This window comes from Hypanus sabinus, chromosome 15 (assembly GCF_030144855.1).
Source record: "Hypanus sabinus isolate sHypSab1 chromosome 15, sHypSab1.hap1, whole genome shotgun sequence".
In the NCBI taxonomy this organism is placed as follows: domain Eukaryota; kingdom Metazoa; phylum Chordata; class Chondrichthyes; order Myliobatiformes; family Dasyatidae; genus Hypanus; species Hypanus sabinus.
The window spans coordinates 13,068,609-13,212,787 of NC_082720.1; the positions used below are offsets into that span (position 1 = coordinate 13,068,609).

At 42.5% G+C, this 144,179-nt stretch overlaps 2 protein-coding genes across 10 annotated transcripts; both read right to left on the reverse strand.

Annotated features, from left to right (window-relative positions):
- Positions 1-19,789: 19,789 nt before the first annotated feature.
- LOC132405304 (forkhead box protein I1-ema-like) lies at positions 19,790-33,935 on the reverse strand. Of its 6 annotated transcripts, none has more exons than XM_059990001.1 (4): positions 33,851-33,869; positions 27,726-27,823; positions 22,022-22,805; positions 19,790-21,343 (listed from the first exon to the last, which is right to left on the reverse strand). In XM_059990001.1, exons 3-4 carry the CDS (start codon positions 22,584-22,586, stop codon positions 20,826-20,828), a joined length of 1,083 nt encoding a protein of 360 aa, XP_059845984.1. In that variant the 5' UTR covers positions 22,587-22,805; positions 27,726-27,823; positions 33,851-33,869; the 3' UTR covers positions 19,790-20,825. The 6 variants fall into 6 exon arrangements, with proteins under 6 accessions (XP_059845984.1, XP_059845983.1, XP_059845982.1 ...); XM_059990000.1 differs by having other exon boundaries at positions 22,022-22,816; positions 33,851-33,862; XM_059989999.1 differs by lacking the exon at positions 33,851-33,869 and adding an exon at positions 30,216-33,455 and having other exon boundaries at positions 22,022-22,816.
- Positions 33,936-37,706: 3,771 nt separating this feature from the next.
- LOC132405305 (sodium-dependent phosphate transport protein 2A-like) lies at positions 37,707-95,140 on the reverse strand. Of its 4 annotated transcripts, XM_059990006.1 has the most exons (14): positions 94,985-95,140; positions 89,729-89,858; positions 87,565-87,756; positions 82,562-82,690; positions 81,940-82,083; positions 80,496-80,607; positions 78,600-78,795; positions 73,937-74,032; positions 65,680-65,800; positions 61,647-61,814; positions 57,418-57,534; positions 54,285-54,409; positions 39,867-40,015; positions 37,707-38,304 (listed from the first exon to the last, which is right to left on the reverse strand). In XM_059990006.1, exons 2-13 carry the CDS (start codon positions 89,844-89,846, stop codon positions 39,899-39,901), a joined length of 1,635 nt encoding a protein of 544 aa, XP_059845989.1. In that variant the 5' UTR covers positions 89,847-89,858; positions 94,985-95,140; the 3' UTR covers positions 37,707-38,304; positions 39,867-39,898. The 4 variants fall into 4 exon arrangements, with proteins under 4 accessions (XP_059845989.1, XP_059845990.1, XP_059845988.1 ...); XM_059990007.1 differs by lacking the exon at positions 39,867-40,015; XM_059990005.1 differs by lacking the exons at positions 37,707-38,304; positions 39,867-40,015 and adding an exon at positions 42,761-48,051.
- Positions 95,141-144,179: the final 49,039 nt, after the last annotated feature.

The following is a 144,179-nucleotide window of genomic DNA, read 5'->3' on the forward strand; positions in this document are numbered from 1 at the left end:
GTCAGTTCAGAGCTGAGTGAGTGGAGTCAGTTCAGAGCTGTGTGAGTGGAGTCTGTTCTGAGCGGAGTGAGTGGAGTCAGTTCAGAGCGGAGTGAGTCGAGTCAGTTCAGAGCGGAGTGAGTGGAGTCAGTTCAGAGCTGAGTGAGTGGAGTCAGTTCAGATCTGAGTGAGTGGAGTCAGTTCAGATCTGAGTGAGTGGAGTCAGTTCAGATCTGAGTGAGTGGAGTCAGTTCAGATCTTAGTGAGTGGAGTCAGTTCAGTTCTGAGTGTGTGGAGTCAGTTCAGTGCTGAGTGTGTGGAGTGAGTTCAGAGCTCAGTGTGTGGAGTCAGTTCAGTGCTGTGTGTGTGGAGTCAGTTCAGTGCTGAGTGAGTGGAGTCAGGTCAGAGCTGAGTGAGTGGAGTCAGTTCAGAGCTCAGTGTGTGGAGTCAGATCAGTGCTGTGTGAGTGGAGTCAGTTCAGTGCTGAGTGAGAGGATTCAGTTCAGATCTGAGTGTGTGGGGTCAGTTCAGTGCTGAGTGAGTAGAGTCAGGTCAGAGCTGAGTGAGTGGAGTCAGTTCAGAGCTCAGTGTGTGGAGTCAGTTCAGTGCTGAGTGAGCGGAGTCAGTTCAGTGCTGAGTGAGTGGAGTCAGTTCAGTGCTGAGTGAGTGGAGTCAGTTCAGAGCTGAGTGAGTGGAGTCAGTTCTGTTCTGATTGAGTCGAGGCAGTTCAGAGCTGAGTGAGTAGCGTCAGTTCAGAGCTGAGTGAGTAGAGTCAGTTCAGAGCTGAGTGAGTAGCGTCAGTTCAGAGCTGAGTGAGTGGAGTCAGTTCAGAGCTGATTGAGTGGAGTCAGTTCAGAGCTGAGTGAGTGGAGTCAGTTCAGAGCTGAGTGAGTGGAGTCAGTTCAGAGCTGTGTGAGTGGAGTCAGTTCAGAGCTGAGTGAGTGGAGTCAGTTCAGAGCTGAGTGAGTGGAGTCAGTTCAGAGCTGAGTGAGTGGAGTCAGTTCAGAGCTGAGTGAATGGAGTCAGTTCAGAGCTGAGTGAGTGGAGTCAGGCAGTTCTGAGTGAGTGGATTCAGTTCAGAGCTGATTGAGTGGAGTCTGTTCAGTTCTGATTGAGTGGAGTCAGTTCAGTCTTGAGTGGGTGGAGTCAGTTCAGTGTTGAGTGAGTGGAGTTGGTTCACTAATGAGTGAGTGGAGTCAGTTTATCTCTGAGTGTGTAAAGTCATTTCAGCGCTGAGTGAAAGGAGTCAGTTTAGCACCGAGGGAGCAATTTCATTTGAGCACTGAGTGAGATGAATCAGTTCATGAGTTAAGTGAGTGGAGTCAGTTCAGCGCTGAGTGAGTGCAATCAGTTCAGTTCGGAGTGAGTGGAGTCAGTTCTGTTCTGAGTGAGTGGAGTCAGTTCAGAGCTCTGTGAGTAGAGTATGTTCAGATCTGTGTGAGTCGAGTCAGTTCAGATCTGAGTGAGTGGAGTCAGTTCAGATCTGAGTGAGTGGAGTCAGTTCAGAGCTGAGTGAGTGGAGTCAGTTCAAAGCTGAGTGAGTGGAGTCAGTTCAGAGCTTAGTGAGTGGAGTCAGTTCAGTTCTGATTGAGTGGAGTCAGTTCAGTTCTGAGTGAGTGGAGTCACTTCAGTTCTGAGTGAGTGGAGTCACTTCAGTTCTGAGTGAGTGGAGTCACTTCAGTTCTGAGTGAGTGGAGTCACTTCAGTTCTGAGTGAGTGGAGTCACTTCAGTTCTGAGTGAGTGGAGTCACTTCAGTTCTGAGTGAGTGGAGTCACTTCAGTTCTGAGTGAGTGGAGTCACTTCAGTTGTGAGTGAGTGGAGTCAGGTCAGTTCTGAGTGAGTGGAGTCAGGTCAGTTCTGAGTGAGTGGAGTCAGGTCAGTTCTGAGTGAGTGGAGTCAGGTCAGAGCTGAGTGAGTGGAGTCAGTTCAGTGCTGAGTGAGTGGAGTCAGTTCAGTGCTGAGTGAGTGGAGTCAGTTCAGTGCTGAGTGAGTGGAGTCAGTTCAGTGCTGAGTGAGTGGAGTCAGTTCAGAGCTGAGTGAGGGGAGTCAGTTCAGAGCTGAGTGAGTGGAGTCAGTTCAGAGCTGAGTGAGTGGAGTCAGTTCAGATCTGAGTGAGTGGAGTCAGTTCAGTACTGAGTCAGTTCAGAGCTGAATGAGTGGATTCAGGCAGTTCTGAGTGAGTGGATTCAGTTCAGAGCTGAGTGAGTGGAGTCAGTTCAGTGTTGAGTGAGTGGAGTCAGTTCAGTGTTGAGTGAGTGGAGTCAGTTCAGTGTTGAGTGAGTGGAGTCAGTTCAGTGCTGAGAGAGTGGAGTCAGTTCAGTGCTGAGAGAGTGGAGTCAGTTCAGTCTTGAGTGGGTGGAGTCAGTTCAGTGTTGAGTGAGTGGAGTCGGTTCACTACTGAGTGAGTGGAGTCAGTTTATTTCTGAGTTTGTAAAGTCATTTCAGCGCTGAGTGAAAGGAGTCAGTTTAGCACCGAGGGAGCAATTTCATTTGAGCACTGAGTGAGATGAATCAGTTCATGAGTTAAGTGAGTGGAGTCAGTTCAGCGCTGAGTGAGTGCAATCAGTTCAGTTCGGAGTGAGTGGAGTCAGTTCTGTTCTGAGTGAGTGGAGTCAGTTCAGAGCTCTGTGAGTAGAGTATGTTCAGATCTGTGTGAGTCGAGTCAGTTCAGATCTGAGTGAGTGGAGTCAGTTCAGAGCTGAGTGAGTGGAGTCAGTTCAAAGCTGAGTGAGTGGAGTCAGTTCAGAGCTTAGTGAGTGGAGTCAGTTCAGTTCTGATTGAGTGGAGTCAGTTCAGTTCTGAGTGAGTGGAGTCACTTCAGTTCTGAGTGAGTGGAGTCACTTCAGTTCTGAGTGAGTGGAGTCACTTCAGTTCTGAGTGAGTGGAGTCACTTCAGTTCTGAGTGAGTGGAGTCACTTCAGTTCTGAGTGAGTGGAGTCACTTCAGTTCTGAGTGAGTGGAGTCACTTCAGTTGTGAGTGAGTGGAGTCAGGTCAGTTCTGAGTGAGTGGAGTCAGGTCAGTTCTGAGTGAGTGGAGTCAGGTCAGTTCTGAGTGAGTGGAGTCAGGTCAGAGCTGAGTGAGTGGAGTCAGTTCAGTGCTGAGTGAGTGGAGTCAGTTCAGTGCTGAGTGAGTGGAGTCAGTTCAGAGCTGAGTGAGTGGAGTCAGTTCAGAGCTGAGTGAGTGGAGTCAGTTCAGAGCTGAGTGAGTGGAGTCAGTTCAGATCTGAGTGAGTGGAGTCAGTTCAGTACTGAGTCAGTTCAGAGCTGAATGAGTGGATTCAGGCAGTTCTGAGTGAGTGGATTCAGTTCAGAGCTGAGTGAGTGGAGTCAGTTCAGTGTTGAGTGAGTGGAGTCAGTTCAGTGTTGAGTGAGTGGAGTCAGTTCAGTGCTGAGAGAGTGGAGTCCGTTCAGTGCTGAGAGAGTGGAGTCAGTTCAGTCTTGAGTGGGTGGAGTCAGTTCAGTGTTGAGTGAGTGGAGTCGGTTCACTACTGAGTGAGTGGAGTCAGTTTATTTCTGAGTGTGTATAGACATTTCAGCGCTGAGTGAAAGGAGTCAGTTTAGCACCGAGGGAGCAATTTCATTTGAGCACTGAGTGAGATGAATCAGTTCATGAGTTTAGTAAGTGGAGTCAGTTCAGCGCTGAGTGAGTGCAATCAGTTCAGTTCTGTGTGAGTGGAGTCAGTTCAGAGCTGCGTGAGTGGAGTCAGTTCTGTTCTGATTGAGTCGAGGCAATTCAGAGCTGAGTGAGTGGAGTCAGTTCAGTACAGAGTGAGTGGAGTCAGTTCAGTACTGAGTGGGTGGAGTCAGTTCAGTACTGAGTGGGTGGAGTCAGTTCAGAGCTAAGTGAGTGGAGTCAGTTCAGAGCTGAGTGAGTGGAGTCAGTTCAGAGCTGAGTGAGTGGAGTCAGTTCAGAGCTGAATGAGTGGAGTCAGTTCAGAGCAGAGTGAGTGGAGTCAGTTCAGAGCTCAGTGAGCGGAGTCAGTTCAGTGCTGAGTGAGCGGAGTCAGTTCAGTGCTGAGTGAGTGGAGTCAGTTCAGTGCTGAGTGAGTGGAGTCAGTTCAGAGCTGAGTGAGTGGAGTCAGTTCAGAGCTGAGTGAGTGGAGTCAGTTCAGAGCTTAGTGAGTGGAGTCAGTTCAGTTCTGAGTGAGTGGAGTCACTTCAGTTCTGAGTGAGTTGAGTCAGTTCAGTAATGAGTCAGTGGAGTCAGGTCAGTTCAGAGCTGAGTGAGTGGAGTCAGTTCAGAGCTGAGTGAGTGGAGTCAGTTCAGAGCTGAGTGAGTGGAGTCAGTTCAGTGCTGAGTGAGTGGAGTCAGTTCAGATCTGAGTGTGTGGAGTCATTTCAATACTGACTGAGTGTAGTCAGTTCAGAGCTGAGTGAGTGGAGTCAGTTCTGTTCTGAGTGAGTGGAGTCAGTTCTGTTCTGAGTGAGTGGAGTCAGTTCTGTTCTGAGTGAGTGGAGTCAGTTCTGTTCTGAGTGAGTGGAGTCAGTTCTCTTCTGAGTGAGTGGAGTCAGTTCTCTTCTGAGTGAGTGGAGTCAGTTCAGAGCTGAGTGAGTGGAGTCATTTCAGAGCTGAGTGAGTGGAGTCAGTTCATCACCGAGTGAGTGGAGTCAGTTCATCACCGAGTGAGTGGAGTCAGTTCAGAGCTGAGTGAGTGGAGTCAGTTCAGAGCTGAGTGAGTGGAGTCAGTTCAGTACTGAGTCATTTCAGAGCTGAATGAGTGGATTCAGGCAGTTCTGAGTGAGTGGATTCAGTTCAGAGCTGATTGAGTGGAGTCTGTTCAGTTCTGAGTGAGTGGAGTCAGTTCAGTGTTGAGTGAGTGGAGTCAGTTCAGAGCTGAGTGAGTGGAGTCAGTTCAGAGCTGAGTGAGTGGAGTCAGTTCAGAGCTGAGTGAGTGGAGTCAGTTCAGTGCTGAGTGAGTGGAGTCAGTTCAGAGCTGAGTGAGTGGAGTCAGTTCAGTGCTGAGTGAGTGGAGTCAGTTCAATACTGACTGAGTGTAGTCAGGTCAGAGCTGAGTGAGTGGAGTCAGTTCTGTTCTGAGTGAGTGGAGTCAGTTCTGTTCTGAGTGAGTGGAGTCAGTTCTGTTCTGAGTGAGTGGAGTCAGTTCTGTTCTGAGTGAGTGGAGTCAGTTCAGAGCTGAGTGAGTCGAGTCAGTTCAACACCGAGTGAGTGGAGTCAGTTCATCACCGAGTGAGTGGAGTCAGTTCATCACCGAGTGAGTGGAGTCAGTTCATCACCGAGTGAGTGGAGTCAGTTCAGAGCTCTGTGAGTAGAGTATGTTCAGATCTGTGTGAGTCGAATCAGTTCAGATCTGAGTGTGTGGAGTCAGTTCCGTGCTGAGTGAGTGGAGTCAGTTCAATGCTTAGTGAGTGGAGTCAGTTCAGTGCTTAGTGAGTGGAGTCAGTTCAGTGCTGAGTGAGTTGAGTCAGTTGAGAGTCAGTGAATGGAGTATGTTCAGATCTGTGTGAGTGGAGTCAGTTCAGTGCTGAGTGAGTGCAATCAGCTCAGTTCTGTGTGAGTGGTTTCAGTTCAAAGCTGAGTGAGTGGAGTCAGTTCAGTGCTGAGTGAGTGGAGTCAGTTCAGAGCTCACTGAGTGGAGTCAGTTCAGCGCTGAGTGAGTGCAATCAGTTCAGTTCGGAGTGAGTGGAGTCAGTTCTGTTCTGAGTGAGTGGAGTCAGTTCAGAGCTCTGTGAGTAGAGTATGTTCAGATCTGTGTGAGTCGAGTCAGTTCAGATCTGAGTGAGTGGAGTCAGTTCAGAGCTGAGTGAGTGGAGTCAGTTCAAAGCTGAGTGAGTGGAGTCAGTTCAGAGCTTAGTGAGTGGAGTCAGTTCAGTTCTGATTGAGTGGAGTCAGTTCAGTTCTGAGTGAGTGGAGTCACTTCAGTTCTGAGTGAGTGGAGTCACTTCAGTTCTGAGTGAGTGGAGTCACTTCAGTTCTGAGTGAGTGGAGTCACTTCAGTTCTGAGTGAGTGGAGTCACTTCAGTTCTGAGTGAGTGGAGTCACTTCAGTTCTGAGTGAGTGGAGTCACTTCAGTTGTGAGTGAGTGGAGTCAGGTCAGTTCTGAGTGAGTGGAGTCAGGTCAGTTCTGAGTGAGTGGAGTCAGGTCAGTTCTGAGTGAGTGGAGTCAGGTCAGAGCTGAGTGAGTGGAGTCAGTTCAGTGCTGAGTGAGTGCAATCAGCTCAGTTCTGTGTGAGTGGTTTCAGTTCAAAGCTGAGTGAGTGGAGTCAGTTCAGTGCTGAGTGAGTGGAGTCAGTTCAGAGCTCACTGAGTGGAGTCAGTTCAGCGCTGAGTGAGTGCAATCAGTTCAGTTCGGAGTGAGTGGAGTCAGTTCTGTTCTGAGTGAGTGGAGTCAGTTCAGAGCTCTGTGAGTAGAGTATGTTCAGATCTGTGTGAGTCGAGTCAGTTCAGATCTGAGTGAGTGGAGTCAGTTCAGAGCTGAGTGAGTGGAGTCAGTTCAAAGCTGAGTGAGTGGAGTCAGTTCAGAGCTTAGTGAGTGGAGTCAGTTCAGTTCTGATTGAGTGGAGTCAGTTCAGTTCTGAGTGAGTGGAGTCACTTCAGTTCTGAGTGAGTGGAGTCACTTCAGTTCTGAGTGAGTGGAGTCACTTCAGTTCTGAGTGAGTGGAGTCACTTCAGTTCTGAGTGAGTGGAGTCACTTCAGTTCTGAGTGAGTGGAGTCACTTCAGTTCTGAGTGAGTGGAGTCACTTCAGTTGTGAGTGAGTGGAGTCAGGTCAGTTCTGAGTGAGTGGAGTCAGGTCAGTTCTGAGTGAGTGGAGTCAGGTCAGTTCTGAGTGAGTGGAGTCAGGTCAGAGCTGAGTGAGTGGAGTCAGTTCAGTGCTGAGTGAGTGGAGTCAGTTCAGTGCTGAGTGAGTGGAGTCAGTTCAGAGCTGAGTGAGTGGAGTCAGTTCAGAGCTGAGTGAGTGGAGTCAGTTCAGAGCTGAGTGAGTGGAGTCAGTTCAGATCTGAGTGAGTGGAGTCAGTTCAGTACTGAGTCAGTTCAGAGCTGAATGAGTGGATTCAGGCAGTTCTGAGTGAGTGGATTCAGTTCAGAGCTGAGTGAGTGGAGTCAGTTCAGTGTTGAGTGAGTGGAGTCAGTTCAGTGTTGAGTGAGTGGAGTCAGTTCAGTGCTGAGAGAGTGGAGTCCGTTCAGTGCTGAGAGAGTGGAGTCAGTTCAGTCTTGAGTGGGTGGAGTCAGTTCAGTGTTGAGTGAGTGGAGTCGGTTCACTACTGAGTGAGTGGAGTCAGTTTATTTCTGAGTGTGTATAGACATTTCAGCGCTGAGTGAAAGGAGTCAGTTTAGCACCGAGGGAGCAATTTCATTTGAGCACTGAGTGAGATGAATCAGTTCATGAGTTTAGTAAGTGGAGTCAGTTCAGCGCTGAGTGAGTGCAATCAGTTCAGTTCTGTGTGAGTGGAGTCAGTTCAGAGCTGCGTGAGTGGAGTCAGTTCTGTTCTGATTGAGTCGAGGCAATTCAGAGCTGAGTGAGTGGAGTCAGTTCAGTACAGAGTGAGTGGAGTCAGTTCAGTACTGAGTGGGTGGAGTCAGTTCAGTACTGAGTGGGTGGAGTCAGTTCAGAGCTAAGTGAGTGGAGTCAGTTCAGAGCTGAGTGAGTGGAGTCAGTTCAGAGCTGAGTGAGTGGAGTCAGTTCAGAGCTGAATGAGTGGAGTCAGTTCAGAGCAGAGTGAGTGGAGTCAGTTCAGAGCTCAGTGAGCGGAGTCAGTTCAGTGCTGAGTGAGCGGAGTCAGTTCAGTGCTGAGTGAGTGGAGTCAGTTCAGTGCTGAGTGAGTGGAGTCAGTTCAGAGCTGAGTGAGTGGAGTCAGTTCAGAGCTGAGTGAGTGGAGTCAGTTCAGAGCTTAGTGAGTGGAGTCAGTTCAGTTCTGAGTGAGTGGAGTCACTTCAGTTCTGAGTGAGTTGAGTCAGTTCAGTAATGAGTCAGTGGAGTCAGGTCAGTTCAGAGCTGAGTGAGTGGAGTCAGTTCAGAGCTGAGTGAGTGGAGTCAGTTCAGAGCTGAGTGAGTGGAGTCAGTTCAGTGCTGAGTGAGTGGAGTCAGTTCAGATCTGAGTGTGTGGAGTCATTTCAATACTGACTGAGTGTAGTCAGTTCAGAGCTGAGTGAGTGGAGTCAGTTCTGTTCTGAGTGAGTGGAGTCAGTTCTGTTCTGAGTGAGTGGAGTCAGTTCTGTTCTGAGTGAGTGGAGTCAGTTCTGTTCTGAGTGAGTGGAGTCAGTTCTCTTCTGAGTGAGTGGAGTCAGTTCTCTTCTGAGTGAGTGGAGTCAGTTCAGAGCTGAGTGAGTGGAGTCATTTCAGAGCTGAGTGAGTGGAGTCAGTTCATCACCGAGTGAGTGGAGTCAGTTCATCACCGAGTGAGTGGAGTCAGTTCAGAGCTGAGTGAGTGGAGTCAGTTCAGAGCTGAGTGAGTGGAGTCAGTTCAGTACTGAGTCATTTCAGAGCTGAATGAGTGGATTCAGGCAGTTCTGAGTGAGTGGATTCAGTTCAGAGCTGATTGAGTGGAGTCTGTTCAGTTCTGAGTGAGTGGAGTCAGTTCAGTGTTGAGTGAGTGGAGTCAGTTCAGAGCTGAGTGAGTGGAGTCAGTTCAGAGCTGAGTGAGTGGAGTCAGTTCAGTGCTGAGTGAGTGGAGTCAGTTCAGAGCTGAGTGAGTGGAGTCAGTTCAGTGCTGAGTGAGTGGAGTCAGTTCAATACTGACTGAGTGTAGTCAGGTCAGAGCTGAGTGAGTGGAGTCAGTTCTGTTCTGAGTGAGTGGAGTCAGTTCTGTTCTGAGTGAGTGGAGTCAGTTCTGTTCTGAGTGAGTGGAGTCAGTTCTGTTCTGAGTGAGTGGAGTCAGTTCAGAGCTGAGTGAGTCGAGTCAGTTCAACACCGAGTGAGTGGAGTCAGTTCATCACCGAGTGAGTGGAGTCAGTTCATCACCGAGTGAGTGGAGTCAGTTCATCACCGAGTGAGTGGAGTCAGTTCAGAGCTCTGTGAGTAGAGTATGTTCAGATCTGTGTGAGTCGAATCAGTTCAGATCTGAGTGTGTGGAGTCAGTTCCGTGCTGAGTGAGTGGAGTCAGTTCAATGCTTAGTGAGTGGAGTCAGTTCAGTGCTTAGTGAGTGGAGTCAGTTCAGTGCTGAGTGAGTTGAGTCAGTTGAGAGTCAGTGAATGGAGTATGTTCAGATCTGTGTGAGTGGAGTCAGTTCAGTGCTGAGTGAGTGCAATCAGCTCAGTTCTGTGTGAGTGGTTTCAGTTCAAAGCTGAGTGAGTGGAGTCAGTTCAGTGCTGAGTGAGTGGAGTCAGTTCAGAGCTCACTGAGTGGAGTCAGTTCAAAGCTGAGTGAGTGGAGTCAGTTCAAAGCTGAGTGAGTGAAGTCAGTTCAGATCTGTGTGAGTGGAGTCTGTTCAGGTCTGAGTGAGTCGAGTCAGTTCAGAGCTGAGTGAGTGGAGTCAGTTCAGAGCTGAGTGAGTGGAGTCAGTTCAGAGCTGAGTGAGTGGAGTCAGTTCAGAGCTGAGTGAGTGGAGTCTGTTCAGAGCTGAGTGAGTGGAGTCTGTTCAGAGCGGAGTGAGTGGAGTCAGTTCAGAGCGGAGTGAGTGGAGTCAGTTCAGAGCGGAGTGAGTGGAGTCAGTTAGGAGCTGAGTGAGTGGAGTCAGTTAGGAGCTGAGTGAGTGGAGTCAGTTCAGAGCTGAGTGAGTGGAGTCAGTTCAGATCTGAGTGAGTGGAGTCAGTTCAGATCTTAGTGAGTGGAGTCAGTTCAGATCTTATTGAGTGGAGTCAGTTCAGTTCTGATTGAGTGGAGTCAGTTCAGTGTTGAGTGAGTGGAGTCGGTTCACTAATGAGTGAGTGGAGTCAGTTTATCTCTGAGTGTGTATAGTCATTTCAGCGCTGAGTGAAAGGAGTCAGTTTAGCACCGAGGGAGCAATTTCATTTGAGCACTGAGTGAGATGAATCAGTTCATGAGTTAAGTGAGTGGAGTCAGTTCAGCGCTGAGTGAGTGCAATCAGTTCAGTTCGGAGTGAGTGGAGTCAGTTCTGTTCTGAGTGAGTGGAGTCAGTTCAGAGCTCTGTGAGTAGAGTCAGTTCAGATCTGTGTGAGTCGAGTCAGTTCAGATCTGAGTGAGTGGTGTCAGTTTTGAGCTGAGTGAGTGGAGTCAGTTCAAAGCTGAGTGAGTGGAGTCAGTTCAGAGCTTAGTGAGTGGAGTCACTTCAGTTCTGAGTGAGTGGAGTCACTTCAGTTCTGAGTGAGTGGAGTCACTTCTTTCCTGAGTGAGTGGAGTCAGGTCAGTTCTGAGTGAGTGGAGTCAGGTCAGTTCTGAGTGAGTGGAGTCAGTTCAGAGCTGAGTGAGTGGAGTCAGTTCAGAGCTGAGTGAGTGGAGTCAGTTCAGAGCTGAGTGAGTGGAGTCAGTTCAGAGCTGAGTGAGTGGAGTCAGTTCAGAGCTGAGTGAGTGGAGTCAGTTCAGAGCTGAGTGAGTGGAGTCAGTTCAGAGCTGAGTGAGTGGAGTCAGTTCAGAGCTGAGTGAGTGGAGTCAGTTCAGAGCTGAGTGAGTGGAGTCAGTTCAGAGCTGAGTGAGTGGAGTCAGTTCAGATCTGAGTGAGTGGAGTCAGTTCAGTACTGAGTCAGTTCAGAGCTGAATGAGTGGATTCAGGCAGTTCTGAGTGAGTGGATTCAGTTCAGAGCTGATTGAGTGGAGTCTGTTCAGTTCTGAGTGAGTGGAGTCAGTTCAGTGTTGAGTGAGTGGAGTCAGTTCAGTGCTGAGAGAGTGGAGTCAGTTCAGTGCTGAGAGAGTGGAGTCAGTTCAGTCTTGAGTGGGTGGAGTCAGTTCAGTGTTGAGTGAGTGGAGTCGGTTCACTAATGAGTGAGTGGAGTCAGTTTATTTCTGAGTGTGTATAGACATTTCAGCGCTGAGTGAAAGGAGTCAGTTTAGCACCGAGGGAGCAATTTCATTTGAGCACTGTGTGAGATGAATCAGTTCATGAGTTTAGTAAGTGGAGTCAGTTCAGCGCTGAGTGAGTGCAATCAGTTCCGTTCTGTGTGAGTGGAGTCAGTTCAGAGCTGAGTGAGTGGAGTCACTTCAGTTCTGAGTGAGTGGAGTCACTTCAGTTGTGAGTGAGTGGAGTCAGGTCAGTTCTGAGTGAGTGGAGTCAGGTCAGTTCTGAGTGAGTGGAGTCAGGTCAGTTCTGAGTGAGTGGAGTCAGGTCAGAGCTGAGTGAGTGGAGTCAGGTCAGAGCTGAGTGAGTGGAGTCAGTTCAGAGCTGAGTGAGTGGAGTCAGTTCAGAGCTGAGTGAGTGGAGTCAGTTCAGATCTGAGTGAGTGGAGTCAGTTCAGTACTGAGTCAGTTCAGAGCTGAATGAGTGGATTCAGGCAGTTCTGAGTGAGTGGATTCAGTTCAGAGCTGAGTGAGTGGAGTCAGTTCAGTGTTGAGTGAGTGGAGTCAGTTCAGTGTTGAGTGAGTGGAGTCAGTTCAGTGCTGAGAGAGTGCAGTCAGTTCAGTGCTGAGAGAGTGGAGTCAGTTCAGTCTTGAGTGGGTGGAGTCAGTTCAGTGTTGAGTGAGTGGAGTCGGTTCACTACTGAGTGAGTGGAGTCAGTTTATTTCTGAGTGTGTATAGACATTTCAGCGCTGAGTGAAAGGAGTCAGTTTAGCACCGAGGGAGCAATTTCATTTGAGCACTGAGTGAGATGAATCAGTTCATGAGTTTAGTAAGTGGAGTCAGTTCAGCGCTGAGTGAGTGCAATCAGTTCAGTTCTGTGTGAGTGGAGTCAGTTCAGAGCTGAGTGAGTGGTGTCAGTTCTGTTCTGATTGAGTCGAGGCAGTTCAGAGCTGAGTGAGTGGAGTCAGTTCAGTACAGAGTGAGTGGAGTCAGTTCAGTACAGAGTGAGTGGAGTCAGTTCAGTACTGAGTGGGTGGAGTCAGTTCAGTACTGAGTGGGTGGAGTCAGTTCAGAGCTGAGTGAGTGGAGTCAGTTCAGAGCTGAGTGAGTGGAGTCAGTTCAGAGCTGAATGAGTGGAGTCAGTTCAGAGCTGAATGAGTGGAGTCAGTTCAGAGCTGAGTGAGTGGAGTCAGTTCAGAGCTCAGTGAGCGGAGTCAGTTCAGTGCTGAGTGAGTGGAGTCAGTTCAGTGCTGAGTGAGTGGAGTCAGTTCAGAGCTGAGTGAGTGGAGTCAGTTCAGAGCTGAGTGAGTGGAGTCAGTTCAGAGCTGAGTGAGTGGAGTCAGTTCAGAGCTTAGTGAGTGGAGTCAGTTCAGTTCTGAGTGAGTGGAGTCACTTCAGTTCTGAGTGAGTTGAGTCAGTTCAGTAATGAGTCAGTGGAGTCAGGTCAGTTCAGAGCTGAGTGAGTGGAGTCAGGTCAGTTCTGAGTGAGTGGAGTCAGGTCAGTTCTGAGTTAGTGGAGTCAGTTCAGAGCTGTGTGAGTGGAGTCAGTTCAGATCTGAGTGAGTGGAGTCATTTCAGCGCTGAGTGAAAGGAGTCAGTTTAGCACCGAGGGAGCAATTTCATTTGAGCACTGAGTGAGATGAATCAGTTCATGAGTTAAGTGAGTGGAGTCAGTTCAGCGCTGAGTGAGTGCAATCAGTTCAGTTCTGAGTGAGTGGAGTCAGTTCAGAGCTGAGTGAGTGGAGTCAGTTCAGAGCTGAGTGAGTGGAGTCAGTTCAGAGCTGAGTGAGTGGAGTCAGTTCTGTTCTGAGTGAGTGGAGTCAGTTCAGTTCTGAGTGAGTGGAATCACTTCAGTTCTGAGTGAGTGGAGTCAGTTCAGAGCTGAGTGAGTGGAGTCAGGTCATTTCTGTGTGCGTGGAGTCAGGTCAGTTCTGTGTGCGTGGAGTCAGGTCAGTTCTGAGTGAGTGGAGTCAGTTCAGAGCTGAGTGAGTGGAGTCAGGTCAGTTCTGTGTGCGTGGAGTCAGGTCAGTTCTGAGTGAGTGGAGTCAGTTCAGAGCTGAGTGAGTGGAGTCAGTTCAGAGCTGAGTGAGTGGAGTCAGTTCAGATCTGAGTGAGTGGAGTCTGTTCAGTTCTGAGTGAGTGGAGTCAGTTCAGTGTTGAGTAAGTGGAGTCAGTTCAGTGTTGAGTCAGTTCAGAGCTGAATGAGTGGATTCAGGCAGTTCTGAGTGAGTGGAATCAGTTCAGTGTTGAGTGAGTGGAGTCAGTTCAGTGCTGAGTGAGTGGAGTCAGTTCAGTGCTGAGAGTGGAGTCAGTTCTGTCTTGAGTGGGTGGAGTCAGTTCAGTCTTGAGTGGGTGGAGTCAGTTCAGTGTTGAGTGAGTGGAGTCGGTTCACTAATGAGTGAGTGGAGTCAGTTTATCTCTGAGTGTGTAAAGTCATTTCAGCGCTGAGTGAAAGGAGTCAGTTTAGCACCGAGGGAGCAATTTCATTTGAGCACTGAGTGAGATGAATCAGTTCATGAGTTAAGTGAGTGGAGTCAGTTCAGCGCTGAGTGAGTGCAATCAGCTCATGAGTTGAGTGAGTTTATTCACTGATGAGCTTGTTGTTCTTTTTTTCTTTTTTACGTCAGAGAGGCTCAGAAATTGGGATCAGTTGTTCTGGTGAATGTTACTTTTAAATACTGTTAACGTCAACCGAAATGTGGAGATAACTGATTTGACTTTGATAAGATCCACATCATTTCCTTGCAAGTGAAGATTGATTTCATTAAAATATGTAAATAATTCTGACAAATAAGCAATGTCATGCCTATTATTCTCGAGTTGACCACTGATTGATGTATTCTGCTCTTCAATGAATTTTATCATATTTCCAAAAAGTACATGTAATTGTCTCAGACAGTTTTCTCTGGAGTGGTACCTGACTTCTGCGTGCATCAGAAAGCATTTAAACTGTTCATCTTTTTCAATACAAAGCTCTTGAAATAGTCAAGAACTGAGGGCATGGGACTTAGTTTTACTTACTACTATGTTAGAAGTATTTAATATATGTGCAGCCAATCACTGGGTTTTTTTTTGGATCATGATGTTGTCTGTGAATTACATACTGAATGGTACATATGTTTGGTACAGCTTTTCTTCAAGGAAGTGATAACTCCACAGTGGCGTCCTGTCATTGGTGGTTCCCATCTGTTACATAAGCAAGAATGTTGGTGAGCAGAATGTTCTCTTTTAAAAATTGCATAACTATCAGAATATTAACACTCCTTCCATATCTGTTACTAGCCCCCTTGCAATCAACAACTCTTGAACCATTCTTTCATCTTTTATGAAGTGAACACAAGCAAGAAGCAAAGATTCATTGCCTAGCAAATTCATCTCATCCAACTGGAAGAAAATTCTGTCATCTTCAGTATGTTGCACAATGCTTCTCCCATATTCTCAGACATTTCATTTATTAATCTTTCAACAGAGTTGTCACTGATTGGAATAATGTTAATTATTTAGTTTGGTGACTTGCGCACAACCATACTCAGAACCTTCTTTACTGCTGGCAAAATCAGTTATTCTTCATTAGTACAGGGCTTTCCAGATTTAGCGATAAGCAATGGAAGGTTGTATGAAGCATGCAATGCAACTCTACATTGTTGTGGAGTGATAGCAAACATGCTTTGAAGTATTTTCTATTACTGAATCATATTAGCTAACACTGTACTACAGTAGTGGATGGCAAAAATGCACAGGCTAACGAAGTCCCCTGCTATGTTCGGGAAGGCGCCTGGGTGTGCTGTTTCATGTCTGCCGATTCTGTGTTTAGTTCCTCCAATGCTAACCTGACACTAGCCTGAGCTGGAATGTACACCGCTACCAGATCAATGGCTGAAAACTCCCTCGGCAGATAAAATGGATGACACTTGATCGCTAGATTTTTCAGGTTGGGTGAGCAGGAATCATAAAGCATACTCCACCTCTTTCTTCCTATAAAATTCTAGGCTGCTTTGTCTTTGCCGATTCAGGCAATGCCTGGTTCATGAGATGAGGTTCTGAAGTGGAAAAAACTTGGAGTTCTAGATGCCAAACCTGATCAAGTGCAGTCTTAAGGGGATATTTTCTCCTCATCAATGGAATACAGCTTCCTTCCCCATGTTTATATCAAGGCTGTAAGTAATCTTGCAAAACTTGAATCTAATTAACAATAATCAGAGTAACACACACAAAATGCAGGGTGAATTCAACAGGTCAGATGGCCTTTTGAGGCGAGAGCCTTCATCAGGACAGAAAAGAAAGGGCGAAGAAACCAGGATAAAACATGGGGGAAGGGAAGAAGTACAAACTAGAATGTGATAGGTGAAGCCATGTGAGGGGGAAGCTAGGTGGGTGGGGGAGGCAGGTGAAGTAAGAATTTGGGAGGTGACTGGTGGAAAAGGTAAAGGGCTGAAGAAGAAGGAATCTGATATGAGGGGAGAGTGGACCATGGGAGAAAGGGAAAGAGGTGGGACACTAGAAGGAGGTGGTAGGCAGGCAAGAAGAGAAGAGGCACAAAGGGATCCAGAGTAAGGAGTAAGGAATGGAAGAAGAGAGACGGGGGGGGGGGGGGGGTTGGGGAAGTAAGAGAGATTGATGTTTATGCAATCAAGTTGGACGCTACCCAGACAGAATATGAGTTGTTGCTCCTCTAATGTGAGGGTGGCCTCATCTTGACAGTAAAACAGACCATGGACCTACATGTCAGAATCAGAATCAGGTTTATTATCACCGGGATGTATTGTGAAATTTGTTAACTTAGCAGCAGCAGTTCAATGCAATGCATAATGTAGAAGAAAAATAAACAAATGTAAATAAGTAAGTAAATGTTGAAATGGGAATGGGGATTGGACTTAAATGATTAGCCTCCAGGAGATCCTCATTGCTGAGAATGGAGCAAAGTTGCTCACCAAATGGTCCATCAATCTATATTGGGTCTCATCAATGCCTGGAGCAGCGGATACAGTGGATGTACAGTGGATACAGTGTAGATGAAGTATTACCTCATCTGGAAGGGATGTTTGGGGCCCTGAATTGTGGTGAAGGAAGATGTGAATGGGAAAGTGCAGCACATCCTCTACTTGCAGGGGTAAGTGCCAGTAAGGAGATCAACGCAAAGATGAATGGACCAGGGAATCATGGAGAAGTGCGGACTGTGTGGTGGGGGTGGGGGGTGGGGTAAAGATGTGTTTGTTGTGTAGGATCCCACTGAAGATGGCAGAAGTTGTGGAGAATGAGGTCCTAGGTTTGAAGGCTCTTGAGTTGGTTAGAAAGGGCAAGAGGAGATCTACCCCTATTAAGGCATCAGGAAGATGGGGAGGGTGAATATCTGAAAAATGGAGGAGATGCAGGTGAGGGCTTTGATGATGGTGGATATTTCTGATGTTCTGGAAGGGAAAGCGTCATCCTGGGAACAGGCAGCAGAGATGGAGAAACTAAGAAAAGGGAAAAGCGTTTTTACATGCTAAGAAGGATAGAGAGAATTGTGGGAGTTAGCTAATTTATAAAAGATATCGCGAGACAGTCTGTCTCCAGAGATGGAAACAGAAAGATCAAGAAAGGGGAGAGAGGTGTCAATGATGGACAAAGTAACTTTAAGGGTAGGGTGGAAGTTGGAGGCAAAGCTGATGAAAATGACCCACTCAGCATGGGTACATGAAGCAGCACCAGTGCAGTCATCAATGTAGTGCAGGAAGAGTTGGGCAACATTACCAGGGAAGGCTTGGAACATGAACTGTTCCACATAGCCAATGGAAAGGAAGGCATAGCTGTGCCCATGTGGGTGCCATGTCTACACCTTGGTTTGGAGAAAGTGGGACGAGCAGTTGCTGAATGCAGCGAGGAAGATGAGTGGCTTTGTAGTGTGTCCCTGTGGACGGCCCAGTTCCTTGTTGGTGTCGCTGACTGGGGCGTCATGGGAGGTTCATACCTCAATACACTCCTGTCGAAATAAGCGATACTGCAGATTGTAACATTGAAACAGCAAGCTGGTGTCCTCCCCTCTCACTTTAGCAGGAGCAATACCTCTCTCTCCCTCATTGGTGAAGGAGAGAGTCTGTGAGATGTTAAAGTGTTGGACAGACAGTAGTTTTTCTGATGGACTTTAGATCATGGTCCCAGGGGCTTTGCTATTGCTTGACTGGTGGGTGGTGGGTTGATGCTTTTGTTGAATTGGGTGTGGTGGGGTTGCTGCTGCTTGTGCATGGGAATGGGGGGGGGGGAGCTTTAGTGTCATAACAATTTTTGTCATTCATTCCTTTGGGTTTTTCTTCTGGTCTGTGGATGTCTGTGATGTACCTGGACTTCCAGAAAGCTTTTGATAAAGTCCCACATAGGAGATTAGTGAGCAAAATTAGGGCACATGGTATTGGGGGCAGAGTACTGACATGGATTGAAAATTGGCTGGCTAACAGGAAACAAAGATTAGCGATTAACGGGTCCCTTTTGGAATGGCAGGCTGTGACCAGTGGGGTACCACAAGGTTCGGTGCTGGGACTGCAGCTGTTTACAATATACATTAATGATTTAGATGAAGGGATTAAAAGTAACATTAGCAAATTTGCTGATGACACAAAGCTGGGTGGCAGTGTGAAATGTCAGGAAGATGTTATGAGAATGCAGGGTGACTTGGACAGGTTGGGTGAGTGGGCAAATGTATGGCAGATGCAGTTTAATCTGGATAAATGTGAGGTTATCCACTTTGGTGGCAAGAACAGGAAGGCAGATTACTATCTAGATGGAGTCAAGTTAGGAAAAGGGGAAGTACAATGAGATCTAGGTGTTCTTGTACATCAGTCAATGAAAGCAAGCATGCAGGTACAGCAGGCAGTGAAGAAAGCTAATGGCATGCTGGCTTTTATAACAAGAGGGATTGAGTATAGGAGTAAAGAGGTCCTTCTGCAGCTGTACAGGGCCCTGGTGAGACCCCGCCTGGAGTATTGTGTGCAGTTCTGGTCTCCAAATTTGAGGAAGGACATTCTTGCTATTGAGGGAGTGCAGCGTAGGTTCACAAGGTTAATTCCCGGAATGGCGGGACTGTCATATGTTGAAAGATTGGAGCGACTGGGCTTGTACACACTGGAATTTAGAAGGATGAGAGGGGATCTGATTGAAACATATAAGATTATTAAGGGATTGGACACACTGGAGGCAGGAAGCATGTTCCCGCTGATGGGTGAGTCCAGAACTAGAGGCCACAGTTTAAGAATAAGGGGTAGGCCATTTAGAACAGAGATGTGGAAAAACTTTTTCACCCACAGAGTGGTGGATATGTAGAATGCTCTGCCTCAGAAGGCAGTGGAGGCCAAGTCTCTGGATGCATTCAAGAGAGAGATCAATAGAGCTCTTATAGATAGCGGGGTCAAGGGATATGGGGAGAGGGTAGAAGCTGGGTACTGATTGTGTATGATCAGCCGTGATCACAGTGAATGGCGGTGCTGGCTCGAAGGGCCAAACGACCTACTCCTGCACCTATTGTCTATTGTCTAAGAGTAAGAATTTCAGGTTGTATACTGTACCCATTCTTTGATATTAAATTGAACCATTGAGAATCAGTCCCACCAGATGAAGGAGGGTGATGATAAAAGGAACTGGTTAGGAACTGTCTAGAAAGAATCGTACAAGGTTAAGCCCTTCTTGATGGGGGTTAGAAATGTACAGAGAGTGAACATCCATGGTGAGAATGAAATGATCAGGACGAGAGAATTGAAAGTTGTTGAAGAGATGACGAGCATGCGAAGTGTCGTGGATGTAGGTGGGAAGGAACTAAACAGGTTTTTATGAACCACCACTTGATTACTGTGTCAAAACCTTTCATTGTATGTAACACACAGAGAATGCTGGAGGAATTCAGCAAGGCAGGCTGCATCGATGGAAACAAAGAAAGAGTCAATGTATCGGAACGAGATAGTTCACTAGTGCCCAATGAGGGGTCTCTGTCCAACATATTTACTCTTAATTCCTCTCCTTAGATGCTGTCTAACCTGCTGAGTTCCTCCAGCATTTTCTGTGTGTGTTTCTCTGCCGAATCTCTTATGCCTTTCATGGTATGCCATGATTTTAAGGACTGCATGATGTTACTCTGACCTCTGCAAGTTTTCACAACAGTCTCCTTTCTTTCAGCAATTATTTTCTTCAGTTGCTGAATGAATGCATTTCCATTCTCAGAAGTTATCTTTAAGTTTACCCAGTTCTGTGGGACCTTATGATGGCAGCTTGTTATTTACTAATAAATGAGTTTAAGCTTCCTTCGTTGAATTCCTAATGAAGATGGTCACAAGAGAGGAACCTGTGGGGAAATCTAGTGTATTTTATGAATGGTGAGAAGATGAAAGGTGTTGTATTTTTAAAAAAGAACAAAACTAACTGTGGCTGCTGTATAATGTTTTAGGAGCTTGGCTCTGCAATATCTCATAGTCATGCAGTGTAATACCGAGGCTGACCCTATCCATGCTGACCCTTTTTGCCCATCTGTTCCAATCCCATTTGCCTGCGTTAGTACCTTCAATGTCTTGTATTTTTGAGTACTTGTCTTAATATCTCTTAAACCAAAGAATTGTATTGGATTCCACTACCTCCTCTGGCAGCACGTTCCAAGTAACTGTCCGTGACTATCTGAAAGCCTTTGGTGGAACATGACTGAAGGATGTTGGCTCCAAAACTCTCTGGTCTGGGAGTGCTTGACAGGACTGAGTGAACAGAGTGAACTGCACCTTTATCTTTGAAGTTTCAATTGGGGAAGTTAAAATGGAATATAACCATGAATCACACTTCAGTATAATTGAGCTGAGAGATCTTCATGCTGACAATAGGTGCCTGAAGCAAAACGTGTTCAATTTAAGGGAACAAAAATCTGATTTGCATAGAACTCACGAAAAAACTGATCTTAAAATCTCTCAATGTATTTTCTTCATAGTAACAAGCCCAAGAATGAAGTAATACCCTTTATAAAACATTTTATTGTAAGTTAGTTCCCTTTATCCTCTGAGGTAAAATTTTACAAAGCACAAAATTGGACATAAGAAAAAAATACAAATCACAAACTGCAATTAAGCATTTGTTGAAAATAGTGGACAATTAATATAAATTTGTAACAACTGAATGAAATTTAACAATCACACAAACTTAACACATTACTGAAAGCTTAAAACACTCACTGGAGCATTGCACCCCATCTACAATCAACCCATTTAAATAATCAAACAACATTAGAATTGAAATGCATATTTGCTGATAATTGTTGGATCTTTACCAGTTATCCTGTCTCCTGCCCTGATCACCCGTATTGTGTTATTACAAGTGCCTGCCACTCTTCTCATTCATTGTAAACCTGGGGGTTGATGATAAAACAATGAAGGTCATCACATCAAAGTCTGTTCCCAGTCCATTAATAAAGCCCAAACACATCAGAAACCAAATTTTATTTTATTCTTTCCATGTTTAGGAATGAAGAGGCTTAACTGGAGTATCCCTGCAGGTCCAGTTTTCTACAATATTTCCTACCCTGTATGACCATCCTTATTTACTGATGCAGCCTCATCAGGAATAGCAGAGAAAGCTGTTTCTCCCCAGGCAATTTACCTCTTCAATGCTAGAAAACTCAAGCCTATTTGAATGGCTATTTCTCTCTTATTGGTCTGATCGGTTTGAATCTTATGGGCACTATGAGGAACAGGTTTGGTAAGGGAAAATCAATTAAGACAGCAAAAACTGTCAACGTCAACAATTTGGGACTCATGCAAACTAAGTCAATCTCAACACTGGGTTCTGTGATGCTGTGCTTTATATCCATGTGCCCAGGCTTAGAAATTATTACTTTAATTCAACTGTTCTTCTTTTATGCTCAAGGCACTTGAACACAGTGCCCTTGAAATGTTTCCTCATAAATAAGCTGCATACATAGCATCAAATGGACTAGTGTGTTACAATTATTTATTATTTTACAGTTGATCCTTCATTCAGCAAATCTCCCTTTTCATGCCTCTGTCCCTTCTCTGGAGAACAGCAAACTGTTTGCATTGATACTGTTGTAGAAATGGTTGTTGAACTGGTTAAGCACGGAAGAATAGCCATAACGATTTGATGGCCCTGGATCGGACCATTCTGACACAGGCTGGCTCAGGATGTTACTGGAAGGTGAGTACGAGCTGAACCCCATCATGTTCTGTGACGTGTCATTGACCAATCCAAGAGAAGCCTGTCTCCCGCCTATAGGATTGTTATAGGTTGACATACTGGAAATGAAGTTGCTGAGGCAGGGAGTGGAGATTGAAGTTGGAGATTTCTTTTCAGGTGAGTTTCCTGTCCTTGTGGAGGGGATGTCCATGAGCCCTGGGCTTTGAGGTGGCTTTTGACTGCTGTCATCAGACTTTTCAGTGCTGATATTGCCTGCACTGGAGTTGGGATCTGATTTTCTTTTCCTCTTGCGCCGAAAGTTCCCGTTGTCGAACATTTTTTCACAGTTAGGATCCAATGTCCAGTAATTTCCTTTACCTGAAACAGTTCAGGGCAAGGAGAGGGAGAAAAGAAATAAAATCCCATGTGAGTATGACATCAGCTCATGAACAAATATGGCATCCAATACAACATTAGCACTCGGTCTCTTCTTGCCACGAAGACGTCCTGCATTAACATTCTCTTCTTTCCTTTTCCAGTGCTTCTAACCTCAAAGTTATTTGATTCAATCTATTGTAGTCAATGTTTTTCTAGTTTCTTAACTTCCTGCCAATGATCTCACTGTTCTGAAATTAAAATTCATCATAGTTTCCCATATTCACATCATTTTCCTTTTCTCCTCCAATTTATACTCTTCCAGAATCCGTACTCTTAGCCCTATCCATATTCTTCATTTGACTTCCTCCCCGACACTTCGATCTTGGGAGAATTAACTAGGTCATTTGACTAAAGTAAATGTCTGTGTGCAAGAGGGAGTCACCAGTACTGGTGAGCCATTATCAGGCACAGTCACAATCATGAAGGACCATTTAGATACATCCATCAATCAGCTTTTGTCCTACTTTCCCAGAAATCCTACCTTCCTTCAAATTAAATATCTATTTTAACCCCTGTCAATAAAATATGCTTAGAAATGAGGCATAATACACTAATGAACCTAAAGCTCTCCAGAGAGAAGAGCCCTTGAAACTAACTTAAAATGAAGTGGTGACATACCTGGATCATCTTCATCTCTGGGGACTTTCTTGAAACAGTCATTGAGGGAAAGGTTGTGTCTGATGGAGTTCTGCCACCCAGCTTTACTCTTGTTATAGAATGGGAAGTTGTCAGCCACGTACTGATAGATTTGACTCAGGGTCAGTCTCTTGTCTGGGGCACCATGGATTGCCATTGCGATCAGAGCTGAGTAAGAGTAAGGCGGTCTCACCAGTTTCAGAAGCTCTTCCTGATTAGGAATGGATAGCCACCCAAGGTCAGATCCTCCCAAACCAGTGTTGTTGGGTAGGAACTGTCTCGGCATCCCATAAGACTGGGGGATGAAAGGGCTGGCGTTCGATCCCGGCAGGTACGATGAAGAGTTCATGGATGGCCCGTTTAACCAGAGGTACGGGTTGGCACTTGAGCTGTAGTCATCAATGTCATAGTTAGATGGTCTCTGCGCATTCTGTTGATGGAAGAAGTTCTCACAGAAGATGTTCATCTCTGGAGGCTCTTGACCAATGCTGGGGAATTGGGGACTACAGCGAGGAGGTGACTGTGTCTGCAGGTCGAAGGAACTCATATTCAGTTCTGGCCTGTGAGGGTTTAATCAACTGGCTGGATCTCTTGTGGTAAGGACGTCGTCAAGGCAATTGCACCTTGCATCTCATACTTATACACCTGTGTTCTCAGGGTGTATGTTACAAGCTCCACCCCAGCTCAAATTGATTGGTGTGACATTACCAAGGCAAAATGTTGACGGATCAGATTTTCGGCATGCTTGCTTAGTTCAGAGCCCTGGCTGACACGTTGCTTAAGGTTGGAGGGGGCAGGGGAGGTGGATGGGGGCGAGAGAGAGAGTGTGAGAGAGAGAGAGTGTGTGTGAGAGAGAGAAAGCAAAAGAAATATAGAAAGGGAGGGAGAAAGAGGGAGAGAGAAAAAGGTGAGAGGGAGAGAGAAAGACACAGAGAGCAAGAGAGAGGGGAGAGAGTGAGGGAAAGGGAGAGGGGAGAGAGAGAGTGAGAGAGAAAGGGAGAGGGAAGAGAGAGAGTGAGAGAGAAAGGGAGGGAAAGAGAAATGGAGAGAGAGAGATGGAGAGGGAAGAGAGAGTGAGAGAGAAAGGGAGGGAAAGAGAGAAATGGAGAGAGAGAGAAAAAGAGAGAAGGGGAGAGAGAGATGGAGAGAGAAAGAAAGGGGGAGAGAGAGTAAAAGAGAAAGGGAGGTAGAGAGAGAGATGGAGACAGAGAGGGAAAGAGAAAGGGAGAGAGAGAGAGAGAGAGAGAGGGAGAGAGAAAGAGTAAGAGAGAGATTATTTATTTGCACTATCAACACAGGCACACTGCCTGAAGCATTCTGTAATCAAGAATTATCTGACTAAGTATTGAGCAAGGCACTCGAACCCGTTTAAAGAAACCCCATTCTGACAGAAAGAAGGTTTCCACTTGAAAAGGATTTGTTTTACTTGATTTTGCAAATTAGACTAGGCAACATTCTCCCTTGTTGACATGGGCTGGTATTTAAATTATTCATCTGAGCAAATATATTTCTCCCATGGTTTAGAAATTGTATTGCCTGGGTTAGTGAGAAAAGGTTTTGGATTGCACCACGACAGAAGGGAGAGTTTTAAGCATCAGCTCAGCAAAAACACAAACCAGGATTGTGTTAGTGTGCTCTTCTAGCTATATAAGGCTGGCTATATAGCACCATACTTTCACTTCGGATTGATTGCAATTTTAGTCATGACATATATTGAATGTAAGGTTAAAACTATCTACCGACACAAAGCAACCCCCAAACACAAACCTACATCATGTTCAACCCCACCACAGACTATAAATCCAGCCATCATTTCAACTGGCCTCAACATAGAATCAGCCAAAGCGTAAACACAGACCTGTGTGTCCCCTGAACTCCTCACGTCTTTATAAATACCCTTAATAATCTCCTCAATCTGTTTTTCCTAATCATGACTGTTTTTTCAACAATATGCACCCTGTTAAATGTTTCAGACACATAGTGTGAGCCCCTCAATAGTTTGTAGATAGGAAAAGGCAGGCAAAACTAGGCAAAGGGCAATGGAGAGTGGGAGACACGAGGGATGAAAGGCAACAGCATTTGGAAGAAAAGAAGACAGAATATGAGACAGTGGTACAGCTAGTGGAGCTTCTGCCTCATGATGCCAGTCACATGGGAGTAATCTGAGTGGAGTTTCCATGTTCTCTCTGTGGCTGCACGTTTTTCCCTTGGATGTTCGAGTTTGTAGTGAGTGTTAGAATCTGGGGGGAGCTGACAAAAGTGTATGTAAATGGGTGGTTGATGGTGTAGAATTAGTAGACAAAGGGTCTGAACCTGAGTGCATCTCTCTCTGACTCTATGATAAAATCAAGAGGGGCAGCTGTCAAACTCTAACCCTAAAGCAATTTAAGCAATGGACTGGTTATCACTAACCTTGTTTGCAGACTGTCTAATACTAACATTAACTCCAAGGCTGGCTAAAACAACAGATTAGCTTTAGCTGCAGAGTTCACAACCCAAACAGCAACGCTATCCGAAAGAATAGAACATGTTAAGGACTGAATTAGGTCACATCGCCAACATATATAATCCCTATCAAGTATTTATTCTGGGGTTGCCTTTCCCTTACTGTTTTCTCACAGTAGCCATACCTTCGCTACCCGTTGCTAATGTGGCCTCTACCACCATTGAGAAGTAGCCAGCCTGAAGTCTCAGGAATGAATGCTGTGAGCTGATCCCAAACAGCACCTAGACTACACAACTGGGGTCCCTGAACAGTGATCAATAATTTGACTTACTGGATGAGTCAGCAAATTAGAATGTATTAATATTTTTCAACTGTAATATTGGGAGGGTTTTAAACAATGCCTTAGAAGCAAGAGTAACATAAGCAATTGGAATGCACTAAATATGAAATACTTTTCAGTATAAAGTACTTTTATACCATATAAAATACAAAGCTAGCTAATTGCCACTTGCTGCAATGCTTTCAAATACTTAAAAATGATGAGAATAACAATTTGTCTCAAGAACTACTTACAGAAACATACATATGCATATACACTCAAAAACGCATGCTTGCACCTGTATATACTTGTGCATGCACGCACACACACACACACACACACACACACACGTGCCTTCTTATTTTGAGGGTATTAAGGGATGGGTAAGATGGATTTTGTGGTGTTTGTATTTTACCAACATGAGAGTTCACATAACTGATTTCAAATGACTGCTATGCTATCGGTCAGCTTTTTGCCTGCACAGGAGCTATTAAAGAATGCAGTGTCCGACTTCATTAACTCTGTTCCTGGCAGTAAGACAGATAAACATAATTTAAGAGACTTGTCAAAATGTAAAGAAATTATTCCTCTTCTGGTGTACCTGTTATAATATTGCTGAAGGCATTCTTACCCACCATAGCACTCTAGAAGGATGGATTCTGTGTTACACTTGAGACTCCTGAAAAGCTGACCCGCCAGTAAAGAATTTGCCCTTGGTCTGTGGTTGTGTAAAGGCTCTTACAAGCTCAGGATGTCGCACTGTGCTTCAAAAGTAACACTGAAGTGGTGCTAGAGTTGTACTGTTGGAAATGCAGCAGCAAGCATTTGTACTGAAAGATCCCCCATATGTTACTGCCCAGATCATTCATTTTAACCTTGGCACCAGGAAATCACCTCTCAGAACACTGTTGTGAGATGCTTAACTGATCCTGAGCAGTTGGACTAGCTCTGAATTTAACGACCTTTCTGGTAGCTGGTATCTCAAGTGTTCCGAGACAATGTTCCCCCTAAGCTGTGCTCATGTGTATGCTCACACATCTTTTGCTACAAGCGCACAGAGGAATTTAAACTGCACACAAAAGATTGTCATCCACTACCTCGTTGACATGCTAAGTATATTTCACGATCGTGCACAATCACATTTCCTTTTCTGGTTCCTGATGCAGACGGTGTTGACAACATGGAGTTTGCAATGATTTGTCAGCAAGTTTTAGAACTGCTTTATTTATACTGTTTTTATTGAAGAAATGGTTGATTAAGGATGTCAAATTCAAAAGAAGCAAAGGGTGTTAAGCACAAAAGAACTGCTAGTTCACTTAAAGTGGACTGGCTTAAAGAAACAGTAGAAACTGCTACACCAAAAGCTCATAAGGTTGGGGATGTGCAGCTACGAGAAATATTTATGTACAATACAGAAACTAATGTTTCCTGCAGGTATTGTTAAGATGCAAAAGTTGCTGGACACTTTGCAAGTGGGAAGAAATGGAGTGATATTTGGAAACTTGACTTTTTAAAGTGTGACTTAGCAAGCAAATCACATATGGATGGTGTACAAAAGCTCCAGCAAGAAAATCCTTCATTACCCACAGCAGGTCTGCTATATATGTTTTATGAGTGAGTAAATGAAGGAGAGCGTGAAAATGATCAAACCCAGTGGAGATCAAAGTTCCTGTTGACAGAGTTTTGCTAGCTGTTAAAATGATAACCTCTAGATATAAAAATTAGAGCACGCATGTTGTCACTGGGCAAAAAACTGCACAGCACAAGATTCTTCACACACTAGTCATTACAAACTAGAGGGAATATTGATAAACAGTGTGCAAGCAGTTGCAATAGAATTGTATTATGACTAGAGGCAGTGCAAATTTATTGAATCTCACATTAATTGAACTAAGACCCTGAATAAGTTCAAGTTTTAGATTGTTTGCAAGACTTACATGACTGAGAATTCCTGAGGATGCCAGAGTGGATTTGATACGGTGTTCATCCATATTCAGAAAATGCTGTCTGGATCTCCTCTCCCAAGGGCAGACGTGACACAGGAAGACAAGAGATTGGAGGCCATCTGCCACATTCTTCATGAAGATGGGGTGAAGTGGGAAGGACTGAGGAAGTACTGGACTGCAGGTGAATTGGGTTGAGGACGGGATCATTTGTGAGGGGAGACCCAGGTCATGATAGGGCATGTGACAGCTGAGCAGGTGTCACTCTCACTGAGTTCACCTTGACTGATCAGCACCCACTGCTGGAATAAGACCATTTTATCAAACCTTCCCACCCCCATTCTGCACTATGCACACGCCACCTAGCACACCTACTAACCGGCTCATCTTTGGGAAGTGGTAGGGTACCAAAGCAACTGGAGGAATATAGATAACATGGTCACAGGGAGAGCTCCACAGCACCAAAAGTCAGAATTCAAGTTCAAGTTTCATTGTCATTCAACCATACATGAATGCCCATGAATGCAACCAAACAAAACAACCTTACCCCAGGGCAAAGATCCAAACCACAATACCAACAGACACACACAGCACAAGGCACATATAGCTCATAGAAGATAGCAAGCACATATAAGATATAAATCAAATACAGTTACACAAAAAAATATAGTCCAAGACAGTGAAAGTTGCAGTGGTCTGCAGTCGGACACAATTTGGCTTATCTTCTGCTGGGTGAACACAGGGGGCAGCACTGATTGCAGCTTGGATGCCACACCATATCACCCCAAGCGGTTTAGTGGAGCACATTGGCTCCAACACCTCTCTTTCCCGGGTGACTGTAAATAGGCATGCGGTTCCACCACCAATCTGCCCTGCTGTCCGCCCGTAGATCAGTGAATCAGCCTTGCAGCATTCCATATTAACAATATTCAACAGGGTCTTGCGATCACAAGAAAAGTGACTAAGATGACCACTCACTGTTAGTCTGCACACTGTCTTTGCACCGACTCCGGCACCTTCTGTTTCTTCTCCAATGAGTAGCTGGCTGATAGGGTAGACCTGCAGTACCTTAAGTTCTTAACGTCCAGCAGGATCATGCAATGGTAAAAAATACAATTAAAAAAGATAGTAACTTTGGTTGACCGCATCGAAGCTGTTGTGACTCATCACTGTCATCTTACTGGAAGAATTGAACCTGGACCATTAGAATAATAAGGCTGCAACTCCATTAGCTGACGTTAGATGAAAATTTTTGCAGAAAGACAAGAGGTAGGTAAGCTTTACCTGCTAACAAGCTTCCCAGGTTGGCGCAATGAGAGACAAATGACGTTGCCAGGGAAGACCCTAATGACAAATGCCCTTCAGGGTCAGCCAGTCAGGTGCGGGAATGGAACCACATGACCTCCAGTTATGTGAGGGAACCACTTGGGTTTTTGCATTATCTGACAGGTTCATTGCAATTTTTGCTGCTGAAAACTTTTCATTCCTAATATTATTTTAAAAGGAATTCAAGTCTGCAAACAACTAGAGGGGCAATTCATATCATTAAGTTTATTGCAAGATTGAACAACATTGAGGAACAAAAATATTTATGTGCTTGGGAGATTATTTGCACCAATCTGCTAAATCTCATGATAATTAGCCTTTCCGTGAGATTAGAATAATAACTCGGTGAATTTGCATAATTCAGAAAACTTGACTGTAAATTTCCTGATTTGAATAGTGCTTGATTTGACCTTGATGTATATATATGACCTCTAATTTGCAGAGGAATTTGGGTAAGATCATTGTGTTCTTTTCTGGAAACAATGCTACTAACCTGGGACATTGCCAAGGAGTTAAGATTCCTACTTTCACCTGTAGCCAATCTGAGATGGGTAATAACTGCCACCCTTGTCAGCAATGCCCGCAATCTGAAACTTAATTAAAAATGCTTTGATGTCCAGCAACCATCTTGCCTGATTGAGGATGGATTTCAGTGATCAAGAACGCACTGGATGTTGACTGAAGTCACCAGTGCTCTTGGCCCTTGGTCCTTCCCCTCAGCCATCTTTCAACACAATTCTTTGCGGCATGAGCAGGCAGCACATTAAGTGACAGCTAGTTTTCTTCTGTTAGTCACCTATTTTACAGCTCTTAATCCTCTCAATCCTAATCTGTTCAGAGTTCCCTCTTGCCCCACCACTCGGCCACTGTTTCCTTTTGCAGTTAGTGATATGCAATTGCCCTTCTGTCCATGTCAATATTGATTATTAAGTATCAAATTGACTTTATTACTTACATCTTTCATATACAAAGAGTAAAATCTTTACATTACCATTCAAATATACAATGTGCAATTATAGCAATTTCTAATAAATATTATGTACAACAGGATAGTCGATATAACATAGAAATACAATTGTGTCATCATGAATTAATCAGTCTGATGGCCTAGTGGAAGAAGCTGTCCTGGAGCCTGTTGGTCCTGGCTTTTATCCTGCGATACCGTTTCCCGGATGGTAGCAGTTGGAACAGTTTGTGGTTGGGGTGACTTGAGTCTCCGATGATCCTTTCTACACACCTGTCTTTGTAAATGTCCTGAATAGTGGGAAGTTCACATGTACAGATGCGCTGGGCTGTCCGCACCACCCTCTGCCGAGTCCTGTGATTGAAGGAAGTATAGTTCCCATACCAGGCAGTGATGCAGCCAGTCAGGATGCTCTCAATTGTGCCCCTGTAGAAAGTTCTTAGAATCTGGGGGTGGGGGGAGGGTGCCCATACCAAATTTCTTCAACTGTCTGAGGTGAACGAGGTGCTGTTGTGCCTTTTTCACCACACAACTGATGTGTACAGACCACATGAGATCCTCGGTGATGTTTATGCTGAGGAACTTAAACATGTTCACCCTCTCAACCCCAGATCGATTGATGTCGATAGGGGTTAGCCCGTCTCCATTCTTCCTGTAGTCCACTACCAGCTCCTATATTTTTGTGACATTGAGGGAGAGGTTGTTTTCTTGACACCACTGTGTCAGGGTGATGACTTCTTCCCTGTAGGCTGCCTCATTATTACTTGAGGTTAGGCCAATCAGTGTAGAGTCGTCAACAAATTTAATTAGCAGATTGGAGCTGTGGGTGGTGACACAGTCATGGGTATACAGAGAATCTATCCATCCTTACTCCATTAACCAACTCTTCTATGCCTTGGAGATTCAAGTGCTCATCCAGTTGCTTCTTGAGTCTGAAAGACTTTGCTTCCACCCTCCTTTCAGAGAAATCCAGAGTATAGCTGGCTGCCAGCTTCCCCTTGTTTTGCACACCTCATCCTAGTTGATTTACCTATTTTTGGAGTGGTCACCCAGGAAACAGGATGGAGAGGCCATTTGCCTCTACAGTACTGCCCTCTCACCGTCAGAAGGGGGATGCAATGGAAATTTTTTTGGAATTCTTCGGTGATAGATCTCCTTACCCAAAACATTCGTGTTACCTGAGAAGGCTGGCAAATACACGTTCTCATTTCAGCAGCGAGCCGATCAATTCCCAAATCCTGTGTGATGAACTGCCCTCTAGTGGCTGTTCTCTGCCACTACAGACTTTACCACATCTACAAACATTTAGGCATAATGGTTATGCAAGCACTGAAGTAAGCTCTCCTGCCCAGTTTGCATGTGCTGACCATTAAAATCTCATTCACACTCATCCCATTTACCCTTCCCACATTCTTATCAACTCCCCCAGATTTCACCACTCACCCACATGCTAGGGGTAATTTACAAAGCCCAATTAACATACCAGCCTGTGACTGTTTTGGACTTGGGGTGAGTGGGGGTGGGGGGGGGGGGGGGGTACAGGAACACCTGGAGGCAACCTGCTCTGAAGTTACTGAGAGAATGTGCAAACTGCCCACAGACAAGTTAGGATTGCACCTGGGTAATTGGAGTTGTGCAGAAGCAGCACTACCCACTCTGCACCACTTCCGTAAGTCTCATGTCTGTTTGGCATTTCTGGTTTTATGTTTCAGAATGCTCGATGGGAAAGTAGTGCGTATCAGCAGACAGCTCGCAGGGTCTGAAATAAAGATATGTTGTGAGCATGCAGATTTGGGGCTCCACACTCAAGCTGGCTTTGAACTGAGCAACAAGATTGTACACCCACAGTCAAAGTCCAAAGGACTTCTGGCCACAATGTCCCTCACAGTATCATCCCTACTTATCCCTTACACCACCTGCTGACTCTGAAGTGTCCCAATCCCCTGAACCAAGTCCCATGAACAATAGGACCATCAGAGGCTATTCGGCCCGACTGGCTCTGTCAATGCTAGCTTTTCATACCAACTTCTCCTGATCCACTTCCCAGGTGGAATCCAAACTGACTGATACCAATAAAAATTGGAACACAACCCTATCAGTTACATAAATTCTGCAAATATCAGTAAAATTATTTAATGTAACCTCGCACATTGTGTAGAATTGGATTGGATCACAGCGGACTATGGAGGGGGTGGTGGTTTACCTAATACTTGCCTCCCAACTCCCCCTCATTATGAAACAGAAGGTGGAATTGCTATTACTCTTGCTCATTTATGATTGTCAAATGTACCAGGGTACAGTGAAAAGCTTGGTTTTCATGCCATCCATACAGATCATTTCATACATACATCAAGTGTATATTCAAAGTACATTGATTATTCAAGGTACATGTACCATGAGGTCAGACTGAAAAACTAACACCTCAGTAAGTTGGAGTAAGGATGTAATGTTGGTTCATAAACCTACAAATTGGACTAAATTCTTTTGGAAAATAATGCTTTAGGATAATACAAAGGCCATGTAGTGAAAGTAGATAGCTCTGAAAGGAATTGATGACTTTGGACCCATTATTCCCAGCACTGTTCTCCCATTGGATTTCCCTTGCCCATGTCTGCGTCTGTTGGAAACTAATAGAATCATAGAGCCACAGAAAAGTACAACACAGAAACAGGCTCTTTGGCCCATCCAGAATGCTGAACCATTTAAGCTGCACAGTTCCATTGACCCGCACCCGGAATATAGCCCTTATAGCCCTTTATGTACTTATCCAAACTTCTCCTAAATGTTGACATCAAGATCACCTGCACCACAGGTGCTGGTAGCTCATTCCACACTCTCACAAGCCTCTGAGTGAAGAAGTTTCCCCTCATATTCCCCTTTAACTTTTCGCCTTTCACCCTTAACACTTAACCTCTAATTGTAGTTTCACACAACCTCAATGGAAAAAAACCTCTTTGTATTTACCCTATCTATACTCCTCTTGATTTTGTACATCCCTTTCATGTCTCCCCTCAATCTTCTTAGTCTTCTAAGTCTAAAGTCCTAACCAATTCAATCCAAACTATCATCCAGATCATTGATATTGATAACAACCAACAACAGACCCAACAATGATCCCTGTGGCACACCATTAGTCACAGGCCTCCAGACATAGAGACAAACCTCTACTACCACTCTCTGACTTCTCCAACAAAGCCAATGTCTAATCCAATTTATTACCTCATCTTGAATTTCAAGTGACTGAACCTTCTTGACCAGCCTCCCATGGGGGACCTCGTTAAGTTCTTTGCTAAAGTCCATGCAGACAACATCCACAGCCTTGCCTTCATCAACTTTCCTGTGAACTTCCTCAAGAAACTCTATGAGACTAGTTAGACACGACATACTACACAAAAAGAAAGGTCTCAGCCCAAACCATTTTCCATAGATCAAACACGAGGAAATCTGCAGATGCTGGAAATTCAAGCAACACACACAGAATGCTGGTGGAACACAGCAGGCCAGGCAGCATCTATAGGGAGATCTATAGATCTATAGGAGCACTGTCGACGTTTTGGGCCGAGACCCTTCATCAGGACTAACTGAAAGAAAAGATAGTAAGAGATTTTAAAGTAGATATTGCCTGGCTTGCTGAGTTCCTCCAGCATTTTGTGCGCATTACACAAAAAGACATGCTTTCTATCCCCAATCAGTCCATGTCTATCCAAATATTTATATATCTCGTCCCTTAGAATACCTTCCAGTAACTTTTCCACTATTAATTTCAGGCACACCAACCTAAAATTTCCTATCTTATTTTTAATGTCTTTCTTTAACAACGGAATAACATTCACTTCTTCCAATCCTCCAGTACCCCACCTGTCACTAATCTTGATCTAAATATCTCTGCTAAGGCCCTGGTAATTTCTGCACTTGCCTCCCACAGGTTCTGAGGGAACTCCTTGTGAGAATTTCTGTAGAATTCCTGATGATTTTCCTTCACTTTGTCTGCCAGCGAAACCTCATACCTTTGTGTCTTCTATTAGCCCTCCTGATTTCTTTGTTCTCTTGCATTTCTTATACTCCGTAAGTATCTAAATTGTTATACCACTCCTCCTCCTTCAAACCCTTCTGCGTGTGAAGCAATGAAACCTGGAATACTGTGATGCCAGTCCTGCCCCTCCTGCAACCAAGTCTCACTAATTGCTACAGTGTCATTCAATGAGTTGATCCATGCCCCGGGGTGTCCTGACTTTCCTACAATATTTCTTGCATTAAAAACATTCAGCTTGGATTATTAGTCACATCATGCTCAACCCTTTGAGTCCTGACTTTGTCTGAGGTCTTAACAACACCTGTCTCCACACCCCATCCACTATCTGTTCTGATACTCTGGTTCCTATCCCCTTACAACTCTAGGTTAATCCATCCCTCATCCCCCATGCAGCACTAGAAAACCTTTCCACTAGGATATTAAACCCCCTCCAGTTCAGGTGCTTACAGATGCAAATAAAGAGGTTTTGAGTGGTGGGAGGGCAATGACTGATCTGAAAAGCCTGATGAAGCCGCTCCTAAAAAAAACTCCCATGAAAGATGTGGCAGCCATTGAATTCTCACCTTCAAAATGGCCGCCAATCAAAATTATCAAAGTTTTCGAAATGTTTCTCAATTTCAGAAATTTAAAGATACTAAACAAGACCTTTCTCACTATAAAATGGTTTAAAAGCAAGAAGAAATAGCTCTAATGAAAAATGGAACAACTAAAAGCATTAAACAAACACAAATTTTTATATTGTGACTGTTGGAATTTCACAGAGAGTTTCTCCTCACTTACTCAGGGCAGTGCATTTGATAAGTGGATGGAAGAAGCTGTCAGAAGATTGAAGGTTTTCACATTGATACGGAGTTTCGTGAAATCTGGATTTCTGTCTCATCTTCCAGCAGATGCTGTGGTGTGGGTTATACACCAGATGGCAGCACTGTGCAGGCTTCATTCTCACTGTCCCTTCTGTAACCAAGTTTTGAAAAACAGTAAATTAACTTCTGTTTTGAACACCGCTCTTTATCGCCAGCTCCTTAACACTATTCAAAGCATTTAAACCAAGTTGATCACTTCAGCTTGTCTTTCTATGGAGAGTGAGCATATTTGTTGCCACACAATTCCAGTGACCTGTTGAGCTGAATATGCGAAGTTTGTTTGTTCTTCCTGAGGCTGTATTTGCTTCCGGTTCCCTCCCACATTCCAAAAATATGAGCATGAGAAAATCTCCAGATGCTGGAAGACCAAAGCAACACACGCTGGAGGCACTCAGCAGGTCAGGCAGGATCTGCGGAAAAGAGTGAAAAAAATCACGTTTTGGGCCAAGGCCGTTCACCAGGACTGAAATATGAGGTTTGGTAGGCTGTTTGTATGCAGGTGAGTGGCCGGTTCTGGGAGAGTTGATGGAAATGTGGGTAAAACGATTTGTGATTACTGTAGGTTTAGTATCACCGGGTTCTTGATGGTCAACATGGGACTGATGGGATGAAGGACCTGTTTCCTTGCTATGACTCTTTGATTCTATAGTCTTCCCTTGGAATGGGAATTCAACAGCTGATCTCACATTAATTACATTACATCATAGCTCAAATGTCAATCGCAGATTCTCCTACAATCATACAAATACATTTTTAAATAGGCAATAATAATACACAGTTGGTGATAAGTTATAGGCTGGAACTTCATATCTAATCTTTGTATACTAGAATAGGTGAAGCAACTGAAACTGCACTGGGACCATGAAATGTTCGTTGGCTATGAAAGGAAATTAATATACTATCACGCCACATGGATTAATTAACTGAGCAGTTCCATACCAACCCCTCTCACTCAGAGACTTCAGAGTGAGTTGGGGTGAGAAATGCAAAATGTAACACATTGGATTAGCAGGGAAGCACTTTGTGGAGACAGTGTGGAGAGAACTTTACTGTGTGCTTGGCTTGTCTGCCCTTTGCATGGCCAATGTAGAAGGATGTTCTTTTTTGAATTAACTTCTGCAACACTTACTCTGGAAGTGTCTGATGGAACAGGACCTACACTCTGACAGTGCAGTATGTTCTCAAGACAGGCCAGCCCTGGGTCATGAACACCATGCTTACGCACACTCTTACATATGAATGAGCTCTCACAATAATAATGTTAAGTTTCAAAGTCCAATATACATAGAGTATTTCATTCCTACAAATGGCAGAACTAATTTCCATTTTCTCTCCTTGCTTGGCAATTATTCTTCCTTATCATTCTTAAATGTTTTGGATGCCAATCAGTACAATTCCATGGAAGTATGCTTATTAACAAATGACTTTTGCGTATGAACAGATTTAACTTATGAATGTTTGTAAAAGTGGAACCTGTTTGCATCCCATGGACAGACTGTACCATATGATAGTATTGGTGATGAATACTTGTTCAAGTGTCAGATTCAGATTTATTTATCATATGTACATGTTGGTGTACAGTGAAATACATCAGTTGTGTTAACAGCCAACACACCTAAGGATGTGATGGGGACAGCCTAGAAATGTGGCCACATATTCTGGTGCCAACATAGCATGTCCACAATGCTTAGCAGAACAACAATAGCAAAATCAGCACCTTTCCTCATCCCCTCCCACCGGCCCAAACACATGGATTGTCATCCAAGCCCAGGGCAGACCTCCAGTCTCCAGCTTCAGCCATCTGGCTTCAAGCTTCAATCTTTAGTATAGACCTCTAGGCTATTGAGGCTCACCCTGAACTCCAACCTCACCGACTGACTGGCCCTCTTGCCTCCTGCTTCAACACGTATCTGATCCTGGGACCCGTCGACTTTTGGCACCCCGACCTCCGTGAATGCCTTTCATCACTTTCGTCATTGCTGGCCTTTGAGCACACAGTGTTTCCACAGTACGATTAACCTCACAAGCATCTTATTGGAGATAAAACAAATGTTACGCTACAACTGATGCACAAAACTTGGATACTCTGAGGGATGGTAATCGTCTTTCCATTTGAATAATATCATATACTGAGGGACCCATTCTGGCACTGAGCCTAGTATTAAAATAAATCTTACCAAACTTCAGGAATTCAACAAGCAGAATACTTCCTTTTGACAGTATACTTGACCTGGTCCCAAAGTGGACAATCAGAAAATAACATTGAATAGCATAGAACTGCATCATACAAGTAGAAATTATTGTTATTAAAATAAGCGTGGAAATGAGAGGAGACCTGATAGAATTTTATAAAATTATGAGATGTAAATAGATTTGATTTTATTCAGAGATATAGTACAGTAATAGGACCTTCCAGCCCAATGACCCACACCACCCAATGACATCTATGTAACCAATTAAAGCCTCCAACGGATACGCCTATGAGGAAACCAGATCACCCAGAGGAAAGCCAAGTGGTCATGAGGAGAATGTGCAAGCTCCTCACAAACATCATCAGGAATTAACCCAGGTCACTGGCATTGTAACTGTATCACGTTAGCCACCACATTACCATTTTGCCACAATGTTCATTGTAGATGGTTGGAATATTTTTCCCAACATGGAACTGTCAAGTACTAGAGCAGAAAGTTTAAAGTGATCTGTAGGGTAAGGTTTTTAAAAACACAGAGCACGATAGATGTCTGTATTGGGCTGCAAAGGGATATAATCGTGAGGCTATTAGATAGACACATGAATATTCAGGAAATGGAGAGATATGGATCCTGTAGAGGGATTTAGACAGATTGGGATTAATTGAAAAGAAGTGGTAGATGATATGCAGTGAAAGGAAGTGTATGGTCATGCATTTTGGCAGAAGGAATGAAGGCATGGACGATTTTCTAAACTGGGAGTAAAACTAAGGAATCAGTGGTACAATGGGACTTGAAAGTCCTAGTGCAGGTTTCCTTAAATGTTAACTTGCAGGTTCAGTCAGTAGTAAGGAAAGCAAATGCAATGTTAGCATTCCTTTTGAGAGGGCTAGAGTATAAAAGCAAGGATGTTATGTTGAGGCTTTGGTCAGACCACACTTGGAGTATTGTAAGCAATTTTGGGTCCCTTATCTAAGAAAAATGTGCTGGCACTGGCGAGGGTTCAGGAAATGTTCATAAGAATGATCCCAGGAATGAAAGAGTTAACAGATGAAGAGCTTTTGATGATTCTGAGCACTTACTCACTGGAATTTCATTGAAATTTATCGATTATTGAAAGGTCCAGATGGAGTGGACATGAAGAGGATGTTTCATGTAGTTGTGAGTCTTGAACGTGAGGGCACAGTCTCTGAATACATGGACATTCCTTTAGAACAAAGATGAGGAGGAATTTCTTTAGTCAGAAGGTGGCAAACCTGTGCGATTCATGGCCGTGGGTGGCTGAGGATTCCAAGTCTTTGGGTATATTTAACATGAAGGTTGATAGGTTCTTGATTAATAAGGGCATCAAAGGTTACAGAGAAAGGAAGGAAAATCAAATTGAGAGGCATAATAAATCAGCCATGGTGGAATGGCAGAGCAGTCCGGATGAGCTGTAATGCCCTAAGGTCTTATAGGGTCTAATTTGGCAGCTCTGAGTCATGCCTGTTTGGGAATGTGTGCGTCTAGTTGATCTGTGAAACAGGATGAGGTGTATATGGTGTTTAGGTGGCATTGAGAACATAGTCCAGTAGAAGAAGGGAGGCAAGTCAATCAAATCGATTTTATTGTCACCTGAGAAGTACAGCAAGGCACAGGTACAATGAAAAACTTGTTCGTAGTAGCATTGGAGACAACTAGACTCAAACAACACACAGACATAAATAATATCAAATCAGAATAAACTCAGAATCAGATTTATCATCATAGACGTACGATGAATGTGCTGTTTTGAGGCAGCAGTAGAGTGCAATACATAAAAATTACATCAGTTACAATAAGAAATAAATAGTGCAAAAGTACAAGATAGTGAAGTAAAAGACTGCATACAAGACAATAATACAACAAACACAATGTGAAACAAGTCAGTGTTTCTGGGTTCTTTGTTGTTGGGGACTTGCTGAACCTTCCTAAACTGACATTGGTGCCCTTTAACACAAGAGATTTTGCAGATGCTGGAAATCTTGAGCAACACACACAAAATACCTGAGGAACTCAGTAGGTCAGGAAGAATCTCTGGAGGGGAATAAACAGCTGATGATCTGCCAGCTGCAGAGTTAAGGTACTTCAGGATGTCCTTTGTCTTTCATCTTCACCAGTACCTATACCATTTGGAATAGTCAGTGGCTGTTGTATATAGTCTCTGCAATGGATTTCCAAAGTTGAATGGTAAATATAAACCTTAGTATGAACAATGTCATCCCTGTTTTACTAGGGATGAGAAGCATTCAGACAGTATTTGAGTACATCATTGGTGCAACTTAATCACTTAAGTGCAAAACTTAGACATATTTTTGTCCAATTGATGCACCATCAATAACTCTCTGAGACTTGAGGCGAGATATAGGCTTTTATTGACTGGAAGAAAGAACAATCAGCAATTGACCACCATACCACATCCTGGAGACTGAGGGCAGGGCTCAGGCCCCAATCGCCTTTATAATGGGGTCTGTGGGAGGACCCACGGTTAGTGGGAGGAGCCACAGGAGCAGTCAGCCGGGGGGGGGGGGGGGCGTGTCAAGACAGGTATATGTAGTTCACCACACCAATACCAGGATCTAAAAGTGGAGTTTTGAAGTTCTTTCAAGCACAACGTATCCACCAACAAAGTTGATTAAAATCAGAATGCTTAATCATTCACTTCATAGTTGTTCGTGAACTCCATGCATTGAACTGAATCACCCAACATAACATATGCCTTCATAACAGCCTTATCAAAATCCCTTGCTATCTCTGACTTCCACCCACACTGACTGAGTTGAGAATCCCACCACAAAGTCTTTTCTTTCTGCAGCTGTAATATTATCCATGATTAGCAATGTCACTCTCCACCTCTTTTATCTTCTTCCCTGACCCTTTTGAAACATCTAAACCCCAGAAATCCAGCAGCCTCATTGACTTGAATGGAAAGGTACATGGATAGCAGGGGTATGGAGGGCTGTGGTGCTGAAGCAGGTTAATGGAACTAAGCAGTTTGAATGGTTTTTGGCATGGATTAGATGAGCCAAAGGACCTGTTTCTGTGCTGTACTTCTCTATGATTCAATAACTCTGTAATTCTAGGTGAGAGGGTACTGATCACAAAACTATATATGTAGCTTTTGGGTGCTCATTGGGAAGGTCCTTATCAAGAGCTGCTGACTATCAATTCAGCAGTAAAAGTTGAAGACAAGAGTACACATGTTAGCCACTGCAAATGGGCTAATGTGGTGCCCGACAAAGACAGAAAACGCGGAGGTTAATGTGCTAGCGATCTCTGACTCAATGCCTATGATGCTAGGCTACAGTTTGCAAATCATAACTGGCCAGAAGATGTCAAACAAAGTTATGAACTAATGGTCATGAAGTTTATAGTGATGCTGCAGAAAATAACATCAGAAATTATTGCAACACATATGACTGCTGTCCAAAATCATATGGCATTAGATCTTGTCTAAGCAGTTAAAGAGCAGCATGTGCAGTTGCAGGCAAGGAGTGCTGTGCTTTACATACCTGAGAGTCTGAAGACATAATTGATTTATCTGATCCAAATCATAAAGATACAGCTAAAATATATCTACCTGATGGATGGGATGTCTTTAATTGAATCAAATCAAAGAGGGAAGGTAGGGTTACTTGATATTCTGAATCATAACATTTGTCCTTATCATAATTTACATCTGAATTATTTCAAAGTAAATTTGTTATAAAAGTACATATACATCACCATATACACCATTTCTTGCAGGCATATGCAGTCTAAGGCCGCTGGTGGTCAGGGTCAACCATGTTGTCTAGATGCTTAAGCCAGGGCAGTACAATATGGAGAGCAAGCAGTTGTCCATGTAGTAAGCTTCCCCGCTCCATGTATCTGATCTGATGAACCCAAAGGAACAGCAGAAACCAACACAGCTTTGTAAGAGTTGCCAATTAGCTTTGAACTTAACCTAGCACTGCCTGAGGGACTCCAGCTCCGGATTTTTCCCTGGAGTTTACTCCTGAAGCCTTCCCCAGGCATAGGTATAACCTCAAGGTGGCAGAGGTTTGAAATCAGAGTTTTCCTTCTCCTAGATGAGCATGGCTGACAAGCCCATCTGCCTGAAGTATACACAGGAAATCCAAGAAGTACAATAGAATGAAAGTTCATGAAAGATGGTGAAAGACCATGAACGACCATACCCAACAAGACGGACAAATAACCAAAATGCAGAAGACTACAACAGTACAAATGCAAACAAAAACCAAAATAATAATAAATAAGTTTCGAGAACATGAGATGAAGAGTCCTTGGAAGTTTTGTTGTGGGGCAAGTGACTTTAAGTGGTTACCACTTTGGTTCAAGAGCAAAATGATTGAGGTGTAATAAGTGTTCCTAAATCTGGTGGTATGAATACTGAAACTCCTGTACCTGCTTCCTGATGGCAATTGTGAGAAGAGAGCATGGCCTGAGTCATGGGGTTCCCTGATGATGGATGCCACTTTGCTTTATCAGTGTTTCATGTAAATCTGCTCAATGTTGAAGGGGGCTTTACCCTTGATGGACTGGGCTGTATCCATTATTTTTGCAGGATTTTCTATTCAAGGGTATTCTTGTTCCTATTCCTGGCTGTGATGCAGCCAGTCAATATACTCTCCACTACATATCTATAGAAGTTCACTAAAGATTTAGATGTCATGTTGAATCTTGGCAAACTCCTGAGGAAGTAGAAGTGCTGTGCTTTCTTTGTAATTGCACTTACATGCTCCAATATAACAACACTAAGGAATTCAAACTGTATTGGCTAACCTTTCTCCAGCTCTGATCTCCCAGTGAGGACTGGCTCATGGACCTCTGAAAGACAGTGAAATCAATAATCTGCTCTTTGGTCTTGTTGGCATTGAGTGAGAAGTTGTTGTTAGGGCACCACTCAGCCAGATTTTCAGTCTCCCTCCTATATGTTCATTCATCACCACCTTCCGCTTTGGCCAACTGCGGTGCTGGCATTAGCAAACTTAAATATAGCATTGGAGCTGTGCTTGGCTTCACAGGTATAAAGAGAGTAGAGTGGGGGGTAGCCCACAACCTTGGGATGCACCTGTGCTGATGGAGATCATGGAGAAAATTCTGATACTAATCTGAACTTTTATAAGGAGCATCATTAACTGAACTACTGAAACCATATGAGTGTACCTCTCAGGGTACACCTGTTAATAGTGTACCTACTTATGAAATGATTTATCTGATTATGATACAATCGTATGAATACCATTGATGTTTGCATAACTCGAAGTGAATCTTTGATTGCTTAATACTTAACATAGATACTGCAAGATTTCTGCCTCTGAATTTTCAAAGGTATTGATTCTAAGTATGTGATTTAGAAACGAACTTGATGAGTGCATGGAATGGGCTGCCGGCGGTGGTGGTGGAGGCGGATACGATAGGGTCTTTTAAGAAACTCCTGGATAGGTGCATGGAGCTTAGAAAAATAGAGGGCTGTGGGTAGTTCTAAAGTAAGGATATGTTCGGCACAGCTTTGTGGGCTGAAGGGCCTGTATTGAGCTGCAGATTTTCTATGTTTCTATGTTGGATTACAGTATAAAATCGTTATTTTTCTCGTAGATTAATCTTTCCTGTGCTTGTTTACATTTCTCTATAATAACCTATACACATGTAATTGTTCAGTGAATTTTCCAGTACTTTTAGTATAGCTGATTCTGTATTTTTCTAGAAGCTTCTTAGTTTTTCTGTAGCAGGTGTCATGCTACTTGAATGTGGCTATTGCATAGTTTAATTGTTATCACTGGAATGTCTTATCTTCCTAGTCTGAGATAATTTTGTATAAGACAACCACAATTTCTTTGTTCTTATGGCACTCAATAAGGCTTCGAAAGAACCTTTGGATAAAAATTAGCAGAACCAACACCTAATTTAAGTATTGCTCTCCCTCCCCAGGCCCTTTCCACTGGAACCATACGAGATCTAGCAGCCGAATGTCCCACATATACTGCATCAAACAAGCCTCAAAACAACCCTTCCAGGTGCTTGCACCTCCTCCAATCTTGTTTATTGGACTCAGTTCTCTCGATGTGGCCTCCTCTACCTCAGTGAGACTAAGCACAGACTGGGCAACTGTTTTCTGCAAACTTGCACTCTGTCCTCACCCTTATGATAGGGGCAGAATAGAGGGGCATCCTTTTAGAATGGCGATGAGGAGAAATTTTCTTTAGCCAGTGAGTGGTGAATCAGTGGAATTTGTTGACATGGACAGCTGTGGTGGCTAATCTACTGGGTATATTTAAGGCAGAGGTTGATAGATTTTTAATTGGTCAGGGCATGAAGGGATACGGGGAGACAACAGCTGATTGGGGCTGACAGAGAAAATGGATCAGCCATGATAAAATGGCAGAGCAGACACAATGGGCCAAATGACCAAATTCTGCTCCTATATCTTATGGTCTAAACTCAAACACCCACAGGACACTGATTGTGTCAAATAAAGAACATGCAAACTGCCCGCAGACAGCACCTAAGTCCAGAATCGAATTGGACATGTTGCTGGAGCTGTGAGGCAGGATTTCTACTTGATGTGCTACTATGCTGTCTGGGAACATGGGGATCAATTTTCCAAACCTCAGCACTTTTTATAAAGGGTAAATAAATTTATTTTTTTATAAAGAATACAGTGTGTTGCGAAATAAATGTACATAGTCATACAAAGATTCAGACTAGATGTATTTCAATATTCTTCCTCGGCCACTTGTGATTCCATTCATTCCTTTAAATTATCATATTATAAACACTAAATACAGCCAAAAAAACACAATTCCTTTTAAAAATACTCGGCTGATTTCCCCTTCTGGATATTACACATTGCTTTCATTGGGTTGTTCACATTGAATATTAGCACCTATTCTACCTTCAAAAGCAAAGCACAGAAGTTTTCAATTACTCCAATCTAATGCCTGAATTTATTGTGTCTAATCTACCTCTAACACTAAATGCTGCAAATTACAATGCAGCTGTTGAAGGGTGTCAGGTAATTTGGCAATATTGCATTATAATGAATGACAGAACCAGAAATAGATACGGTGTACATCAAATTACACATTATAAAGATGTTGTCTTAAATCATTCATTGGTCCATTGTCCAGTATTATATTGACATGTGGATAGAGAAAAAAATAATCTGTATTTATAAAGTGGCTTTCATGTTTTCAGGACAAGATTTTCATGGCCAGTGCCATATTTCTAATGTGATACCACTGCTGGAATGAATTAAACCAACAGCCAGTACTAAGTTGACATGAGCGATGAATCTCTACTACTTGTGTGTGTGAAGGGATAAATGTTGTTTAGGCTGGGGAGAGCTTGCCAACCCTTGGACAAAGAATGGTGTGGGCTCATTTATTATCCATGTGGGGTGAGGTTGAGGAGATTAGGAAAAGGCATTTTGATATTCAATCAAAAGACAGCATCTTCAACTAGAAAATAAAGCTTCAGGATTGAGAGCTGCCTGAGGGCACGATAAATGTGGCTATTCCTATGGCTTATTGTATACTTCTGCTCATACCAGCTGAGGGCACAAAAGTGATTTTGAGGAAATGCATAAGGTTACAAATGCTAAAAGGCCTATTTGCAAACTTTCTCAAAGAACAAGGTCCTTCTGGGGAGCTTGTTCTGACTTTCTCCCCATCTCTACTCTCCTCACTGTGCATGCCCTATCTTGTACGTTAGCAGATGGTTCAGTCGCTGATATCACCCTCAATAATTAAAATCTTATTTCCTAAAGGTTTTGAACTTTATTAAGGTATCAGCCAAAGGGCAAAAGGAACCTTGACACCAAATGCATACTTTTCATTAAGTCATTAATGAACCTGTTAGGAAACACCTCTAATTCCTCTCTGATCGGGAATTTAAAGGTAAGCTGCTTGAGCAAAGTATTGGATGAGGAGTGCTGTTTTCATTGGAGGAGAAACTATAAGTGCATTCCCCAGCCTCCATGGCCAATATACTCACCCTTCCCAGGATGTGCCACAGTAGCACCACAAGCAAGACAAGTCGTCTGGGGAAATTGAAATCCTCCATTGATTGTGGAGGCTGAAGATGGATCTGCACTTACCTTTGGGGCCTCTAGTCTGCAGCAACGGCTCTAGATATTTTCCAGCTCTGATATCCTCCTACAGTGCAGATCCTACAGTGATATCTATCTAGTCGTGTCTGGACTGGCAATGGAGGAAGGACCTACTTGGTTAAATGGTGAGTACCAGTGCCTGTAGAGTTCATGACCTCAGAGTGAAGGGATTAAAGTATTAATTCCTACCTCAAACCCACAATGGAAATGTTTCATATCAGAGTCAAGAAAAGAATTTGATCAAAATCGCGACCACGATTAAATAAATACTATTTAATCTTTTGGGTGTTTTCTATAAAGCAAGTGGGTGCCAATGGGGAGTTCAACAAGTACAGGGAGCGATTGAGTGACTGATGGACCTTGCTTCAGGAAAGACCATTGCTCTAGATGTTTGGATGTTGTTGTTGTTCCTTTCTGCACATGTGATGCATCAGGTGGCAACCTTACTGTTTCCTTAGCATTTTTTGAGTTGCTACCTTGACGCTAAACCCCATCCAGATGGAAAGCATGGTCGCATTTGAATCCATAACAACTTGCCTCACAGTTCAGGGTAATGCCACTATGCCACTGGCCAGGCTAAGATGCTTGGATGACCAGTTTATTCTTTGTAGAAGATGGGAGACAAGTGAGATGCTCAAGCTTGAAGAGAAGGTTTTTTAACTTTGTGTTAATATTATTAACCATACATGTAAGTTTTTGTTCATTTATCCATTTTCATAATCTGAGTTTCTTTGGCTAAATCAGGTTTTATTGTACATCTTTAATGACTCATGAGGTACCATCATTAACCACTTCAGAATTTCTGGTGACAAAGCCCTCGCAGTGATTCTGGGGAGAGAGTTCCATGACTAGGACCCAGAAATGATGAAGGACAGGCAATATAGCAACAGTTCAGAACAGGGGTGGAATGAGATGGGAGCATATAGAATTGCAAGCCTTCTCCTTTTTAAAGGAAATGGTTGTGGATTTGGGAGGTGCTGTTGGTGCAATCTGGTAGAAAGAAATCTATAATAAAATTCTCAAAGGAAAGTGTGCACAATATTTTATGAACCTTGAAGGGTGCATGTAGAAGGCTAATAATTTGTTGGATCTATCAGGAATATACAACAAACTTCTGAAGCTCCTCAAGATATTTTTACCAATGTTTTTTTCATTTTGTTCAACACTAAGGTTTTTGTTAACAATAATGTCTTTAAATTCTGTTTTGTTGTCCTGATTCTTATGCAATTACCTTCAGGTTGTGCTGGTTAGCTATGTGATGCCAGGAAACTAACACGTCAGGGACGAGTGAACAGCACAACAGGCGCTGACTGGAAACAGGGAATATGCTTTTTCATCTCTGCCTAAACTCCATTCAATGGCAGTAGATCAGTTTTCAAGTAGCACCCATGTCCAGCTGCAGTTCTATCCCATTTAAGTCCATTGAAAGGTTTGTAAAATACTGCTAAATTCTGGTAGTGCTAAACACAGATACACAATGTTTGCAAAGCACTACTGGTCCTTCCTACACATGAATAAAGAATATTTTTGAATGAGAAAAATTTGAAGTTTATTTATTAGATGTATCGCGGTATTATTGATGAATTAAGTTTAATGGGACCAGTCAATGCTTGTGAGGATGTGAAATGTATGGCAGTGTCACAGAACCTAACAGTTTGATAAGTTGCTGAGTGAAGTGCCTCACATCCAGCTTGAACACATATGGGTTAACATTCTAGTATAGTACTGTGGAAGGTATGGTATTGAAACATAGGCTGGTCCAGCAACCTTGGTAAAGAACTCATAGCACTACTTCAGGAATCATAGAGACGTATAGCACAGAAACAGGTCTTTTTACCCTCTGTGCCAATTAAAATCCTGTCAGTACTAATTCTATTCACTAGTAATTGGTCTGTAGCACTCTACACTTTGTCATTTAAGGATGGGCTGGTAGTTCTTCCAAGGACAAGACCAACATTTGATCTTCTGCAACCATCATTTAAATACACATCCAACCTAATTCTGAAGACCACTGCTGGGGCATAATGCCTGCCTGACCAGATCAAAAATGTGAATTCTCCAGGTAATTTCAACATAAGAAACAATGTAAATGGAAGTGTTATTAAGATCTGTTTGACATTGTGTCAACATGTTCTTTTCATATCGGCGTTGGTATACGCTTAATCTAGCATAGACCTGAAAACTTCAAGGAGATAATTTGGAAGTTATTGTTCTTCATTATGGTAGTTAATTGTTACCTCAGAAAGTCAGGTCAGCCAGAAAGAAGCTAATCAAGAGCTGGGTTTGGTTTCACTGTGATAAGCTTTCACATTCACCTGCTGCCTGTAGCTTGTCGGAAAAGATGCCTCCCTTTGACAGATTATTGTTCAGATGGTGTAAGTCGAATCTCCATCACTTCAGTGGGGGGGGGGGGAAGGTGGAATTGCATCATCAGATGTTTGTATGTATTCAGGATGATTTGTAGAATATCTACTCAATTGAAATTCAGTGGTTTATTGTTCCATATATCATAATGGCACCAAGTAAAAGATAGAAAGACTTCAAACAAAAGCCTCTATATCTGTATAAAGTACAAAAATTGCTGACAATATATGTAACAATATTCAAACAGGCATATAGGACTGGACTGATTAATGTAAAACTGCTCAGGAAAGGCAAGTATTTATATCCCTCAACATTTTCAAGAGAATGCAGAGTACTTCAAGAAAAAGAACTTAATTTATTGGTCCAATGTATGTCAGACTTGAAGTGATTCTGACTCATTGAAAAGATTCTTGCCTGAAGGGAATTGGATGGTTGAGTGAACAAATTGGTATGCCTGACCCCATTTCCTATTATACCAGTCACTTGCTTAATGAAGAGGGAATTGGAAACATGATAAATTAGGCCACTTGCCTTATTGATTTCTGACAAGCAAGACATTATACTGGAAGGAGAGCCTTGAAAAGAAGGCAGTCCAATGTTTATCTATTGTTTAGAAAGGACTATTATCCAATGTTGTCCTTCTCAGACAATTTCTAGCCTGTAATCAGAACTGTCTCAGATGGGGATCTGTTACCATAGACTGAAAAGTGTGAAAAGATGGGTGACTTAACCTGGGCATTGAACTCACTTGTATCAAAAATGTTTGACTATTTAGTGCGAGTGAAGGATCATAACATTGGGAGGAATAAATGAACATCAATTGAGGAAGTCAGACCTGAAATTACTCCTAATACTCCACTCAATTTTCTTAATAGATTAATACTTCCAGCATAGGGTTGATGGATGAGTCCTACCTATTGCATACAATATCCCTTTTTCCCCAATAGCAACCATCTCTTGCTCTCTTCCCATGTTTTTGATATCAGCCTAATCAGTTCAATGAGAGTTGACATGAGCTGGAATGGGTGGGTAGTCTGCAAGTACTTGCAGATGTAGTTACGTCACGAGTGTTAGAAGTTAATATCAGCTGGTTACCAGAATCATCCTGGAGTCTTAGGGAATTATGGGTTAATCTCCTGTGAACAACCAGAAAAGTCATCGGGAGATTAAAGCGTTGAATTATGTGGTTACATTAATTTCCTTTGAATATTTGTTTACTATTTGTGAAAATAAACATTGGAAGTGACAGAAAACAGTCTTTTAGATAGGGGAGGGATAGCTGGAAGCACTTGCTTATGAGCAGCCAATCAGCCAGATGTTCTCTGGATCTGTCAACGTTCCCTGATTTGTTCTTTTAACAGAAGCATTTGAGTGTGATGAGTAGCAGATGTATGTTCTTCTAATGATTTGACAGTCACTTCCAGGTGAATTCATCTGGAAGAGAAGAACAAATGGCCTATAAAGAGTAAGGGTGTATTTGTATTGTCTAAGATAAGACTTGGTAGGCAAAGGGTGGTCAGAAAAGGGGGTGGGAGAAAGATAAGGAAAAGGAGGAGGACAGAAAGAAGGAAGGACTCTGTAATTCATGAAAATATTAAAGGAAACTGGGAAAGTCAGTGTGGTGCTACAGCTTTGTGATGTCCAGCACTGGCAATCTGTTTAATATGGGTGATGAGGCTCCAATGGAAATATCCTCCAGGTAGGCAATGGTTGGATTGTCACAGGCTGTCTTCACCTTCATCTGTGATGATAGCTCAGTGTGGCTGGTGCTCTCCCGTATTTCTCTCTTGTCTGCACAAATGCAGTGGTCTGTGCAGCAGAGAGCAGCATTGGTTATTACACGGTCCATGGGCTTCAAGGAATGCATCCAGATAGGGAGGAAGTCCCATGACTGGAGTTTTTTAGGCAGATACCTGGGACTGCGCGCCTGCAAGACGTTGGTGATGCCAATGAAGATGAGTATGCCCACAAATGGGGCACCTACGCCTATCAGAACCTGCCAACCAGCCATGGAGAGGCCAAAGATTAGCGAAGGGAGGAGCAGGAAGCAGATGATCAGATATAAAACAGCAAACCAACGGTACTTGGCAGTTCGTTCTCCCAAGATTTTTGCCATGCGGATAGGGAAGCGGGTGATTGGAATTGGGTACCAAAGTATTATCCCGGCAATATTGAAAAAGAAATGGGAAAGGGCAATCTGAAAAGCAAAACAAAATGAATATAATTTGTTGTCAGTACAACTAAAGCCACAATTAAATCAGTTAAAGTTGTTACTGTGAATAGTACTTCCATTATGGAGAAAGGCTGCAATATATAGCAAACTACATAACAATAATAAGGCCTGGTGTTAAAATTACCCTTATTGTGGGTAGTGGTGGGGGTACCACGATGGAGTTGATGGACACGTAAGAGAGAGTAGGTTACAGGTAATATGTGAGGGAATGAGATTGATGAGAATGTGGAGACAGCCAGGATAAACTCAATGGGCCAAATGGCCTCTTTAGTGTTGTAAGAAGATTAGAATATTATGTGAGGGTTCATGACCTGAAGTTTAGGATGGAAAAGGGTTAGCTATTATTTTGTTGTTTTTTTCTGATCTTTCTTTATATAATTTTAAAATTAATTTCTTTAATATATTTTTAATCATTATTTGCCATAATGTTGGCGGAGGCCATTTGACCTATCAACTCCATAATGACTGGCACTAGTCCCACTCCTCCTTCCTTATTTCCTCACCGCAGTTTATTCTCTCACCTGCCCTTCAATTCCCCTATGCAACTTACCTATTTTAGGTGGTAATTTACAGTGGGCAATAAACCTACTACCTCATCTTTGGGATTTGAAGGAAACTAGAGCACCTGGTGGAAACTCACAAAGGACACAGAAAGAACATAAAGATTTTGCACAAACAACACTGGAGATTTGGATTGATCTCAGGACAATGGAGATGCAAAGCTTCTCCACTGTGCTTCCCCACTGGATTGACTAGTTTATTTCAATCGTTCAAACATGCAATCCTCTACATCCCTTAGAGTTTAGAGTTTATCAGCTTTAAAGGTCAAGAAATCATGAACAAAATCATTTTTTTTAAAATTCAGAACAATAAGATTGCAAATGAACGGCTGATTTTAGGAGCCAAGGCAGTTTTTACCACTCGGGGTAAAAGAGAGGCAAGACTGCACTGGTGCGTGACGTCAGCCAGTAGAACGTGAAAGGTTTGAAAAGAAGACTGTCATATCCAACGGTCAGCGTTCGGAGTGGGTAGTGGAGTGAGAGGCAGCAGAGTGATAGGGCTTTGGATCAACGGGCTTAGGCGGTAACGGGACGAGGTGAGGTAGGTTTATCGGTGTTATTTGCGGAAAGAAGGAAGTACGTGTGTGAGGCCAGCATTCTGTGCTCGGTGTCAGATGTGGGAGTTCCTGGAGTCTCCCAGCCTCCTGGATGGCCATATCTGCACCCAGTGTGTTGAGCTGCAGCTCCTGAGGGACCGAGTTAGGGAACTGGAGATGCAGCTCAATGACCTTTGCCTGGTCAGGAAGAGCGAAGAGGTGATAGAGAGGAATTACAGGCAGGTGGTCACACTAGGGCCATGGGAGACAGACAAGTGGGTCACAGTCAGGAGGGGAAAAGGGAAGAGTCAGGTACTAGAGAGTACCCCTGTGGACGTACCCCTTGACAATAAGTACTTCTGTTTGAGTACTGCTGGAGGCGGGGGGGGGGGGGGTGGTGTGGACAGCCTACCTGGGGGAAGTGACAGTGGTCGTGCCTCTGGCACAGAGTCTGGTCCTGTGGCTCAGAAGGGTAGGGAATGGAAGAGGAAGGCAGTAGTGATAGGGGACTCTATAGTCAGGGGTTCAGACAGGCTATTCTGTGGACGCAGGAAAGAAACTCGGATGGTAGTTTGCCTCCCAGGTGCCAGGGTCTGGGATGCTTCAGATCGCGTCCAAGATATCCTGCAGTGGGGGGGGGGGGAACAGCCAGAGGTCGTGGTACATATTTTTACCAATGGCATAGGTAGGAAAAGGGAAGAGGTCCTGAAAAAAGACTACAAGGAGTTAGAAAGGAAGTTAGGAAGCAGGACCGCAAAGGTAATAATCTCAGGATAACTGCCTGTGCCATACAACAGTAAGAATTGGAATAAAATGAGGTGGAATATAAATGTGTGGCTGAGGGATTGGAACAGAGGGCAGGGATTCAGATTTCTGGATCATTGGGACCTCTTTTGGGGCAGGTGTGACCTGTACAATACAGATGGGTTGCACTTGGGGGAGGGAGAGGGAGGTTCCAGGGAGATCAATATCCTGGCCGGGAAGTTTGTTAAGGCTACTGGGGAGAGTTTAAACTACAATTGTTGGGGGATGGGAACTGAACTGAAGAGACTGGGGAAGAGGAGGTTGGCACACAAATAGAGAAAGCTTGTAGACAGTACAACAGGGAGGATAGGCAGGTGACAGAGAAGGGACGCATTTGAGATACGTCTATTTTAACGCAAGGACTGTTGTGAACAAAGCAGATGAGCTTAGAGCATGGATCAGTAACTGGAGATGTGAAGTGGTGGCCATTACAGAGACTTGATGGCTCAAAGACAGGAATGGTTACTTCAAGTGCCGGGTTTTAGATGTTTCAGAAAGGACAGGGAGGGAGGCAAAAGTGGTGGGGGTGTGGCACTGTTAATCAGAGATAGTGTCATGGCTGCAGAAATGGTGGATGCCACGGAGGGATTGGAGGTCAGGAAAAGGAAGGGGTCAATAACTTTACTGGGTGTTTTTTATAGGCCGCCCAATAGTAACAGGGATATTGAGGAGCAGATAGAGAAACAGATCCTGGAAAGGTGTAATAATAACAGAGTTGTCGTGATGGGAGATTTTAATTTCCCAAATATCGATTGGCATCTCCCTAGAACAAGGGGTTTAGATGGGGTGGAGTTTGTTAGGTGTGTTCAGAAGGTTTCTTGACACAATATGTAGATAAACCCACAAGAGGAGATGCTGTACTCTATTTGGTATTGGGAAATGAACCTGGTCAGGTGTCAGATCTCTAGTGGGAGAGCATTTTGGAGATAGTGATCATAATTCTATCTCCTTTAGAATAGCATTGGAGAGAGATAGGAACAGACAAGTTGGAGTAAGGAGAATTATGAGGCTATCAGGCAGGAAATTGGAAGCTTAAATTGGAAACAGAAGTTCTCAGGGAAAAGTACAGGAGAAATGTGGCAAATGTTCAGGGGATATTTGTGTGGAGATCTGCATAGGTACATTCCAATGAGACAGGGAAGTTATGGTAGGGTACAGGAACCATGGTGTACAATGGCTGTAATAAATCTAGTCAAGAAGAAAAGAAAAGCTTACAAAATGTTCAGAGATCTAGGTAATTTTAGAGATCTAGAAGATTATAAGGCTAGTAGGAAGGAGCTTAAGAAGGAAATTGGGAGAACTAGAAAGGGCCATGAGAAGGCCTTGGCGGGCAGGATTAAGGAAAACCACAAGGTATTCTGCAAGTATTTGAAGTGCAGGAGGATAAGAGGTGAAAGAATGTGACTGTGGGAAAGTGTGTATGGAACCAGAGGAAATAGCAGAGATACTTAATGAATACTTTACTTCAGTATCCACTATGAAAAAGGATTTTAGTGATTGTAGTGATGACCTGCAGCAGACTGAAAAGCTTGAACATGTAGATATTAAGAAAGAGGATGTGCTGGAGCTTTTGGAAAGCATCAAGTTGGGTAAGTCACCTGGACCACATGAGATGTATACCAGGCTACTGTGGGAGGCGAGGGAGGAGATTACTGAGCCTCTGGCGATGATCTTTGTATCATCAATTGGGACAGGAGAGGTTCCGGAGGATTGGAGGGTTGCAGATGTTGTTCCTTTGTTCAAGAAAGCGAGTACAGATAGCCCAGGAAATTATAGACCAGTGAGCTGATGGAGAAGATCCTGAGAGGCAGGATTTATGAACATTTAGAGAAATATAATATGATTAGGAATAGTCAGCATGGCTTTGTCAAGGGCAGATCGTGCCTTACGAGCCTGATTGAATTTTTTGAGGATGTGACTAAACACATTGATGAAGGAAGAGCAGTAGATGTAGTGTATATGGATTTCAGCAAGGCATTTGATAAGGTATCCCATGCAAAGCTTATTGAGAAAGTAAGGAGGCATGGGGACCAAGGGGGACTTTGCTTTGTGGATCTTGAACTGGCTTGCCCACAGAAGGCAAAGAGTGGCTGTAGATGCGTCATATTCTGCATAGAGGTCGGTCACCAGAGGTGTGCCTCAGGGATCTATTCTGGGACCATTACACTTCATGATTTTTATAAATGACCTGGATGAGGATGTGGAGGGATGGGTTAGTAAGTTTGCTGATGACACAAAGGTTGGGAGTGTTGTGGATAGTGTGGAGGGCTGTCAGAGGTTACAACGGCACATTGATAGGATGCAAAACTGGGCTAAGAAGTGGCAGATGGAGTTCAATCCAGTTAAGTGTGAAGTGGTTCATTTTGGTAGGTCAAATATGATGGCAGAATATAGTATTAATGGTAAGACTCTTGGCAGTGTGGAGGATCAGAGGGATCTTGGGGCCCGAGTCCATAGGACGCTCAAAGCAGCTGTGTAGGTTGAGTCTGTGGCTAAGAAGGTGTACAGTGTATTGGCCTTCATCAATCGTGGAATTGAATTTAGGAGCTGAGAGGTAATGTTGTAGCTATATAGGACCCTGGTCATACCCCACTTTGAGTATTGTGCTCAGTTCTGGTCCCCTCACTACAGGAAGGATGTGGAAACCATAGAAAGGGTGCAGAGGAGATTTACAGGGATGTTGCCTGGATTGGGGAGGATGTCTTATGAGTTTAGGCTGAATGAACTCGGCCTTTTCTCCTTGGAGCGACAGATGATGAGAGTTGACCTGATAGAGGTGTATAAGATGATGAGAAGCATTGATCATGTGGATGGTTCAGAGGCATTTTCCCAGGGCTGAAATGGTTGTCACAGGTTTAAGGTGCTAGGGAGTAGGTATAGAGGAGATGTCAGGGGTAAGTTTTTTACTCAGAGAGTGGTGAGTGCATGGAATGGGCTGCCAGCAACGATGGTGGAGGCGGATACGATAGGGTCTTTTAAGAGACTTTTGGATAGGTACATGGAGCTTAGTAAAATAGAGGGCTATAGGTAAGCCTAGAAATTTCTAAGGTAGGGACATGTTCGGCACAACTTTGTGGGCTGAAGGGCCTGCATTGTGCTGTAAGTTTTCTCTGTTTTAAGACATACTCAAAATTGGACATTCATTCAGTTACATTCATTTCCTCAAGCAAGTCGAAATAAGTGAGCCACTCTAATACATAGAACTGAAGAACTACGTGTACTAAAGCAAGTTATCCCATCACCACTGTTGGTCAGAAATATTTAGGGATTGGGTGTGATAATCTCACATGTATCTGCACTCCAGTGCTCAATACCCACAAAGGATCACAAATAAATGTTGCCTATTGTATAAGGTGCCAGAACATAATGAATATTATGTGCAAATTCACTCTTGCCCAAGAATGCGCCAATAGTGTAGGAGAGGCAGAGGAGAGGACATTTTTAAATCAACTGTATGTTCTTATGTAAAGCATGATATTTGTGTTGATCACAGAAGTCTGAGCCACAAAATAAAGTGGGTAATGTTGCCTTTACCTGGAAAGCACTTGGTAACATGTCACCTGGGCTGGCCAGAGCTGCCAAAACTGCAGTGGTAGTGGTGCCAATATTGGATCCCAACGTTAATGGGTAGGCACGTTCAATACTGATCACCCCAATACCTGGAAAATAGGAAAGAGAAAGACAGGTGGACCACCTTGCCGCAATGATCAATTGGTGCACACAGCCATTATCACCTTAGCACATTCTGTAATGTATTCATGCCAGGAAAGCTTGATGTGTGGTGATCAAACCTTCAAGATGCCATTGGAGTCAAAGCAACAGGGTAACCCTAATAGGTCAGGGAGGGGGACCTGGAGAGTGTCTTGCCATATGACTGATTTCTGTATATCCTCTTCCCCAGGTGACGGGAAGTGTAGAATATTTCAAAGCTGTCTGTACTTGGAATGTACTGGAAATGGATATAATCCAATGCGTAGAATTAGAATTGTTTTGCTGTGACAGAAATGGGATTTAAGTTAATAAACCCGCAGAGATGACCAATCAATCTCAACTCCATAGAATCAAATGCTATTTATAAAAATCATTCCTCCAGCATTTTGTGTGTGTTGCCTTTGATTTCCAGCACCTGCAGACCTTCTCATGTTGATTAAAGTCCGTTAGCTGTGAATGGGCATTTACATTACCTCTTGTGGGGAATCATTTTTGAAACTTATGCTAGGCTCCTCAGCAGCACAAACACAAGAAAATCTGCTGATGCTGGAAATCCAAAGCAACGCACACAAGATACTGGAGAAATTCAGCACGCCAGTCTTGTCTATGGAAAAGAGTAAACAGTCAATGTTTCAGGCCAAGATCCTTCATCCAGACTCAAAAAAAAGATGTAAAGTCAGGACAAGGAGGTGGGACAGGAGAGGAAGATGTACAAGGTGATAGGTGAAACTGGAGTGGGAGGGGTGAAGTAAAGAGCAGGGGAGTTGATTGGTTAAAGTGATAAAGGGTTGCAGAAGGGAGAAACTGATAGGAAAGAGTAAAAGACCATGGAAGAAAGGGAATGGGGAGGAGCACCAGAGGGAGGTGATGGGCAGGTAAGGAGAGAGAGGGAAATGGGAATGGGGGAAAAGGTGAAGGGGAAGTTTGAGAAATCGATGTTTATGCCATCAGGTTGGAGGCTACCCAGATGGAATATAAGGTGTTGCTCCTCCAACCGGAGTGTGCTTCATCGCAGTGATAGACAAGGCCATGGACTGGCATGTTGGAATGGGAATGAGAATTAGAATTGAAATGGGGGGGGGGGAAATTTTTGACTCCCTTGCCCACTCATCCCTCCCCAGTGATCTCCCTCCTGGTACTTAACCTTATAAGTGGAACAAGTGCATACCTGCCCCTACACCTGCTCCCTCATTACCATTCAGGCCCCAAACTGTTTTTCCAGGTGAGATGATACTGCACCTGTGAGGCTGTTGGGATCATCTGCTGTTTGCTAATTCCTAATTCTATGCATTGAGTTATATCCATTTCCAGTGTTCCCGGTGTGGCCTCCGGTATATATGTGAGACCTGATGTAGACTGGGAAGCTGCTTCGCCAAGCACCTATGCTCCATCCACCAGAAAACATGGCATCGTCCAGTGGTTACCCATTTCAATTCCATTTCCCATTCTGAACAGTCGGTCCATGGCCTCCCTCATTCCCATTTCCCCCTCTCTCCTTGTCTCCCCCTTACTTGCCCATCACCTCCGTCTGCTGCTCCTCCCCTTTCCCTTCCTTCCATGGTCCTCTACTCTGTCCTGTTAGGTTCTCCCTTCTACTGCCCTTTATTTCTTTCACCAATCAACTTCCCAGCGCTTTACTTTACCTCTCCTCCTCTCTTGGTTTCACCTATCACCTACCACCTTGTAATTCTTCCTCCACTCCCCCATCTTCTTGGTCCAACCTCATCTTTTTTTCCAATCCCGGGAAAGCGCCATGGCCCAAAACATTAATTGTTTACTCATTTCCATAGATACTGTCTGGCCTGCTGAGTTCCTTCTGCATTTTATGCATGTTGCCTAGGCTCCTCAGTCATCAGATTAGCAACCCAACATCTTACACAGATCAAACACAAGGAAATCTGCAGATGCTGGAAATTCAAACAACACACACAAAATGCTGGTGGAACACAGCAGGCCAGGCAGCATCTATAGGGAGATGCGCTGTCGCTGTTTCGGGCCGAGACCCTTCGTCAGGACTAACCGAAAGGAAATATAGTAAGAGATTTGAAAGTAGTGGGGGGAGGGGGAAATGCAAAATGATAGGAGAAGACCGGAGGGGGTGGGATGAAGCTAAGAGCTGGAAAGGTGATTGGTGAAAGTGATACAGAGCTGGAGAAGGGAAAGGATCATGGGACGGGAGGCCTAGGGAGAAAGAAGGGGGGGGGGAGCACCAGACAGAGATGGAGAACAGGCAAACAACTAAATATATCAGGGATGGGGTAAGAAGGGGAGGAGGGGCACTAACGGAAGTTAGAGAAGTCAATGTTCATTCAATCAGGTTGGAGGCTACCCAGCCGGTATATAAGGTGTTGTTCCTCCAACTTCAAATCTTTTACTATCTTTCCTTTCGGTTAGTCCTGACGAAGGGTCTCGGCCCAAAATGTCGACGGTGCTTCTCCCTATAGATGCTGCCTGGCCTTCTGTGTTCCACCAGCATGTTGTGTGTGATCTTACAAAGATGGCAGAATGGTTCAATGTATTCCTGATTCTGCCTCAACTGTCTACTGAACTTTGGTTCTTATTCATTTTGCTGTGGACTTTTCTCCTACAAAGCAAATTTTATACACATATAGAGCTGTAACCTAGGCAGAAGAGAGAATGTGAAGATAACAGAAGGATTAGTTAAGGCAAGGGTCAAGAAGTTATGTTCCATCTTTATAAAACTCTGGGTAGACTAGTTGGAGTATTGTGTGCCATTCTGGTAGCCCCATTACAGGAAGGATATAGAAGCTTTGGAAAGGTAATGAAAAGATTTAGAAATGTTCAAAAGGGAATGGAAGCAATATTTCAATTGGAAGATATTGCACAAATCTGGTGATTTAAATAATTAGATAATTCCTTCACAAAACCAAAACTGCCGAGATGTAGGGCGATCTCCTCTGTGTTGCAACATTCCATGTTTGTATCCTAAACTTACCAATAAGTGGAGTGATGGCTGATGTAAACACAGAGCTGCTTTGGACAACAAATGTAATGCCTGCTCCCACCACCATGGCAAGATATCCTGCTAGCCAGCCAAACGGGTATGGAAAATCTGAAAGCAGGCAAGATGGCATAATGAACTTTCTATCCACAATACTTCAGTAGTTTCCTGAGTTAGTACAACTTAGTTATAAGCCAGTCAATAACTGTCAGCACCCGAGGAGTTCCTCAGAAAACAATTAGCCAAAACCTAATTAATATCTATTGAGAGCATTGGAAGTTTCATCATCAGAATCAGGTTTATTATCACTGGCATGTGACATGAAATTTGTTAACTTAGCAGCAGCAGTTCAATGCAGTACATAATCTAGCAGAGAGAGAGAAAAAAATAATAAATAAAATAAAACATAATAATAAATAAACAAGTAAATCAATTATGTATATTGAATAGATTTTTTTAAATGTGCAAAAACAGAAATACTATATATATTTTTTTAAAGTGTGCATTTAGGAATCGGATGGCAGAGGGGAAGAAACTGTTCCTGAATCACTGAGTGTGTGCCTTCAGGCTTCTGTACTTCCTTCCTGATGGTAGCAGTGAGAAAAGAGAATGCCCTGGGTGCTGGAGGTCCTTAAAGATTGACGCTACCTTTCTGAGCTGACTAGATTTACAACCTTCTTCAAATTCTTTCAGTCTTGTGCAGTAGCCCCACCATACTGGGCAGTGATGCACCTATCAGAATGCTCTCCACGGTATATCTATAGAATTTTTTGAGTGTATTTGTAGACATGCCAAATCTCTTCAAACTCCTAATAAAGTATAGCTGTTGTCTTGCCTTCTTTATAACTCCATCAATATGTTGGGACCAGGTTTGATCCTCAGAGATCTTGACACCCAGGAACCCAAAGCTGCTCACTCTCTCCACTTCTGATCCCTCTATGAAGATTGGTATGTCCCCCTTCGTCTTACCCTTCCTGAAGTCCACAATAAACTCTTTCATCTTACTGATGTTGAGTGTAAGGTTGTTGCTATGACACCACTCCACTAGTTGGCATATCTCACTCCTGTACATCCTCTTGTCATCTCCTGAGATTGTAACAACAATAGTTATATCAACAGCAAATTTATAGATGGTACTTGAGCTATGCCTAGCCACACAGTCACGTGTGTATAGAGAGTAGAGCCGTTGGCTAAGCACATACCTCTGAGGTGCTCCAGTGTTGATCGTCAGCGAGGAGAATACGTTATCACCAATCCGCGCAGATTGTGGTCTTCCAGTTAAGAAGTCAAGGGAGGTACAGAGGCCCAGGTTCTGCAACTTCCCAATCAGGATTGTGGAAATGATGGTATTAAATGCTGAGCTGTAGTAGATGAACAGCATCGTGGCATAGGTGTTTGTGTTGTTCAGGTGGTCTAAAGTTGTGTGGAGAGCCATTGAGACTGCATCTGCCATTGACCTATTGTGGCGATAGGCAAATCGCAATGGGTCCAGGTCCTTGCTGAGACAGGAGTTAAGTCTAGTCAAGACCAACCTCAAAAGCATTTCAGCACTGTGCCACCGGGCGACAGTCATTACGGCAGACAAATTATTCTTCTTAGGCACTGGTATAATTGTTGCCTTTTTGAAGCAAGTGGTAACTTCTGCACGTAGCAGTGAGAGGTTGAAAATATTCTTGAATACACCCACTAGTTGGTTGGCACAGGGTTTCAGAGCCTTGCCAGGTACTCCATCGGGCCCTTCCGCCTTGCGAGGGTTCACTCTCTTTAAAGGCAGCCTAATATTGGCATGTGCCAGCTGGACTTTGGGGCAAGAGGTCCTGAGTTTGAATCTGGCCGGCTCCCTTGCATGCTCTCCGTCCGTGCCTGTGTTGAGTGTCGAGCTAGCAACTCAAACTCATTAAAAAAACCAAAACCTGGAGAGGGATGGGCTTCGCCAGGTTTCAGATGCCCAAGATGATGAGCAATCACCAAAAAGGTCGGTGCAAAAAGCTTGTCCTGACAGGGCCCCGACGACTCGACCAGGAGTTAAGGGTGTGCGCGCACACACACACACACACACACACACAAACCATCAGCCTCTGAGTCAGAGATCACAGGGTCATCAGGTGCAGCAGGGATCTTCACAGCCGTAGTTGTGGTCTATCTTTCAAAGTGTGCATAGAAAGCATTGAGTTCATCTGGTAGTGAAGCATCACTGCCTTTCATGCTATTGGGTTTTGCTTTGTAGGAAGTAATGTCTTGCAGACCCTGCCAGAGTTCCCGTGCCGTCAATGTTGCCTCCAACCTCATTCGAAATTGTCTCTTCACAAGTCTTACCTAGTTTTCTGATACAGGCCTGGGTTGCCTTCAGCAGATGACATACCTCCTGGTTCAACCACAGCTTTTGGTTTCGGAATGTACAGTGAGACTTTGTGGGTACACACTCACCCACGCAGGTTTTAATGAGGTTGGTCATAACTGCAGCATTCTCATCCAGGTTCAAAGATGAATCCCTGAATACAGTCCAGTCTACTGATTCAAAGTAGTCCTGTAGGTGTCCCTATCCTTCCCTTGCCCATACCTTCTTGGTGCTCACTGCTGGTGCTGCAGTCTTCAGTCTCTGCCTATACTCAGGGAGTAGAAGTACATCCAGGTCTGGTGAGCAGTGCTGGGACAGCACTGATACATTTGTGCTTCAAGAAGAGTTAATTATAAAGCATACTCCTCCACCTCTGGTTTTGAGAGACTCTGTAGATCTATCTGACGGTGTATAGTACACCCATCGATCTGGATTGCTGCATCCGGTACGGAAGAGGTGAACCAGGATTCCATGAAACAAAGGACACACGCAGTCCTAATGTCCCTCTGAATCAGCACCCTGGCTCTGAGATCATTGATTTTATTCACCAGAGACTGCATGTTCGCCAGCAAGATAGTCGGTATAGGGAGTTTAAAACCCCGTTTCCTTAGTTGCACTTGTTGCCTCGCTCTACATCCGCAGTTCCTCCGAGGTATCCTCTGTGGCCGCTTCCGACCATTGGTTTTAAGCAGTGATAGTTCGCTTATACACATTAAGACATCTTTGTTGACTGTACTGCCCTTGGATGCAGTTGTGCTTTTTAGCTGCATCAGGCTGAAATGGGAATATTTAATCGTATCCATTGAGAGTACTGCTGCTACTCGAGTCGCGCCTTGCACCCTGGAGGCAGGTATACAGTAACTGAAAGAGTGTGTCATACTATGAATCAAATAGGCAGGACTGTATTGTTTTTTGAATACAGTTTCATTATTGCTTTTAAGGTGAGAATAAAGTTGCTAATTATGGCATTAAATTCCCATGTCTACTATCTTCTTCAGATAATCACCCCTCCTTAGTGTCAGATATGGAGTTGCAGAGTTTTGACATTATTACACAGCAAATACTAATGAGATATTTTGGAGTATTTTCCATTGGCCTGAAACTAGAACAAGCAATGACTTCTTTAATAATCACAGAAAAGGCCAGAAATACTCAGCTTCTCATGCATACAGGTGAGTAAATGCAATTCACTCACATCCTGAGGGTCAAATCAAAAGTGGACTACAGAATCCAGAAACTCAATCATGTCAAAGCTACGCCTCAGAATGCATTCATGAAAGCTCAAGTGTTACAAAACGTGTAGGGCCTTTCTCAATCACCCTCATTAACTTCACTCCATCTGTTTGAGCAGTACGGAATGATTCCTGGATGTTATGAAAACTAGCCAAGTTCTATCAGTCTCTGAACCTCATTAAATTGGCAAGCTGTTGAGATATAGAGCCGTGAGATCTGTTAAGCACAAAACTGAGGAAATCTGACTCAAAAACAGAAATGGAAAGAAAAATATTAGGTTAATCAGTATCTGCTAAGAGAGGACAGTAGAGTTATAGTTTCAAGACGTAACCCTTTATTTCCCCTTTGAAATGTTCTTTAAACTCCTGGGTTCCTTGAGCAGATTGTTTGTTGTTTCAGATTCCAGCATCTGCCTTGTTCTGTCTCCCCACCCTTCATTAGTAATCAGAATAGCCAAAGATCGAAAATATGAATTCTATTTTCTTTGCCCACATCAGCTGTCTGATCACAAGCTTTCCGTTTTCAATTTAGTTTCAATTAAGCTTGCTAAACTTTGTGCAGAATAATTGTAAGTGTTTGATTATCTGTGATCCACTAAAGGCTCCCCCTCATCTCAGCAGAGAACTCGCCCTCGGCTGCAGCAAACACTCACCAGTATTGATGACCTTTTTGATAGCTTTGGCAACCTGTCCCCTCAGCATGGAATTCAGCAGCTTGACAATCAGAACAAGGCATGTACACAGGACGACCAGAGAGCCAGCCAGCAGGATCAGCCCCACTACAAGATCAGACATAGTGGAATTCACAAACAGGTGGTTACCTGGATAAAGAAAGAAATGTTAGAAGATCAAGAAATCACTGCAAGTTAAGCAAGTGGCTAGTGGACTGGGAAAAAAATGGTATATTTACCGAAGTATCATTCCCAAACAGCTGTCAGTAAAAAGACCTATCTCTCTTCTGCAGCTGTATAAAACTTTGCTTTGCATGCATTTGGAGTATTGTGCGCAGTTCTGATCATCCCATTAAAAAAAGACCTAGAAGTTTTGGAGGAGGTACAGAAGAGGTTTACAAAGATTCTGCATGGATTATAGAAGATATAAACTATAAGGAGAACTTAGACAGACTTGGGTTGTTCAGGCGTGGATTAGGTTGATAGACAAAATCTTTTTTCCATGGTAGCAATGTCCGTATTAAAGAACATGAACTGAAGGTGAAAGAAGGAAAATGTAAATATGATGCGTGGGCAAGGTTATTTTTACCAAGAATAGTAGGTGCCTGAATGGACTGCCAGGGATAGTGGTCAAGCAGATATGACAGTGATATTGAAGAGGTTTTAGTAGATATATAAATGTGCGCGGAATGAAGGGATATAGATTATGTACAGGCATACAAGGTAAAGTCTAATTTGGCATTGTGTTCGTCACTGACATGGGCCTGTTCTTTGTTCTAATTATAACAACCAAAGGCTGTGGTCACTTTCACTACTGAAGCATCATGCATATATACATGAGAGGTTCATGGGTAAATTAAGGGAATCTTGCAGCATGGAGGACCCAATCACTCAGTGCTGAACCATTGCTACTCTCAGTGTGCTTGAGTCTGAAGCTGTTTCTGTACACTGGCACAGAATGTACAATAACTACCAGATTGTCTTCTACTGGTTGTCGGGAATCACTGACTCAGTTATAAGGTTGGCCAAACTTGGAAGTAGGGAGCTTGCAATTCTGTAGCTGGTCAGAGCGCTGGGTTAACTAGGAAGTACTGTACATGGGATTTGGACATTGGTATTCTACAGCACTAGCCCTAGAAGGAATACAGGGCCAAAAGAGAAGGTACTAGCCATTCTACACTTCAACCCAAAATGCATAAATGTACAATAGCAGCTATTCAGCCCAAATGATTTGTTCTGGTTTAGTCCTTCAAATTACTTATCTCACCAGCTATGCTCTTCTTCTGAAGGCAATTTAAGATCATTACATTGGCTACATCTTTATAATTCAGGAAATCAGTGGGAAAGGATGGCAAGAGGGCATCGAGTTCAAAGAGGAGTGGATTAATCTAAAACTTCTCCATTCCCTGCATCAGCACCTCATTCCCCTGAACCTCAATTCAGAGTAGGATTCCTGACTGACCAGATTTCTCTGATTTTAGCTCTTCCATGGTTAACTGGATAAACCCAATTTACTCAGCTCAGATCCTTTCTTTGTCTGTTGAGATACCACATGGTACTTTCTCCCTTTCTGGACACAGAGGAGAGCATCTAAAGGATAGGTTTCCCCCAGCATGATAGAGATTCTGCAAGCTTGTTATTTTTCAAAGTTCCTCTCTATATTTATGTTGTGAACTCTGTAGTGCAGCTGTTGCTTGAGGAGAAGCTGTGGGAAGTAGAATGGGTATTGATGAAGATGGAAGAGTGACCCTGAATGTCTGAGGGGAAAGGTCCCTTCAGAAAGCTGGTAGAGAAGAAATGAGGAAGCGTGTAATGGTGACATCATGTTGGAATAGTGACAGACTTGGGCTGGAAGAACAGATGGGCATATGGTAGAGAAGCAACAGATTTTCTTTTAAAAGTATGTTCTTCCTTGTAAACATTGCATTTAATTTATGTTTAATTTATGTTTTTTTGTGAATGCTGCTGATATGATGCAATATGCTTATGATTCCATTTTATTCTCCCCACATTCCTGTCAACTTGCCCAGCTCCTACCACTCACCCACACTAGGAGAAAAAGAACATATCTCATCGCACAGAAAACATTCAAACTTCCTAAGACAACACCCAAAGTCAAGATCAAACCTAGATCACTAGAACTGTGAGGCAGCAGCTCTACTATGTGACTTCCACTGTGAATATCATGATAAATTGTTGTGATTGCCTTATAAGGAGGAAATATGTAAAATATATAGGGGCGGAAAGTTGGGAGAAGGGACTCCTTCTGACGGTAGACCAGGAAAGTTTGGGTTTCTCTCCTCAGAAGAGAGAAGCTTAAGAGGTGATATTCAGTATTACAAGGAGCCTGGATGATGTGAATTAAAGAGCAACTGTTTCCATTAGTGGAAATGCCAAGAACAGATTATTCAGAAAATAGAATAAGAAATGGAGGAAAATTTGTTTTTACACAGTGAATGAAAATGATTTGTAATTTGCTGTCATGAAGGATGTTAGAACCAGATTCATTAAAGTAAATTTTATTATCAAAGCACATACATGCATATCACCATATACAACCCTGAGGTACATTTCTTTGTGGGCATTCTCAGTAAATCTATAGAATAGTAACTTTATCAGGATCAATGAAAGATCAGCCAGAGTGTAGGAGGCAACAAACTGTGCAAATGCAAATATAAATAAATAACAATGAATAACAAGAACATGAGATAACAAAATAGAGTCCATGAAGTTGTTTGTAGGAACATTTCAATGGATGGGCAAGTGAGTGTAGTTATTCCCTTTTGTTTATATTATCCATTTTGTTTATATTATGCATTATACTTTTCACAATGAATTTATATAAGCACAGCTGCTTGGATTGAGTGTGTGGGTAGATTTTTTACAAAGTAGGAGAAGTAAGGGTTATAGGAAAAAGGTGGAGCGGAGCAATAATCTTATAGATTGGTGGAGCAGGCTCAACAAGTCAGCTGGTCTAATCCTGCTCATAAATTTTAATGTACTTATTAAGCAACCAAGGATGGTCTTGAAGAGGACGAACGATAGTGGTGAAAGGAAACCCTCACTCTAGGAGTGAGTAGCTGGCAGCTGGAGAAGGAGGAACAAATTCAGGGATGAAGTGGAAGGAAAGAAAGGAAGAGGATGTGGAGAGTGGAGTGAAAGGAAGGGAAAAGATTCTCTCTGTGATTGAATTTCGGTGAATCTGTGGATAGATGTATGAATTTATGTGTGAAATTTATGTGACTGAAGATTTTCAATTCAGGTAGTTAAAAAATTGCTAGTGGCCAACAGGGTGAACTTGTGTTGAAAATCATACTGTAACAGGTATTGTTGTTACTTATATTTATTACATATATTGAGATGTAGTGAAAAGCTTTTGTTTTGCATGCTATTCAGACAGATCATACCATAAATAAATTACATTGAGACAGTAGACAAATGCAGAATGTAGTGTTGCAGTTACATGAGGTCTTTCAGGTGTATGATAACAGCAGGATTGAAGTTGTCCTTGAATCTGGTGATACATGCCCTCAAGCTTTATTATCTTCTGCCCAACAGGGAAGGAGAGAGATGTGAATGACAGGGGTGGGAGCAATCCAAGATTATATTGGTCGCTTTTCTGAATTAACGGCAAATGTAAACTGTCAATGGAAGTGGCTGTTTCTCGTGATGGACTGGGCTGTGTTCACAATCATATCTGATGAGAATGCACGGTAGTGGTCGCAGCATAACACTCTATCGATGCATGGCATCCTACCTCTGCAAGCTTCAGGCCTACTGTACCCCAGACACAGGCAACTTTTCTTGCAGTACTTTTATGGCTAGATTGTATGAAGTGTCTGGGAAATTATTGCACAAAATTGAAATACTGTACATCAAATCACATCGGAAGGGATGTGACAAAGTTTACAGTTCTTTATAATCACCTAACAGGGGAATTAGTCAGTCAGCCCTCCAACTCTGCATCATTTAATTATGTATTTGCACAAGGGTGCAAGACTATTTTTCCACTTACATTTCTCAATGTTTTCTTTATATGTCCTGTTGACTAGAGTCCATGTGTAGTTGTCATCCTGCCAGCACAGTTCTGGTGTCATACACTTGTCCAGACCATCCACTGTGATGTTGTCCTGGAACTGTAAGCAATAGGCAGTTAGCAGAAAACTGAAGGGAATTTCACCCCCACTTCAGGGCTAGATGAAGAAGCAGAGATAAATGAACTGAAGGATTTTTTTTAAAAAATGGAGTGGGATAAACATAGCTGGCATTCCCACAATGCCTTCTCCAATTCTGTTACTGAATCCAGAAATACAGGAAAGTGAAACAAAGATCCAATCAAGTAATTAATAATTGCCTTTACTTCTGCAAATCTCTCTCACACTTTTCCTTTGTATATTCTGTTTCCCTCACAGACTCATCTCATTCTTAATTTTCACCCACCAGTTTTTCAGCTGGATTCCTTATTTCTAAAACTATAATCAAATGACTACAAAGGAAAATGATTGCAAGAGAAAATAATTCTGTTTGGAAATGTAGGGGAGGCTTGTCACAAATGCAGAGCAGCAAAGACAATTTAGCAGTGAAAGATGTTTTATGAATAAACTTCAAAATAACACACCACATGCATCCGGAATACAAGAGAGAACAGACATTTAACATGACAAGGCAACAATGTAACTGAAGACTAGGAGCAACTGGTTCAGGCTGGCTGGTTTGATGTGTGAACAAAGACTGATGAGAGCTGGGTGTAAATGGGCTGTGTGCAATGAGTTCTGTTAGCTGGGCTGAGACTGGGAGGTGCCAGCCGGTGCAGGCCTGACTGGATTCTGCCCCCCCCCCCACTCTGCGATGGCTGGCACCTGATGTCCCAGGATTATCCAGTGGTACTTCTCGAGGAGTGATGGGCGTGAGATGAAGCTGGATGGCACAGGAGACCTGTCCTCCAGGCAGCACCTTTCCCAGTCAACCAGCCACCATTACTAACTGAATCCATCAACCAACGAATCTTGTACACCGGACTACCTTCCACCACCCTAGGTTCTGGAGCTGCAGGTTCGGTGGTCAACAGACAATAAACTAGAGGAAGGATATGTGGAAGGTAGGTGTGATCCTATGTGATGGTGGAAGCTGGAGATGGTAAGTGACTAGATTGTTGTAATGGGTAATTTTAAAGGAACAAATAAACCAGGAGGTTAGAAAGGAGAGCTGACAGGACTCAATGCAGAATAGCAGATCTCTGGTGGAGAGCCAGACACAGTTCCCAGCCTGGAATGTTCTGACTGGGTGCTGATCGCAGTTAGTTTGGTGGCAGTGGGTGTGGTTGGCAGCTAGTACGACCCCCCCTGTGTCCTCTTCCAAGCATTCTGGCATCAGAAAACTCAGACTCTGGTGGACCACCATTAGCTGCTCCACTGGGAACAATGGGAACTTGGTAGCCATGATATTCTTCAAAGGGAGAAATTGATGTGGCAGAGGAGGAGTGCTGATTGTGGGATGTTTTGGCCTAGACCAGATACTTCTTCCATGTGGAAAGGTTAGAGCCAATGAAGCATTCAGAAACCTCTCCACTTTCTGATTGGCTTCTGTGGTTGACCGTTGGTCTCTGGACGATAGCCACAGGACACTCAGTGAGGTTGAGCAGGAGGCTCACCAGAAGTGGGCTCTGGTCCAACACAGTGTCACGATGAGAACTGTGGAGGTGAATTACATGTTGGGGAACCAGGTCCACATTCTCAGCAGCTGATGAAAGATTGGGGAGGGCAATAAAGTGGGTTGCCTTGGAGAACTGGTCCACCACTATCATGATTACCATGGCCCCTTTGGAAGGTGGCAAACATATAATGAAATACATGATGTGAAACCATGGCCATTGGGAAAACTGGTAGCAGGACTCCAGAGAGTTGCTGGTTGGAGGAATTGAACTGGGCACATTGAGGGCAGGTAGCAATGAAGTGACCTACATCTGTGATTATGGTGGGCCACCAAAACCAGCATTGCAGAAGATCCAGAGTCCATTATGCACCTGGATGACCAGAGAGTGGTTAGGATGGGCACACTGGGATGTCTCAGAGTGCATGGTTGGCATGTGTTTACCTGGTGTGTTGGCCCAAGCCAGCTCATGCTGAAGGTCTTGGCAGATCTGGTTCTGAAGATCCCAGATGATCAGGATGAGGCTCTGCAAGGATGGAACGATGGGCTGAGGGTTGATCCCTTTTTCAGCTGGGTCAAACTGTCATGACAGGGCATCTGACTTAGTGTTCTTTGAACCAGGTCGGTAGGAGATGGGGAAGCTGAATTGTTTGGAGAATGAACCTGAAGTGGGTTGAGCTGGTGGGTCTGCTAAATTGATATGAGGTTCTGGTGGTCAGTTCAGCTCAGGAAGGGACTGGTGTTTCCCATCAGCCAACGTCTCCATTCCTCCAAGGCCCATTTAATGGCAAGTAGATCCCCATTTCCTACTCCATGGCAGTGCTCTGTAGAACTGAAATTGCGTGAGAAGGTGGCACAAGAGAGTGTCTTCCCATCCAGTCCTTGCTGGGAGAGGACGGTCTCGGTGTCCACATTAGATCCACCCACTTAATAAAAGGTCTGAATGGGCTTGGATGGCAGAGAATAGGAACCGTGGTGAAGTGACTCTTGAGCTCCTCGAAAGCATGGCCCACAGCGGCAGATGAGGTTTTCCATGAGGCAGGTAATTTGGTGAGAGAGGTGAAAAGAACAGCAATTTGGTTGTAGTTCCTGAGGAAGCTGTGGTAAAAGTTGAAGAAGCACAGGAAGTGCAGTAGTTCTTTGAGGGAGCCCAGACTCCAAGGGACCTCTGTTAATGACTATGATTCAGAAGGGGTGAGAAACGGGCTCAGAATCAGAAGCAGAACCAGAATCGGTAGGGAATCCACTCCAGAAGTTTGCCTCCTGTGTTCCTAAAGCCATCAGGGGTGGAGGAGGACAGAATGAATGGGTCAGACAAAGGTGCTGGGTGGGGGGAGCCTACTAAATAGAAGGCCCCTCGTCCGTATCTGGTGATGCTATTTTCTTAGACACAGTGGACATTTGATGCGTGGGTGATCTGTAGCTCCTCAGTAAGCTCACAAGTTGTTTCTCCCCTGATGGTCAAGCTCTTTTGGAGTTACAGAAGCTCCCCCCATTTGCATGGAGGCATTGATGATGAGCGTCCTGCAGCCTGAAGTTTTTCTGGGAATGGATCTGGGGTTCTGGCTGATAGTCTGGAGGATCATTCCATAAGAAACCTGTCAATTTGGAGGGCAAGAGTGATAAGGCTTTCGAGATCATTGGACATCTCCCGGACAGACAACTCATCTTTCCAGTGGACCACAATGTAATCCAACACTGAATGTGAGCCTTGACACAGGCAAAGGTATCTGATATGCTGCCTCCCTTCCACTCTCAGGTGGTTAAAAACCCAGCGCATCTCAGTGGTAAACTCTTCATATTTATTGCAGATGGTGGTTTTATTGTCACAGGTAGTGGCAGCCTAGGTCAGAGCTTACCTGGTCAAAAGGAAGAGATGACAAAGGCAGTCTTGGTTTGGTCCATAGAATACAGAGAGGGCTGCAGTTCGAAGTGCAAGACGCACTGGGACAGGAAGTTGTGGCTTTGGGTTGGGGATCTGTTGAAGAGTCTGGGCACCAGAATCTGGGGCTCCAGTGGAGGAAGTTGAATGGCCTGAGGTTGTTACAATGAAACGGAGAGCTGCTGAGAGTGGCAAGTGGAAGATCAATCGTTTTCTGCTGCTTCAGGATTGTGTGCTCCTGTAGATGAACAACTTCCTTTAGAAGAGCGTACTCTGTCGAGTATATTATGGGTTCAGTCATCCTATCAGGAAATGTAGAGGAGGATTGACCCAAAATCAGAGGAGCAGAGGCAAGTTAGCACTGAACAATATAACTAACAAGCCATGAGGGGCCACAAAACAAAAGGGAACAAATACTTAACGCAATGAGGCAACAAGGTAACGTTTAACAAAGTACCAAGTAAATTTATTATCAAGGTACTTTTTTCGCTACCGCATACAGCTCTGAGATTCATTTTCTTGCAGGCATACTCAGTAAATTCAAGAAACAAAATAGAATCAATGAAAGACCTCACCCAAAAGAATGGACAAACAATGAGCAAAAGGCAACAACCTATGCAAATACAAAAGAAAATAATAATAATAATAATAATAATAATAATAAATAAGCAGTAAATATCAGGACCATGAGATGAAGATTCCTTGAAAGTGAAGTGAACCAAAGAAGTTTGCTAAGGCTACTGGGGAGAGTTTAAACTAGAATTGTTGGGGGGTGGGAACTGAACTGAAGAGACTGGGGAAGAGAAGGTTGGCTCACAAATAGAGAAAGCTTGTAGACAGTGTGAGAGGGAGGATAGGCAGGTGATAGAGAAGGGACGCGCTCAGACTGAAAGTTTGAGATGTGTCTATTTTAACGCAAGGAGTGTTGTGATAGATAGATACGTAGATAGATAGATAGATAGATACTTTATTCATCCCCAAGGGGAAATTCAACATTTTTCCAGTGTCCCATACACTTATTGTAGCAAAACTAATTACGTAAGTATTTAACTCAATATAAATATGATATGCATCTAAAATCATCTTCCCAAAAAGCATTAATAAATAGCTTTTAAAAAGTTCTTAAATAGTTACTAAAGTGCATTGAGTGGTAACTTAAGCTCAGTCCTAACCCCGGCACTTTAACATGTCTTGCCCCTGGTGGTTGAATTGTAGAGCCAAATGGCGTTGGGGAGTAATGATCTCTTCATCCTGTCTGAGGAGCATTGCATTGACAGCAACCTGCCGCTGAAGCTGCTTCTCTGTCTCTGGATGGTGCTGTGCAGAGGATGTTCAGGGTTTTCCATGATTGACCGTAGCCTACTCAGCACCCTCCGCTCTGCCACCGATGTCATACTCTCCAGTTCTGTGCCCACGATAGAGCCTTCCTTCCTTACCAGCTTATTAAGACGTGAGGCGTCCCTCTTCTTAATGCTGCCTCCCCAGCACGCCACCACAAAGAAGAGGGCGCTCTCCACAACTGACCGATAGAAGATCTTCAGCATCTCATGACGCCAGCCTTCTGAGGAAGTACAGTCGACTCTGTGCTTTCCTGCACAGGGCATCTGTGTTGGCAGTCCAGTCTAGCTTCTCGTCTAACTGCACTCCCAGATACTTGCTCCACACATTCTCTGTTAATGATCACTGGCTCCATATGAGGCCGAGGTCTCCTAAAGTCCACCACCATCTCCTTGGTCTTGGTGATATTGAGACACAGGTAGCTTGTTTGCACCATATCACAAAGTCCTGTATCAGTTTCCTATACTCTTCCTCCTGACCATTCCTGACACACCCCACTATGGCCGTGTCATCAGCGAACTTCTGCACGTGGCAGGACTCAGAACAAAGCGGATGAGCTTAGAGTGTGGATCAGTACTTGGTGCTATGATGTGGTGGCCATTACAGAAACTTAGATAGCTCAAGGACAGGAATGGTTAATTCAAGTACTAGGTTTTTGATGTTTCAGAAAGGACAGGGAGGGAGGCAAAAGAGGTGGAGGGTGGCACTGTTGATCAGAGATAGTGTTATGGCTGCAGAAAAGGTGAACGCCATGGAAGGATTGTCTACGGAGTCTCTGTGGGTGGAGGTTAGACCCAGAAAGGGGTCAATAACTTTATTGAGTGTTCTTTATATGCCACCCAATAGTAACAGGGATATCGAGGAGCAGATATGGAAACAGATCCTGGAAAGATGTAATAATAACAGCGTTGTCATGATGGGAGATTTTAATTTCCAAAATATCAATTGGCATCTCCCTTGAGCAAGGGGTTTAGATGTGGTGGAGTCTGTTAGGTGTGTGCGGGAAGGTTTCTTGACACAATATGTAGATAAGCCTACAAGAGGAGAGGCTGTACTTGATTTGGTATTGGGAAATGAACCTCGTCAGGTGTCAGATCTCACAATGGGAGAGCATTTTGGAGATAGTGATCATAATTCTATCTCCTTTACAATAGCTTTGGAGAGAGATAGGGACAGACAAGTTAGAATAGTGTTTAATTGGAGTAAGGGGAATTACAAGGCTATCAGGCAGGAAATTGGAAGCTTAAATTGGAAACTGATGTTCTCAGGGAAAAGTACGGAAGAAATGTGGCAAACGTTCAGTGGATATTTGTGTGGAGTTCCAATGTGTAGGTACATTCCAAATGAGACAGGGAATTCATGGTAGGGTACAGGACCCATGGTGTACAAAGGCTGTAATAAATCTAGTCAAGAAGAAAAGTAAAGCTTACAAAAGATTCAGACATCTACGTAATGTTAGAGATCTAGAAGATTGTAAGGCTAACAGGAAGGAGCTTAAGAAGGAAATTGGGAGAACTAGAAAGGGCCATGAGAAGCCCTTGGCGGGCAGGATTAAGAAAAACCACAAGGTATTCTGCAAGTATTTGAAGAGCAGGAGGATAAGAGGTGAAAGAATAGAACCTATCAAGTGTGACAGTGGGAAAGTGTGTATGGAACCAGAGGAAATAGCAGAAGTACTTAATGAATACTTTACTTTAGTATTCACTATGGAAAAGGATCTTGGTGATTGTTGTGATGACTTGCAACAGAGTGAAAAAATTGAGCATGTAGATATTAAGGAAGAGGATGTGCTGGAGCTTTTGGAAAGCATCAAATTGGATAAGTTGCCAGGACTGGATGAAATGTACCTGAGGCTACTGTGGGAGGCCAGGTAGGAGATTGCTGAGTCTCTGGTGATGATCTTTGCATCATCAATGGAGACAGAAGAGGTTCTGGAGGAGAGGAAGGTTAAATATAGAAACATAGAAAATAGGTGCAGGAGTAGGCCATTCAGCCCTTCGAGCCTGCACCGCCATTCAGTATGATCATGGCTGATCATCCAACTCAGAACCCTGTACCTGCTTTCTCTCCATATCCTTTGATCCCTTTAGCCACAAGGGCCATATCTAACCCCCTCTTTAATATAGCCAATGAACTGGCCTCAACTGTTTCCTGTGGCAGAGAATTCCACAGATTCACCACTCTCTGTGTGAAGAAGATTTTCCTCATCTCGGTCCTAAAAGGCTTCCCCTTTATCCTTAAACTGTGACCCCTTGTTCTGGACTTCCCCAACATCGGAAACAATCTTCCTGCATCTAGCCTGTCCAATCCCTTTAGAATTTTATACATTTCAACAGTGCTCTATGTCGATGTGCTCAACAGTGTGGAGGACTTTAGCAGTGATGGACTGGGTGTAATCGAAAGCTTGGAACAAATGATTGAGCTTGGCTGGTTCAATGAGTAAACAAAGACCGTTGGTCAGAGTTGGGTTTAAATAGGTTGCAGGTGATGAGTTGGAAATTAATGGTACTTGACTCCTGTTAGCTGGGTGAAGACTGGGAGGTGCCCAACTGTGCCGGCCTGACAAATGCAACGGCATAGGGAAAAAAATGAATGTAGCTACTAGGATAAATTAGGTTCCTGGAAAGCTGAAAGGTCTGACTGTGGATAAGTCACATAGGCCAGATGAATAACAACCAGAGTTTCAGAAGGATCTAATTGAAATGGTGTGGAGGCATTAGTAATGATCTTTCAAAAATGACTGGAGTCAGAAATAGTTCCAGAGGACTGGAAAATCAAAAATATCTTTCCACATTTTAAGAAAAAAGGGAGACAAAGAAACAGGAAAATATAGGCCTGTTAGCCTGATTTCAGTGGTTGGTACAATTGTAGAATCTGTTATTAAGAATGAGATTTTGGGGTACTTGGAAGCACATTCTAAAATAGGTCAAAGTCAAAAGATTTCCTTAAGGGGATATCTTCCCTAATAAATCTTACTTTGAGAAAGTAAAAAGCGGCTAGACGAAGGAGTATTAGGCCTGCACAGTCAGGCACCACCCAGTCTTCACCCAGGTAACGGGAGTCAACTACCATTCATTTCTAACTCATCACCTGCAACCTATTTAAATCCTGCTTGTCAGTATTTAAAAGAGTAAATTTGTAGAGGGAAAGCAGTCAGTTGAAAGAAAAATGAGGTTGTGGTAGTAGGTGATATTAAATTTCCAAATATCATCTGGGGATCATCTGGGGCTCCTGTACCGTTAAAGTGTTTCTCTCTCTCTCTCTCTCTCTCTCTCTCTCTCTCTCTCTCTCTCTCTCTCTCTCTCTCCCCCTCCCCCCCCCTCTCTCTCACTCTCTCTCTTTCTCTCTCTCTCCCCCTCTCCCTCTCCCTCTTATTTTCCAAATGACAGAGATACTTTCCTACCTGTACAGTTCTTGTCAGGCACCATATCTTCACAAGACTCTTATTACGAAAACTTTCATCCCCAGTTGCTATTGCAGTGATTACAGATTTATCAAGCTGAAAAACAATAACTAATTTAGATAACTTCTTCTAAATACTTTTTATTAATATCATCTCTTTGTGTATTATGAGCTAAAAATGCAGAATTTAATCATCACGAGTTTTACAATGCAATGTAGGGACAATATTTCTAGTGAAGTTCTTATGGTAAGTTTTTTTAGTAATCTATCTGAGAAATTAGCAGCAAACACTTTCTACCCATTACTTTCAAACATCAGACATACTTAACATCTTTAAGGAATCACATTTCATTCAAGTCATGGAACAGCATGTTTGATTTCATTTGAAGTTAAAACTTATCAACCAAGAAAAGAGCAAGAATATAATTGGCAGTATATGACATATTTATATATAATTTAAACTGCTTCCTAAAAATTTTACATGATCCTTGTTATATAATGTTGCCTGAGCAGCACTGAGATTGGAGGTGCAGGTGTAAATTAATAGTAGTGTGGTGACCCACTTCCTAGCGCACTCAAACCGGCTCACAAATAACCAGTGCGCCGGCATAAAGGCCAGTCCCAAAAGGGTGCCAGGTCTGCTTCACCAACAAAGGGAAAACCCTGTGCGGGACTGTGAATACGTGCCTCCTACAGCATACGTGCCCAGGGAGGGCGGGATCAGGGAGGCTTTAAAGCGAGGCCGCGAATTTCGAATAAAATCTTCTTTAACTGCAGTTTACCAACTCCGTGTCATTATTTTAGCGCTGTGTGTAGCACAACACTACAATTGGTGACCCCGACGGTCCAAACGATATTTAGGCCGAAGATGAACGCCAAGCTTCTGGACGCTGCGACCTCACCTATGGTTCCAGCAAGCAGAGGCCCAATTCCACGTTCGGCAAATAACCTCAGAGGACACACGTTACTACTACGTGGTGAGCTCCCTCGACCAGGAGACAGTGGCCCAGGTTGAGGAGTTCATACAGTCTCCCCCAGCAGACGACAAATACATGGAATTCAAAGCCCTGCTCATAAGGACTTTCAGACTCTGATGGCGCGAGCGGGCTGCCCGCTTACTGCACCTGGATGGTTTGGGGGACAGACCTCCATCGGCTTTAATGAATGAGATGTTGTCTTTTGTCACACCCTGCCTCATGTTTGAGTAGGCATTCCTCTAGCAGCTGCCCGAGGACATACGCCTGCTGCTGTCCGACGCGGATTTCAGCAACCCCCAGAAGGTGGCAGCCCAGGCGGACTTGCTATGGAATGCCAAGAAGGAGAGTGGGGCGTCCATTGCACAAATCACCAGGCCACGCTCCCAGCAGCAAACCAGTCCAGGCCCGGCCGCAGAGCCCGCTAACCCCAAAGGCAGGGGTGGGGAGCCCAATGAACAATGGTGCTTCTACCACCAGTAGTTCCCAGGAAACACCAGGGCCAGCCGCCGCTGATGGCTCCGGCGGCTGGCCATCGGGATAGCCTCCTGTATGTGTGGGACAAGAGGTCAGGACGCCACTTTTTGGTCGACACCGGTGCCGAGATCAGCGTTTTACCTCCGACGAGTTATGACACCCGCAACAGGGCACCGGGTCCCCCCCGAGGGCCGTGAATGGCAGCACAGTAAGGACCTACGGCACCCATACTGTGCAGCTACAGTTCGGCTCCAGCGGGTTCACTTGGGACTTCACACTGGCCGCCATAGCCCAACCGCTTCTGGGTGCGGATTTTTTGCGGGCTCACAGCCTGCTGGTCGACCTGCCGAGGCAGAGGCTGGTCCACGCCGAGACCTTTCAGACGTTCTCCCTGGGTGAAGCCCAGTTGCCAGCCCCACACCTCAACCATCACGCTGTCCAACAACGACTTCACCAGAGTCCTGGTGGATTTCCCATCGGTTCTGGCACTGCAGTTCACGACAGCCATGCCCCGACATGGAGTACAGCACCACATCCCGACCCAGGGACCACCCCTCCATGCCTGTGCTCGAAGGCTTCCCCCGGACAAGCTCCGACTGGCGAAGGAGGAGTTCAAGAGGATGGAGGAATTGGGGATCATCCGGCGGTCCGACAGCCCATGGGCCTCCCCCCTGCACATGGTGCCCAAAGCGACAGGGGGCTGGAGACCATGCGGCCACTACCGCAGGCTGAACGAGGCTACCACACCAGACCGCTACCCTGTGTCGCACATTCAGGATTTTGCAGCAAACCTGCACGGCGCACGGATCTTCTCCAAGGTAGACCTCGTCCGGGGATACCATCAAATCCCGATGCATCCGGACGATGTCCCCAAAACGGCACTCATCACCCCGTTCGGCCTTTTCGAGTTCCTCCACATGCCTTTCGGCCTGAAGAATGCCACACGGATGTTCCAATGGTTAATAGACACGGTGGGATGTGACCTGGACTTCGCTTTCATCTATTTGGTCGACATCCTCATAGCAAGCAGCAGTTGTCAGGAGCATCTGTCCCACCTCCATCAACTCTACACCCGACTGAGTGGGTACGGTCTAACAATCAACCCGGCTAAATGCCAGTTCCACCCTACCCACCGGCGTTTCAACCACATTCATGTGGATATCGTGGGCCCCCTGCCAGTGTCGCGAGGAGCACGGCACCTCCTCACTATCGTGGACCGGTTCACCAGATGGCCAGGGGTGATCCCATTCACTGACACCACCTCCGAATCTTGCGCCCGGGCACTGATCACCACCTGGGTGTCGCGCTTTGGTGTACCGGCCCACATTACCTCCGACAGAGGCGACCAGTTCACCTCCAGCCTGTGGTCAGCTATGGCCAGCCTTCTGGGGACACAGCTGCACCACACAACTGCCTACCACCCACAGTCGAACGGGCTAGTGGAGCGTTTCCACCGTCACCTGAAGTTGGCTCTCATGGCCCGCCTGCGAGGAGCTAACTGGGTGGATGAGCTTCCCTGGGTCCTACTCGGCATCGGCACGGCGCCCAAAGACGATCTGCACACCTCGTCGGCCAAATTGGTGTACGGCGCACCCCGGTTATCCTCGGGGAGTTCATACCAGCCCCAAGGGGGCAAGAGGAAGAACCCGTAGCAGTCCTGGGCAGACTTCGTGAGAAGCTCGGTAACCTGGCCCCCATACCCACTTCACAGCACGGGCGGCACCCGACCTGCGTACCCAAAGACCTGCAGAACTGTAAGTTTGTGTTTGTACAAAGGGGCGGGCATCGGCCACCGCTGCAACGGCCCTATGGGGAGCCGTTTACGGTGTTCAGGAACAACAGGTCCACGTTCGTGCTGGACGTTGGGGGGGAGAGGAGGTTTTCACGGTGGACAAACTCAAACCGACCCATGTGGATGTGGCGCAACCGGTCGAGTTCCCGGCACCGCGGCACAGAGGCCGACCTCCCAAACAGGGTCTGGTCCAGACTCTGGACATTGGGGGGTGTATCGCCGGTTCTGGGGTGGGTGTTATGTGGCGACCCACTTCCTAGCGCACTCGAACCGGCTCACAAATAGCCAGCGCGCCGGCATAAAGGCCAGTCCCAAAAGGGCGCCAGGTCTGCTTCACCAACAAAGGGAAAAGCCCACGTGGGACTGTGAATACGTGCCCCCTACAGCATCTGTGCCCGGGGAGGGCGGGATCAGGGAGGCTTTAAAGCGAGGCCGCGAAGTTCGAATAAAATCTTCTTTAACTGCAGTTTACCGACTCCATGTCGTTATTTCAGCGCTGCGTGTAGCACACCGCTACAGTAGAACTGTTTCAGATCTATGCATTTGATTGTTAATAATAGAACCCATTCAACACATTCAGAAGATCTGATAGAAGTGTTGCTCCTGGCAGACTATCTAGAAAAAATCTGCCAAGCCGTTCTCCAATCATGTCTGTTTGTGCTAAATAAAGACCTGTTTCATCTACAGCTCTAGACAACTTTTAATTAGCTATTTCTTTAATCTTGAATTGACCAACTATTGTTATTGTTCATGATTTTGATTAAGCAACAACTGATATTTTAAAAGGAATTGATAGACGTGTAGAAAGTGAATCAATCATGTAACATTGCTTAACAACTTGAATCAGCACTAATTCCAGCCTCTAATTAATGAAGGTTGTACATTGTATAATCAGGTAGAAACAAGAATTTGAAATCAATTAACTTTACTCATCCATAAAAACATTTTATTCCGTTCACATTAATACTGGTGCTGCACCCTTAACTGATGCACTATTACACTACCTATACCCATCTTAAATTAAAATAATATAGAAAGAGACAATTTGGTCCATTGGACTGATGCTGGTTCTTGGGGAGCAAACTCATTCATCCCATCCCCTCCTCTACTTGTCTCCCTGTGGCTCAGAATTTATTTTTGTTCACACACAATCATCAATTCCTCTTTGATTATTTTGATTCATACTACAGTAGCCAGTAATTTTTCTATTTATCTACAGGCACATCTTTTCAGAGGTGGGTGGAAACCAATGTGTATGGACATAACTCACTGATCCTGACCTTGAAAGTGGATTCCTGGAGCATGAGCCAGCAGCACTATTTGCTGTACTACTGTGCTAGCATAAATTATCACCGTTAATCTAAACATAAATGCATTAAATACAAATGCGGGTAACACAATAATACAACTGATGTCCAAACCTGTATAATGTGATCAGTGAATGGATCGGTAATGATACCAAGAAGGTTAGGTGCATCGTTTCCTGTCTGGATTATGAAGCTCCCCACCACAACCTTAGTGAGTCGGTACAGGAACCCGCTGACAACTTCGATTGGCAGCAGAACCAACACAGAGAGCCAATTGAAGCAATCATGGACAGTGGCGCCTGCAAAGGCCCTGAAATTAATTTAACAAATATTTGGCATAGAGAATAATTTGAGTGACTTTCATTCTGGAATTAAGCTTGAATGACTGAGTCAGCCAGTGACAGATATGTTTTTCCAGCTGGCTGTTTGTAACAGAGAACTATAAGTTTATTTTCTGTTTGTCCTGATTCTATGCTGAGTCGTAACAAAGGTGGTGTAATCAGCCTCAAGTGAGATGTCTGGTCAAGTTTACTATGATCTGATTGTTATGCAGGTATCCCGGTGTCATTGAAACAATCAGACCTGTGTACTCAGTGGGGAAAATAATATATGGCTGGGCTGGCCTTTCAACGCTGATAAGCTGCTCCCAATATATAATATTTCACCCCTGAATTTTAATGGAATATAATTTGTCTATATTTTGATTTCCAGGTAAGTCCAAACAGCTGGCTGAATTTCACACCTCAGAGTTGGGGAGTAGAAAATTTGGACCTCAACATGAGGCACAACCAGTTGGAAAATCCATTGGAGAATAGCCAAGAATTAATGAAACAAAACCACCAATACTTACCTAGTGATCTTAGGATATTGAGAACATTGGTAGTGAAAACAAAGTGAGTGAGTTTGTCTAAGAAATGAAAAGCCCTATGGAATTTCTAATTTGGTTATCTTGTTATGAAAGTGATGTCACTTAGCTGGAAGGAGTGCAAAGAAGATTTCTGAGCAAGCTGCCAGGAATTGAAGGCTGAGATATACGGGGAGTTTAGTCAGGCTAAGACTTGATTCTTTGAGGTGTAAGAGACTGTAAGATATCCTGAAAAAGGAATATAAAATCATTAGGGATATAGATAGGATGAATACACACCGTCTTTTTCCCAAGGGGAAGGGAATCAAAAAGTAAAGGACATGCAGTAGGTTTACAGTGAGAAGAGAAAGAATTAAAAGGGACTGAGGTGCAGCTTCTTCACACAGAGTGTGGAATGAGATACCAGGAGAAGTGGTGCAGGCATGTACAATAACAATATTTAAAAGACATTTGGACAGGTATGTAAATAATAAAGGATTAGAAGGCCATGGGCCAAACCTGGGCAAGTGGGACTAGTTTAGATGTGCATCTTGTTCAGCAAAACAGCCTGTTTCCATGCTATAACAGGCTAATTATTCACTGACTTTGCAATGCCTATACACCACTTTGGATCACTCTATGGCACTTTTACGATATTCTGGGTTGGATGTTCAGTCTTTGATCATTATTCAAATAATTTAAACAACTTAACTAATTTTAAAATTCAAATTTTTCCTGGAGAGGAAAAATAAACAATAATTACTTATTTTAAATTTCTGTCTTTTTGAGGATTAAATTGGCATTTTACCTCAGAAAAAGATGATAACAGCACTGATTCATTCATTTTGCTGGAGGGTGTTGACATGGAAGTATGGATAGTGAGGAGCAGAATCAGGTTTATTATCACTGGTGCAAGTCACTAAATTTATTATTTTGAGGCAACAATACAGTACAAGTCATAAAAATAATTTTAGTTTCATAACTACATAAATAGTGCAAAAGAGAAATAACGACAATAAAGAGAAATAAAGAGAAATAACGACAATTTATCCAAGATTTTAGAGACTTGATATTATCCTTCTAGGCACAGGCTTACAAGATGTTATGGAAAGAGCCCAGTCTCATTGACTTGAATTGGCTGCTGGATAAGTCATGGTAAATCTTACCGTTTGAATTCATTTCTGTCCCCAGCTTGCATTAGAGCTACAATAGTATTTGTTACTGAGGTTCCAATATTGGATCCCATAATAATTGGAATGGCAGATTGCACTCCCAGTACTAAAGAAAAAGCACAGAGAAATTGAGTGTTTGTATTACAAATTTGAAAGGCAGGTTATGTAATATAAAAGATCATAAATTTCTCTAATGTATCTCTGATCCATTAGAATACTTATACCAACAGTTTCTGGAAATGCCTGTTAATTTACATCAGCTGCCATCTTTCTCTCCATCCAGAGTAATTAGATCTCAAAATCTCAATAATAAACCTAGGCTGGGTTTACTTAGATGATCCTTTTCTGAAAACAGTCAACTCCAGGAACAGATGGCTGGTTTCTTCAATGGGCACTTGCCCACTCAATTTCATCAAGTTAAAGCCAAAGTAGAGATCATATCATAAAAATGGTAGAAAGCGATTAATATTAAATAGGGCAGGGTGGTGCACAGGACTAATTTATCCTAAATAGTGGAAAAAGATGATTTGGGGCAATTTCTTGGGTCAAGAATTTTTGGGGTTCAGCACCAGTTAGACCCCAAGCAGGAAGAACTCAAGAGTTTTCTATTTGTGAAATTAGAAATGCTGGAAATATGCAATTAATTATGCAACATTTGTGGAAAGAGAAACAGAGTTTACCATTGATCTGAAATGTTAACCATATTACTTTATTCCCTGATGTAGCTTGACCCGTTAATCTTTCCAGGCAATATTCAAGTATGGAATTAACAAATAAAGTGGGTTGACTCAGAGACAAGAGATGTCAGGAAGGCTGAAGGAGTGGCCGTTGTGGTGATGTAGAGTCAGGAGCTCACCTCTCGACTAATTAGGACACTGCTGATATTCTGAATCTATCTCAAGATGTGGCAAGGAAGAGGGATGCATTCCAAGATAGCTCTGTGGAATTTGATGCCTCCCTAAGATGATGTCTCTAATATTCCTAAAGCACTTTATTTGTTGCCCCATTGTAGTAAACAACTGTCTTTTAATTAGTAATTATTTCTGCTAAAATAGAACACAGAGATAGTTATCAATGATATAGTCAGAGATATTATTAGCACAGTCACTTCCAGGCCTTATTCATCTTTAACCTCCATTGTATCTCCAGGCTATGAAAGGGAGAAACTGTGGGAGCCAACGTTTTGGATCTAGGTTCTCTTCAATGATGTCACTTTTTGTGGCAGCTGTTTAATTGGAAAGCACAGCTGCATGAGCATTGTCAGAAAATGATGTCACTAAATGGGCCGTTAGTGTCAATTAGTTCTGAAGCCTAGGTAAATTATAATAGTAATAATGTTTTTACATGACTGATAGTGGGTTATCCCTCTGTTTTCTGTTTACTTCCTTTACTTCCCACCTTCTGGTGATCCTATTGCAGTCAGGACAAGTCTACTTACATCCTGATGACACCATGCTGACAACAATAGAAGTTGAAGTACTTGAGCTTTGGACCAGGACAGTGACCAAAATTCCGACCACAAGTCCAGCCACAGGGTTGGACAGGATTGCATTGTCCTTAAAAATATCACCTGCCACCTTGCCTGAAACAGAGAGACATCATTGGCTCATATGCTGTGAGTTGACATGAACATGCTAAGCAAATTAATTTAAATTACTTCTGGGTGGACATATTCAGTTTTGGGAAAGAAAAGCACAGTTGGAAATTACTATACACTGCACCGATTTTACACTTGCAAATGGAGTACACCAGTTAGTGCAAAACTTTGAGCTTTTGGATTGTCGGCTCCAGGTGCTAGTCGTCTGGACAAACACCAAAGAGGACTTTATATTCTTCAAGAAGATCAATTTCCTTCTTCTAAACTCCAAAGAAAATAGATCTGACTTTTTGAACAATTTAATTATTTTTAAACCACAACTTAGTGAATGCTTCTGGCCCCAGTACTTGTAAATCCTTTATTAAATAAGGAACAAAATCTGTATATAGTACACCCAACATGGTTTCATCCTGCAAGTAATGAAGAATTGGATATGAAGTGTGAAAAATGAAACATCTATTACCTCCAGCAAGTTGAAAGGCTGCACTGAGAACATCGAGAGAGCAAACAAACATGTAGAGAAAGCTAAAGAGGAGCAGAATCTTCATTATTGAGTTCATTAACAATCTGAATTTTGCTTTTGCTTCCAGCTCTGAAATAAAAGCAAAGATATTTCTTATTTTTTTAAATCAGATGTGTTAAAAAAATTATCTCATTGTTGAAACTGGTTTATCACTTTCAAGCTTAAGTGTTAGTTGCAAGTATACATTCATGATCTGACACAGGGTAAATAAATAATAGTAAATTCATCTCCAGCTCTAGCCCCATGCTTTGGCATGGAATATCCTGTCAGAGATAGACCCAGACCCCAGATGTTTGGTTCCTATTTCCCTGTTGACTTCAGCCAACATAGAGTCATAGAACACTACAGCATTGAAACAGGCCCTTGTGGTCATCTAGTCCATGCCAAAGTATTAATCTGCCTAGTCCCATCGACCTGGCCCAGAACATAGCCCTCCATACCCGTCCCATCCATGTACCCATCCAAATTTCTCTGAAATGTTGAAATTGAACCCACACCCACAACTGGCTCCTTCCACATTCTCATGACCTTCTGTGTGAAGTGGTTTCCCCTCATGTTCCCCTTAAACGTTTCACCTTTCATCTTTAACCCATGACCTCTAGTTGTAGTTTTACCTAACCTCAGTGGAAAAAGCCTGTATGCATTTACTGAATCTATACACCTCATGATTTATATATCTTGATTTAATCTCCCCTCAGTATTCTACATTATAGAGAATAAAGTCCTAACCTGTTCAACCTTTCCCTGTAACTCAGGACTTCAAGACCTGGCAGCATCCTTGTAAATACTTTCTGTAATCTTTAAATCTTACTAATACCTTTCCTGTAGGCTGCTGATCAAAACTGCACACAATACTCCAAAATTAGGTCTCACTCAAATTAGGTCTTATACAATTTTAGCATAACATCCCAACCCCTGTACTCAGTACATTGATTTATGAAATCCAATGTGCCAAAAGCATTCTTTATGACACTATCTGCCTGTTATGCTACATTCAAGGAATACAGATCTGTATTCCCAAAACACCTGTTCTACCACACTCCTTAGTGCCCTACCACTCATCGTGTAAGATCTACCTTGGTTGGTCCTCCTAAAGTGCAACACCTACATTAAATCCCGTCTGCCATTTTTCAGCCCATTGTTCCAGCAGTAAGCTTCGATAGCCTTCCTCATAGACCACTACACCCACAATATTGTGTCATCCACAAATTTGCTGATCCAGTTTACCACATCATCATCCAGATCTTTGATGAAGATGATAAACAACAGAGGACCCAGTACCAATCCCTGTGGCACAGCACTAGTCACAGTCTTTCAGTCAGAAAAGCAACCATCTACTACCACTCTCTGGCTTCTCCCACAAAGCCAATGTCAAATTTACTTCTTCATCTTAAATGCCAAACCTATCTTGCCCAACTTCCCATGTGGGACCTTGTCAAAAAACCTGCTAAAGTCCATGTAGACAACACCCACTGCCTTGCCTTCATCCACTTTACCGGTAACTTCCTTGAAAAACTCTATTAGTTTGGTTAGACATGATGTACTAAACACAAAGCCATGCTGAATATACCTAACCAGTCCCTGTCTATCCAAAAACTTATGCATCCTGTCTCTTAGAATACCTTCTAACAACTTTCCCACTACCAATGTCAAACTTATCGGTCTATTATTTCCTGGCTTAATCTTAGAGCCTTTCATATACAACAGGACTAAATTAGCTATCCTCCAGTACCTCAGGCATGGCCAAGGATGTTTTTAAATACTTCTGCTAGGGCTCCTGCAATTTCTGCCCTAGCCTCCCACAGAAAGCACTTTGTCAAGCCCTGGAGATTTTCCACTCTAACTTGCCTCAAGAGAGCAAACATCTTCTCTTCTGTAATAAGTATTAGGCCCATGACCTCACTGCTGTACTGTCTCAGTTCTATAGACACTGTGTAGACATCTACAGAGTAAATTCAGATGCAAAAAATTCTTCTTAAGATCTCCCCCATCTCTTTTAACTCCATACATAGATTACTACACTGACCTGTCAGAAGAGCCACCTGATTCCTTCTGAAGTGTTCTCTTACATTTCTTATACTCCTCCAGTACCTTATTTGTTCCTACCTACCAATATCTGCTATGCGCTTCCTACTTTTTCATAACCAGGGTCTCAATATCTCTCAAAAACTGAGGTTCCCAAAGCTTGTTATCCTTGCCTTTTATTTTGACAGGAATACGCAAACTGTGTAATCTCAAAATTTCACTTTTAAAGGGTTCCCACCTAACAAGTACACTTTTGTCAGAAAAAGCCTGTCTTAATCCACGCTTACCAGATCCTTTCTGATACAATCAGAATTGGTCCTTGTCCAAATTAGATGCACAACCCAAGAGCCAGACCTATCCTTTTTCATACTTATCTTGTAAGTAACAGCTAGGTGCAAAGTGTTCCCTTACAGAAACCACTTTCACCTGCCCTGTTTCATTCCTAACAGGAGATCTAGTACAGTATTTCATTCTCTCTATTTGGGACTTTTAGGTACTGATTAAGGAAACTTTCCTGAACACATTTGACACACTCTTTCCGTTCCAACCCTTTTACAATATCAGAGTCCCAGTTAATACGTGGAAAGCTAAAATCACCTACTACCAAAACCTTACATTTCATGCAACTGTCTGCAATCTCTCTACAAATTTGCTCCTATAAACTCTGCAGACTGTTGAGTGGCCTATTATATAATCCTTTTAATGTGATCATACGTTTGATATTCCCGAGTTCTATCCATAAAGCCTCACCAAACGAGCTCTCCGTCTTGTCTTGACTGAGCATTGTCATGACATTTTCTCTGAAAAGTAATTCCACTCTTTCCCCTTTAATTCCTTCTGCTCTACCTCGTTGAAAACAATACGACCCCAGAACATTCCTCCTGCAATTAGGTCTCATTAATTGCTACAGTGTCAAAATTCCACATTGTGATCCATGCCCTAAGCTCATCTGCCTCTCTTACAATAGTCATTGCATTGAAATACACACAGCTCAGAATATTAGTCCCATCTTGCTCAATCTTTTGACCCCTGACCTTGTATGTAGACTTAACAACATCTTTCTCACAATCACTCCACTATCTGTTCTGGTGCTCTGATTTCTATCCCCTTGCAACTCTAGTTTTAACCAAGTTATGGATCTGGAAATAGAGATTCATAATTCCTTGAAAGTTGTACACAGGTAGAGAGGGTCATAAAGAGATTGGCACATTTCTAAGAATAGCAGATTAGCTAATTATTGAGTACAGGATTTGGGATGTGACTTTGTAATTGTACAAGACATTATAAGATAGTGAGACCTAATTTTCAGTATTTTGTGCAGTTGTGATCACCCAACTACAGGAAAGATGACGTAGGTTGAAGGAGTACAGAGAAAATTTATGATGTTGGTGGGACAGGAGGACCTGAGTTATAGGGAAAGGTTGAATAAGTTAAGATTTTATTTCCTAAAGTGTGTAAAAATTGAGGGAGATTTGAAAGAGGTATAAAAATTATAAGGGGTATAGATTAGGTAAATGCAAGCAGGCATTTGGCAATGAGGTTGGGTGAGACAGGAACCAGAGGTCTTGAGTTAAGAGTGAAAGGAGAAATGTTTAAGGGGAACATTGGGGGGAAATTCTTCACTCAGAGGGAGGGTAAGAGTGTGGAATAAGCTGTCAGCTGAAGTGGTGGATGCATGTTCGATTTCAATATTTAAGAGAAATTTGGATAGGAACGTGCTTGAGAGGGGGATGGATGGTTATAGTCCGGGTGCAGGTCAATGGGACTAGGCAGATTAATAGTTTGGCATGAAATAGATGCACTGAAGGGCCTGTTGCCATGCTGTAGTGTTCCCAGATTACTTCTGGTTATCCAATTAAGTGTCATTCCTGCAAAGGCATCTCTCCATTTGAGAATGCATTGTTCACAAATGGAGAGATGTTTACAGGCTCAATAGCAAAAGAATACAGTCGGCCCTTCTTATCCGTGATGGACTGGTTCCGAAACCCCTCGCGAATACCAAAAAATGCGGATGCTCAAGTCCCTTATTCAATCTCTCTCTATGCGGTGGACCTTAGGACCCAGTGAAACCGCAGACCTTATTTAACCTGTCTCAGTGCAATGGACATTAGGACCCGGCAGCAAGCTCTGAATCCGCAGTGTTTCTGTTCATGAAAACAATAGGGATCACGATTGAAAATAAAGTGATCAGAAAGAGGTGAAACACCATCGGACACTGGAAAACCGTTAGGCTACAGTTATTCAACGATCGGAACAATTTTAAAGGATAAAGTGAGAAAGGCCCTGCTCCGATGAAAGCTAAAAATATTACTAAGCGACACGGTGGTTTAATTACTGTGTTTTGGGGTTTTGGGTTTTTGATCCTCCACATCAACCCAGCACAGATGGAGGGCGTGCTCAGAAGTGGTCTGTCAGTGGTTCGAACTCAGGAACTTCTGTTCCCGAGTCTGGCGCTGAAAAATACTTTCTTAAGTGTTTTATATACATAGAGAGGTAAAATATATACTGTATACTAAGACAAATGTTTGACTGACTGACGCTAAATAATACCAGATGTATCTGTTCTGACTTACTTAGTAAAAGAACTTCCACTTTTTTCGATCCCGATCGACAATAACGCACGCACATCCTCCCGTATACTTTAAATCATCTCTAGATTAGGTATAATACCTAATACAGTGTAAATGCTATGTAAAATATTTGTCATACTTCATTGCTTAGTGAATAATGACAAAGAAAAACGTCGGTACATGCTCGAACAACAAGAGCTGGAAGAGCATTTCCAGGTTTTCTCGATTCGCGGTTGGTTGAATTCGCGCATGTGGAGAAGGAGGGCTGACTGTACAACATAAATCAAACAATGTTGAAGGAAAATGTTCTGTTGTGTTGTTTGTTCAAATTAATAACTCACTACTTACCTCTCCATTGAGGCACATTATCTGGCCTGGACATTGTCCAAGTTTTAGCTGAATGCGTGTCGATCTCAAACGGGTCCATGCCATCCACCAAGTTGACAGATGACCCCGGACAGAGGTACCCATGATCCGAGTGTGGAACCCCTCCCACTGCTGGCAGAGGGTATGGTTTAGTGCCAGCCACGCCATGCATGCCTGCCGTGGTAGAAGACAACATTATAGCTGTGGAGACTGAAAGTATTATCGAACATCTATTTAAAGAGGAATCAGGTGTTGGATAAGAAATGGTGTTCAAATATGTAAAAGGAATTATGAATAATGTTTTAACGTTCTCACCAATGATCCAGCAAGCAGATACAGCAGAGATTCCCAGATAGGCACATGGATGAAGAAAATGGAGGGAGTGGATAGTTTGATCGTGGATAATGTTTATATCGGTCAGCACATCACCGTGAACAGAAAGGCTCATACGTGCTGTATTCTGTGTCCCATATTTAAGGAAATGATATTCCATTTCTTGCATGAGCTGGGTAGAGCTTGGCAATACATGCCCCCCTTACAATATGCTGCATGTGACACAGCTTCACAATTGAAGTTAGTGGTTGGTGTTCGGGGAGAGCAGTAAATAAAAGTGAAACCTAAGGATGTTCAGGCACATGCCGAAGAGCAGCAGGACACTGAGGAGCCAGAAAATAAGGATTAAGAGACTGAGGAAAGATGCCAACGACATCTCACCCTCAGCTTCCAGCAGCGAAGAAGAGGGAGACGTTGTACACTCTCTATGCCAAGCAGACTCTGAGACCTCGAGAGGCCACACTCCACACTCACCAACTATCAAAGCTATCAGTAAAATTCAATGTGTGTGAATGTCTTTATTCACAAATAATCTAAAACACTCAGGCAGTCTAAAGTAAAACATTCAAACTACACTTATTTAAAACTATAACACCTTCCCTCTAAAGGAGACACATCTGACGAGAAATAATAAGAAAAAAGTTACTATCTGTATAGACCGTTGCATTATACCAACCTAATCTACAAATTAACAGCTGAGGGATCCTTTCATAAGCAATGGGCTGATGGCTCCTGACTGATCTGAAGGCAATTGTCAACCATCTACAGTGTACATCTGACCTTTCACGAACAGTTCTTTGGACCACAATCTGCTATCTGTAGCAGGGGCATCTGACCTTTCTTTAAAAATCTACTCTGTTCTCTGCTTAGTGGACCATAATGAATGGCCTAATTTTTCTAAATGACATTCCATCTGCCATGTCCTTCCCCTCACTCGGCTAATCAATTTCCACTGGTAACTTCTTTAAATGTTCCTCCCTACTCACTGTGACCTGAGCCCTTGGCCCAGGCTCTCATACCTCAGTGGTATTCTTTATTAAGATTTCAGACTCTTGTTTTGAATTGAGATGACATCTTCAAATGCAGGTCAAAAAAGCTTGCCATTGCCTCTACTTCCTCAGGAGCCAAAAGAAATTTGGCAGGACCCTATTGACCCTTACCGTGATGCTCCATAGAAAGCATCCCATCTAGAAGCATAATGGCTTGGCATAGCAACTGCTCTGCATGTGACTTCAGAAAACTGCAGAGAGTTGTAGCTCAGCACTTCACAGTGACTAGTCTCCCCTTTATAGATCAGGCTATACTTCTCACTGCTCAATAAAACAGTCAGCAATCAAAGCCCCCTTCTCCCCTCTTCCATCAAGCAGTAGGAAGAACTTGAAAGCATGTACCCATCAGACTCAAGGGCAATTTTGACCCTACTGTCATAAGACTATTAAGTAGTCCCCTAGTATTAGTTGGATTCTTGACCTTGCAAACTACCTCAATGTGATCTTCTGCATTGCTTTTTCTTTTATTTGCACTGCACTTTCTCTGTCCCTGTTACTCTTTATTCTGCATTGTTATAGTTTGACCTTGTTCCATCTCAATGCATTGACTAATGATGTTATCTATATGAGCAGACTGCAAAGACAAGCTTTGTACTGTATCTTGGTACATATGACAATCATAAGCCAATTCCAGTTCCAACTCCAGTGTAACATCTTATCATAATCAGTCACATCCTTTGTGGTGTCTCTTTTTGCCTCATTTTTTTAGCTGTTTTTCTATCAAAAGTGTTTCTTTGGTCAAGAGTAACTGCACAGTTCAATACCATTGATAATTGCACATGGCAGGTGGGCTGAGTCAGGTGTGCCCCCATTTGGAAGGTTGATGGGTCCATGGGGCACTGTCCTAGGACTGGCTGTGCTTGCTCCGTGATGTGATGCCATCCTGCTCCAAGCCTACAGGGTGGAAAAAGGACTTGTCATTCTCTTGGAAATGTCATCTCAATCTTACTCCCAAGAGCTACCTGAGAATGAAGTAACAGCAATTATATTTCACATTCTGTAGCAAAGGCAAGTTGTTGACATCTCCTCAATAATAACTTAAGAAAAGGAAAGCAGAGACTTGGCTTTGGAAGCAAATTATATCATCCAAGATCAAAAAGGTGTAGATGTCATAACTGAATGAAAGACAGTGAATGCTAAGATGTAATGGTAGGTTTCGAATTTGCAGCATTAATTCTGTTTTCTTCTCCATGGATATTTCTTGAGAAGCTGAGTATCCCTGGAATATTCTGTGTAGGTTGTATCATTTTACTTAGGATTTTCACTACAAATTTTGGATGAACTGCAAATCAAGAGTATTTATGGAGCATATGTTTTGCATATTACAGGTGATGGAGGTAATTTATGGGATGTGTAACAGATATTCATTTCCTGGGGCCCAAGAGGCTTACTGCTTACCTCAGCTTTTTAGCAGAGCAGCATGACCTTTCTAACAATCAAAGAGTTGTTTTTGACTAAGTTAAACTTCTAACCAATATTCCTTGCTCAGCCTTTTGTTGTAAACAAGAGAATAATACTGAACTGTACTGAAGTATGCCTTTTAAGTTTTATATTCCGTGTTTTTGGTCATATTTTTTGTTACCGTTTGCATGTTTTTTTTTGCATGTGGTGGAGGGAGCTGGATGTGATATTTGATGTTTTTCTTTGAACAGATTGGTTCCATGATATATCTTCGTTTCGAAATCTTTGCTAAGGAAGACAAATTACAGGGTTGTACACTGCATACATACTTTTATAATAATTGTACTTTGAACCTCTGAACTTGTTGGCCCATAATTTAGTCGAGAGAAATAATGGGTTACACATTCACCTAATTAAAAATAGTTAGTTGGAAAACAGTATAAATGTTATACTGTCGGGGATTGTTAGGAATTTCAAAGTGGAATGACGGAAAGTTAGGAAGGCAGAAGCAGATCTAGAACTCCTCTTCAGCCTTTCTGTGACAGGTGACTTGTTCATCTGCAACTTGCTGGTATGTATGTCTTTTTAGTTTGTAGGAATTGTACCTGTGTTTGGAAACCCTTTGTACTTTAGAAATATTTTGTAATCTTTCATAAATTAGAAATTCTCTGAGTTTTAAGTTTATGTCAAGAACTATTCACCTAAATTAAACATATATCACCAAAAATAAATTAAACTGTGTTTAAACTAGCTGGAAGCATCACCCCTTGGTAGGGAGGGGAGACCCACTGCTCAAATACTGATTACTGACAGCTAGACCTCACTATGGAGATGAAACAGTGAAGTATTATTATTAACCTATTATTTACCTAACGAGTCGATACTCATAGATATTTAAATCGGATGGAGCAAAAGTCTTCTAATAAGTTTAAAGCTTGTGAACAGTAGACTCAATATCGTCACAGATGCCAATTACATGGGTTATAGACTAGAACTATTTTAAGATTTGCATATTATCTCTATGCCTACTACAGCAGTCATGGATAAGGGTCATAGCACAAAAAAGCTCTGAACTACTAAATGTTCAACATGCAAAGTTTGAAGAAACTGATGAATGCTACAAAAGTTGAATGTATCCTGGGGTTCAGTAAAGTTTTGAAGAAAAAGACGTGACCTTTACTGAAGCCTATTAGGTTCTTAGGGGCCTTCGTAGGGGAAATGATTCCTCTGGTCATACCATCTAGAACCGTGGTTCACAGTTTCAGCATAAGGAATTGGCCACACAGGACAGAGATGAGAAAACGTACTATCACCTGGTGGGCAGTGGCACTCTCTAACTTTAGAGGAGAATGGAGCTTCAATCATGGTGACTTTTAAAGGGATATGCAGACAAGGAGTGTCAAGGCAGAGGACCGACCATAATCTTTTTGAATGACAGAATAGATGTGAGGGGCCAAATGTCCTACTCTTGTTTCCATATGATCTTCTGCTGCCTATATCTGCTCTGACATGAGACCAGAGACCTTGTCCCAAATTCCAGAAATGCATTAGAAAAGCTAAGTGTTCTGAGCCCATATTCTTTTTAAAGGTAAAGTAGAGTCTGTCCTGAAACAAATAGGTAAAATAAATGAAAATTTCAGCGCGAAGAAAAATGGTCACTGCTGTTCAATTATCTTAGCCCCTCAACATCACTGCATGAATTCCTTAAGGCTGTGTTCTTAGCCAAACCACCTTCCGATGTTGCATAAATGACTTTCCTTCCTTTATAGGTCAAAGGCTGATGAGAACACAATATTCAATTCCTTTCCAGCTTCTCATGTCCATGTCACATGCTACAAGACCAAGGCAACCGCTAGCCCTGGGCTGAAAGCTTGCAAGAAATATGCAGTTCTCAAAGGTACAAGGCATGCCCTGCTCTAACAAGAAAAGCTTTAACCAACTAACGTCGACATTTAACGGTACTACCCTTACCAAATCATCTTCTAATAACCAGAAACTCAATTGACCAGACCAAAAGAATGGAGAGCCACATGGTAGATGAAATTTCATATACGGAATTGCAGAGTGATGTCGTTTGCTTGGGGGAATGAGAAGAGGTAATACAGAGTAGAATATGTAGACTAAAAGGTATGCAGAACAGAATGATCTGGAGGTATGGACATAAAAGGTACTGAAAGTGGCAGAACAAGATTAGGAAGCATACCCAATTCAATGTTTTACAATAGAGACAGAGGGTATAAAAGCAGGGAAGTCATGTTGAAGCTTTATACAACATTGGTCTAATTTCAGCACAGTTTGCCTCATTGAACGAAGGATATGAAGGATATAAAGTGATTCTGGGGAAGATTTATAAGAACGATCTTTGTGATGAGGGATTACAAATGCAACAATAGAATGAAGATGTTGGAAGCATTTTTAGTGGAAATGAGAAGGCTGACGCGAAATCATAGAAGTACAGAATATTGAATAGCAATGGTCTGGTTGGAGTGAGCAGTGATAGGCTGTTCTTTTGGTGGATGGGTCACTGACAAGGCCATGCGTATAGGTAAAGGGAATGAGAATTAAGAGTGACATAAGAAAACCCTCTTTTACATGGGTTGGTTAGAATGCATAGCCTGCAGAAGTGGTGGAAACAGATTCTATTCTGGACTTCAAGAGGGAATTGTATATATAAAATGAGGAGAAAAATTTGCAAAGGTACAGTGGAGGGGTTAATGAGATGACCTTCCAGAGCACTGGCATAGCCACATGAGCTCTTCTATAATGGAACTATTCTTTGGTTTCCAGTAGATAAATAACTGTGCCTGGGCAGATGGTGGCTATCTTATGGCAAGGCAGAGGAGATACCTTTTTACTCATCTGGATGAGTACAGGTCAAACAACATATAAGGAGCTCTACACCAATTAGGACAAAGTGGCCCACTTGACCGAAGGTCCATCCACTGCCCTCACATTCATCACCTCCTTTCAAGCATGCTGTACAATAATGTCTACCAACTACAAAATGCTTTGTTATCACTTGAATAAGCTACTTTAATAGCAACTCAGAGACACAACCTATTCCAATAAGCATAAGAACATCTAAACTGGGACATTACTATCTGTTGGCTCCTCTCCAAGTCAGACGCCGTCCTTTTTGGTGCTTCATTTAAATCTAGATACTCTTTATCCAACACTATTGTGGGAACACCTTCCCTAGAAGGAGAGTCTCAACATCATTTCTCAAGGGCATTAAGAGATTGGTAATAAATTCTGGCTTTATCTGAATGCATTACAAAATATGGATAAGGAAAATCTATGTTTCCCCTGAAATGGTACAATTTGAAAGATCAACTCTCAAACTACATTCTTTGTTCTTACTGAGATTTCTAACTTGCTAAAATTTCAGATATAATCCTGATTACATGTCTTGATTGCTTTGCCTTTGGATCAAAGTGGCCAACACAAGGGAATCTCAATATTAACCAAGTTCATCCACTGGCTGAATTGTTTAGGCCATCTGAAATTTACCCCCATTTTGGCCGATTCAAATACCTGATTTTTTTTTGTCATTGTCCTCCTAGGATATTTTGCTGGAAATGATGGTCAAAGTGATTAAAACATATCACTTTAGCCAGCTTTCATTAGAGCAAAGAATAGTCATGTGTTTGCGAACACAAAATAGAAACTTAATTTCAGCTGCAGCTCCAACATCCAAGAGTCATATGTAATTGAAATCCAGGGTCCTGCTCTATTGATGTAACTTATCCAATGTTATGCTATTTTCTGTTTCTTTTCGCTCTTTGGCTTCCAGGATATCTAAACTCCACCACTAGGGTCAGAACACAATCCATTCTGAAACTCTCTAAACTTCTTGTCTCCCTCAAACCCTGTGCAAAACTGATATTTTATCAAAGCATCAATTTGTTGCCTTCCACCTCATCTTTGTCTTTATCCATTCTACTGAAACTCTTGTGAATCTTTTTAAAGGTGTAAGCTCTTAATTATTTCTTCCTACAAAAGTTAGCATTATATAACCCAAAAGACTTTATATTATTTATATTGTTATAAAATTATATCTGAACAAAAATACTAATTCCCAATATTCCTAAACATTAACCTTTAGCGTAATCTCTTGTAAAGCATGTTGGTGTATCAAGATGGTCTTTAAGAACTAACCAAGCAAAATAAACTACAACCATATAGTCTAGTAGATTACTTCTCCAAGTTTGTGTCTATAAGTTATGTTGAATATAGAATGTATTGATTAATTCACCAGTTTAGAAATAGCAGTTTAAAAACAAATTTAGCTTAGATTAAATTCAATTCCTTCTGCTCCATGAAAATTGAAATTAATTGCTAATCTGGTAAATTCTATATTGAAGTACCACAATGTATTTTCTTGCAAAACTATTAAAAGGAACTCAGTAAAAGTAATAATGCAATTAAAGAGCTTTAATCAAATTCCACTTCTTTCACTTTGTGATAATTATTTTTTCATTTATATTATATTTAAATAGAAAGGCAACTTTATGATATATATGACTTTTTAAATGCCTCATTGCAAATTCAAATACTATTATCATTCAAAACTGAAGTTCATGAATTTATTGCTGCAACAATATATATTTTTGCCTTACCTGCGTTTGGAACAGATCGCTACATGTGGGTTCTTACATTCAAGTACGTGACCCACTTTGAGAAGAAAGAATTAAGACACATTTTTTTTTATATACTCAGACCAAAAGAGCAAAGTCTGGAGTGTCATACCCACAAAGCATGCGCCTACAATAACTAACCACTGCTTAGGAAGCTGAATGTTGTTAATTTATAATCAATTTTTGGTCAGAAAATTGCTGACACTCAAAGAGCTGGGACTGTGTATTCTTGCAAATCGTAGTTCAGACATAAATAACACAACTTGCCTAATTCTGTAAAGTCTTTAAAATGAGCAGAAGTGGATTAATACTTCTTGGTAATTATTAGGTAAAGTATACTGATGCTGACTTTCAGAACTCACACAAGGGATGGCCAGCTTTCCTGAACCAATGGGTAAGGAAGAAGGAACAGGTAAAATGGAGCATTTCCGTTTCTCATTCCGACATTAGTTTAATGGTGATGGATGTAACGGGAAAGAAGTGTAAATCAGAGCCCAGAATCATATACGGAGATGAGTGGTATTTTATCCTATTAGTATGTTGATTCTACAGCACCACTAACTTTAAGTCCTACAAGGCATGCCACAGCATAAGTGCTGTACCCAAGAAATGTGTCTGACCTCAGTGTTACATCCATTCCTACTCTTGGAATTACCCAGATGTGAAAAAACAACACAGTACAAATTTAAGCCTTTCTTTTATTACCTGTAGTTCCTTTAGAACTCAGACCAAATGCAAGGATCGTGAATCTACGAGGAAAATACTGAAATTGCAAAGGCTTCTCTTGCACCATATTAGAGATGAGCTGTTACGCCAGCGAGTAATGTTAATCGTGACAATTTCATGTTAGAGATAAAGGGAAGGGTGGCATCCTGCATCAGAGATTCTCAACTTGGACCTTGCTCCAGGGAAAGATGCTGGGTTTTGCAGGGACCACAAGTGAAAATCAAGCAGCTGGGGGCCACAGGAGTTTCTGAATGGGCCATGATAAGCTTACTGTTTTAATGAAATATGACTAAAACATACAAATAAAAATATATGCAAATTAATTGGAATCCTGACTGAAGTGAATGGGAAAGTAGGCTAGAAGATGCAAATGAGGCAGCAAAACAGCCTAGCCTATGTGTGTGGGGGCAGGGGGGTGCAACATGCCAATCATTCTGCCCCTGCTTGACCACGCACCAATCACCATTCACAACCTGCAGGATGGCCCGCTGAGCCTCGCTCCACATACACCCCCAAATCACAAATCATTCATTATGCAGTGAGCAGGTGGGCGTTACCCAGCAGGATACCCTGCAACGTGCTCCACCAGCTAGTGATTATGATTACTTTGTTTTATAATTACATGTTACAATTATAATTGTAATTATAATTACAATTACAATGACCATAATATGGTGGAATTCTTCATTAAGATGGAGAGTGACATAGTTAATTCAGAAACAAAGGTTCTGAACTTAAAGAAGGATAACTTTGAAGGTATGAGACGTAAATTAGCTAAGATAGACTGGCAAATGATACTTAAAGGGTTGTCAGTGGATATGCAATGGCAAGCATTTAAAGATCGCATGGATGAACTACAACAATTGGTCATCCCAGTTTGGCAAAAGAATAAACCAGGGAAGGTAGCGCACCCGTGGCTGACAAGAAAAATTAGGGATAGTATCAAGTCCAAAGAAGAAACATATAAATTAGCAAAAAAAGCGGCACACCTGAGGACTGGGAGAAATTCAGAGACCAGCAGAGGAGGACAAAGGGCCTAATTAGGAAAGGGATAAAAGATTATTGAGAGAAAGCTGACAGGAAACATAAAAACTGACTGTAAAAGCTTTTATAGATATATGTAAAGAAAAAGATTGGTCAAGACAAATGTAGGTCCTTTACAGTCAGAAACAGGTGAATTGATCAGAGGGAACAAGGACATGGCAGACCAATTGAATAACTACTTTGGTTCTATCTTCACTAAGGAGGACATAAATAATATTCTGGAAATTATAGGGGACCAAGGGTCAAGTGAGATGGAGGAACTGAGGGAAATACATGTTAGTAGGGAAGTGGTGTTAGGTAAATTGAAGGGATTAAAGGCAGACAAGTCCCCAGGGCCAGATGGTCTGCATCCCAGAGTGCTTAAGGAAGTAGCCCCAGAAATAGTGAATGCATTAGTGATAATTTTTCAAAACTCCTTAGATTCTGGATTAGTTCCTGAGGATTGGAGGGAGGCTAATGTAACCCCACTTTTTAAAAAAGGAGGGAGAGAGAAACCGGGGAATTATAGACTGGTTAGTCTGACATCGGTGGTGGGGAAAATGCTAGAGTCGGTTATCAAAGACGTGATAACAGCACATTTGGAAGGAGGTGAAATAATCGGACAAAGTCAGCATGGATTTGTGAAAGGAAAATTATGTCTGACGAATCTTATAGAATTTTTTAAAGATGTAACCAGTAGAGTGGATAGGGGAGAGCCAGTGGATGTGATATATTTAGATTTTCAAAAGGATTTTGACGAGGTCCCACACAGGAGATTAGTGTGCAAGCTTAAAGCACATGGTATTGGGGCTACAGTATTGATGTGGATGGAGAACTGGTTGGCAGATGGGAAGCAAAGAGTGGGAGCAAACGGGACCTTTTCAGAATGGTAGGCAGTGACTAGTGGGGTACCGCAAGGCTCAGTGCTGGGACCCCAGTTATTTACAATATATATTAATGATTTAGGCGAGGGAATTAAATGCAGCATCTCCAAGTTTGCGGATGACACGAAGCTGGGCGGCGGTGTTAGCTGTGAGGAGGATGCTAAAAGGATGCAGGGTGACTTGGATAGGTTAGGTGAGTGGGCAAATTCATGGCAGATGCAATTTAATGTGGATAAATGTGATGTTATCCACTTTGGTTGCAAGAACAGGAAAACAGATTATTATCTGAACGGTGGCCGATTAGGAAAAGGGGAGATGCAACGAGACCTGGGTGTCATTGTACACCAGTCATTGAAGGTGGGCATGCAGGTACAGCAGGCGATGAAAAAGGCAAATGGTATGTTGGCATTCATAGCAAAAGGATTTGAGTACAGGAGCAGGGAGGTTCTACTGCAGTGGTACAAGGCCTTGGTGAGACCGTACCTAGAATATTGTGTGCAGTTTTGGTCCCCTAATCTGAGGAAAGACATTCTTGCCATAGAGGGAGTACAGAGAAGGTTCACCAGATTGATTCCTGGGATGGCAGGACTTTCATATGAAGAAAGACTGGATCGACTAGGCTTATACTCACTGGAATTTGGAAGATTGAGGGGGGATCTTATTGAAACATATAAAATTCTAAAGGGATTGGACAGGCGAGATGCAGGAAGATTGTTTCCGATGTTGGGGAAGTCCAGAACGAGGGGCCACAGTTTAAGGATAAAGGGGAAGCCTTTTAGGACCGAGATGAGGAAAAACTTCTTTACACAGAGAGTGGTGAATCTGTGGAATTCTCTGCCACAAGAAACAGTTGAGGCCGGTTCATTGGCTATATTTAAGAGTAAGTTAGATATGGCCCTTGTGGCTAAAGGGATCGGGGGTATGGAGAGAAAGCAGATACAGGGTTCTGAGTTGGATGATCAGCCATGATCATACTGAAAGACTGTTCAAAGTTGCCAGGTTTTTCCATGTCAAAGCCTTTATCAGAAAGGAATCTATTTGAAAAACTAAATTCATTAATCAAACAGGTACAAGGGGAAAAAAACTACAATCTCATATTATACAAAGAAGCTATTAGCACTTTCCTTGGAAAACTCAAACTTCTCAGCAGCAATATTGGACATCGTGAGTTTAAGCAATTTCCTTCATTGGTCATTCTAAAAATATGATGATGTATATTTTGATCATTTGAAACAAGTGCACACTGATACGGCATTAAGATCAGAGACTTGCTGGAGATGCATACTACAGATTGGGTGGTGGACCCACTTGGGGTGAATGTGAATGATGTTGAGTCCACATTTTAAGAATAACTTACTGAGCTACAAAGTGATAGAAAATTTCAAGTGAAATTCAAATGCAGCAAGCAAAATTTCTGGATAACTAGTGATATGTAAAATAAGTTCCCACCGCTCTGGGGAGAACGCAAAGTTGTTTTTAATTGGATTTCACACCTCTTTCCAAGTTGAAAGTGATTTTAGTCAAGCTTTTCACCGGTCATCAAAAGCTTGTAACTGTCTTGATGTTGTGAAGTGATCTTCAATTGTCTTTAACCAAGTTGTAACCAGATATTCAAAAGCACGCTAGTTTGCTTCAGTTGCGAAAATCTCACTAAATACCCAAAGTACATTATTAAGTGCTTTTTCATTGCTGTTTGGAAGAATACTGTGATATTATAAATGCAGTTATATCCAGAATTTTGAAATAGTTTTATTTTTCATATACATCTGTAACATTATATTTAAAGTATAATAATACTGGTAACCTGTTAAATATTGACTTTATATTAGAACAATTAGTAAAATTGATTTTAAAAAACTTTAGCAACTAATGGAGAGTATAGATGGTGGGGACCACAGAGGTAAATGAAAGATACAAGTGGGCCATGAGCAGAGAAAGATTGATAACCACTGTTCTACATTATATTAAAACATGAGGTTAAAATTAATTCTAATTTTAGAGATCAGAAGTTTCTATAAATATTTAATTGGGTAGCTGTGAGTGTGAGTTATATTAGCAGTTTATTATTGTGTATGTGTTTGTTTGATGTGACCCTGTTTCATTCCATTCTGAGTCACATCTTTAAAATGCTATAAAATTTGGAGATCTCTCCTGAAACTTCTTCAGAAGTTTTTTTTTCTTTGTCTCTCTGTCTCTGGGCTCCTCCACATCAAAGATGATTGAATGAAGTTTCACATCCTATCGTAGAAATGTATCAATCAGAATGAAGCTGGTAATAAAGTTAGTTATGTTACTCCTGCTGCCCTTTTCTCACTCCATTACTCTTTGGTCTCCACTTCTTCGTGTGTTTATCCAGATGCTTCTTAAAAATGATGAGAATTTCTGCCTCCACCACTCCTTTTCAATAGACATATTTAAAGTGGAGAAAGCTATATAGTTGAAAGGTTTAGCAATCAAGCGTTAATGGGAACATGCAGTAGAGGAGTTGATGCTAGCATAGATCATCTCTGAACAAAACTGAGTGGTGAGGCAGACTGGAGGGGCCTCGTGGCCTGCTCCTGTTCCTTGCGTTCTGGCACAGCGTCCCAGATGACCACCGTTCTTTGTGTGAAATTGCTCTTCCTCTTTTCCTATCTGATCCTTTTACCTAATCTATATTGGTCTCTCTGCTCAGTGAGATAGGTCCCAACAGGAAAGCTTTTCTTCCATCTCATAGAGCAAGTTAAATAGTGACGTAGATTTTGGATCTAAATGGAGTTTACAACTTCTAGAAACAAATAGGTAAATAGGGAAAATCTGTATGTTTTTGTCCACGTCTTTGATAATCTGAGTCAATCTGTCTCAGCACAGATCCAGTATGGAATTAAACTTTAGCAAGAATTGGCAAATATTTTTCTATAGGAGTAGAGGACTGTAACGTGTCAGAGCAAGAGTTGAGATTACACAAGCGCCCTGTCAATTCAGTGCCAGTTTCCTGCACATCCCAAACACATGGGAATTAGTAGGTTACTTAGCCTGGTAAATTGCTTTCAGGGTGTAAGAGATTGGTAAAATCTGGAGGGAGCTGATGACAATGTGAGAAAATTTTAAACAATTGGATTCATGTAGGATTAGTGGAAATGACTGGCTGATGGTCGGCTTGGAATCAATTGACTGAACTTGACTTGAAGTGCCTGTTTCCGAGATGCATCTTGCTATAACTCTAACTCTCTGGCAGATCTTATTTACTTACAGGTAATTAATCATTTTGATAACTTCCATTCATTTTTTGTAATTTAATCTCAATCAAATTTTCCTAATCTGTATTTTAGTTTTACAAGCCTGAAACTAAGGGAAAGAGAAACACTGAGCATTATGCATTTGAAAATTGCATATTTTCAGAGCAGACCATAATCAAGTTAACTTCCAGATCAGTTAGTCCTAATCCTGAAATTCTATTAACCATTTCTGGTTGCAAGCCTCCCCTTGAGCCAATGATGGATGTGATTTTCTGTGCCTGCCTCACATGGGATGAAGTCATTTTTTGTGACACAGTTTTGGAAAATGAATTGTATTCTGGGCAAAGTTCTTCAGTGATCATCCCCACAACCACCAAGTTTCCTCTTTTATTTTTAAATGCAGCTTTCAGCATTTGGGTATCATGAACAAAGATGATACTTCTGTCCATTTCTAATTCCCTTTAATTTGCCATTTCAGGAGGCATTTAAGAGCCAAGCACATGAGTGAACTGGATGCCCTTTTGCAATAATGTCTGACAGGTACATAGAACAAAGTCTAAGGGCTTCAGTGTGTAGGAAGGAATAAATAGACTAGTACAGACATAACCAGTGTTCTACAGAGGAGCCATGTGAACTCAGTCCCCAGACTGATGAAGGCCAACACACCAAATGCTACTTAACCACCCTAACAAATTGCACAGTAACCTTTATGGATCTATGGACATGGACCTAAAGCCTCTCTTTTCCTCCACAATGCAAAGAATTCTGCTATTCATCTGCTCACTAGCTTTAAGTTCAACTTTCCAAATATATCACTTCACAGTATTTTGGATTGAATTCTATCTGCCACTTCTCAGCACAGCTCTCAGCCTATCAATGTCCCATTGTAACCTACAACAACCTTCTACACTGCCCATCACACTACCAACTTACCTTTCATTTGCAAACTTATTAACCACCATCCCCATCCATTTCCCCTTCCGAACCATTTATAAAAATCAGAAAGAGCAGGAATCACAGAACAAATCCTTGTGGAACACCACTGGCCACTGACCTCCAGGCAGAATACACTATCTACCTCCACCCTCTGCGTTATGTGGGCAAGCCAATTCTTTATCCACATAGTTTCTCTCAGTATCATGCTTCCTGACTTCTTGAATGAGGCTAACATGGGGAACCTTATCAAATACCTTATGAAAATCCATATACATCTACTGCTCTACAAATCAATGATGACTATCCCTAATCAGGTTATGTTTTTTCCAAATGCTTATAAATCCCATCTCTAAGAATATTCTCCAACAGTTTACTCACCATTGACGTAAGACTCACTGGTCTATAATTCCTAAGATTGCCCTGTTACCTTTCTTGAACAAATAAATAACACCTTTCCATCTTCTGGTACTACTCCCTTGGTTAGTGAAGGTGTAAAGATCATCACCAAGGACACAGCAATTTCTTCCTTCACTTCCTATAGTAACTTGGTTTATATCCCATCTGGCCCCGGGACTTATCTAAGTTAATGTTTTCAAAAGTTCCTCTTTCCGAACATCGATATGTTCCAACATATGAGCCTGTTCTATATCGATCTCAGATTCATCTAGGTCACTCTCACTGAATAATACTGAAGCAAAGAATTCATTAATGGAATTCATTACGTTCTCTGACTCCAGGTGTGTTCCCTCTTTTATCCCTGATCAATCCTACCCTCACTCTAATCATTCTACAGTTCTTCACATATCTGCAGAGCACTTTGGGATTTTCCTTAATCCTACTCAACAAGACCTTCTCATGTCCCCTGCTACCTCTCAAAAGTCCCTTCTTAAGCTCTCTCCTGGCTACCTTATAACTCTCAAGATCCTTGCTACCTAAACCATATTTCTTCTTCCTTGTGACCAGATATTCCACATCTCTTGTCGGTCAAGGTTTCTTCACCCTACCATCTGTTGCCTGTCTCAATGGGGAAAACCTATCTTGAGCCCAGTGCAATTACTCCCTAAACAGCTTCCTCATTTTCATTGTGCATTTCCATGAATATGTCTGTTCCCAACTTACGCTCGCAAGCTCCTGCCTAATGGCATCATAATTCAACCCCTCCACCCAATAAAATACTTGTCCATACCACCTGCTTCTATCCTTGTCTAAGCATATGGTAAAGGTCACAATTTCCAAAATCCGTTACCTGACCAGTTCATTCTTGAGTACTAGATCCAAAATGGCCTCTCCTCTGGTTGATCTGTCCACATATTGTGTCAGGAATCCATCCTGGACACACATGACAAATTCTACTCCATATAAACCTTTTGCACTTTTGGACAGGAGTGAATCAAAGCAACCAACAATTTTATTCCTAATTATTGTAAAGGAGTGCACAAGACCTGATACATAAATAAGTACAGAGCACTGCCCAATAGTTCACTTTCAAAAATATGAAACTGAATTCACATCAGAGAGCATAGTTCAATCTAGAAATTATGTTCTGATATAGCCTTTTTGAGAATGAATTACAGCAACTCCCACTTACAGAACATCTTTAAGATGGTAAAACATAACAGTATAAATAAAGAGAATATCAACTAACCATCATCAAAATCTTTGTCACAAAAGGAGGGAAAGATGGGAAGGCAAATGAGGAAAGGAAAATAATTCCATTGCTTCAGACCTTTAGTAATTGAATGAGAGTGGAACAGTGTTTGAACAGTGTTCAAAGGACAAAACTGGAGGAGAGTTAGGCTAAAGAGGGCTTTAGAGTTAGGAGTGACGAGGTTCTGAAGATCTAATATTATGGGTGAAAATTTTAAACCTTTAGTTACTCTACCTGGCCCTAGCGTGGCTCAGTAATTAGGAGTTCTGAGGGTGAAGATTCAAGAGCAAGTTTAGATAAATGCAGGTAGTTCAGGTCATGTGGACTCAACCCCTGTATGAATTAGAACATTTGAGGAAAAGATGAATTTTAAAAATATATCTTTTACTAATGACACTCCTGGTACTGTGTTTGAATCACAGTCTGTACACATGAATAACTTTAACGAGAAAAATTGAATCATCAAACAAATCAACATACTTTATTCTCCTGCAGGTGATAGAAATATTGTCAAGAGGTAATGTGCTGGCACAAGATGTTCCTGTCCTGCTGTATAAGCATTTTTTTTGTAGATGCTGTATGTGGCAGCTTTCCAAGTGTTCTTTACTGCCAGGGTGACGCTGCGTGATAAGATTTCATTTGAAATTCAGGTAGGAATTCACTAAAAAGTAGAAGGTGCACTGCCTTAAAGATTAGTGCTCACATTTTTGTTAAGACACTTTTGTATTTAAATAAATGCTTTCATGATTTCAAACCGCCCAAGTAATACAGTAATTGAACCAAAACGTTAAACTATTTCTCCTTGCCTTGCGTTGTACTGCTGCTGCAAAACAACAAACTTCACAATGATAATAAACTTGATTTTGATTCTTTTGCTTATGCTGCTGGAACTGCTGAGTGTTTCTAGCATGTTCTGTTTCTATTTCAGATTTTCAGAATCAACTGCAGTGTTATTGATGAGGAGTCACTGTTTAATCCTTCCTCACCGAATGACCCAAACCCAAATGACTTTTGACAGTAACATTTCATGGATTATGCTTCTACCTCTTCCTACCTCAGTCTACCTTCCTACTCCATGCAACTTGATGGAGTAGATCCTGCTGAAGGGGGTTAAAATAAAATTTGATCCAAACAAGCATAGAAGCATCTGTGACCACAATGAAATCTTTCTGCCAATGAAAAATATTTAAATCTTATTTCAATATTGCTGACATTAACTACTCTCACCTTTATTTCTGTATATTCAATATTTCTATCTATCTAATTCTACAGTCAGAGATCAAAATATTAAAGATATGGATAGAAGAAATTTGATACCATTACTGTAAAATATTCAGTACTCTTTCAAATAGAACACACATAGATTGCAAAATCGTTATATCTCTTCTTACAATAATTACTTGATTGTTTAGGGTTAAAACCAGGATTCACTCAACTAGTGAATGCCAATTCACCAAGATTAATTGTAAAATTCCTATTTTTAAAATGTTTGGAGGGCCCAGTCTACTGGAAATTTGATAGCTGTATTGCAGATCCATCGAGGAAAAATAGGATGTTGCTTTATCATTTGTAATTGCATCTTTTTGGGATCTTAGATTACAAATCACAGCCCAGTGGTTCCACTTATCTTTGAGTCTGTGGGTTTATAGTTACTCAAAGAACCAAGCACAAATTCCAGTCTGGCTTTACTGTGGTATGGAAGGAATGCAGCACTGCTTGAGATGCCACTGTAAAGTTTATACAAAAGCCTCATATATCCACTTATGTCACATGACACTTGAAAGATGGTGGTGTTCTTCTCAATACCTTGACGATAATTATCTCCCCAGTTGATCTCACTAAAACAAACCACTTGGTCATTCAGTTATAAGTGTTCAGTTGCACTTGCAATGGGTCAACTGGTTGCTTTATTTCCGATATGTATCTACTGTAGAGTGTTAGAATACATTAGAATAGGTGGCACAGTCGTGTAGAAGTTAGCACAATGTTTTACAGTACGGGTGAAATAGGGTTCCATACCCAGCACTGACTGTAATGAGTTTGTACGTTCTACACATGACTGCATGGATTTCCTCTGGGTACTCCAGTTTCCTCACACAGTCCATAAATGTACCAGTTGGTAGGTGATTTGATCATTGTAAATTGCCCCATGATTAGGCTAGGATTAAATTGGGATATTGCTGGCCATGTGGTTTGAAGAGCTGGACAGGCTTATTCCGTGCTGCCTCTCAAAAAAAAAATTTAAAAAAGAAACAGGCAACACAAGTGAATCTGCAGATGCTGGAAATAAATAAAAACACAAAATGCTGGCAGAACTCAGCAGGCCAGACAGCATCTATGGGTGGAGGTAGTGACGACGTTTCAGGCCAAAACCCTTCAGGAAACATTCTCAGGTCAGGAAAGGCGCAATAACAACGAAACTTATTATTAGCCACTGCAACTTCCATAAGATTTAATTCATGAAATCTCTTTAAGGACATCCAATTTCCATCCAAGTATCTCCTACCACTCAATCTCCAAGATACTGCAGGATGGCTAGTGTTTTTAATTAAAAGTAATTTAATGAAGTTCAATTGTTTAAATTGATAATTATGAAGTGTTTCTTTTATGGAGCCAGATCACATCAATCCCATATCATATAAGAATTCTCCCATGTGCAGTGTATTTTGTTCCTGACAGTTGCATCCACAATTATTCCAGCCTCTCAATGGTACTTTCACATTCTGGCTTTTGACTTACCTCACTGCTCATACCTCTTTGACTGACTATCCAACATTCCTGGCCTTGCTTTGGATAGTAGGCATGCACATAGGGTAAACTGTCTCCCTTTGGGTGAACACTGGATTTTAAAATCAATCCATTCTTTTATAAGTGAATCTGTCAACTCTGCAACAAAGCAACTATCCACTAACAACCCTCCCTCTATTAAGAAAGTAGCAAAGGATTCTGCCTGTTCCCCTTTTCTATTTTTAGATGATATGTAATAAACTTGTAAGGTACTTCATGCATTCCGCAGGGACGTTATTGCACGGCACATTCCTCTGCCGTGTCTCTGAGTGACATGACACTGCTGCTCCAATAATCGTGTAACCTGTCTCCCAGAGTCCACTCCTATGCTTCAGGATTTAAGATGTTTCCTTCATATCGCCTTACTTTACAAACCTTGTTTTATGAAGGACTTACTGTGTTTTTTCACATTAAGGATGTTAAACTAAGACGTTTTGGATTTTGTTGTTGATGTAAAGCCAATTTGACTACAGGTGCAATTAAGGTAAATCAATTCCAACCGTCATTTAGAACAAATATCTAATGAGAAGAATCAAAATTGTTTCAATTCACTGCTAGCATATCAATTGCAAGGAATTAGACACAACTTGAAATTTAAGGTGAAGATTGGCAAAAGTTTTGACAAGAGAATGTTTGAGGTTGTGAAATCCTATACACAGGTTTGTGGGCATCTCACAAGTAATCTATTTTTGTTCCCATCTGTGGTGACACACTTAGCCTTAACTACACTTAATCCACTTATAATGAGCCCTGTGAGCCATGAGATGGAGCAAGGGTCAACGGGCTCTGGTCATCTTCCGGCATCTCACACAGAAGGAGCATCTGAACAGTGAGCAAGGGCAATAGTGAACATGTATGGTATTAAGCCATGACAGCATTGGTAAGGACAATGTTACCAAAGGCATAGTGAATGTGAACAATTTGACAAAAATACCTTCAAATATGAATAACCAATTTAGAATTTTTCACAAGTATAATATGATGAGAGCAGTGGGTATGGATAATATTAATCAACATAAAGATTAAATGACAACTATAGTAAAGGTAGGCAAATCTACCCTGGGATCAATATTGGATGAAGCCAACATCAGTTCTGATGTCATTTAAGAGCTGTTCTGCAAAGTGCAACTGTGTATGTATGCCTGGGTCTGAAGGGATGAATGCCCATGCACTCAGTCACGGCAGAACCTCTCAATGCCAAGTCGGACTGCAGAGAAGGGATGCAGCCAGAAGATGGACTCGGTGGCAGGGTGGAGCTACATCTCTATCAAAGGAAATGTAAGGTGTTCCTTCCCTCAGCTAGCCTGCAGGTCACCCTTGTGCAGGGCTTGGCACCCATTTACCACCACTCCCCCCACAAATCAGGGTAACGTGAAGCTAGGAAGCAAGTGGTGAATGGTGATACAAGCAGATGGTGCATATCACAAGTCCTGGTTATGCGACCGCTGATGCCAGGCAGACAATCTCTGAAGATATTGGTAATGGCTGGGGTCACCCATCTTGGAAAGACACTGGCCAGAAGAAGACAACGGCAAACCACTTCTGGGGAAAAAATTGCCAAGAACAATTATGGTCAAGACCATGATCACCCATATCATAGGAAACAGCACATAATAAATGAATGAATGAATGAAGAAGTTGGAAGGCAGAAAGTAAAATAACTTTGTTTTGATCCAATTTAACTATAATGTCAGTCAATCATCAGAAATCTGACATTGGAGATGACAAAGTAGTATGCAAAGTGTCCAGTGGGAGAGAGGGAGGGAGAGGGCGAGGGAGGGGGTGGGGGGGGGGAGAGAGAGAGAGAGAGAGAGAGAGAGAGAGAGTATGTATGTCTATGTGTGTGAAAGAGAGAGACGGAGAGGGAGGGAGAGAGAGTGTGTGTGTGTGTGTATGTATGTATATGTGTGTGTGTGAGAGAGAGAGAGAGAGCTTTTAAAACAAGATCAATTTCAGATAACGCAAGGATCAAACCAAGAAAGTTCAGATCTCAGTACTGGATTCAGTTGCTTCCTTTGACTATGGCATATTTCATCAGCCAAAGAGATCTCTCTGGTAGATCCAGTCCAAATTCCGCCAACCAAATGGGTTAAATCTATCTGGAAACCAAGCTGTCATCAATTTCCTGACTGAATTGACATGTCCTGCCCAGCAGTGATGCCAAGAATGGACTGCGAGAATGCACCCTGTTGGCATGGTCTTACATTGATTCTATTATGGTTATTGAATTTATTGAGTATCCTCACAAGAAAATGAATCTCACAGTTGTATATGGTGACATATATATACTTTGATAATAAAGTAACTTTGAACTTTGACACACCTCACTTTCTATGGCTTGTTCTCCCAAGATTTTCCATTCAGATTCCGAGTTTGAAGTCAGAGGTCAACACAGGTGGGAACCACAAGGGCAGGGGACTCCCCAGATCACCAGGGTAGGAGGTCAGTGTGAGTCCAGAAATCGAGGTCCAAAGCACTACCCTGAACGTTGGGCCACCAGGTACTGAGCAATCCTTATGCTGTCGAGTCCCAGGCTGGAGGTCTGTGCAATGAGCATCATGAGGGCCAGTAAACACCCCCCCCCCACCGACGGGGCAGAGGCCAGCAGGTCAAACCCATGATCAGCAATTCCTGGGGTCAATACCCAGAAGTCAAAGAAGTCCAGGAGAGCAAAGCAAAAGATCAAAGTCCAGAGCTCATTAAGTCCAAAGGTAGACAGCTTGAAGGCTGAAGACAGAAGTTGGCAGACCTGGAGATAAAGACACAAAGTCAAGTCTGCGAGTGGGGCCAGGTTGAAAGCCCAATGTCTATAGTGTCAGGCAGCAAGAGTGAGTGTCATTGCCATTACAAAAGAAAAAGTGTGAGGCAAACTCAAACACGAGGAAATCTGCAGATGCTGGAAATTCAAGCAACATACACAAAATGCTGGTGGAACGCAGCAGGTCAGGCAGCATCTATAGGGAGAAGCACTGTCGATGTTTCGGGCCAAGACCCTTCGTCAGGACACATGGACAGGTCCATTGCAAACGATGAAAAAGGTGTCCCGGAGGTGTGGAAGGGATTGTGATAGGGACACCAGGTACCTTCTCATGGCGGAGAGTGTCGCCCTCAGAGCTCGATGGGAGAAACAACGGGAGGCAGAATCAATTAAATGTTAGTACCCGGGATCCTCAGAAGGTCCAAATTGAGAAGCTTGAAAACGGATTCTGAAGCCAACTGGAGTCAGTTGGCGGCGGAGACACATTCCAAGGAAGGATATATGGCTGGAATAGTGGTCTGGGTCAAAATATGATAGAAAAGTTGAAGGGCCGAAGAAACTATAGATGGGGAGCAGCGAGAGAGAGTTTCACTGAACTCCCATCGAAGAGAAAATTTAAACTTCTTCAGTGTAGGCATCACTGGTAGAGGCTTCGCAGTAGTGAATTTGAAAAGCAAACACGAGGAAATCTGCAGATGCTGGAAATTCAAGCAACACACACAAAATGCTGGTGGAGCGCAGCAGATCAGGCAGCATCTATAGGGAGAAGCACTGTCGACATTTCGGACCAAGACCCTTCGGCAGGACAAGGGTCTTAAGGTGGACCAGATGGACTACATCCCAGAATCCTGAGAGAGGTTGCTGAAGGGATAACGGATGCATTGGTCACCATCTTTCAAGAATCACTTGATTCTGACATGGTCCTGGAGGACTGGAAGATTGCAAATGTCAATCCACTCTTTAAGAAGGGAGGAAGGCAAAAGAAAGGAAATTATAGACCAGTTAGCCTAACCTCAGTGTTTGGGAAGGTGTTGGAGCCTATCATTAAGGATGTGATTTTGGTGTACTTGGAGACTAATGATAAAATAAGTCAAAGTCAGCATGGTTTCCATAAAGGAAAATCTTGCCTGACAAGTCTTTTAAGAGTTCTTCAAGGAAGTAACGAGCAAGAAAGGAAAGGCAATGGATGTCATTTGCATGGATTTTCAGAAGGCATTTGATAAGGTGCCACACATGAGGCTGCTTAACAAGATAAAATCTTATGGTTTTTACAAGAAAGATATTGTCCTGGATAGAGGAGTGGCTGACAGGCAGGAGGCAGTGAGTGGGAATAAGAGGGGCTCTTTCTGGTTGGCTGCCAGTGACTAGTGGTGTTCCTCAGGGGTCAGTATAGGGACCACTACCTTTCATATGGTTTGTCAATGGTTTGGATAATGGAATTAATAGCTTTGTGGCAAAGTTTGTGGATGATACGCTGATAGGTGGAGGGGTAGGTAGTGCTGAGGAAGCAATGCAATTGCAACAGGACTTAGACAAATTGGAGGAATGGGCAAAAAAGTGGCAGATGGAATACAGTGCTGGGAAATGCATGATAATGCATTTTGGTAAAAGGAACAATAGTGCAGACTATTATCTAAATGGGGAGAAGGTTCAAACATCAGAGAAGCTGAGGAACTTGGGAGTCCTTGTGCAAGACTCCCAGAAGGTTAATTTACAGATTGAGACTGTGATAAATAAGGCAAATGAAATGTTGGCATTTACTTCAAGGGGAATATACTATAAAAGCAAGGAGATGATACTGAGCCTTCATATGACATTAGTTTGGCTACATTTAGAGTTTGTCAACAAGTTTGGGCCCCATATCTCAGAAAAGATGTGTTGTCATTGGAGAGAGTCCAGAGGAGGTTCACAAGGATGATTCCAGGAATGAAGGGGTTAACATTTGAGGAGCGTTTGGCAGCTTTGGGCCTGTACTCACTGGAATTTAGTAGAATACTGGTGGTTTTCAATGAAACCTACCAAATGTTGAAAGGTCTAGACAGTGTGGATGTGGAGTAGATGTTTCCTATGGTGGAGGTATTCAGAACTAGAGGGTACAGCCTCAATATTGAGGGGCAACCCTTTAAAACTGAGGTATGAAAGCATTTTTTTAGGCAGAGAACACTGAATCTGGGGAATGCTCTGCCACAGACTGTGGTGGAGGCCAAGACTGTGGGTATATTTAAGGTGGAAGTTGGTCACTTCCTGATTGTGTGTGAGGGGTTGGTTGGATGGGAGGGTGAGAAAGGGGCTTGTTTGTCTGTTGTGGTTTTGTTCTGTTGCTGTTGTTATTGTTGCTGTTTGTGTTATTCTGCTGACCATTGTAAGCATGCTATATTAGCACCAGAATATGTGGTGACACTTGCAGCTTGCTCCTTTGGGTGAGTTGGTTGTTAATGCAAACAGCAATTTCACTGTATGTTTCAACGTACATGTGATAAATAAACTTGAATCTGTATAAGTCTGAATCAGTTGAGAATAATCTCAGAGAGTCAGGTGATAAACATTTCAGTTAAAGAATTTTAATTGAGGAAAGTATCTGATAACACAAAATCGGAAAATGCTGGAAATGCTCAAGAGGTCAGACAGCATCTGTGGAATTTTTCTGGCATCTTGAACCAGAGAAAAACTAACATGGTGGGTAAGATATGGCAGTGCTATGTTGTGTGCTGTTAATGATAAGGTTCTGTAGTATGATCAGAAGGTCAGGCAATATAGCAATTGGGAGGTCTGACCCTTTGTTATGACAGGCAAAAATGGCCAGTTCTCTTATACAGAGGAATAAGTTATATAGAATCTAATATTGCTGTTGGACCTAAGTTTTGAATTTCCAACCCAAAAAAACAATATGAGTACCATTAGCACACAAGGTCTGCATCAATTCTAAAGGCATTTCAGCACTACCTTCTCCAGAGTGACTGGTGAGTGTAAGAGCAAACTGAAAAATCACATGCAGTTGGTGTTTGAAATACCAGCCGATTATTAAAAACTGGTGCATACCAGGTGATCAGTCAAAGTTGATTGACCTGGGCATGAATTTGGCGGATCTTTTACATTCTTAATTGAGAAGTTTACCAGTAAAACTACATTTTGATAACAGAATGCTGGCTACAGGAAGACTTAATTAATTAATGGACTAGGTCCTGAAGTGCTGACACACTACAATCCATTCTTTATGGCTGCAATGTCCCAGGCAGCAGGTGAGGTGATCATGCTTGTGTTGGGCCTCATAGTGACATTAATGGCTTCTCTATAGGCAGCACGGTAGCATAGTGATTAGCACAACACTTTACAGTACACATGACCCAAGTTCAATTCCCACCACTACCTGTAAGGTGTTTGAAATTTCTCCCCATGACTACATGGGTTTCCTCCAGGTGCTCAGGTTTCCTCCTACAGTCTAAAGGCTACTGGTTGGTAGGTTAATCAGTCATTGTAAATTTTCCCATCATTAGGTTAGGATTAAAACAGGCTCAAAGGGCTGGAAGGATCTATCCAACACTGTATCTAAATAGATAATTAAATCATCTTTCTGTAGGTACTGCAGAGCTTTCCCAGCATTTTATGTTCTTATTTCAGATTTCCAGCTTCTGCGTTTTTATTTCTATTCTATGCTGGTGAAGATTCCTGTCAACAATTATCAGGTGTGTACGTCAGGTGAAAATAATAACAAAATAGAGTTAATTTAGAATTTTTTCCCCCAGGCAAAAAAGCATTGAAATACAAAGTAATCAACTGAAGGCATTAACATTTGAAGTTAAATCAACATTGTTAAACATGTTTAATCATTTATTACATAGATCTTTGATATATCTCACCACGCACACATTTCCTGCAACAGAATTCAAATTTGATTGTTTTGTTGTGAAAGATGCTATTCCAAAGTAAATCACTCTTTTGCACTGATTGAAAGTGTTAGATAAAGGCAAAAGTACGTCAGAATACAATCAGATTGTAACGTTCTCCTTCGCGTGTCACGAACGCCGAATTTAACGTCGAGATAAACCAGTTAATAAGAACCAGATCGCAGTAAGATTAACCATTTACTGTTCACTCTTCACATTAACATATGGTGAAAACTGTTGATAAAACAATACAAGATTGATACAGTATTTGTTCCTTCCTTAATATCACATTTCAAGTGTAAATACTTGCAAAGGTGACTATAACTACATTACACTAAGGTGCAGTATACAGGGAGAGTTTACCTGCTCCATTGACTACTTTAAATACACTTCCATGCAAACTATCCGCGACTCTTTAACTAACGAAAGCATAAACATTATCTACCGTCGTTACTTCTAACAGGATCGGCATTAACATCTTAGTTCAATATATCGATTATCTATTAACTTACAGCGTTGCTCTCACTGTGATTTCTCATGCCTGCAAAACAACTTCTGCTCAGGTGTGCCTCGTGGTGAGCCCCCACCCTCGCGCTAATTTCAAACCGGTATTTTCCCACAAGACGCGGCGAAACCGGATGTGACGTCATCGCATGCCGATATATTTTACATGCAATGAATATACTTTAAACACTTCTAATTCTAACTAGAAAATACTATTGAATGAATTACTAAGCGAAAATATTATAAACTAAATAACTGTCGTAAAGACAGCACACAGATATAGAGCCAGATCAGAGTGAAATGAGGACAGCAGTGGTTTAGGCAATGTCTGGTGATAGCAGCATGGAGTGTAAATAATATTTTTACATACAGTGTCACATGAAACAATAGAATGAGCACAGAGGTGGGAGCAATGATCATCTGAAGCTTTGTAGGGCAGGACTTCTAGCTGCAGCACAGAGGGAATCAAAATATGGAAGGAGTTAATGCATTATGAAAAATTTCCACTGAAATGAGCACCAAGGTCTTTAATTAGTAATGGCAAAACCCACTGGGTGCAAAGCTATTTATATTCTGCAGTGGCACAGCCTTGCAATTCTCTGGGGAATAACATATCCTGACAAATGTGTTCAAGAGTCATTGATGAAATGGTTTGATTTCTACTTGTTAATGCTGCTCAATAAATAAAAGTTGATTGGGAATGCCACCATTGGCAATTTCCCCTTTCGCTTTCACACCCTCCTGACCTGGAAATTTCTGGCCAGTCGCTCTCAATAATTTCTCAATCAGCTCCTCCTACTTCCTCCAAACCAAAGATGTAGCCATAGGCACTCACTTAGGTCCCAGCTATGACTGCCTTTTTGTCTTCTATGTGGAATAGTCCATGTTCCAACCCTACACCAGTATCACTCCACAACTTTTCCTATACTACGCTGATGACTGCATTGGAGCTGTTTCCTGCACCCACGATGAGCTGGTCGACAATCAAATTTTCATCCACTTTCCATCCTGCCTTCCATTTCTGACACTTCCATCCTCTTGATCTCTCCGTCTCTATCTCTGACGACAATGTGTCAACAGATATCTTTTATAAACCCATTGATTCTCACAGCCACCTAGACTAAACACCCTCCCACCCTGTCACTTGTAAAAATGTCATCCCTTCTCTCAGTTCCTCTGTTTCCACCGCATCTGCTGTCAGGTTGATTCCCCTTTCTCCAGCCCTTTATCTCTCTCACCAATCAACTTCCCAGCTCTTTGCATCACCCCTCTGCCCCTCTGGCGGTTTCAAATCTCTTATTGCCTTGTACTTCTTCCTCCCCTCCACCTTGCTTTAACTTCTTTTTTTTTCTAGTACTGATGAATGGTCTTGGTCCGAAACATCGACTGCTTACTTTCTTCCATAAATGCTGCCTGGCCTGCTGAGTTCCTCCAGCATTTTGTGTGTGTTGCTTGGATTTCCAGCATCTGCAGATATTGTTGTCTTTAGCTGTTTACAGATCTAAATTCTGAACTTCCTACCCGAATTAATAATAGGCGTACATCAGTACATCTGTTGAAAACACATGTCGACACAATCTTCTCAAGGACAATTACTAATTAACATTAAATACTCACACTCCATTCTCCTGGCAAGAAAAGCAACAGTGTTTAATTTATCTCATTTTGAGCATCAGTCTGCAGCAATTATCCAATTCTTTAGTTGATTTCACTTCTTAATCTTGCTCAGAGTTTTTTAAACTTTGATTTCCCAGGATAATCCCTGTCAATGTGAATAACACTTAAAATTTAAGAAAAAAGGATGGACAATAACATTTACTGTGGGCCTCCTTGTCAGTATAAAGACATTTTAAATTCTCTCGTTTCCTGGAAAAGATTTCAAGCCCAGTGTGCATTTCAATAATTGTTTCAATAACTGGATCTTTATGCTCACAATTCAACAAGCCATCAGAGAACATTCATACTGGGTGGTAATCATACCAGATTACATCTGGTTTAATTATTTTCTACAGATTCATCCCACTCCACAGAACTTAAACTAGAACTGGTGTTTCTTCAACAAATGGATTATGACACTGTTAGATGCGCTGTCTTTCAGATGAGACTGTAAACCAAGACTACTTCTGCTCTCCTATCTGACTGCACATAATCTCCTGTCATTATTTATGGGAGACCACAACTTTTCTTACCTGTGACATGTACAGACCTAAAAATTAGGAACAGAGCCATTTAATATGAATGTAAACTTTCTCCATGTTTCTGCCCTTTGCTTATCAAGTATTGTTCTGTCTCTGCTTAAAAGCAATCCAAAATAATACGCTTTGTTTCTTTTATTCTTCGAGGAAGAGTATTCTAAAGATTTATGAGCCTCAGTAAAGAACTGTCTGCCTTAAATGAGTTTCTTTTAAACAGTCATTTCCCCCTATTCTAGATTGTCCCATAAGAGGAAATAATCCATCCCCATCCCCTCAAGACCCCCCTCAGGATTATATGCATTTTATCATATCTCCTCTCATTCTTTGAAGGAATAGGTATAAGCCAAGTCTTTCAAATCATTCAGGGCATCAATCTAGTAAATATTCCCCAAGTTGCTTTTAATCTTTTCTTTCTTAAATGCTTCCTCAAATAAGGAGACCAATGTTGTTCATAGTACTGCAAATTTGGCTTCATCAGAGCCAGTATAACTGAAATTTAACAACTCTACGTTTAAAAAGAAATCAATCCCTTTGCAATAAACAATATCATTCCTGCTACTTGCTGTACTTGCATTCCTGTGTTTTGTAAATATGAACGACACACACTTTCCTCCGTATCTCAGAGCGCGGCAATTTCGCACCATTTATATGTTATATTTCTTCTCACCTTAATGGACATTTCCACTTTATACACCATTTACCAGATGTTTATTCACTCAACCTTTCTGTATCATTTTGTAGCTCCTATTTTCATTTTCACAACCTACTTTTCTACTTACATCATCAGCAGATGAATGAAAAAAATGGAGAGCTATATGGGAAGGAAGCCTCAGAAAGGTCGGCATAGGTTCAAAGGTCAGCACAAAATTGCATTGTACTGGTCTATATTCTATGCTCAGGTTCAGCAAAGATACTTTTGGTGCCTCCATCCAAGAGACTTATATAATTTTTTAAAAAACGAGGTGCCAGCACAAATTACTGTGGCATACAACTTTCTAAGCAGTAAAAAGCTCCATTAAATGGGTCAAATGCTGGCACATGGGACTAACTTGGATGAGCATGTTGGTTGGTATGAGCAAATTGGGGTGAAGAGCCTGTGTTCGAACTGTATATTTCTAAATCATTTTGTTTCATCTTAACCAACCAATCAACTATCTCTACCACTACATTATCTCCAATACACAATCTTCAATTTTATGCAATAACATAAAGCAGCACTTTAAGTATTTGCAGAAAACACCCAGTTTCCCTTTACCTGAAGCATGTGTTTGTTCCTTTATATGTCTTCATCTATTCTGTGCTGTTTTTATTCTATTCAGTTCAGCATTCTCACCAGTCTCCCTATCTTTGTACAATGATACACTGACATCATTCTTAACCTTTCTGGTTAACCAGAAATGGTGTGTCCATCCTTGGAACTTTTCTTTCCCATTCTATGTATATTAAAATATCCCAATAAGCATCAGCTACTACAAAATCACAGATGACTCATCACTTAACCCAATTTGCCAGTTCTGCTTTCATGACCTTAAAATCGTCCTTAATTAATTTTAAATTGCTAGTTCTGAAGTCACATATCTCTTCCTCAAATTGAATAAAAAAACAATTATATCATGATGGTAATGATGTAGAAATGTCTTTACAATGATGAGATTAATCAATGACAGTTTAAAATAGCCCACTCTCTGGCTCCTTAACATGCTGTTCTAAGAAGCCATCATGAGAACAATATTAACTCCTCATTTAGCCTAGCTTTGCGATCTGATTTTTCCAGTCTATAATGTACATAGAAACATGCCATAATTATCATTCTTCTGCCAATGTCTCATTACTTCATCCTTTGTACAGTGACCTATCACCTATCTAGGGAGTATGCTCACCACTCCTGAAAGTAACCTCTTGACTTAATTTCTTATTTTATCTCAAAGCTCTTCTGAACTTGGATAACCCTCTCGATTGCTCCAAGACCTTTGTTTATTAACAGCCACATCTTCACCTCTACCAAGCTTTGTGGTAATACTCATGTCTTAATCAACGTTGTTCTGAAGTAAAATCTCTATAAAGTCTATCAGATCATTATTGTTTCTATCTGTGCTTTCTGATCAATTTTGTTTCAGATACACACCATTTAATTTTGTCCTTGGAATCTTTAACCTTACCCGTGGGTTTATTCTTAAATTTGTATTCTATCCATTCCTGTCACAATCTGTTTATCATTTCTCATACATGTCTCCAGGTTTGTGTCTTTTCACCAAAGCTTTGATTCCTTTCCCCCAACATTGAGTTTCAAATCCCCTCTACCCTGGTTGTGTGGCCTCCTTGGTGCTGACCTCAGCATCTTTCAGCTAGAGAATCTCAGAAGGCTGAAGTCACCAAGATACAGCAGGCATACACTAAGATATATTAAGTTCATGGCAACCATCAACCACACTTTCATATTAATCCTGCATTGAACCTATTCTTACACTCCCTACGCTCCCATTAGCTTCCCACAGACTCTTTCATTTACCTAAACTAGAGTCAATCTATACTGGATAATTGAAGTGAGATGAAACTGGAGAACTTGGTGGAATCCAATGAGGTGATGTGAACTACATGCGAACTCCTCATAGACAGCACCTGAGATCAGAATTTAATACTGGTATCTGGCCCTGCAAAGCAACAGTTCTACTACCATCTGTGTCACTGTGCCACCCAAAATGAAAATTATATTTAACTAATAATTCCCAACAGAGCAGCTGTTGGTCCAGTACTTGGCCCAGTACTGGCATCTATGTCTCAGAAACTGAGACCCATTTCTATTGCATGAAGTTGTCCAACGGCTTCCTGCATATGGATCCTGTAACAATCCAGAGATGATTACTTCAAAAGACTTACTTATTCTTATTAATTATGCAAATCCTTTGTGTTTGCCTGCCTCTGTCGTTGATGCCTACAACAGGTGGAGCAGTCACCTTTCCATAAATTAGTCTACATACCAGATCAGGCCTCCACGACTCTAACACCAGAGAGGAAGTTTGAAAAAACTTCAGATGCAATCCCTCCCCATAGACCCTACCTAGGCAACTTAATATTCATTAAGTTTCAATGAGATTCCCCCTTATTCTTCTAAACTCCAATGAGTATAGGCCCAATGCTATTAAATGTGCCTCACATATTAACCCTTTCATTGCTGGGATCATTCTTGTAAATCTCTTCTAGACACTCTCCAATACCAGCACATCTACTTTTTGATAAGGGGCCCAAAACTGTTCACAATACTCAAAACGTGGTCTAACCATCACCTTATAAAGCCTTAGCATTATACCCTTACTTTTATATTTTAAACCTCTTGAAATGAATGCTAACATTGCATTTGTTTTTCTTATTACTGACTCAACTTGCAAGAAATGCTGCAGCAGGACTCCCAAGCTTGCTTGCCCCTCCAGTTTCTGAATTTGTTCCTCATTTAGAAAATAGTATACATCATTATTTCTTCTACCAAAGTGCACTGGCCATACAATTTTCTACATTATTTCATCTGCCACTTCAGCACCTTTTCTCCTAGTCTGTCCAAGTCCTGCAGACTCCCTGTTCCCTCAACACCATCTACCCCTCTACATATCTTTGAATTATCTGAAAATCTGGCCACAAAGATATCAATTCCACCAACCATATCATTAGCATACAGTACAACGTGAAAAGGACTCAACACTAACTCCTATGGAACAGGCACAGGCAAACAATCACAAGAGGCCCCCTTCATTCCCACGTGGCCTTCTGCCAGTCGGCCAATCTTCTGTCCATGTTTACAACTTTCCTGTAATATCACAGGTTCTTTTTAGCAACCTTATGTGTGGCACCTTGTCGAAATCCAGGTAAGCAACATCCACTGATTCTCCTTTATCCATCCTGCCTCAAAGGTTTACAACTGACTTATCAAGGAAGATTTCCCCTTAAGGAAACCATCCTGGTTTCAGCATATTTTATTATGTGTCTCCAAGTACCATGAAACCTAGTCCTTAATAATGGACTCTGCCATCTTGCCAACCACTGCAGTCAGGCTAACTGGCCCATAATTTTCTGTCTCTTGCCTCCCTCCCTTCTTAAAGAGTGGTGTGACATTTGTGATTTTCTGCAGTGACACTTGTGATCTTCATTTTTCTGTATTTATTCCTTCCCATTTTCCTTGCTTAACTTCACTGAAAATTAAAGCCAGGAGCTGTGAGGGCACAGGGAAATGATTTTAAATTAGATTTAACGAGAAAAGGCAAATCAAATAAATGCACTCACCCTTCCTCACTGAAGCCCACTCTGAAGACTACACAGAAAGCACACTGTGGCTTATGATCTTCCCTTTTAAACACCGAAAAGCTGAAGTCTCCTGAATTTAACTGTCTGGTATCTGGTAATTACATGCTTTCCAATTACAAATACGGTCAGAGCTCCACTCTAGATTACGTGATTACAGCTAGAAGCTACACATCGACAAGATTGCAAATTCCCGTATTGTCTTCTGACATGAGCAGAGGCCAATCAGCCCACCTAGCCAGCCCGTGGTGTCGTGGCACCAGTACCAGACTTCGAAGCAAATGGTCCCGTGTTCGAATCCGACTGGCTCCTTGCACGTTTTCCATCTCTGCTGGGTTGCTGCCCAATGTGCCATTGGGCACGGAAAGGAATGACAACCAGCCCACTAAGTCTTCTTGGGCTCACAAAGCAAACTGTTTTTCCTGTAGATTTCACTGTATCCATTTCCGTCAATACCTCACAGATTTCATGGCCTGCTTGAACTTAGTGACTATCTAACCTAGCAACCCAGATACCCATAAGTTGTGGAAGACAACTGCAGTACTCCGGGCAGCCCATCCAGTCAGCGGCAAAACACTACGCTTCACGCAGATATCAGTGGAAGTCAGGATGGAACCCAGGTAAATAGAGCTGTGAAACAACAGTTCTTTTAAGTGTGCCACTGCATCATCCTAAATATAAACTAGATTTAAATAATAATTATGGCTAAGATGAATTAACTCACCATTTAAAAGACTTGGAAGGCCATTTGTTTGAAACCACGTGGTACTTTAAGAAGCTTGCTTTTCAGACAACATCACTAAAATCATATCCTCTGATGTTAATTCATTTTTATTCATTCTAAAGATGCTGCTTGATCTTTGGGAAATTCAGCAATCTCTTATTTCAGAACCAGTTGTGCCCTGTATCTCACAATTGCACTAATGTTTTTTTTTTGGTCTCTGCAATCTATTCTCTGTTATCATTTATCCTCCTCCAGACTGTTCAGCCACAATTGACAAGCTTTCACCAAGCTCCTTAATTAGCACCAATATCACGTGTGTCATTCAATCACTCTGGTTTTCCGTTCTAACACAGCCATCCCTTTTGTTCCTTCCATCACCCATCCCCTTCGCTACAGCTTAAGTATGCTTTCATGCTGACATTTCCTAGCTCTTATGAAAGTAACTCTGTTTCTCCTTTCAAAGGTGCTGTTTGACCTGCTGAGCTTTTCTGTCAGTTCTATTTTTGTTTCAGATGTCAAGCATCTGCAACATTTTCCTTTTCCGTCAGCAAAATGTTAGCCTACCTTGTTACGCGTACTGTATTACATTATGGAGCTTTGCTGTTTACTGCAGCCAGCTCGGATGCTTGCAATGCTCTTCATCAGTGTATTTCAGTAGGCTAGCTATGTTGTGTTGACCAAAGGTTGTGAAAGAAGGTTATGGCAGCACAATATGTTTAACCAAGAGCTAAATGCAAAAGATGCTGGAGAAATGTGTATTTTACAGCACCTTTCACATGTTATAAAAATGCCTTTTCCTTTCTTCATAAGAGTTACAGAAAGGGACTCTTCATTTTGCTTTGCTCCTAACGAACATTAAATCCTCATCTACACTAATTCCAATATTGATTTAATCTAAAGCACTTGCTCCATATTGCCTTCATAATCTATGTAAGACCTACTTCTTAAATGCTGGGAGAGCCACAGGTCCTGGACTTCCCCACAAAATGCCAAGGAAGCAAAGAGAAAGGATGCATTAAAGGGAGGGATGCTTAAACTAATGTGAACTATATGAAGGGTACTAGAAACAGAAACGCTCAGCATACTTAAAAATGACCTTGTTAAGTATTTGAGATACCATTACAGATTAGGTTCAATTAGTTTACTATCAAATAGAGTAGGGTGCATTGATATTCCTTGTTCACACAAAGTTCATGTAGTAAATTGTATACATGGTAACAAGAACTACAATGACTAGCACTGAACAACAGAATTGTGCAGAGATCGTAGTGCAGTTGGAAGTCGAGTAAAGTGACAGTAATTGAACATGTGAGACAGGTAGATTTAAGGGTTCGACAACATGACAGTACCACCAGGAAGGGGATGTGAACAAAGAGATTCATTCGAAAGTCTGATTGCGCTGGAAAAGAAGCTGTTCTTAAGTCTGGATGTCTGGACTTTCAAGCTTTATCTTCTCCTGGAAGGCAGAAGAGAGAAAAGGAAATAGCTATGGTTGCAGACATCCTTGACAATCCAACTAGCCTTAATGAAGCAATACACCATGAAGATGGACTGAATGGAGGAGTGTGAACGACTGGCCTGTGTTTACTACTCTCTGTAGCATCCATTGGTCAAGGACCAAACAAGTGCTGAGACAAAATCTGTCAGAATAATTTCTTTAGGGCATCAGTAGAAATTCATGATTTTCTATAGCTCAGTCCCCCATTATTTTTTATCCCATAAATTATTGGTGAAACTTGGGTTTAGTTTAACAGCTCTTTTTCAATCTGTATGGATGAGATGAGCTGTACACTTTGATCATTCCATGTTTATATCAGAAGGAGCCATTCAGTCTATAGAGATCTGTAGATTGATCTTTAACCTGTGCTGGATTAGATAAACTCAGGCGGGAAATATGTTTGAGTCAAGGAGCAGAAGTACTCTCTTGATTTCTACACATAGTTATGTTAATTCTATAGCAGTTTGGTCCCATTGTAGTTTATTTTTTGTAGATAACCAGTATTCGATCTTGCATAGAATTTTAGGAATTTATCCTATAGAAGGAGGCTGTTTGGTCCTTTGTGCCCAAACATGTACTTTGGAAGCCCATGTATGGTTAACCCCACTCTGTCATGTTCTAACCAGCCTTAGAGATTCCTCTTTCCAAGTAGAGATCCTCACAACCCAGAAACTCTCAATTAAAAAAAAACCTTATTCTCCATAATTTTTTTTTTGCCCTATGATTTAAAATCTCTGTTTTACCCCCCATATTTCTTCTAATTTACCATAATCCCCATAATCTCTTCACTGGCTCAGAACCACTTTTGTTTAAACACATCTTTGCAAATAATTTGGCCTTTCTATATTTAAGCGGCTATATAACTGCATGTTATTATTTTACTCATTTTCTTAGGATAATTAGCTGTAGACCAACAACCATTAACTAATTTAATGTCAATTATTGTCAAGTAATGTAAGCATATCAAGCTCACATGCACAGCCTGCCTAATGATAAATAATATAAACAGATAAGAATAATCAATAAGCTTTTGAAGATGACAATGGGTCTCGGTTCATCAGCCAGGAGAAACGTTGTTCCTCTGGTAGTTTCTTCCTTTATGGTACACACTTGACCTTGCCAGCCTCCTGGGTTCAGATGCTCCAGTTCTCCAGAGGATGGATAACTGATTCAGCCCCTTTAAAGACTCAGGCCTGCTCCACTAATTGATGGTCATGTTTTGGCACCAAGATTCAGATATTTAAGGAACAACTGAACTCAGGTTCATTACTCAATTGTCAGATTATCTCTGGTTCAGTCTGCGACTGCATTTAGATTTCCTGTCTCATTTCAATTCTTCACTAGTCTTGCCGAGCTCTCATCTAGCATCTAGTCAAGAATCTGTTCTTGTTACAGTCTCAAAATTATGTCTTAATTCTAGTCTTGGATACTCCAGAACCTGGGCCCGAGGCATCCTCGTCTTGGCCTCCCGTCGCACCTTGGAGATGACTGGTCTAAACTATTACTTTGTACCTCAATCATGTCCCTTCTTTCCATTAGTAGATGTCACTTCTTGGTCACTCATTGGCCTCAGCTATTTTATCCACGACTTTAGCCATTCACGTGCCAACAGAATAATCATATTTGTATCACATTTCATGTTTGATCCTTGTTATATGATCTCTCTTTGCTTCTCATTCTGTAACTTGCTTGGTTCTTACTTGAATTAATAACCTGTTATCAAAATCCTCTTTTTGCCATTTTGTTTTATCCTCTGCTCTTTAGATAACCCAAGAAACTTTACTGTTTATTTCCCTATCCTCCTCCATTACAGAAAGGTCATAGGGTAAAGTCATAGGGTCATAGAATGGTGAGATAATCAGAGTTGAAGAATTTTACAGCATGGAAACAGGTCCTTCAATCTATGATTAATACTAACCATGGTGTCCACCAAGCTAATCCCATTTCCCTGCATTTGCCCAATATCCCATTAAATCCCTCCTATCCATATACTAATCCAAATAACTTTTAAAATTTGTTATTGTACTTGCTCAACCATTCCCTTTGACAACTCATTCTATACACATACCACCCTCTATGTGTAGAAGTTGTCTGCCAGGTCCCTTTTAAGTCTTTCACCTCTCACATTAAATCTATGTCCTCTGGTTTTATAGTTCCACTTCCCCCAGAAAAATACTATGTACATTCTACATAGTCTATCTATACCCTTTATAATTCTATACAGCTCCATAATGTCGTCCCTCATTCTACCTACATTCCATGAAATTAAGTCCTAGCCTGCCCTACTTCTGATAACCGAGTCCTCATTAATCTTCTTTGACATCTTCCAAGTTTAATGATAACAAGATGACCAAAATTGCACAAAATGCTCCAAATACCATCTTGCACAAATATAACATAATATCTCAACTCTTGTACCCAGTGCTCTGACTGATATCAAATGCTTCCTTCACTATCTGTCTATCTGTGACAGCACTTTCAATAAACTGTGTAATTGTATTCTTTTCCATGACACTCCCCAGGGCCTGGCCATTCACCATACCTCCTACCCTGGGTTTGTCTTCCCAAAACACAACACTGCACCTATCTGAATTGAAAGTTATTTTCCAGTCCTTGGGCCACTTACCCAGTCAATCAAGGTCCCCCTGTAATTTTTAATAATCTTATTCAAAAATACTACCTATTTTTGTATAATCTACAAACTAATTAATATAACCATTACATACATATCCAGATATTTTATAAAAATATCAAACAACAAATATCCCAGCAATAACTCATATGGCATACCACTAGTCACTAGCTTCCAGTCTGAGAACTGACCTTCATATATCACTCTCTGGTTCTTACCATTGAGCCAGTTAACCTAGACCCTATGCAGTCAAACCTTCCAGATTAGCCTGAAAAGTGGGACCTTGTCAAATGCACCCAGTCTGTGCCTGAAACATTACCACCATAAAGGCTGCCTACTCTGCATTTAACCAAGCTAACGCTCAGGTCTTGAAATGGATGCTATGACTAAGGGCCTGAAAAGTAACATAACAATAAGATTCTTTTTCATCCTATCAGATTTCCCCTTCTCCAGTCCTTTATCTCCTTCACCAATCAACTTCCCAGCTCTCTATTTCACCCCTTCCCCAGTCCCAATTTCACTTATTACCTACTACCCTGTATTTCTTCTGCTCCTCACCGCCCCCCCCCCCCCCCCCCACCGACCTTCTTGTTGTGACCTCATCTTCTTTCTCTATTCCTGAGGAAAGGTCTTGGCCCAAAATGTCAACTGTTTACTCTTTTCCATAGATGCTGCCTGACCTGCTGAGTTCTTCCAGCATTTTGTGTGTGTTGCCTTGGATTTCCAGCATCAACAGATTTTTTCTTGTTTGTAATAGCAATAAGAATAGGTTCTTCAGCCCTTCTAGTCTGCCCTGCTATTCAATTGAAAGATTGTCGGACTGCATCTTAGCTGTAATTTCACTCTATATATTTTAAGCCCTTGACTGGAAAAATATCTATTCAATGGGTTTCGATTTAATGTCAGAGGAATGTATACAATATACATCCCGAGATGTGTTTTTTTTTTGCAAACATCCACAGAAACAGTGCCCCAAAGAATGAATGACAGTTAAAAGTTAGAACCCCTAAGCCCCCCCAACTCCCCCTCCCATACATAAGCAACGATCCCCCTTCCCCCACCAGCAAAACAGCATCAACACCCCCCACCAAGCTCTCAAATGTGCAGCAAAGCATCAATAAAGACACAGGCTTGCAGTACCTCAAAGACTACTCATTCACTCGATAATTCAACACACCACAGCCTCGCTCTCTCTCCCTAATAAGGGAAAAAGAGGTGTTCCCATTTCAAAGCTAGACGGGGGACATAACAAAACAAATCTCAGATTTAAAAAGTTTACTTGAGTGGTATCTACTATTTTACACAGAAAGACAGTGTATAACAATTTTTAATATATTCCTAATTTCTTTCCAGAATATCCATCTCTAAATCTGTAATATATTTTTATCCTGGATTTCCCTCAGAAGGAAAAGACTCTATGTACAACACTTCAATTCCATTGAAAATCCGAAAGGCATTGATTAGGTCATCAGTAAGCTCATGGTAACATGGTATAATCAAGTCTTGATCCTCACCTTTCTCCTCTCCAGATTCCCTCTTTCATGCACCTTAACACATTTAATTTCCAGTCTTCAGCCTTTTGACAGGTTAATGCCTGTAACTTTCTCCATCCACAGATGTTGTGTGATCTGCTGAGTGCTTCCAGCATTCTCTGTTCTTACCCCTAGCTCCTGTAACCTCTCTTCATAACCTTTTCCCATCCATGTTCTGATGAGCACTTCCAAGGAAAGTATATTCTTGTAAGGTGCAGTTTCCATACCTGTACTTGATACGGACTGTGTCTCTAATCAAGGTTATGCATATCTTGATGGAAGAAATCCTTTTATTTACTTTCTAGCTTTTTTAGTTGGATGGACTAGCTTACCAACATCCTTCTTATATAATGTTTTCAAGTTTATTGTCAAATATTCTAGTACCTGTATGCACTGGCACAAAGATAAGCTTACCTACAGCAGCATCACGGACACATAGCATCTGATACACAACATTCACAAAAATCATAAACTAACAACATATATGATATTATACAAATTATAATGAATGATTAGATCTGTTGTTAATTAGGCAAATAGTCCACTGTGACGCAAAGTGTTCCATGTGGTCTTAGTGTTGCTACCCTGAGGCAGAGATCAAGGTTGCGAAGGTCAGTTTAAGAACTGAATAGCTGAAGATAAATAGATGTTCTTGAGCCTGCTGGTGTGGGTTGTGAGGCACTTTATAGCAGCTTCCTCCCCTGCCCATTATTGGGCTGAGCCCATTACTCTCAGCAGCTTCTTACGTTCCTGTGCTTTTGAATATGACCTTTAGAATCGCCTGTCATTTTTGCAGTGTGAACTGAACTCTCGAAGGTGCAGGACAGTTCCAATGTGGCGCCTACAGGCCAAATCGATATGGCAGGCCCAGGCCCGAGGGTGGGGAACGAGCCAATGTTTGGCCATTGTTGAAGCACACTTGGAGGTCACTCAAAGCAGCAGACCTGAGGCGAGGCGAGTGGAGGTGAAGCAGACTCAAGCTGGTGGAGCCCCCAGCCCAAGCCCAGGCCTGAAAGAGAGAAAAGCCCCAAGGTTTTATGGATGTAAGTGCCGGGCCAGATTGGAAAAGTGAGGTACGTTTTGAATCAAGGTGTTGCGACCCAGAGCAGTGAGCGCATCGGAGCATCAGGGCCCGGGTCCAAGAGCAAGAAACGATCCAAGGTTTGGACGATTTAAGCAGTGAGCCAGTTTGAAAAGGTCAGGGTGTCAGGGCCGGAGGCGAATGACTGGTTGGTTCAGCTCGCTGCCTCTTGAGGTTTACTTGCTTCTGTGCTGAACAAAGGCTGTGGCCTGCAACTTACAAGCTATTGGATCGGCTGTAGTGATGACTGGCTTCGTGGCTGTGGACTCACTTTCATCAACTTCAGTTGTTTGCTTGCTTTTATTATTTGCATGATTTGTTTTTTTTCTGCACATTGTGTGTTTGAGTGTCTTTTTGAATTAGTGTACTTTTTTAATAAAAGTACTTTGAAATGAGAATGCTAATACAGTTTTGGTAGGTCCAGTTAGAAGACAGAATATAACATAAATGGTAAGATACTTGGCAGAGTGGAAGATCTGAGAGATTTTGGGGTCCGTGTCCATAGGACACTCAAAGCTGCTTTGTAGGATGACAACATTGTTAAGAAGGTGTATGGTGTGTTGGCCTTCATCAACCATGGGATTGAGTTTAAGAGCCGTAAGGTAATGTTACGGCTATATAAGACCTTGGTCAGACCCCAGTTGAAGTATTGTGTCCTGTTTGGGTCACCTTACTACATGAAGGATGTGGATACTATACAGAAAGTGTAGAGGAGATTTACAAGGATGTGTACGTTATGAGAATAGGTTGAGTGAACTTGGCCTTTTCTCTTTGGAGTGACAGAGGGTGAAAGGTGACATGATAGAGGTGTATAAGATAATGAGGGGCATTGCTCACGTGGCTAGCGAGAGGCTTTTTCCCTGGGCTGAAATGGCTAACATGAGGGGGCATAGTTTTAAGGTGCTTGGAAATAGGTATCAAGGGGATGTCAGGGGTAAGTTTTTCACACAGAGTGGTGGGTGTGTGGAATGCACTGCCAATGACAGTGGTGGAAGCAGATACAATAGGGTCTTTTAAAAGCCTCTTAGCTAGGTACATGGAGCTTAGAAAAATAGAGGGCTATGTGCTAGGCAAATTCCAGACAGTCTCTGGAGTAGGCTACATGGTCAGCACAACATTGTGGGCCGAAGTGCCTGTGATGTGCTGTAAACTTCTATGTTCTATGTAATACCCTTCTGTACCTCAGTCCTGTTTTGGAAGGAATAGTGTGTATGCTTTCCTCAAGCTCTTTAAATATTCACTGTTTCCCCATATAAAAGATACAATATTTTTGGCCTATAATGAGGATTAATTCTTGTATTGAAGTCTATCTAGAGTGGTATATGTCTCATGAAGTTCAACAAAGTGCCCTGGTAAATTTCTGTTCTCATTCACAACCTGTCAAACAAGACATGGTAATTATTCAAAAAATCTCTTTATTTTCATTCATAGTAAGTAGCACTTTGCCATTCTGAATGATACTGAAGTCACTCTCTGCTTTCAATGGTTACTCATGGACTGAAATCTGCTAATTGAAAAGAAGTTTTGAAACAATTCAGAGCTTTTTCCTGAATATATCACCCTAAGAGAGAGAGCATGCTCCAGTCCCAAGTCTTACAGGGCACCTTCCAGATATAATCAGCAAAGGGGAGTTGCCTGGTCACAGGCGTATTGATGGGTGACTGCATTGATTACTTCTACACTATTAACTGGGGAAGGGACTAAGGCAGGAAGATGAGCTTAAACGCCATATAAATGCAAACATTTAAGCACAGAACCATACGACCATAAGATAAAAAGACATCGGAGCAGAATTAGGACATTCTGTCTATGGATGATTTATTATTCCTCTCAACCCATCCTGTGTTCTCCTCGGAACCTTTGATGCCCTTACTAATCAAGAACCTTTCAACCGCTGCTTTAAATATACTCAATCACTTGGCCCCCACAGCAATCCGTGACAACGAATTCAAAAAATATACCATTCTCTGGCTAAAGAAAATCCTCCTCATTTTTCTTTTAAAGGTAAGTTCTAGTATTCTGAGGCAGTGCCCTCTGGTCCTAGACTCCCCCACCATAGGAAATTTCCTCTCCACGTCCACTCTGTCTAGGCCTTTCAAATATTTAGTAGGTTTCAATAAGACCCCGCCCCCCCCCCACCATTCTTCTGAACCCCAGTGAGCACAGACCCGGAGCCATCAAATACTTCCCATATGTTAACCCTTTAATTCCCAGGATAATTCTCATGGACCTCCTCTGTACTGTGATGTTAGTTGAAAAGAAGTGATTCAGCCCTTCTACCACGGTATTGTAGGCTTGTTTCAGTGATGTAGAATCTAAGGATATTTTTACATATGTTGAGAGTTTCAGCTTCCATAAATGAGATCCACAATCTTCTGGGAAAAGATAAATTCTCAATTGCCTTCTAATCCTTTCCCCGTTACCTTAAAAAAAATCGCTACCACTTTTGTCCTCTCCACCAAGGATCTTAAGTCCTACTCATTCATTCTATGAATGCTCCTCAGAGTTTAGTAAGTCAAAATTAAATTTCCCTTTCAACACACACAAAATGCTGGTGGAACACAGCAGGCCAGGCAGCATCTATAGGGAGAAGAACTGTCGACATTTCGGGCCGAGACCCTTCATCAGGACGAACTGAAAGGAAAGATACTAAGAGATTTGAAAGTAGTGGGGGGAGGGGGAAATGCTAAATGATAGGAGAAGACCGGAGGGGGTGGGATGAAGCTAAGAGCTGGAAAGGTGATTGGCGAAAGTGATACAGTGCTGGAGAAGGGAAAGGATCATGGGATGGGAGGCCTCAGGAGAAAGAAAGGGGGAGGGGGGGGGGAAGCACCAGAGGGAGATGGAGAACAGGCGGAGTGATGGGCAGGGAGAGAAAAAAAACAAACAATTAAATATGTCAGGGATACGGTAAGAAGGGGAGGATGGGCATTAACGGAAGTTAGAGAAGTCAATGTTCATGCCATCAGGTTGGAGGCTACCCAGCTGGTATATAAGATGTTGTTCCTCCAACCTGAGTGTAGCTTCATCTTGATAGTAGAGGAGGCCATGGATAGACATATCAGAATGGGAATGGGACATGGAATTGGGAGATCCTGGGAGATCCTGCTTTCTCTGGCGAACCGAGCGTAGGTGTTCAGTGAAATGGTCTCCCAGTCAGCGTCGGGTCTCACCAATATATAAAAGACCACACCGGGAGCGCCTGACACAGTATACCACATCAGCCGACTCACAGGTGAAGTGTCACCTCATCTGGAAGGACTGTCTGGGGCCCTGAATGGTGGTGAAGGAGGATATGTAAGGGCAGGTGTAGCACTTGTTCCGTTTACAAAGATAAGTGCCAGGAGGGAGATCGGTGGGAAGGATTGGGGGGAGATGAATAGACAAGGGAGTCATGTAGGGAGCGATCCCTGCGGAAAGCTAAAAGACGGGGGGGGAGGGAAAGATGTGCTTGGTAGTGGGATCCCGTTGGAGGTGGCAGAAGTTATGGAGAATTATACATTTGACCTGGAGGCTGGTGGGGTGGTAGGTGAGGACAAGGGAAACCCCTGTCCTGAGTGGGGTTGCAGGCAGATGGGGTGAGGGCAGATGTGCGGGAAATGGGAGAGATGCGTTTGAGAGCAGAGTTGATGGTGGAAGAAGGGAAGTCCTTCTTCCTGGAAGAAGACATTTCCTTCATCCTGGAAAGAAAATCCTCATCCTGAGAGCAGATGCAGCAGAAACGGAGGAATTGTGAGAAGGAGATAGCATTTTTGCAAGAGACAGGGTGGGAAGAGGAATAGTCCAGGTAGCTGTGAAAGTCTGTAGGCTTATAGTAGATATCAGTAGATAAGCCGTCTCCAGAGAAGGAGACAGAAAGATCAAGAAAGGGGAGGGAGGTGTCGGAAATGGACCAGGTAAATGTGAGGGCAGGGTGAAAGTTGGAGGCAAAGTTAATGAAGTCAACGAGCTCAGCATGCGTGCAGGAGGCAGCGCCAATGCAGTCGTCGATGTAGTGAAGGAAAAGAGGGGGACGGATACCCGTATAGACTTGGAACATGGACTGTTCCACAAAGCCAACAAAAAGGCAGACATGACTGGGACCCATGCAGGTGCCCATAGCTACACCCTTGGTTTGGAGGAAGTGGGAGGAGCCAAAGGAGAAATTATTGAGAGTAAGAACTAATTCCGCTAGACGGAGGACAGTGAAATTTCTCTTTAGTTTCTTTCTTCAGAGAGAAAGAATCTCTATCGGTACAGGTGTACCACAAGACTGGATGCTTAGCCTACTGCTCTACTCACATTATATCTATGACTAGGAGGCTCAGTGCAGCTCCAATGTCATATTCGTGATTGCTGATGACACCACTGTTGTTGGCTAAATCAATGGCAGTGATGAGTGATACAGGATGGAGGTTGAAAATCCAGCTGAATGGTGGCACAACATTCAATGTCAGCAAAACCAAACAGCTGATTATAGACTGCTTGAGTAGGAAACTGGAGGTCCATGAGCCAATTCTCATCAGATCAGAGGTGGAGAGGGTCAGCATCTTTAAGTTCCTCAGCATTGCCATTTCAGAGAATCTGTCACGGGTCCAACAAATAACCGCCATTACAATGAAGGCATGGTGGTACATCTACTTTCTTAAAAAGTTTGCAGAGATTCTGCATGTCATTTAAAAGTTTGTCAAACTTCTATAGTTGTGTGGTGGAGAGCATATTTATCTGGTATAGGGACACCAAAACCCTTGAACATAAAACCGTACAAAAAGCAACCCAGTCATTCACAGGTAAAGCCCTCCCCACTATTGAACAAACCTACAAGGAGTGCTGTCACAGTAAAGCAGCTCCCACCATCCAGGTCATCTTCTCTTCTCGCTGCTACCATCACAATTGAGGTACAGGAGCCTCAGAACCCACGCCAACAGGATCAGGAACAGTTATTTCCCCTCAACCATCAGGCTCTTGAAACAGAGGGGATAACTTCACTCACCTCAGCACTGAACAGATTCCACAATTTGTGGACACGCTTGCAAGGACTTTACAACTCATGCTCTCAATATTCATTGTTTATTTATTTATTAACGTCATTTTGTTTTTCCTTTTTTGTATTTGCATAATTTGTTGTCTTTTGCACATTGGTTATTTGCCTATCTTTGTTGTATACAGTCTTCATTGATTCTATTGTGTTTATTGTATCTATCTATCTATCTATCTATCTATCTATCTATCTATTGTATTTACTGTGTATGCCCGTAGGAAAATGAATCTTGGGGCAGCATAAGGTGACATTGTCATGGTCCTGGCTGGCATTCCTCACCTTTTCCCTGTCCTCCCTAATTGGTCCTTAATCCCCACACTTGATTCCCAATCTTTCCTGATTCCTCTCAATCACCAGAACCGGGTTTCCATTAGCCACCAGAGGATAAGACTCCAACAGCTCCGGTCAGCCCTTGCCAGATTGTTGGCTGACTCTCAGAGAGAGAGAGAGAGGAACCTTGCTCCAAGTCTTCAACCCTGTATCTCTTCGTAAACCAAGTCTCCCAGCTCCTGACTCAGCCTGGTCCCGATTTTACACTTGCTATGGAGATCCTGCCTCCGCATTGGAGTCCTGCACTCGGGTTCGTTTTCCTGTCACATCCTTGCCACCGAACAGTCTGGCCTGCCATGAACCCAGCAGACTCGGATCCCGTGCAACAGGCCCTCGCCAGCCAGGGCCAGTTACTGGGCGCCCACGACCAATTGCTCCGGGAAGTTACGGAACACCTCCATACGCTGGCCACAAGTGTGGGGAAGGTCAGTGAGCAGGTGGACTGGATGTTCATCTTCCTTAGTCTGCCACATCTCCCGAGAACTCTGGCCGACCCATCTGGGCAACCTGGACCGTCTGTGCCCCTGGAACAAACAACAAGATCCCCTCGGGAGCTGTATGTTCCGGGGCCAGAACCCTACGTGGGGGACCTGGGGAGGTGTAGGGCATTCCTACTACAATGCTCCCTGGTTTTCGTGCAACAGCCACGAACACACGCATCAGATAAGTCGAAGATCGTATACGTCATGGGGCTGTTGCGAGGGGATCTCTGGCATGGGCTACGCTATTTGGGACAACCAACCCGAGGTTTGTGCCTCCTTCCCCACCTTCATCTTGGAGATGCAGAAGGTTTTTGAACAGCCCCTTCGCAGAAAGGATACCGCCAGATGCTGGCTGACCCTGCGTCAGGGTCCAGGCAGAGTGGATAAATATGCCATCGAATTCTGCACCCTCGCAGCCGACTCAGGATGGAACGACGAGGCCCTATGGGAGGTGTTCTGACAGGGTCTCGCAGAAAGGATTAAGGATGAACTGGCAGCGAAAGATGACATGGACAGCCTGGACGCATTAATCTCTTTAGCGACCAGGCTGGACGACCGGTTGTGGGAGCGTCGGAGGGGAAGGACTAGTCACCCAGCTCCTCGGGTAAATCCACGCCCCGTTTCCCTACCTTCCACCAATTCACCTTCCTCAGCTCCCCCAAGTTTCCTTCCTGCTCCATCTGTCCACACCGTCCTGGAAGAAGAACTAATGCAGCTGGGGCGGACAATACTCCCTTCAGCCCCCCAAACCCGGATGCAGATCCCGGCCACTGTGATCTTCCAGCAACAGTCCTTGCCCCTATTGGCCCTAGTTGATTCCGGCGCTGAGGGCAATCTGTTGGATGAGGACGTAACCACACGGGCTGGAATCCTTCGGGAACTACTCGCCACCCCCTTGGAGGCCCGGGGCCTGGACGGTAGGCTGCTGGCTCAGGTAACCCACTGCACTCTGCCCTTAACACTAGTCCTGTCCAGTCACCACCAAGAGAAGGTTAGATACAATCTAATCCACTCTCCTCAAGCCCCGGTGGTACTAGGATACCCGTGGCTGGTTCACCACAATCCCCAGATCGACTGGACTGTCAGGAGGACAGCCAGATGGAGTCCGGCATGCAACGCCCACTGTCTACGGTCGGCCCCACCTCCCAGGGAGGCTCCGGCGACCCCGCCGGTCTCCGAAGACCTTGACATCTCCAGTTGTGCCCTGTCCTGGTCACCATATTACACGTAAGATACGGAGGATTTAGAGAGGGCGCAGAAAAGGTTCTCCAAGATGTTGCTTGGATTGGATTGTATTCACACTAAGGAGCGGGTGAATTGATTTGGGTTGCTCACAAAGGAGCATCAGAGGATGCAGGTGACGTGTTAGAAAGATATAGAATTATGAGAAGTGTATATAGGTGAGATAGACAGAGCCTGTGTTGAAATGTCAGAGGGCATAGGTTTAAGATGAGGGGAAAATTTCAAAAGAAGTTTACAAGATAGATAGATAGATAGATAGATACTTTATTCATCCCCAAGGGGAAATTCAACATTTTTCCAGTGTCCCATACACTTATTGTAGCAAAACTAATTACATACAGTATTTAACTCAGTATAAATATGATATGCATCCAAAATCACCCTCCCAAAAAGCATTAATAAATAGCTTTTAAAAAGTTCTTAAATAGTTACTAAAGTGCATTGAGTGGTAACTTAAGCTCAGTCCTAACCCCGGCACTTTAACATGTCTTGCCACTGGTGGTTGAATTGTAGAGCCAAATGGCATTGGGGTGTAATGATCTCTTCATCCTGTCTGAGGAGCATTGCATTGACAGCAACCTGCCGCTGAAGCTGCTTCTCTGTCTCTGGATGGTGCTGTGCAGAGGATGTTCAGGGTTTTCCATGATTGACCGGAGCCTACTCAGCGCCCTCCGCTCTGCCACCGATGTCATACTCTCCAGATCTGTGCCCACAACAGAGCCCACCTTCCTTACCAGCTTATTAAGACGTGAGGCATCCCTCTTCTTAATGCTACCTCCACAGCACGCCACCACAAAGAAGAGGGCGCTCTCCACAACTGACCGATAGAACATCTTCAGCATCTGACTACAAACATTGAATGACGCCAGCCTTCTGAGGAAGTACAGTCGACTCTGTGCTTTCCTGCACAGGGCATCTGTGTTGGCAGTCCAGTCTAGCTTCTCGCCTAACTGCACTCCCAGATACTTGTATGTCTTAACCTGCTCCACACATTCTCCATTAATGATCACTGGCTCCATATGAGGCCTAGGTCTCCTAAATTCCACCACCATCTCCTTGGTCTTGGTGATATTGAGACACAGGTAGTTTGAGTTGCACCATATCACAAAGCCCTGTATCAGTTTCCTATACTCTTCCTCCTGACCATTCCTGACACACCCCATTATGGCCGTGTCATCAGCGAACTTCTGCACATGGCAGGACCCCGAGTTATATTGGAAGTCTGATGTGTACAGGGTGAACAGGACCGGAGAGAGCACGGTTCCCTGCGGCGCTCCTGTGCTGCTGACCACCGTGTCAGACCTACAGTCTCCCAACCGCACATACTGAGGTCTGTCTGTCAAGTAGTCCGTTATCCAAGCCACCATGTGTGAGTCTACTCCCATCTCCGTTAGTTTGTGCCTTAAGATCCTGGGCCAGGTTTATTTACACAGAGAGTGGAAGGTGCCTGTATTATGCCACCAGAAGAGGTGATGAAGGCAGACATGACTTAAGAGGTTCTTAGACAGACAGGCAGGGAGGCATTGGTCCATGTGCAGTCAGGTGGATTGGTCATAGTTGTATTGTGGTCAGCACAGACAAGGTGGATGAAGATGCCTGTTCCTGTGCTGTACCATTCCATAAAAGTGACATTAGGCTGACAAACACATAATTACTCTGTCTGTCCCCTTCTCCCTTGTTATTTAACTCTATCAGTTTTCCACTCTGCTGGTACCGGAGGAGTAACTCAGCAGGTGAGGATTTGCTAATCTGAGCCTTTACTATTTCACCCCTTACATACATTTTAGCTTCACCATTCCTGGTTTCGAAGATGCTAACCCTGTCTTTTTTGTTTCCTCACTAGCTTTATCCAATCAATTATTTCACATTCTATATCCTTAACTATAATTGCCACAAATTCACCAGTCATCAGGCATCATTTGACTGTGGATTTCATGGGTATCTGGCAAAAGTCATGAATATGGATTCCAGGCTCTGCATTCTGTTGTGTGCCAAGGATGGGAGTTGACTTCTCCACACTCCTGCCCTAAACCAGTAAGATATCACTCAGGCTGTGCATTACACAAGGTGATAATATTGTCAGCCTTTCCACATGGTTCTCTCAGCAAAATTAGTTTACAACACAATGCCATTGAGGAAGAGCGTCTAATCTTGGTGGTGCCTGGTACCTGGTGCAATGAGGACCAGGTTTTAACCTGGTCAGTTTCTGTGCTAGCTCAGCATCAACGGTGGACCTTGACACAAGATATTGCTGTCCTCTGTCTTTTCCTTTTTCTCTGAGGCTGAGATGGGTGTTGACCTCCTCTCAAGGGTGAGCTGGCTTTGCAACCACATTAGTTTTGTTATGATAAAGCCTGAAGTTTCAAGATACCATTTATGTGACCACTATAGCAAGGTTAGTATGATGAATCCAGAGAAAATTTGGAGAGGAAGATAGCTTGATGTGATTTGGAGTCCTATAATCATCAAGAGATATAATATAGATAAAAAGACCTTTTGGGATACCAAATCTGCTTTGAACTTCAATGACCCATTTTCTCTAATCTTATATTAACCCAATTTTAATCCACTCGTACTCCTTCCAGATTTCACCTCTTAATTACACACTATGAACAATTCACAGCAGCAAAACTAACCTATCAGCCCACATATCTTTGCGATATGGCAGAATACTGGAACAAGCATGGGCACAGGGAGAACATTCAAAAGTAAAAACTCCAGAGACAAAAGATGTTCTGTTACAGCAATACACCCAATGTGCTGAAGGAGCTCAGAAAATCACAAAGCATCTATGGTCAGGAAAAAAAAGTTGATGTTTCAGGCTGAGACAATTCATCAGTACAAACTCCACACTGACAGCACCCAAGTTTAGGAAAGAACCCATAACATTTGTGATCTACGGCAGTGGCTTTACTAGCTGTGCCACTATGCCACCTTTCCCAAGTAAAATATCCATATTTCAACAGAACACCATGAGACAAAATTTAATATTCAGTCAAGGAAGAAAACAAGCCAAAAGATTCAGTTTTAAGAAGTGTCTTTACTAAGTAATTTGAGTTAGAGAGCTAAACAAAGTTAGAAAGGGAGTTTCAGAGCTGCATCGATACTAGACTAAGACAAAAGTAGTAATTCTGCAACTTCAACTCCCTTTCATCAACAATATTGTGAATCTCTGAAATCAGCAAAAAAATTCTAGATCAAAAACAGGAAATGGCATAGATCAGCCTTGCATGGTTCGATGCATATTCTCCTAGCTTTGTCCTAACCTGTTAATCATCGCCTTAAGGACTGAATCTCACCAAAAGCATTGATGTGTGCAGATCAGTACTGCTATTATGCTAGGCTCAGACATTTTAAGCCTTGTTTTTGAGGGAATGATCAGCAATTTCTCTGTGTATGATTAGTAGCAAAACCAAATAAAATATGGTGCAATAAATAATCATTTTTTGTCTTCTTTACACATTACTCAATCCATATTTAACAAAATTAGTTGAGCCCTTAATTCAGCAAGCTATGTCATACCTATTGACAATGAAAAGATATTGAACGAGCATATGATGTGAGAGATCTTGATTACAAGATGTTATTGCCAAATTCAATGCCTCATCCTTAATTATCATTTAACTACAGTGCCTATAAAAAGTATTCACAACCCCCCTGGAAGTTTTCAAGTTTTATTGTTTTACAACATTGAATCACAGTGATTTAATCTGGCTTTTTTTGACACTAATCAACAGAAAAAGAGTCTTTCATGTCAAAGTGAAGACAGATCTCTACAAAACAATCTAAATTAGTTACAAATAATTGATTGCATAAGTATTCACACCCTTTTAATATGACGTGTTAAAATCATCACTGGTGCAGACAATTGGTTTTAGAAGGCACATAGTTAAATGGAGATCGCCATGTACAGTTAAGACATTTCAATTTATCGCAGTAAAAATACACCTGTATCTGGAAGGGCCAAATGCTGGTGAGTCAGTATCCTGGCAAAAAATACACCAAATGAAACTCTGTGAAAGGGTTATTGTAAAGCACAAGGCAGGAGATGGATAAAATAAAATTCGCAAATCACTGAATATCTCTTAAGTCAGTCATTAAGAAATGGAAAAAATATGGTACATTTGTAAATCTGCCTAGAAAAGGATTGGTGAGGGAGGCCGCCAAGAGACCTATGACAACTCTGGAGGTGTTACAAGCCACAGTGGCTGAGACGGCAGAGTCTACGCATACAACAACTGTTGCTTGGTCGCAACTTTATGGGACAGTGTCACAGGGAAAGCCACTGTTGAAAAAAAAAGCTTACATGGAATGTTAGCTAGAGTTTGCCAGAAGACATGTGGGAGACTCTGAAGTCAGCTGGAAGAAGGTTCTATGGTCTGATGAAACCAAAATTGAGCCTTTTGCCCATCAGACTAAACACTATGTTTGGCTTAAGCAAATCCTGCACATCATCAAACTCACACCATCCCCACCATGAAGCCTGACAGTGGCTGCATCAAGCTGTGGGGATGCTTCGCTGCAGCAGGCCCTGGAAGGCTTGTGATGGTAGAGGATAAAATGAATGCAGCAAGATACAGGGAAATCCTTGATGCATTCTGCAAGAGGACTGTGACTTGAGAGATTTGTTTTCCAGCAAGACAAAGACCCAAGCATAAAGACAAAGCTATACAGGAATGGCTTAAAAACAACAAAGTTAATGTCTGGGAGTGGCCAAATCAGAGTCCAGACCTCAATCCAATTGCAAATTTCTGACTTGAAAAGGGCTGTTCACTCACTACCCTCATGCAATCTGACAGAGCTTGAGCAGTTCTGTAAAAAAGAATGGGAAAAAATTGCAGTGTCCAGATGTGCAAAGCTGATAGAGACTTATCCACACAGACTCAAGTCTCTAATTGCTGCCAAAGGTGCATCTACTAAATACTGACTTGAAGGGGTGAATACTTAGGCAATCAATTATTTTCCATTTTATACTTGTAATTAACTTGGATCACTTTGTAGTGATCCATTTTCACTTTGACACTAAAGAGTTTTTTTTCTGATAATCATTGTCAAAAAAGCCACATTAAATCCACTGTGATTCAATGCTGTAAAACGATAATATATGAAAACTTCCGGGGTGGGGGGGGGGGGCGGTGAAAACATTTTCTAGGCATTGTATATACTTATATTTCTATAGGGACCATTACAACCAGAAAACTTCCCAAAATGGAGCAGAAATGACTTTTGTAGTGTGTGAAATGAGGTTCCATAAAGAGCAATTAAATACTGATCAAATAATCTATTGCAATAAAATAGACTGTATGATGAATATCAAAGAGGAATTTGGGTAAAATCTCCTGCCGTCTTTGAAACGTTGTAAAGAAGTTTTCATATCCATTTGAAGAGGCCAGATCAGGACATCATATAAAGGACTGGTGAATGAGACTAATTGGATCATTCTTTCAAAACCTTGGCACGAGTACATTGTGCTGAATGTCTCATTCTGTGATGCAGAGCCCATGATTGATGCAGTTGTTTTCAGCGAGGTTTCCCAACAGAGAAGCGCAGCTATGGCAGCCTGGCTCATTCTTGCATGTAGAGGAACCACAACTAAGGTACAGGCTGTACACCAACAGCACACCTCAGCAAGGCTCCAAGTTTCTTTGTTATGTGCCAGCTGTGATACTGGAAAGGACCTCACAAACTGTCCCCAATATAAGGAGAAGGTCCAAAGTTAAACTGAAGGAAGTGTCTCCTTTGGCTTCTAGTTAAATAGAGCAACCAATACTAATCACATGGATGGCTTATGGACAGTTTAATTAGATATAGTTTGATGTTATATATTAATTTCTTCTGACGTCTGTTTCCATGTATCAGCTTTCAAATGATTGAATGTTTAACCACAGATCAACATTATGTGTCTTCAATTTCAAGTTTTAAGTAATTGAAGACGCCAGTGAAGGATGAGGAGGGAGGAATAAAAGGAAAAATCTGTAAATGAGTAGGAGATAAAAGAGACAAAATAATGAAAAGGTTACCAGCTTGGGGCTAAAGGGGGTGGTAATGGAACAGGAGACAAGATGGGCCTTCAGACCATAGCCAAATTAACAAGAGATGCACATAATGTTACAAGCTAGCTATATATCCAATATGATTAAACAAAAACTTCCCTTTGAGTGTCTGTTTAAAGTCAATATTATTGGTGTTAGTAGCCAGCATTCATGTGGACCAGGATTGAAAAAAAATGAAAGGTGAATAACTGTAACTCTTCTTTGGAAAAAAATCTGCTGAAAGATAGATAACAGAAAGGGGGGCAGGGGGAGAGAGAGAGAGAGAGAGAGAGAGAGAGAGAGAGAGAGAGAAACTAAACAAGGGAGAGCATAAAAGAAATGAGAGGGTTGCAGAGAGAGCAGAAAAGATAAAAAGAAGTTCAAAGTTCAACATACATTTACTATTAAAGAATATATACATTGTACAATCTTGAGATTGAGATAACAGGCAGCCACAAGACAAAGACACCAAACAGAACCCATTAAAAAAGACTGTCGAACACCTATTGTGCAGAGAGGATGAAAAACCAATCATGCAAACAATGAACACAAGCAGATAGCATTCTGAACTGAAGTCCACAAAGAGAGTCTGTCCATGTACTCTCAGTTCAGCATAGAGCCAAGCAACAAACCGAACCGGCCAATCCATCGCCTTGGGGCCTGACACCCTGGCCTCTTCAATCTGGCCTGGGGTCTTAAATCATCGTCCATATATCAAGTTCAGACACTTCAATGTGTGCTGAGGCCTCAATTCAGTCCAGCTCTTAAATTGTCGTCCAAACATTGGGATCAGTCGCATGAGTATGCTCTGGGGCCTGGACCCTGCTGCCTTCACCTGGCCTTTCCAATTTGGCCCAGTGCTTAAATCAATCAAACCTCAAGTTTTCCTTACACTCAACGATGGTCCTGCTGCCTCGTCTTGCCTCAGAATTGCCACATTGAATGGCCTCCAAGCCCAAAGGGAAGTTACAGGCTATTATCTATGATGATCATTTACCAAAGTGTGATTAACGAAGTATTTAGTCCTGACGAAGGGTCTTGGCCCGAAACGTCGACAGTGCTTCTCCTTATAGATGCTGCCTGGCCTGCTGCGTTCCACCAGCTTTTTGTGTGTGTTGTTTGGATTTCCAGCATCTGCAGATTTCCTCGTGTTTGAGTATTTAGTTGTTTTCTTTGTTTCATTGGCCGCCAGCCTCAAGTCACTGAGATTCACCAGCACCATCTGGAAGAAGAGGGAAATGTGAAAGAAAGAGAGATTGATTCTAATAATGAAAAGGGAAATAAAAGAAGTAGAGAAAGGGACAAGGGAGAGTAAAAAAAGAGGAAAGTGACAGTGAATGAAAGCAGAATGAGAATGGAAATGGTCGTTTGAGAGCTCTGGAGTAAAGAGGCATTGAAAAGTAGCTGCCCAGCCTGCATCATCACTAAGGGAGTTGCAGTGTCAGAACTAAGGGGAATGTTAACTTAGCAGTGTAAATATTGAGGGAAGAGATACAATTATGGAAATGTGGAAGATCAAAAACTGTTGGCAGCAGTAAAAATGTGTGGCAATCTGCTACTAGCTTTTTCCGACCAAAACCGCCCCCCCCTCCCACTCCCACCCAAGGATATGGGGTTAGGTTGAAGCATTATATGAGATTCATTTTAATCCTGCAATTCTCTAGAGGCCTATTTTGTCTCTTAATCTATTAACATCCCTTAGCCCTAAGCCAAAACCCTTTTATAATTTTGTTTTTGTTTCTTCTACCTTCACTCATTCACAATCCCTTGAATTGCATTGAAGTCTTAGAATATGATTAGAGTTGGCAACCCTGGCAGTAACATACTGAGCGTTGATCTGTCCACCTTCATACTTGATGAAGTCTAGTTTGCAGGACAGCATGGGGAATTAGGGGTCAGGTTAGGGTTTAGGGACAGTGATAAGGGAGAATGAAGTGTCAGGGGCAGGAGCCCATGGGAGCACCATGGTCCTGAAAAACATTGTCTCGTTTTTATTGTGTACTGTACCAGCAGTTATGGTTGAGATAACAATAAAAAGGGACTTGATTTGACTTATAGTCCAGTTTGGAACGTGCCGTAGTCAAAGGTCAGCAGTCCTGGAGTTTGGCCCATGTCAAGTTGACAAGCACAGAGGAGACCAGTAACCCCCTAGTGTACTCTGAGTTAGAGGTCTATAAAGGCAGGTGATTCCCCACACCTCACTCCCCACCTCCCCCTGCCACCAGGATCAGAGGTCCGTCTGACTTGGAAATCAAAGCCCAATGTTCTCTGTGGTCACTCAAGGAGGTTGGGTTGGCCAAAACCTAAATGTCAAATCTGTGATTGGTGAGTCCTAGGATCAAGGCCTAAAGGTCATACCCATGATCAATGAGTCCTGGGATTGAAGCCCACCATCAGGAAATTTCAAAGGGCAAAGCTAAAAGTTGAATTCAAGTCCTTGGTGAGTCTGGAGGTATAAAGCCCAAAAGGTCCAAAACCAAAGTCATGAGTGTGGAAGAAGATCCCAGATCAGGGACTGTAGATTACAATGTCTACAACTCAGAGAGTCTGGGCACAAGGACTGGCAGCCCTAAGGTGGCCTGTTCCGGGGCTGAAGGCCTGTGTGTGTGTGTGAGGGGGTGGATGAGTGGGAAAGGGGCTTATTTTACTGCTCTTATCTTGTTTGTTCTGTTGCTACTTCTGTGTTCTGAGCACTGTGGGAATGCTATGTTGGCACCGGAATACGTCGTGATACTTGCGAGCTGCTCCCAGCACATCCTTGGCTATGTTGCTAATGCAAACAACACCTTTCAGTGTACTGTACATGTGAATCTGAAACTGAAACTGAATTCATGTCTTGTACAACCCAAAGTTTAAGGGGAAATGAAGAGTCGCCAGTAGCACTGAAATTAGTTTAAGTTCTCAAATACATCCTAGAATTGTCAATATCGACCATGTGTGTGCATGACCTTGTTAAAAATTTAATAGTGAGCTGCTGCACTGCTTTATAACACTCATGTTTACTTCAATGGAAGCAAAGACTAAGAGGGATATAGTTTAGGTTACCAAATCATTACCCTTTGATTGTGTGACCCATTTGGTCTCCTATAAGCTTGAAAGCTGTCACCCCTCACACCTCAGCACCTCTACCCCCTCAGCAAGCTCTTCACACATTATATGATTGACATCTCCTGCTATAACATCACCCATAGTTGGTATACTGAGGTGCGACAGTTGATACCCTCATAGATGATGTCAAAGAGTGACATCCCCAGCCTGTCCCAGACTTGTGAACTTGTTGAGTGACACTTGAGAAGTGTGTCTGCAGACTTCAGGTAAAGGAAGATCACATCGTTCATGAGAGAAGTAGCTCACAAACCATGGCATAACTTAACCCATTGTCTTGTGGTAATGTACTGTATTTATCTGATTTGTTGTTAAGAAAGATATTCCATTTTTATAGTCCTAGGAGAAATTATGGTTTTGAAGAGAGTACTCTGCTTTTTAAATGTGGAAGTGATTTTCACGTTGGTGACACTTGCATACAGAAGCATCCCCCATCAGCAAGAAGATAAATTATCTGAACTTCTGCTTTAAGTATAATCAAAAGTTATATCATAAATTTTGAGAAGTTGCTTTTTCTTCAACGCTCCCGTCAAAGTAAAGTTTATACATTTGAAATCCCTTTTTACTGGGCATCTCTAGAAATGCAGCTCGGTAGCTGCTTGCTGACAGCCTCCAGACTCAGTGGTGAGAAAGCCACCTTTCTCAG

Bases quoted from the DNA above. Each gene is read 5' to 3' on its own strand.
- LOC132405304 (XM_059990001.1), bottom strand. From the start codon at position 22,586: ATGAGTTCCTTCGACCTGCAGACACAGTCACCTCCTCGCTGTAGTCCC. The intron at 21,344-22,021 runs GTATGTCACCAC...GAACTGTTTCAG, and splicing joins CAGAGATGAAGATGATCCAG to GTAAAGGAAATTACTGGACA.
- LOC132405305 (XM_059990004.1), bottom strand. From the start codon at position 89,846: ATGGCATCACATCACGGAGCAAGCACAGCCAGTCCTAGGACAGTGCCC. The intron at 54,410-57,417 runs GTAAGTTTAGGA...CCTATTTTCCAG, and splicing joins AGCCATCACTCCACTTATTG to GTATTGGGGTGATCAGTATT. The intron at 48,815-54,284 runs GTAAAGGCAACA...TTTGCTTTTCAG, and splicing joins TGTTACCAAGTGCTTTCCAG to ATTGCCCTTTCCCATTTCTT.